General features: G+C 47.7%; 2 protein-coding genes across 7 annotated transcripts; one reads left to right on the top strand and one right to left on the bottom strand.

The window, feature by feature from the left end:
- Positions 1-10,855: 10,855 nt before the first annotated feature.
- Positions 10,856-47,311, top strand: GSS (glutathione synthetase). 4 transcript variants are annotated; one of them, XM_050917384.1, is made up of 14 exons: positions 10,856-11,058; positions 17,554-17,699; positions 19,798-19,943; positions 21,489-21,564; positions 24,751-24,890; positions 25,111-25,227; positions 25,750-25,830; positions 27,376-27,453; positions 32,167-32,233; positions 32,920-33,114; positions 33,444-33,525; positions 34,287-34,476; positions 35,872-45,892; positions 45,950-47,311. In XM_050917384.1, exons 1-13 carry the CDS (start codon positions 10,962-10,964, stop codon positions 35,993-35,995), a joined length of 1,539 nt encoding a protein of 512 aa, XP_050773341.1. In that variant the 5' UTR covers positions 10,856-10,961; the 3' UTR covers positions 35,996-45,892; positions 45,950-47,311. The 4 variants fall into 4 exon arrangements, with proteins under 4 accessions (XP_050773341.1, XP_050773344.1, XP_050773342.1 ...); XM_050917385.1 differs by lacking the exon at positions 10,856-11,058 and adding an exon at positions 15,196-15,381; XM_050917386.1 differs by lacking the exon at positions 10,856-11,058 and adding an exon at positions 15,676-15,781.
- Positions 47,312-52,879: 5,568 nt separating this feature from the next.
- ACSS2 (acyl-CoA synthetase short chain family member 2) lies at positions 52,880-125,028 on the bottom strand. 3 transcript variants are annotated; one of them, XM_050917316.1, is made up of 19 exons: positions 124,833-125,027; positions 122,152-122,347; positions 82,233-82,324; positions 81,268-81,371; positions 80,762-80,834; positions 79,769-79,844; positions 78,720-78,837; positions 75,395-75,433; positions 69,388-69,525; positions 68,837-69,007; positions 66,816-66,949; positions 64,599-64,731; positions 63,882-63,938; positions 63,314-63,394; positions 61,738-61,846; positions 61,439-61,507; positions 56,924-57,100; positions 55,390-55,464; positions 52,880-55,059 (listed from the first exon to the last, which is right to left on the bottom strand). In XM_050917316.1, exons 1-19 carry the CDS (start codon positions 124,954-124,956, stop codon positions 54,932-54,934), a joined length of 2,094 nt encoding a protein of 697 aa, XP_050773273.1. In that variant the 5' UTR covers positions 124,957-125,027; the 3' UTR covers positions 52,880-54,931. The 3 variants fall into 3 exon arrangements, with proteins under 3 accessions (XP_050773273.1, XP_050773275.1, XP_050773274.1); XM_050917318.1 differs by lacking the exon at positions 63,314-63,394 and having other exon boundaries at positions 124,833-125,028; XM_050917317.1 differs by lacking the exon at positions 75,395-75,433.
- Between the last annotated feature and the right edge of the window lie 6,214 nt (positions 125,029-131,242).

The following is a 131,242-nucleotide window of genomic DNA, read 5'->3' as shown; positions in this document are numbered from 1 at the left end:
AATTACATGACCCCGGCTAGTTTGTCCACAGGACCCTGGCTTCATTCAGTGCACAAGTTGGATAGTGTGCAGAGGATGACGCAGGGATATGTAGTGAGTCTGGGTGGAGGTGGGGTGAAGTGGGGAGGGCAGATTCTCTGTTATCCTGCCTTGTGCCATGTGTAGCTACTAACTCCAGTGCAAAGTGGGTGTAAAGTACTCCCAGATCAGAATGAAAGTATTTTACACCCATTTTATGCTGGTGTAGGTGACTCCACAGACACAGGGCAATAGAGAACTAGGCCCAAATTCTGTTTGTAATTGGCTAGTCCTTGGTTAGACAGAGTAGAAGTCACCGAATGCGTTATGAGCCTCCATGGTGCTCTGTCCAGAGCCAAATCTGGTGCATTACAGGTAGAATGCCTGCAAGGGATAGGAGTCTTGATGCCGTCCAGTCATTTTGTTTTGAATCTCTTAGGGGGTCTTTTCACTGGCTCAAAGTCAAAGATGATTCTCCCAGGGAAGTAGGTAGGCGTTGGAGCAGACGACCATACCACCTTAGAGAGCACTGGGTGCCCATTTCAGGGAAAGGGACCTATTTAGTTAGGAAGCAGAGCTCTTTGTTTGACTTGAATTTGTACCATTTGATGGTTTTGATCATGCTGAGATGTTTCATCTCAATGGTGTCCAACTTCTTTTCAATCTTGACAGAGATAGGCCAGGTTTCAGTCCCCTAGCGCAGAACACTGACCACTGAGCAGTATATATCCTCAGCTTCATCTCTCTACCAATCTAGGTGTTCGGTTTGAGAAAGACATTTTTGACGAAACTCCTCCATTACTGGCTTCGCTTGTGCAATGCAGACTTCATGTTCTTTCTCGATCCCCCTCATGTTATCGACAACAGAGCTGAGGTAGGTGAAATCACTGGCAATATCGACTGGGTGGTTGCCCACTAAGATGCTAGAGGCCACAACCCAGCGTGTTCCACATTAGTGACCAGAAGAATTTTGGGTTTACTCGAATTAGTTTTCAGGCCAATTTTTGCAATTTGCAATTTCCATGATGTAAGTATGGCCTACGTGCAAAATTGCATCACTGTAACTGAAAGAACATCTGAGCCTTTAGCAGACACAGTGGGCAGCATGTACAGTGGATTAGACAGGCAATGTAGCGTAACATTATCAAAAGTACCAAAGTTCTACTGAAAGTCATTTGGCCATAGCCTAGGAGTCATGTCAGGGAATGGTTAGAGCTTGCTGTGCTCCTGCTATCCCAGCTAGCATACAGTCTCTTGGGAACTACTGCCAGCTGATAAGATCAGAGCAGCCCCAGAACTGCCCTGAGAATCAGAGTGCCATAGCTGACTGCACCTTCCCTCCACATCAGAACTTGGCACACCAGATAATCTGAGTCTGTGCTGTGTAGAATAAGCATGAGGGGGCAGAGTTAAGAGTATGCATGCAAGACTAACTTTCCCTGATTCTTTCTTGAGTGCTGCATTTTGCAGCCTCACAGTTATTTTAATGTAGCTTTTTGAATGGAATATAGTTTAATTGATGGTATCTCTGTACACACATTGCATATATTATACATATATTCAATGCAAAAATATGTACTGTTAATTCAAGGTTAAGATTGCAAAATCAAGCACTCAGATCAGGAAATTCCAGGAGTTAACTCCTGGGGTAGATGCTACAGAAAAACTTAATATCAGGTTGATAGTTTACTGTATTTAATGCAATAATAATTTATATTTGTACTGTTTCCATGGGATCTGAGGTCCAAGTAAGCTTTATAAGTTCCATTCCAAGAACTACATTAAGGAGACAGAAGAAATGCACAGCAGCTCTGCCCCATGAGCATGTGCTTTACAAACCCATCTTTATTTACAATCCTCTTCTCAAGGTTTTCCCCAATATTAGACACATACATTGCAGCTTGTTAACCACAGTCGTGTTCAAGTGTTCTAACAGTTACATTCATTTCAGTCAGATGTTGCCATGGATTCAGTGAGTCTCACTTTTTTGTCTCAGAAATGCTCCATGAGAAGTGCATCGTAAGTACTGTAATAAGTTGGTTCCATTTAGCACCTATCACAGTGTATGGAGGTGGGTGAGGTTGGGAAATAAATGCTCAGAGGGGAGCCCTAGTGATGTTGAAATCTTTGCTCTATTTCTGTTGCTGCTGGACTGAGGTTATCTGCAGGTGATTTCTGGAGTCTAGTTATTTTATTCAAGGTATTTCTAAGGATTTGCCCGGGGTGTTCAGAGCTTGGCACGAAGGCTTTTTTGTGCGGTGTAAATATAGATCTGAACAAATAAAAGAGGAAGAAGCAATTTTTTCTTTACAGACAATCACGAGGTTAACGCTGCATTAGCTCAGAAACTGCTTTCTACAAAAGTATGCCTACAGCCTGTTACTTAGTTTTCACTTCCCAATATTTCCTTTTAGAAGAAGTTCTTTTTGAGGCAACTTTTTAGTTATGTTCCATTCTCAATACAGATTGTTACAAAATTATATTAACGCAGTTCAAACGTTATTTTCACACTGCAGCAAACGTTCTTCGCTGCAAATGTTTAACATTATGAGAGAGACAAGGTTGGTCCAATAAAAGATACTCCCTCACCCTACCTTGTCTCTCTCATATACTGGGATCAATATGGCTACAACACTGCATTTAACACTATGTCATTTTGAGAATTATTGACTGAACTGAAATGGAATCATTTCCAGATTCACATCTTTTACTGAAATACCATGTGACAGAGCAAAGGAACATTTTAATGAAATGGATAGATAAATGTTTTGTCTAAGGTTGTACAAACAAGTATTATCTTGTATTACTTGAGAACCTGCATGTAATAAAGAATGTATTATAAATGCATTGGCATAATGGGAGAGAATTTAAGAGTACTTATTATTATTTATGTTATGGTGGAGCTTAAACACTCCAACCAAGATGCCATGGAGATGGGGGTGGACACCGTCCAGCTCCACAGTGAGAGACATTCCCTGCTCAAAGCTAGGAAATGCAAGCTATGGCTGCATTAATCAGGATTTACTCCTGCTAGCACACAGAAGTGTAAACTGCACCTCCCTGCCCAAGGGAGCTCACTATATGCTAGGGGGCATTCACCCCACGGGAAGGCAGAGTTCACACAGAGCTTTAGTCTCCAATAGGAACTCTACAGGCTCCATGGCAATGGAGGCTGCTGGGGGGGGGCAGGGCACATGGGGGGGAGGGAAGCTGAATCACTGTACCCCCTTCTCCACCTCGCCAGAGCTGCTCACTCTTTGAGCTGTGCTACCTGATGCAGCCGCCTGCCCCATTAGACAGGAGGTGGAAGACACTTCCCACTGCATTCAGTTCACCTCAGGTCCAGAAACAATGCAGGGAATTTGAAGAACATCAAGCAAAAGGACCTGGCGTCTCAAGGATTGACTTACAAAGGATGTAGGCTAAATAGCAATGAAGGAAGGAACATGACAAGTATCTGAAGGATGTAAACATCAAAGAGACAGACTGCAAAGATAAATTGAATCTGAAGAGCAAGAGAAATGAGACCTTTTATACCGGCGAATGCAGTTTTGATGGAAGCCTCACTGGTTGAGACCTTTAAAATTAGCTTGGACAATGCACTTGAAAATGCATTATAAGAATAACCCTACCCTGCTGGGGCTGGAGCAGAATAAGGCTTTTCCATTTCTAACATCTATAGTTCTTCAGACATACTGCACGATGCATGTATTGGGGGAATGCTATGACTTTTGGGGGCACTGAACAAAATCTTTAATGTTATCCCACTGAACGTTTACATGTGTTAACATAACTATTTTGAGTTGGTACAAACCTGAATTAGGTCTGGGTCATTTCTCTTTGGAACTGTAGCTCTATTTTCCTCATACGTGATACTTTGTTCCAGGTAGGGAAAAGGGATTTCTTGAGAACATTTGCATTGGCTCCTATTCCCCAGGCAAGGATCAACTGTAAACCCTCTCTGTATGCTCAAGTAACTCTCCGGTTCTTTCTGCTTTGACTTGAAGCAGTTATAATAGTCACTTGATCTGCCAAGTTTTTGGGTAGCAGCAGGCTGGCAGGATGGGCAGTAGTTGGGGTGATATACGGAATACTCCGGTAGTGTTTTCTCTCTCCCACCATCCTCAGAAGGTGTTGCAGCATAGATGCCATGTGCACAAATTTGCTGCATGGCGGCAGCTTCCATATCGCTTCTGATATTCCCGCTTCCACCCATTTCCATTCGCTTCCCTTCTTTTAGGAGTTCATTTGTCACCGCCTTTGCTGGAACACTGTTCTCAAAGTAAGACTGTGTGTTAGTGAACTGCCCTCTTGTGGCTTCTTGCTTGCGTATGTTTTCCAAAGATGAATGAGTTGGAAATACAGATTGGTTACTGTACCAGTATGTTTCATTCGTGTTATCTGGTATTTCTCTATGGCAGTACTCCCTTGTTGGCTCCAGTTTGCAGGGTCCCATACCAGTAGCAGGGCTGCTTATGCTTTTCTTAGTAACTGACTGGAAAATATCTCCAGTAGGGAAGAGTCCATGTTGTGGCATCTGTCCACATCTGCAAAACATGAGCTTCTTCAGGATGGAGTCTCCAGAAAGAACTGGGGCAGACTCAGAGTCCAGTTTCTCCAATGGTATATTATTATTGGCCTGAAACATACTCCTCTGCTCTGGTGGCTGTACTAAATTACTGAAATTCCCAGTATAAGGAGAATCCAAGGTGTTCAAATTGTCTTCAGGATGAAATGTCCCATCTGCGAGACTCTGACTCTCTCTTTCATCTTGGAGAAATGGGGCAGTCCGACTTCTTCTCTCATCTGGTAAAGGTGGGCTCAAAAGACCTTCCTCTTTTGTTTCTGGATCAATTGCAGTGGACAAGATCTCCCCTTTACATGGTGACCTCTTTTGTGCCCCTGGCCACCCAAAACAAAAGTTCAGAATGCTCTGCATCTTCAAATCCTTTTTTCTTTTGGCAGGAGAGATGTATTGGGTCTCCTCAGTACTGTCTCTATCACTTAGCAGAGACTGTGCAGAAAGTCTACGTGTTACACCACCTTTTTTGGATGGTTTTCTGTTAATGCTTAGGGATTTCTCAGTGCCAGAATATCTCCGCTTTGGATGTAGGTTGACACTCAAGTTAGACAGAGGACCACAGTGACACTTAACAGCTTCTGAAAAAGGCACGTTATTCAATTTACCTGTTTCTGTTTCTTTCACAGTTTTGTAGTGACCAGATTTTTGCTTAAAAGGCTCAATATCCAAAGTCTTTGTGTTGTCAAGATTGGAAGAGATGTAGGGTTTGTTTATAAATCTTAGATCTCTTTGAGCTTCTTTTGGTTTGGTAGACACAATAGGATGTCTTATAGATCTGCAGACTTTTAATTGATGTTTGTGTTCTTCAACGGGTTCTTTAATGGATATCCCTTTTCTGTAGGGAAATTTCTGAACCCTGTAAGAGGTAGAAGGCCAAACTGTATCCTGTGTATCTTCAGAGGACACAAAGAACTGCTTGGCAGAGACAGGGTTAAATATAGAAGATGCTTGTTCTATCTGAGCTCCAGGAATGTCAGAATCAGAAGAACTGGTCTGCGTTTCCAGAGGCTGATTGGCTTCAGGATCTGGGACTTGTTGGAGTCCTACCTGCCCAGTAAATGGGATAGCTTGCTTTCGAGTGTCAGTATCTAAGTGCGCAGGATTTGGAACTATAGAAATACGCAACTTGTTAAAATATTGGTTAAGCTCAGGTTCTCTAAGTTTGAAAGCTAAGACAGGTCTACTTGCATCACCTCTAACTTTCCTAACCTTTGAAGAACTACTATATTTTGTTTTGGCTCCTGCTAATGAAACAGATGGAACTGAGTGAGCTGCTTCCAATGCTAGAGATATAACAAGAGTTGATGAACTAATGGGCAAACACCAATGCTTAGACGTCTGTGGTTTGACAGGTATATCAGCCACCGCTTCCAAAGGACAATGTAAATGTCCATTCACCAGTTCATCAGAAGATAAATCTTGACTGGCAATACTTTCAGTGTTATGAAACACAGCAACTTTCTTCTTGTCCACTTTTCTGTTTCTCTGTTCCTTTAACAGTGACCGTTTTGAACATTCACAAACAATACATTCACCAGGGTCTTCCCCTCTACAAGCAAAAGAAGCCTGCACAGCTTTATTGCACTTTGAGACTGGAGAAGAATCAGCTGATGGGTGCTTTTGATGTAGCTTATTAACTATGTAGGCTTTCTTAATTGTGAAAACAGCTGGCTCCTGTATTGGTTGCTCAGTACTGAAGAGCTGGGGGGGTTCACTTTTGGAAAATAAATCCTTTTGAGATGATAAGGCAGATCTTGATTGAAGCACACGCGCTGAACAACTTGCAGATGGGTGATCAATTGTTTGACTTCTGTTAAATGTAGAAGGTGATATGGATTTTGGTGCCTTTTCTTTTTGGCTACTCCTAGAATGTTGTGATTTTTTTCCTTGCAGTAAAAGATAGTCTCTGCCGTTATTTTTTCTATTGGTTTGATTGTTTCCTGAGACCAGAAGACCTTCTGTCAAGTCACTGGTTGTTTTGCTTCTTTCCCTCTCTTCTCCCAGTGAATGGTACTGATCCTTTGTATCAGTGTAAGGATGAAGATCACTTTCACTGTCAGAGCCAGTTAAATCTAGAGCGGAAACACTTAGAAGTTATTTTCAACTAAAAATAATTCTTTACAATAGAACACTTACAAAATATATCACAAGGAATCATTATCACTCACAGTATTAACGAATGGCAAGATACATTACTATAAAGCAGCAGTTCTCAAACTGTGGGTTGGGACCCCAAAGTGGGTCATGACCCTGTTTTAATGGGGTCATGAGAGCTGGCTTAGACTTGGTGGGGTCCAGGACCGAAGCCTGAGCCTCAGTGCTCGGGTCAAAGCCCAAGGACTTCAGCCATGGGTGGCAGAGCTCAGGTTACCCCTGCCTGGGGCTGAAGCCCTTGGGCTTCAGCTTTGCCGACCCCCTCCACTGGGGCACAGTTTTTGGCCTCTTCTCCTGGGGTGGCAGGGCTCAGGCTTCAGTCCCCTCTCTAGGGGTCACATAGTCATTTTTGTTGTCAGAAGGGGGTCGTGGTGCAATGAAGTTTGAGAATCCTTGCTATAAAGTATCAGCAACAAATTGACCAGAGAAAATTAATTTCATATTAATTTCTTTAATAATTCACTATTTATTCTTCAACCCAAAACACTGCTGAAAGGTGAGACAAGGTTTTGTAGCCTGACTTTCATTTTACCTTTGCAGCTACAATGGCTGTGTGAAAAGCTTGCTTCCCAGGAACAAGAATAAAAATCAGATTCATTTGCAACATCACACCACGCTGAGTTCTCGTTGGACATAGCACCTAAAATATAAACATATAAGAAGAGACTTTGAAAAAATAACTCCTTGGAACAGGGAAGCCGATGCCACTGACAAAAAAAATATCTGACCTTTGTAGAGATTTCAAAATAATTATATAAGATTCCCGACTAATTCATCCACTCCTCACAATGTATTCAATAGAGTTTCTACAATTATTTGGAAAGCTAAAAAGAGATGGAACCCTCAGGGCACCTCTTTTTATAGTAGGTTTTCAGAGCCCCAGTGATATTATTGTGATTGTTAATTTGTATTTTGGTAGTGGTAGTGGACCAGGACCCCACTGTGCTGTACAAACACAACCCAGGATGTCTGCCCTAAAGAGCCAGGGTCCTTTTATTGTTGGCAAAGGAAGAAAAATAACACCACTATCACCACTAGGTTGCAAGAGATGCAGAAATCTGGCAGAGGATTCACAGGCTACTACATAACTACATAGCTTTACATAGAGATGGGAACATAAAAGATCTGGTCCTCTAGTTCTTCTGCCATCTAGTGAAATACCAGCAGTTCCCATTTCAAGCTAGGTGAAAGAATAAGACTCAAATGAGAGAATTAATCTATATTCATTCTGAAAAAATGGAGGGGTCTATTCTAATCTGGGAGCAGCAGCTTTGGTAAACCAGTGCTTAAAATGCGTGCCTCAGCAACCTGGCACAATTAAAAAATAATTTTTTTGCCTGGCCTGCAACTAGGCAGGCCACTCATCCACTTTTAAACCAGACAGTCCTGCTTTTGTACTGCCGGTCCCCCATCCAATACTGAGGCAAATCCACATGTGGTTTTGTTCAGTATCAGACAGGCAACACCATAGTTGAGAGCATGCCACTCTGCCTCAAAGAACATGACCTTGCACACACACCAGCGGAGGCAGGGCAGCATGCTCTTCAAAATGCTCCCATGCACCATGCATGCAAGGTTATGCCAGCAAGGTGGGGGGTCACACAGGTGGGAATAGGCCCACTGGAAGTACCAGAATGTCTGGCATTTTGGGAATATGCGAGAGGCCACCCTGCCTGCAACCCCTTGTGGGTCATCCCCCCACACACATTTGAAGCATTGTCTCTATCCTCATTCAACTGCTTAATGTCATTTGTGTTTGTCAAGGGGATACCATCCCCCCCTTTCAAGTAGTGGCAATGAAAACTTTCAGGAGGACTCATTTATTTGTTTCTTTCTTTCTGCTACTGACATTTTCTTCCAACTTTTTAACTATAATTTTTTCCCCTCTAAGAACTAAGCAGATTGAAATGAATTAGCTCTTGGAAATAAAAAGGGTGGGTTTTTTATTATTTCATACAGAAATGAGTTTCACAGAGGTCCTATCTAAACTAGAGAAATTTTCCAAAAATATCCCTCCAGTGCTATGTGTTCTGTTCCACCAGCGGTAGCAATGTTGGAAGTCCTCATGTAGACAGCACCAGTGGCATACTAACACCATCACACATAACCCTGCTTACAGTAGATCCAGCTGACAGGTGTTAAAAATGCTGGTGGTCCATCTGCACTAAAGCTTCTGACATTGCTAACACAGTTAAAAGGATGTTAGCAGTGGCATAAAAAGAAACAAAGTCAGTTGAAGCCAAGTGCCTTGAATGACCGACCCAAGAGAGAAAGCATTGAACTTGCAACCTGCAGATAAAAAAGAAAAGTCCCTTAATGTCTGGGCCCTCTTGAGCCTTGTCTACACTATAACAAGTGTATGGATACGAAACACAGCTTAACTGTGCACGTTGCCATGAACAAATTGCATTCAGCACTATTTCAGTAACTGAGGCTAAAGCCAGGTTAGCCTTTCTAAAGCGGTGCTGAACATGGTTGGTCTTTGTTTAAGCTGAAGAGTCTTCAGCTCCCATTCAGCTGCACCCATCACTGACAAAGGTCAGCTGTAGTCAAAGTGGAGCTCCATCAGCAGAGAATTTGGCCTTTGGTCTTTAGACTTCCCAGGAACCCTGGAGAGGTTTGCCTAGGATGCATTTTCTTGTGTATATGGTATAAACAGATCAAAAATTTCACATAAATGGGAATATGTCAGAGTATGATGCCCGTTCAGTGAATCTATCACGATAGCCAAAAGGGGGATTGAATAGCCAAACCTCACTCTTCCAGAGAAGGAGGTGGGCCGGGACCTGAGAAGTTAAAAAGAACAAATGAAACACATGGTCCCTCTCACAACACTGTCTGCAAGTTCCTAGGCAACAGGAATCAGGGTAGACTTTTGAGGACAAGGGGTTTGTAAGGTTTGTTATGTGAATTTTACTGAAAAACAAGGAGCAAGTTCTGAACTGGTGACACAACAAAGTGCGATTGCAACTGCCCTATTTGGCCATGGGCACATAACCATTAGCCCAGCTCTCTGAGGTCAAATCCTGCTGAGGTCAATGGAAGTCGAGGGCAGTCAGCACCTTGCAGGAACAGGCTCTGTATCACTGGTGACAACTCAAATAACGATAAAAGGCTTCACTGCCCCCTAAGGAAGCGGGAGCAGTTTCCTCCCACCCTGATATTTACAACTCTGCAGCATTTTGAACAAGCAGGCAGGGACAGGAGAGAGATTCCCAGAGTGACCTGTAATTTGGAGCAGTTTTCTAGAAGGAAACCGAATGGTCCAAATTCAGGGCTGGCATAACTCCTTTGATTTCATGCAGGAGCTCTCTCCACTGCTTAGGGACTCCCAACCTAAACTAAACCCTTAAGAACAGAGTAATCAAAAATACAAATGCTGTCCCCCCATCCCCACTTGTCTCAGGCATTGCACCCCCACCCCAGTTGAACACCATGGCAGCAAGCTGCTGCTCCCATTGCTCTCTGGCTCCACCCAGCCCATGGGAAGGAGGCTGACCCCATGTACTTGCCTTCCCTGTGGGAGAGGAGCTGCTCACTCTCACCCCTGCCATACCCTGCCCATCTCATGCAGGAGAGGCAACATCACCCAGGGCTCCTCCAGCCCCATGGGGAAAGCTGCCCCCTATGCATCCCCAGCCCCACTGGGAGAGTTGCCCCCTGTGCACCCCAAACCCTGCCAGCCCCATTGGGAGAGCTGCCCCTTGTGCACCCCAAACCCTGCCAGCCCCAGGGGAGAGCTGCCCCCTGTGCACTCCAGCCCCCACCAGTCCCATTGGGAGAGCTGCCCCCTGTGCACCCCAACCCCCAACAGCCCCATTGGGATAGCTACCCCTTGTGCACCCCAAACCCTGCCAGCCCCATGGGGAGAGCTGCCCCCTGTGCACCCCAACCCCCACCAGCCCCATTGGGATAGCTGCCCCCTGTGCACCCCAAACCCTGCCAGCCCCATTGGGAGAGCTGCTCCCTGTGCATCCCAACCCCCACTTTGTGCACCTCAACTCCCACCAGCCCTAAGGGGAGCGCTGCCTCCAAGCCCTGCCTGCCCCCCAGGGTCGGTCTCCGCCCCTCTCACCCGCAGGCTCCGCCCCTCCCGTGGCTCATGGCCTCTGCTGCCCACGCGCCTGCCGCTTCCGGGTCCCCGAGGGGATTTGCGTGACGTAATCATGCCTCACAGCGCAGCGGGGTGACGTCACACGGCATTGTGATGGAGTTCCGACGTCAGCCTCCCACCCCCGGTACTGACTCTGCCGCGGGCGGGCCCACGGGCTCCTCCTGTAGCGCCCGGGGACTCTCCGGATCAGGTAGTGGTACCGCGCCCCCCGGTTCCAGCCCTCCGCCTGGGACCTCTCCTCTCCCTTGGGTGCTCATCCCCCAGCGGGGCCCCTCCACGGGTACCAACCTCCCAAGTCAGCGCCTTGCGCAAGAGACCTCCCTGCAAGCGGCACCCCCAGCCCCATGTGCGATGTGCCCGGGGCCGCCCCAGCTCTCAGACAGGGCCAAACCGCCTGGGGTGGGCAGCTCAGAAGGGAGAGCTCATAGCATCAGACTGAGCTTTCCTCCTCCCCCGTGGGGGCATCTGCAGTTTAACTGCCCCGGAAGGTGAAGGAGGGGAGTGCGAAGCCCTGCGGAGTGCCTTTCCGCCCCCACTGGCACTTAGGGACTAGCAAGGTGCAGAGCTTGTCTACCTGGGAAATTATTCCAGATAGAGTGAGGTAGGGTATGAATTTAAAGCACTCCAGCTATTCTGGAATAACTCCTTGTGTGGACATGCTTATTGTGGAGTAAGAGAGCCTTTTTCTGGTGTTTGGTCCTGGAGTAAATGGGCATACCTCCCATTAACTTCACTGACTGCTACTGGACTTCACTGGGAGTTGTGAGCACATGCACCAGTCCTGAATTTGATGCAGAATATGGCTAGTGACTTCACAATAGGCATCTTAGTGCTCCAGGTTTGACTCGCTGATTCCATTTCCAAAGTGCTGAATCTACAAATTAAAAACTGATCTACCCCACATGCCAATGACACAAGTTCCACCTGGAACACTTCTGGTCCTACGTCACCATGCACTAAAATGCTGCAAGCAGAATTTAATTCTGTTGATGTCTGAGGCAAAATAGACTCCAGCTTTCTCATGTGATGTAAAGGAGCAACAGACATTGCTGATTTGGTCAGCTTAATGTAACCTCTCTACATACACACTCATCATACATAATTCTAGAGCTTATTGCGTATACTTGAAGATGAGGTATGATGTGGAGCTGTCAAGTGGCGCCTTTACCATAAAAAACAGGGATACATAATGACACTATCAACACATTAAAATGACCACTTTGAAACATTTGCATTAGTTTCTGTTAGTTTAATGACTATGTATTATTTCAAGACATAAATTTGGATTTCTTTTGACCTCAAAGCATCACAACAACAATCTAAAGCAGGGGTAGGCAACCTATGGCATGCATGCTGAAGGCAGCATGCGAGCTGATTTTCAGTGGCACTCACACTGCTTGGGTCCTGGCCACAGGTCTGGGGGGCTCTGCATTTTAATTTAATTTTAAGTGAAGCTTCTTAAACATTTTTAAAACCTTATTTATGTTACATACAACAATAGTTTAATTATATATTATAGATCTATAGAAAGACACCTAAAAATGTTAAAATGTATTACTGACACATGAAACCTTAAATTAGAGTGAATAAATGAAGACTTGGCATACCACTTCTGAAAGGCTGACAACCCCTGATCTAAAGGGTAAAAATAAAATCTAATAAAAAATGCATACAAACATCACTGAAATGTAATAGCACTGGTGACATTTCAAGTCATCATCATCATCATGGGTTGCCACATTATTTATTCTCTTGGTATATACACAGTTCTGTGCAAGATTTTCTGTAGTTCTGACTACAGTTGATTTTCTCAAGTATTTTTCATGGTGAATTGGTACTGGACTTTCTTTGTTTTTTCAAACACTGCAAAAGAGAATCTGCCTGGGTAGAGTGACATTTTTCCCCACACTTCAGTGATATTTCTTGTGATGCTGGACTACACCTCTACCGTGATATAACGCCACCTGATATAACACAAATTCGGATATAATGCGGTAAAACAGTGCTCGGGGGGGGTGGGGATGCGCACTCTGGTCGATCAAAGCAAGTTCAATATAACGCAGTTTCATCTATAACGCGGTAAGATTTTTTGGCTCCCGAGGACAGCATTATATCGAGGTAGAGGTGTATCTGGAGACTGTTCTTGAAATACCACTCTATCCATTGAATGAAATATATTATTTCAATCAAGGTCTCTGTGTTGATTATATTATCTCCTTCATGGATGAGATTTCCATCTGCATGTAGTGGTATAATTCCATTCAGAATGAACACATCTCCCTGGAGTCTTTCTACTTCAGGTTTTGAAGCACTAGTGATGAATTGCCTCAGTTCAACATAATTGATAAAATCAGTGAAGGTGTAGCCCCAGTCTCATGGTGTAGCTGTGCAGCAAGGCATATGTGCAGTGGTGTGTTAATTTTGGAACTGTTAAACCCTATGTTCTCTGCAATTGAGAGCATCTTATTTGAATGTCTTCTGAAAGATTATACTCATTGCTGGCTGAATTATATGCATTTTTATCCATTAGCAAATGGACAGAGAAACTCGTGCACCAACTGGGGCACAAAAGTAGATGACTTCTCTGAACTACAATCACCTGGCTTTTGATAATATTCTGAGGCTTTCATTTTGGCTATTTCAAACTAAAGGATTGAAGTGGCATTATACAAAACCACTTGGTCATTTGAAAGCTGTTCATCAGGCTTGCTCACCAGAAGAACATTGACCAAACATTTAGATGACTTAAATTCCTGCTTCAGATTACTAGTAGCTTGGATAGCATCAGCTAATGTTATTGCACTTTATAGAACAAAGATAGATTTGCCTAGTTTGTGCTGTGCATGGAATGAAATTGCAGAACCGGAATGTTTTTTTCTAATCTTGCTGTTGGAATTGCCTGCAGTTTCTACATCTGAGGGATAAGTAGAGCATTATATCTTTGTAGCAGCTTGGCTAGGAGAAGAGCCTTCTTGCTGGTTAATGATCTTATATACATTTCTTCAATCGATTGAAATGCAGTGTCATAAGATGACTGTATTGTTGAATATCAGAGGGGTAGCCGTGTTAGTCTGGATCTGTAAAAGCAGCAAAGAATCCTGTGGCACCTTATAGACTAACAGACGTTTTGGAGCATGAGCTTTCCTGGGTGAATACCCACTTCCTCAGATGCATGTGACAAAGTGGGTATTCACCCACGAAAGCTTATGCTTCAAAATGTCTGTTAGTCTATAAGGTGCCACAGAATTCTTTGCTGCTTGTATTGTTGAAGTATAACTAGATGGTTTTGCTTTAAGATTTGTTTTACTCAAGTAGGAAGAAAGGCATGTTGAGTGATAAATTGCACCCTTAGCAATCAAGTCTTCTACAGGTATTCTGCACGACATATCATCATCTCCTCTTTGAAGTGCTGCCTCCCCGAGATTGGTTGCTCTCTCCAGTGTTTCTATTTTATTAAGGTTCTTGTGTTGTGTTGTTTTTTTTTTATCAAGCAAACAATGCAACAGGACCAATTACTGGAGGACATGCGTACTCTGGAAGCAGGTGAATATGACGCTGTCTGATCAGATTTTCTGTTTTCTTTCCTGGGTTCACAACTCTGACATGCGTCAAAGTCGACTTTCTTGTGTATTTCTGAAAGCAGGCCCCCTCATAGAGTATTGGTGGCACATCATCTAAACTAGACAAGGCATCCAATAGGTGCCAAAACAATTCATATCGCCTGGCTTTTGCTGCCAGCATCAGAGAATTCTGTCCAGCATTTGTGGCTTTTGGCAATTTTATATTGTTTTGATTTCCTTGACAAACAACAAAGTTTATGGAGAATCTTTTTCTCGTTGATGTAAGCTTTAAGGGGTTTGTGTACTCCATGTCTTCATATATTGTAACTTCCCTGTAGAGAGACAATCCCCACCACTACCACCATTGCTCACTTTGTACAAGTAAACAGGCTTGGGGTGGCTCTGCTCCCAAGGTGCCCTCCAGCAAGTCGCATAGGGCCGGGCCTTGGGGGGCGACGCTGCCTCGGCAGGCACCGGGCGGGGTGTTTAAGGTTGTGCCTCGCCAGGGCCCGAGCACCCAGAGGGGCTGGCTCAGCCCCCAGCGCGGCCGGCAAGGCACAGCGCGCCCCCCTGGCGAGGCCAGAGCCCACCGGCTGGTGGCTGCAGCCTGGCGCGAGCGGAGCAGCGCACGAGGCCACCCTGGCTCTGCACTCTGCTAGTCGGCGTTGGGAGCCCGGCGCAGGCGCACTGAGCGGCTGAGTACGTAGGGGAGGGAGGCGGGACATTCCGCTTACGATTGATTCCTTCTGTAGCTGTTCCAGAGTCCAGCCCTCACTGGCGAGCTCGCCTCTCCTCGTTACTTCACGGTGATAGGCCCACTCTCCTGCCAATCATGGGAGAAGGCAAGCGCTCGCGGCCGTTCTGGGCGCTGAGAGAGGCGTGGCCTAGCCGAGGTTGAGCGCTGCTGAGCGCATTTCCCTTCGCACGCGCAGCCGGCGGGTCCCGCGAGCCAGGTACCGGGGCTTGTCGCTTGCCGGGGGGGAGGGGCAGTTCTCCTTCCTCCGCTCCCGGGTGCCCGCGCGGCTGGGCCGCGTCCCGAACTCTGCCCCTCCCCCCCGGTCCGTTCGCTCCTGCAGCCCTCACAGCGGACGGGCTCGGGGTCTGGCGGGCGGGGGAGCGCGCAGCGTGACCCGGGGTAAATCACACCCGGCCCAGAGCCTCGCTGGCGCGGCCATGCTGCGGACCGGGCGGGTGGCCCCCGCGGGCCGGCAGGAGCGAAAGCGGGTCACGCGCTCCCTTGGCCGTGGAGCTCCCCGGGCCCCGCTCAGCGCCAGGCGTGGCCGTGCGGGCCTGGAGGCCGGAACGGCTGCGACCCGCTGAGAAAGCCCGGCGCTGGTGCTGGCTCCGAGCTAGGTGGGTCGGGTGGGCTCCGGTTGGGCTGCTACGTCCATGCAGCTGCCCTGCGGGGGCTTTTCCTTTGTCCCAGTAGGACTGGCTCACTTGGCTTAGTAGGTCATGAATTTAACTGGTATATTTTAAATGGCTTATTGTTTATCAACTACTTTATAAACAAAATGGCACATGTCCAGCGCGTGGTATCCTTTGGCCAAGGGGAAGTGCTTCATTGGGCTTTGTGTGCCTTGCGGAGAAGCACACTCTTAAATCCTGACCTCTGTTTCAACTTGCCCAGTTAAATGACTGACTCCTTTCTAAAGCAGGTGTCTATATAGCTATTGTAGCCTCCTGCCGTCCTAAGGGCTAGTCTACACTGGCAGCGTTAAAGCGCTGTGGCTTGTGTAGTCGAGGCAGAACTGCGGGAGATCTCTCGCCCAGTGCTCTTAAAAAAAAACCCACCACCTCCATGAGAGGCATTGCTACCAGCACACCCAGCACTGCTGCACTGTCTACATTGGCGCTTTACAGCGCTGAAACTTGCTGTGCTCAGGGGGGTGTTTTTTCACAGCCCTGAGTGAGAAAGTTGCAGTGCTGTAAAGTGCCAGTGTAGACAAGCACTAACATGACATTTCTCCAGGTGACATTGTGCCTTGAAAGGCTCCATTGACGCTTCTGTTACATGTATAGAGTGCTGTAATAAATGTGAACAATGCTTTGTAAGGCACATAAGGAAGTCACGATCTGTGCCATGGAGGAGTCTGTTTATCTGAAGAGAGAGTACAACGTGAGCAGTGATGATGCAAGTTTCCTACATACATGCTGCCTCATCAGTAGGCCTCAACCCTGCCCTGGAGGGACCACTTCTGTGCAGTGTGTAGGACCATATTAAGCATAACTAGAAATGGTGTCATACTCATTTGACATAGTTACAGCACTAACATATTTCAGTGCATCAACACTGCATATTTCCTTGCTCAACCATACCTCTGTGGTGCAAAAATGTGGTTCTTGGTGCATTCTTATACCTCTCCCAGACTGTTCTGGCTGCTGAGAGCAAGTTAAACTGATGTAGCTTGGCAGTCATGATAGGCTCTCACCAATTTGTAATGTCTGATACTTGTGTTACCTTGCTTATGAACAGGGCTGTAAAAAGAGGAAAGCCATGTGGTTAGTAACTTTGTCCTAACCATGTTCTGGATGGTCACAAACAAGGTACTAATCAATAGTGCAGATAGGAGAGTTGGGTCAGTCCTTGACCTCTCTGCTGTATCTGTTTTCTAAGGTTCATGAAAACACGAGTATCTGCTTTACTACTTCTCCCCACAAAAACAGTTTTTCTATTTCTGGCAATACCTTTCCATCAAAATATGCATTTATTATGTTTGATAGGTGATGATAGGGCAATTAGTTGGGTCAGAAGCCCCAGGAATATAGTTACAGTGCCTGGTCTGAGGACCTGTTTGGCACTTCGACAAATCTCCCAGGGAAGTTAGTGTGAGTGTTGCCTGAGTAAAGAATGCTGAGTAAGGCCCGTATCATGCTAAGAGCCTGTTCAGCAACCCTGTGTATATCACCTCTGATATCCAGACCAGAATTCAGTACAGAAGGTAACTTGCTAAAGCTGGAAGAAAACTACAGTTCTATCTGGTCTAATTTAAAATGAAACAACCACCTTTGCACCCCACCACCGTCACCTACTAAGCAAGAAAGGTTAGGCTATGTACAGGTAAAGAGCACTGGACTCTGATCCCTTGCCCTGTCTTGTGAGTGACTTTTTTTTGTGTCTTTAGCATTTGAAATGACTGCCCACCTGACCGTATGGGAAGATGTTTTGCACAATGAGCAGCTCATTCCGGAGGTAGCTGCAATCGCTGTGGATGCAGCATTGCTTGAAGGAGTTCTGATGAGGACCAAAGAGGAGCCCAGTTCATCGAATGTAAGCTCAGCTTATTTAACTACTCCATGTTCTCACATAGAAATAATGCATTCTTGGAAAAGGATCAAATGACTCAGCAAGATTTCTACCCCATAGGACAAAGTCTTGGGAAGGGGATGGTTGCAGGTGATGTGGCTTGTTTGTTGAGTCATCATGAAACATGCAATATTTTGCAATAACTGCACAGCTCCACAGGAGACTAAGCAAAGTTGAGACAATAGCAGAGTAAGCTTCCACCACACTCCATAATACCAACTGTGGTCAGACTAAGATATTCTACTGGGAGATCTACCTGCATTATGAAAATCTGTTTTATTTGTACATGAGAAAACATGAGGTTTGAATGTGGTAGCTGAGCATTGGATGTCCATGCTGTGTGTTCACTCTCCCCAGGAACAGTCCTGGTGTGATGGGCATGCTCCCAATATCTGAGCAGAGCTTATCTCTGCTGAATCCCAGGAAGTTTGTCAGTGGGAGGTTCTGCTTTTGAAGAACCTTCAGCTACCACCATACCTGAACAAGGAGATGAGGATGTTGTCACCTGAAATGGCCTGGACTTCGCAGGGATACCAGCTCTGGTTGGGAGGAAACTTTTCCCTTTGGTGAACCTCCTGTAATTTGCCAGAGGGGAACTCTTGTGTTATAAGCAAGGTCTCTCAGACCAGGATGCTGCTGGTGAACCTGATCAGGTCCACCAGCAGCATGTGAGAGAGAGAGGAACTGTGTATTAGCTGAAGACTAGCTAGTTGTCTGGCATCCCCATGGGCAGGCTGCAGGAAGACCGAAGAGATGACTGACGGTGATGCTGTGGAGTATATCTTTGCCATGTATCTTTGCGTTTTGATGCTGGCTCTGCTGTCCAGTCAGTATCTCTAAGATCAGCATCTGCGTAGGGCAGAGGTGGGCAAACTTTTTGGAGTGAGGGCTGCCTCTGTGTATAGAAATTGTATGAGACACTATGAGTGCTCACGAAATTGGGGTTGGGGCTTAGCGTGCAGGCTCTGGTTGGCGCTTACCTCAAGGGGCTCCTGGAAACATCGACATGTCCCCACTCTGGCTCTTATGCGGCTGGACAGCTCTGCTGTGTGCTGCCCCGTCCGCAGGCACCACCCTGGAAGCTCCCTTTGGCTGTGGTTCCCAGCCAGTGGGAGCTGTGGGGACGGCGCTTGGGGTGGTGGCAGCATGTGGAGCAGAGCCCCCTGGTTGCCCCTACACATAGGAGCCAGAGGGGGGCCATGCTGCTGCTGCTTCTGAGAGCTGCATGGAGCAGCCCCCGACCCTGCTTCTCGCCTTGAGCGCCGGAGCGGGGTAAGCCCCAAACCCTGCTCCTCAGCAGGAGCTTGACGGCCGGATGCGGCCTGTGGGCTGTCATTTGCCCACCCCAGGGCTAGGGATTTGATGCTGAGGAGTAGGGAGGCAGTATTGGAGAGCAGACATACACATTGGCTTCTGAGAGAGGTCTTGGCTTCCCTTGGCGTGCACAAAAAGTTATAAAAAACAAGGAGAATAACTTTTGTATAAAATTGCTGTTTTCAAAGTGGCTTATGCCCAAAGTGGCTTATGCCTGAGATGTGGTCCTGGTGAAGAGGTGTACGGAGTTTGGAATTTGCAGTGACTGGAGTTGAGTAGCTAAAGTGAGTCAATAATAATGATACCCTCAGGGATAAATTTCAGAACTGGATATACTATAAAATTCATTAGTTCTCTGAACAGTACTTGTAAATCTGGAGACTACATTCTATCATTACAGTGGAAACCGAGATTATACTCCTTTAAATGAAAAGTTCAGCACAAGTGTAACTATGGAGTTGCTCCTGAGGTCTCCCAGCCCAAATTCCATTATATTAAGTTTTGTAAAGTGAAACGCTCAAAACTAGACATGCTAGAGTTCAGGCCATGCAGCCTGTGAGGGAAAGTCTGTTCAAGGACAAATAAAGCAAGGATCTAGTCTAGAATACGTCTGTTTTAAATTGGGACTAACTTAATTTAAATTGGAACTGGCTGGACCACGTTTTCAGAGGGCTTCAGCCCAGTCTGTTAGGGAAAGGAAGTGTGAGGGAGATGGCTGACTTTTCCATTGTTGGACCCTTATCTGCAGGTGGTGAATTATGCTCCCTTTACATTGCTCCCATCTGTAGTACCAAGCACCATCTTTGAACAAGCCTATGCTGTTCAGCAAGATTTTAACCTACTTGTGGATACTATTAGCCAGAACGCGGAATTCCTGGAACGCACTCTTGCTAGGTATTTATTGTACTGTATATGTTAACTGAACACATTTTAAATGTAAAGCTTCTATTGCTCTTACTCTTAGTCCATTTTTTCTGTTACTTCTTGAGTTGCGGCCCTCAGTCTCTCTCCTGATAGTTTATGGATGACCCTCAAGTTCTTCAGGTTACACGCAAAGGGTATAATTACACCACTTCTGCTGCAGGTTACTCTCTCTGTCTGCCAGACTGATCACAGAACTAACCTCTCATTTTCCTCACCACATTAGTTTTCATAAAATGGTTGCCAGTAGTCCGTAAGTAGTTAGGTGCATTAGACTCTGCATTCTTCTTCAAATTTAGTATTTTTTTAGCTGTTTTCATTAAGGTTTTGGGGTCTCTGTGGGCCTTCCAAAAAATGACCGATCTGTATGGGAAGGGCTTCTCTTGCCTCACTGTGTGCCTGTGTTATGTATACAACTGATTGCTAGTAACAGGTTTCAGAGTGGTAGCAATGTTAGTCTGTATCAGCAAAAAGGAGGAGGAGTTTTTTTTCCTCCTGCTGATAATAGCCCACCTTAATTGATGAGTCATGTTTATGGCAACGCCCATTTTTTCATGTTCTCTGTGTATATATATCTTCCGACTGTATTTTCCACTGCATGTATCCAATGAAGTGGGTTTTAGCCCATGAAAGCCTATGCCCAGATACAATTTGTTAGTCTCTAAAGTGCTCCAAGTACTCCTCAGTCTTTTTATTGCTAGTAAATAATCCTGTTGTTTGGAGTAGAACATATATGGGCCCTTTCTAGAAGGGTTATACAGCGGTGAGTACAGTGATGTGCAGCATGTCCAGCCAATAAACTACCAAAAGGTGAATTTGGCGGTGGCCCCTGTAATTTGCACTGTGAATTTTAATACCAGACCCTCATGGGAGTGAGGAGACTTTTGGTCTATATCTTTGCTGCTTTTCTCTATCTTCTGTTTGTCTTCTCTCTCTTCCTTCACAGAGATTCACACTGGCAGCTGCAGAGGGAGAGTGTGGAGGGAGAGCCTCTGCAGCATGGGGTCTGGGTCACTTGCAAGTTTAAAGTAGTGTAAATGATGGATTCTCTGTTACTAGTCGTCTTCAAACCATGATTTGAGGACTTCAGTAACTCAGCCAGAGGTTAGGGGTCTATTACTAGGTGGGTGGATGAGGTTCTATGGCCTGCGATGTGCAGGAGGTCCAACTAGATGATTGTGATGGTCCCTTCTGACCTTTAACTTTGAGTCTCTGAACCTTCTTCACAGAGAAGCTTTTTACTAGGGACTCTACTGCTGTGGGGTGGGGTTAAGGTTTATCTGACCACTTGGAACTCTTGCCTTATGCTCAAGAGTACATTGTAAATGCCCTCGGTGAGGCTTTAGCTTGTGCAGCTCTTACTAATGCTCAAGAGCATGGTCTGACCACACCCCTGGGGAGTGTATCCTGTAGCTTCCACCATGTAATAGATAATAGATTTCCTCAAGTATGGGCTTTATTTATATATCTCCCTTATAACCAGGTAAATTGATTGGTATACTCTTTCTTTTTCTGTAGCACCATCAAAGTGGATGATTTCACAGCTCATCTCTTTAAAATCTACAAGCAAGTTCAGAAAGAAGGGTTTGCTCAGGTATTCCACAGGAAGTCCTCTCCCCCCCATTAGCTGCCACCCTCCTTTCTTTCATAATGGAAGTTTGGGATTTTTTGGTAATTTGAAAAATCTCTCCCACAGGTTGGTTTTGAATTGTTCAGTCAGGAGGAGGATATATAGGATTACTCTCTAGATTATGATGTAACTGGCCAAGATATCATAAAGAGTAACTTGTCCCATTTTATGAGACCATTCAGCAATCATGCTGCTAAGTATTCTTGGTGGGTATTGCTGGAAACTGTCTAACCTTGTGTGAAAGGGGACCATGATTATACACACTTGTAATGTTGCTTTCTGAAAGTCTGAAAAGAGCATTTTGGTGAGTTCCAGTTCAGTGTAGCTATGTCAGAAGTAGTACTTAAGGGCTTTCCTGTGATGTTAAATTTATTTTATAAGGAGTGGGAGTGGCTGGCTCGCCACAAAAACAACAAGGAGTCCAGTGGCACCTTAAAGACTAACAGATTTATTTGAGCATAAGTTTTCATGGGTAAAAAAACCTCTTCTTCAAGATGCATGGAGTGAAAATTACAGATGCAGACATTATTATACTGACCCATGAAGAGAAGGGAGTTACCTCACAAGTGGAGAACCAGTATTGACAGGGCCAATTCAATCAGGGTGGATATAGTCCACTCCCAATAATTGAGGACGAGGTGTCGATTCCAGGAGAGGGAAAGTTGCTTTTGTAGTGAGCCAGCCACTCCCACTCCTTTTGGATCCAACCAGGGGTGGGCTTTGGATCCCTGTTGGGCCTGTCCTGTAGTAGGTGACTTCTGGGTAGAATGTGGTGTTGGAGAGTTGCCTGGCAGCCTCCTGTTCATAATCTGACCTGTTCATTATAATCAAGGGGGCTGACAAAGGAGGTGCTGTAGTCATAACAAACGGGTCGGATTGTGAACAGCAGGCTGCCAGGCAACTCTTCAGCACCACATTCTACAGGGCACTGTTCTCCAATCCCACAGAGGAGTACCAAAAGAAACTACACCATCTGCTCAAGAAACTCCCTGCTATAGCACAGGAACAAATCTACATGGACACACCCGCAGAGCCCCGACCAGGGGTATTCTGTCTGCTACCCAAGATCCATAAATCTGGAAACCCTGGATGCCCCATTATCTCAGGCACTGGCACACTTACAGTAGGATTATCTGGCTATTTGGACTCTCTCCTTAGACCCTATGCTACCATTATTCCTAGCTATCTTCGAGAAACCATCAACTTCCTGAGGAAACGACAGTGCATTGGTGATCTTCCTGAAAACACCGTCCTGGCCACCATGGCTGTAAAAACTCTTTACACCAATATTCCACATGAGGATGGATTACAAGCTGTCAAGAACTGTATCCCTGATGAGGCAACGGCACACCTGGTGGCTGAGCTTTGTGACTTTGTCCTCACCCACAACCATTTCAGATTTGGGGACAACTTATAACTTCAAGTCAGCGGCATTGCTATGGGTACCCGCATGGCCCCATAGTATGCCAACATCTTTATGGCTGACTTAGAACAACCCTTCCTCAGCTTTCATCTCATAGTGCCCCTCCTCTACTTGCACTACATTGATGACATCATCATATGGACCCATGGGAAGGAGGCCTCTGAAGAATTCCACCTGGATTTCAACAATTTCCACCCCACCATCAGTCTCAGCCTAGACCAGTCCACACAAGAGATCCACTTCCTGGACACTACAGTGCAAATAAGTGATAGTCACATAAACGCCACCCTATATCGGAAACCTACTGACCGCTATACTTACCTACATGCCTCCAGCTTCCATCCAGGACACATCACACGATCCATTGTCTACAGCCAAGCTCTAAGATGCAACCAGATTTGCTCCAATCCCTCAGACTGACACAAACATCTACAAGATCTTTATCAAGCATTATTAAAACTGCAATACTCACCTGGGGAAGTGAGGAAACAAATTGACAGAGTGAGACGGGTACCCAGAAGTCATCTACTACAGGACAGGCCCAACAAGGAGAACAACAGAACACCACTCACCATCACATACAGCCCCCAGCTAAAACTTCTCCAGAATATCATCAATGATCTACAACCTATCCTGGAAAACAATCCTTCACTCTCACAGACCTTGGGAGGCAGGCCAGTCCTCGCATACAGACAGCCCCCCAACCTGAAGCAACTACACACCAGCAACTACACACCACACCACAGAAACACTAACCCAGGAACCAATCTCTGTAACAAACTACGCTGCCTACTCTGTCCCATATCTAGTCTAGCAACACCATCAGAGGACTCATTCTCCTGTGCATCTAGTAATGTGATATATGCCGCCATGTGCCAGCAATGCCCCTCTGCCATGTACATTGGCCAAACCAAACGATCTCTACGTAAAAGAATAAATGGACACAAATCAGACATCAGGAATGGTAACATACAAAAGCCAATAGGAGAACACTTCAGTCTTCCTGGACATTCTATAACAGATTTAAAAGTAGCCATACTGGAACAAAAAAAACTTCAGAAACAGATTTCAAAGAGAAACTGCAGAACTAAAATTCATTTGCAAATTTAACACCATTAATTTGGGCTTGAATAGGGACTGGGAGTGGCTGGGTCACTACAAAAGCAACTTTCTCTCTCCTGGAATTGACACCTCCTCAATTATTGGAAGCGGACTACATCCACCCTGATTGAATTGGCCCTGTCAGCACTGGCTCTCCACTTGTGAGGTAACTCCCTTCTCTTCATGGGTCAGTATAATAATGCCTGCATCTGTAATGTTCACTCCATGCATCTGAAGAAGTGGGGTTTTTATGCCCAAATAAATCTGTTAGTCTTTAAGGTGCCACCGGACTCCTTGTTGTTTTTGTACCACAGTTACATCAGTTACCTTTTCTTGCCATGAGATGTATATGGAAGAGGGAAATAAGGGCTTCTGATGATGTCTGTCCAAATAAATGCAGGAAATAGGCTAAGGACCCAACCTACAGTCTTTACTCTGCCAAAACTCCACTTGATACCGGTGGTTATTTTACCAGAGTGAAGATTGCTGGATCCAGCCCTAAAAAAGGAGGGTTTTTAAGTGAACTTGTCAACGTGGCCTGTGGTAAGTGGAGGGCCTCACTATGCTGGTCAGAGGTGTGGAGGAATGATAGTGTGCTATATTTTGCATTTTATTTTCTCTCTCAGTCAGTATTCTTAGGAATAAATCGCTCTGATTATATGATTGACCATGGCGCAGATGGCACTCCAGCACTGAAGCAAATCGAAATAAACACCATTGCTGCCAGCTTCGGAGGCCTTACTTCAAGAACCACCGCTGTGCATCGGTAAGTGAACCCCTTTGAAACAAAGGCCAGACCAGGATACTTCATTGCTTAGCTAGTGAGGAGGTTTCAGCAAACCATCAGTCTGCATGCTCTGTATCTCTTGTACTGTATACACCCTGTCGTAACCTCTTAATATCAACAAACTCTCTGAACTTCTGTTTTACAAATCCTAGGTCAGCTGGGATTACCATGTGATTTTGTTATTTCTCTTATGTCACAGGCACATATTGAATGTTTTGGGGAAATCCAAGGAAGCCTTGAAGTTACTGGACAATAATCCATGCAAAGGGATAGCCTTGGGCATTGCGAAAGCTTGGGAACTCTATGGTTCAGCCAGGTAAGGTAGGAGTAGCCTGTGGGAAGATGTCAGGATGAGTACACGTTTATTTCTCAAACTGCACCTTTTAAAAGGGGTCTATTTAATGCATACAGCACTTTTAACTCTAGAGCTCACATTCCTCTACCATCCCAGGGAAGGAGGATCTCTGTTCTTCAGAGCACAAAGTTACTGGATTGGCCAAACACTGTTTTCTTTAAAATTACAGCGTATCCAGCTGCCCACAGGTGCTCCCTAAAAGGCGTGGAAGACTTGTACTGCTAGAAGACTTTTTGTAGCCGTTCTTGAATCCTCCTATTTCTTCCCCTTGTGTGCCTGCCCAGAGCTGCTTTTTAGTAACATGGCACCTGGCACTGCCCTTTAGAAGTGGACTAGGAACTAGCAAAGAACATCAACTGGAAAGCTTTGCAAGCCACACACCACCAAAGTGAATGTAAAGGATGAAATCTTTAGCTAGAGGTCCATAGTTCTATGTGGGGTGTGTTTCAGGCTCTGATGCAGTTTTTGGGGTGTATGTTTCAGGGCTGTGGTGATGGTCCTGGTTGCAGATACCCAAAGGAATATTTTTGACCAACGCTGCGTAGAAAATGAGCTGTGGACCAGGTAACTGTTTGTTGTTTTAGGAGAAATAATTTGTTTAATCCCACTTTACAAGGACCCAGATCACATAACTCATTAAAAAAAAAAAACAAAAAACAAAACCTCTTTCATGTCTTCCTAATATTATCTTAGGTTATTAAAACTGAGCATTTAAAAATCCAATATGCTTTTAATCACTTGTGTTAGGGTTAGTTAGCATTTCAATTTGGACAGTAGACATGCTCTTAGACCAGGGGTGGGCTTTGGATCTGGCCTACGGGATTTCCTCTCCTGTGGTGCCATGGGCCCTGTGCCACTCCCAGAAGCAGCTGGCACCACATCCCTGCGCCCCCAGGGAAATGTGCGGGGGCAAAGGACTCCACACACTGTCCTTGCCTGTGGGTACCTCCCCCCGAAGCTCCCATTGGCCAGGAACGGGGAACCATGGCCAATGGGAGCTTTGGGGGAGGTACCCACAGGCAAGGGCAATTCATAGAGCCCTCTACTCTCCCCCGTGCCCCCCTCCCCATCCCCCAGGGGCCGCAGGGATGTGGTGCTGGCCGCTTCCCGGAGCGGGGACAGGGCAGGTAGGCAGGGCGCCTGCACTGGCCTCGGTGCATGCTGCTGCCACCCCAGAGCTGCTCCAGGTAAGTGGTTCCGGGCTGGAGCCTGGACCCCAACCCCTCCTGCACCCCGTAACCCAACCCCTTGCTGCACCCTGCACCCCAACTCCCTGCCTTGAGCCCCTTGCTGCACTTGCACCTCCCCTGCCCTGAGCCTCCTCATACATCCTGCACCCCAACCCCCTGCCCTGAGCCCCTCCCTGCACACTGCACCTCCTCCCACCCCCGCATTCCCTCCCGCAACGCAACCCCCTGTCCCAGCCCTACATTCATGTCCCTGCATTTAAGTTCCCCACCCAGATGCGGCCCTCGGGCCAAAAAGTTTGCCCATCTCTGTCTTAGACTGTGAGCAAACTTTCTGGTTGTCCTCCTGTTTTAGAGTAATGCTGTTGTATTTGGGGATCACAACAGTGCAGGGGAATGTTTCTGTTCGTAATAGGCTTGGTTGTACACCACCTCACTTCCCCTTATACCCTTAACCCCCCTCCACCTTCTCCCCTTCAAGTCTAAATTATGACCTAAGACCATCACAATTCTCTATCCTTATAGTGACTTCTCAAAGGATCCTAGTCCAGTTACGGTGGTATGAAAACCTAAGGATGTATCTTTCTGCTTTTTGATCTATTTTGTATTTTATATATTAATAAGATGGGCAGGAGTCATAGGGACAATCTGGTTGATGGAAAGGGGACACGTGATTATGAGCCAGCCACATAAACCTTTTTAATTTCATTACCTTGCCTCCTCACCAGTATTTAAGACCTCTGGGTGCTGAGGAAAATCTGTTAAGAGTTAAATTACCTTGGAAAGAAGGAAAGAGAAGCCAGCAAATTTTACCCTTTACATCCCCAATGGCTTTAGAGTCCTAGAGGAAAATTCCACTCATGATTTCACTTGCAGATATCTGTCTCTTTGCCAAGTTCAATGACTCACTCCTCTCTTAAAGGAATATCCGGGTGATCCGGAGGCAGTTTGAAGATGTGTTTGAAAAAGCATCTTTAGATAATGACAGGAGACTGTACATGTAAGTACTTGCCAAGGCCCTGCCACAACATTCTGCTGTGTTCTTAAACAGGCATTAGGCACAGATGTGACCCCAGATTGGCAGAGGTGGGTCTGAGACATTCTTTTTACATCGCGCTCAGTAAATGGCAACTTTCAAACCAAATTGGTGGCATATCCCTCTCTTTTGAGAGTTAACAGGTTTTACATTTTTATCCTCTTCAATAAGAAATCCAGAGCTTGCTATTCGTGGATTCACCGGAACTGAAATAGTTTTAGAAATGTTTGTGTTTTTTTGCATATATAAAATTAGTCCAATATCACATGGAGGCATAAATTCCCTTTTCTGAACCACAGCCCTGAGGACCCAGCAGGATGGCCTGTTTCATGTATGTGTATGTACAAAAACAACATAGCTGTTATAGAGCAGTGTTTCTCAAGCTTTTTGGTACCAGGAACTGGCTTACTGCCTTCTTAAAGTGTGTCAGGGAGGTCTTAGGGACCAGCGCCAGTCCACGGACCAGTCGTTGAGAAACACTGTTCTAGAGGGTGCCTCAAAGAAGACTCTTCCGCTAACCGGCAGTGAGACATGTTTCTCGTGGGAACATATGTTTACTGGGAGAACTTTATTTCATAAAAGCAGCAAAGAATCCTGTGGCACCTTATAGACTAACAGATGCTTTGGAGGATGTGCTTTTCGTGGGTGAATTCCCACTTCTTCAAATGCATGTAGTGGAAATTTCCAGGGGCAGGTATATATATGCAGGCAAGTTAGAGATAATGAGGTAGTTCAATCAGGGAGGATGAGACCCTGTTCTAGCAGTTGCGGTGTGAAAACCAAGGGAGGAGAAACTGGTTTTGTAATTGGCAAGCCATTCACAGTCTTTGTTCAATCCTGAGCTGATGGTGTCAAATTTGCAGATGAACTGAAGCTCAGCAGTTTCTCTTTGAAGTCTGGTCCTGAAGTTTTTTTGCTGCAGGATGGCCACCTTAAGGTCTGCTATAGTGTGGCCAGGGAGGTTGAAGTGGTCTCCTACAGGTTTTTGTATATTGCCATTTTTAATATCTGATGTGTGTCCGTTTATCCTTTTCCATAGCGACTGTCCAGTTTGGCCGATGTACATAGCAGAGGGGTATTGCTGGCATATGATGGCGTATATTACATTGGTGGACGTGCAGGTGAATGAACCGGTGATAGTGTGGCTGATCTGGTTAGGTTCTGTGATGGTGTCGCTGGTGTAGATATGTGGGCAAAGTTGGCATCGAGGTTTGTTGCATGGATTGGTTCCTGAGCTAGAGTTACTATGGTGTGGTGTGCAGTTACTGGTGAGAATGTTTCAGGTTGGCAGGTTGCCTGTGGGTGAGGACTGGCCTGCCACCCAAGGCCTGTGACAGTGTGGGATCATTGTCCAGGATGGGTTGTAGATCCCTGATGATGCGTTGGAGAGGTTTTAGCTGGGGACTGTATGTGATGGCTAGTGGAGTCCTGTTGGTTTCTTTCTTGGGTTTGTCTTGCAGTAGGTTTGTCTTCCAGAAAACATCATCCTAGCCACCATGGATGTAGAGGCTCTGTACACGAACATCCCACACACAGATAGAATACAAGCTGTCAGGAACACTATCCCTGATGATGCCATAGCACAACTGGCTGCTGAACTCTGTGCCTTTATCCTCACACAAAACTATTTCAAATTTGATGACAATATATGTCTCCAGATCAGTGGCACCGCTATGGGCACCCGCATGGCCCCACAATATGCCAATATTTTCATGGCCGACCTGGAACAATGCTTCCTCAGCTCTCGTCCACTCATTCCCCTTCTCTACCTACGCTACATTGATGACATCTTCATCATCTGGACCCATGGGAAGGAGACTCTGGAAAAATTCCACCACGATTTCAACAGCTTCCACCCCACCATCAATCTTAGCCTGGACCAATCTACATGGGAGGTCCACTTCCTAGACACCACGGTGCAAATAAGTGATGGTCACATTACCACCACCCTATACTGAAAACCTACCGACCGCTATGCCTACTTTCGTGCCTCCAGCTTCCATCCCGGGCACATCACACGATCCATTGTCTACAGCCAAGCACTGAGGTACAACCGCATCTGCTCTAACCCCTCAGACAGAGACCAACACCTACAAAATCTCCACCAAGCATTCTCAAAACTACAATACCCGCATGAGGAAATAAGGAAGCAGATCAACAGAGCCAGACGTGTACCCAGAAGCCTCCTACTGCAAGACAAACCCAAGAAAGAAACCAACAGGACTCCACTGGCCATCACATGCAGTCCCCAGCTAAAACCTCTCCAACACATCATCAGGGATCTACAACCCATCCTGGACAATGATCCCACACTTTCACAGGTCTTGGGTGACAGGCCAGTCCTCGTCCAGAGGCAACCTGCCAACCTGAAACATATTCTCACCAGTAACTGCACACCGCACCATAGTAACTCTAGCTCAGGAACCAATCCATGCAACAAACCTTGATGCCAACTCTGCCCACATATCTACACCAGCGACACCATCACAGGACCTAACCAGATCAGCCACACCTGCACGTCCACCAATATAATATACACCATCATATGCTAGCAATGCCCCTCTGCTATGTACATCAGCCAAACTGGACAGTCGCTATGGAAAAGGATAAACGGACACACATCAGATATTAGAAATGGCAATATACAAAAACCTGTAGGAGACCACTTCAACCTCCCTGGCCACACTATAGCAGACCTTAAGGTGGCCATCCTGCAGCAAAAAAACTTCAGGACCAGACTTCAAAGAGAAACTGCTGAGCTTCAGTTCATCTGCAAATTTGACACCATCAGCTCAGGATTAAACAAAGACTGCGAATGGCTTGCCAATTACAAAACCAGTTTCTCCTCCCTTGGTTTTCACACCTCAACTGCTAGAACAGGGCCTCATCCTCCCTGACTGAACTACCTCTTTATCTCTAGCTTGCCTGCATATATATACCTGCCCCTGGAAATTTCCACTACATGCATGTGACGAAGTGGGTATTCACCCACGAAAGCTCATGCTCCAAAACATCTGTTAGTCTATAAGGTGCCACAGGATTCTTTGCTGCTTTTACAGATCCAGACTAACACGGCTACCCCTCTGATACTTTATTTCATAGTTATATGTGCCACCATAGGAAGCACTGTTTCCTTACTGTACTCAGTTTTTGTAACCTCCAACTTGTTCATTAGTTGGAGAAAGTCTCACTCTTTCTGCTCTTCAGTCTCCTGGAGTCCTGACACAGGTCAGTTTGATGTTTCTATGGTTATGTTCTCCCCACCCCGACTTTTTAATCAGAGGTATATCAAACGATGTGTACACTTCCTCTAGGAATTCCTCCTTTCTTACTGACTGAATCCCTTTAAATCGTGCCTGGTAATAACTAGTTTCTCTGGCTGTTACTCACTGATCACGTACAGAATTGGTGAAGCCAGAGCTTGGTCTTGTGGTAGCTGCTGAACTGGAGAGTGGGTATACTAAGATCACCTGCATTATCAGGATATCAGAGTTGTTCATATCTGAGACTTAATGCAAATCTAGAGAAAACTGCTCTTCCAGTGATTTGTGAAGAACTCCTCCCAGTATTTTAAGACAGTAGTTCTCAAATTGTGGTCTATGGAGTGTTAGCTAGTCCTCTGCAGAGAGAAGGCAGGTCACATAGTGCTGCCTCCTTGTTCCAGCTGGTGATATTGCGTCCAGGCTCTTCATTGCAAAGAAAAATCTGGGTGTCGATAGAAACAAAGAGGACAGTCTTGATGCATCTACACTGGACCACTTCTGTAGAGCAGCAGATGGAGCCAGAGCTATCAGCCAGAGCCACTGGTGGGAGAGGATTGTCCTGGAGAGAAGAAAACCAAACCGTATATCCAGGGGTAGTGGAGGGAGAGGAGGATAAGGTAGTTGGTGTGGCGTTTGGGCTTGATGCAAAGTTTGCGGGGTGAGGGTCTTTGGCCTGAATTACACAGGAGGTCAGTATAATGGTCACTTCTGGTTTTAAAATATATGAATTTTCACTAGAGAAGGGAAACAGCCAGCATAGAAGTATGTGCAGGAGAGCTGAGAAGGGGAACTAGTAGCAGAAGAGCACTGGCAGGGGTGCGAGGGGATGTCAAGGAGACAGTGGATGAAATCTTGGCCCCATTGACTTCAATGGGAGCTTGCCATTAATTTCAACAGAGCCAAGATATCACCCGAAGTGCGATTAGCTTTTACTGTGATCAAGAACAGAAGGTTGGTGGTATTTAAATGCAGTTGAAAATACATCAGAACTTTCCTGCTGTCACTTCTCCATAGAAGCAATTTTCTGTAGTTGCCACAGGAATGTTATGCAACAACAAATAGGAGGGGAAATGGTCTGTGCACTGGGATAGGAAGTGCTTTTAAAAAGCTGAATAACTATTGCTGTAGAAGGAGTTTGTGTCTGATTGTATGTTCTGAATGCTCCATTTCTCAAATTGTTGCTATTCTGATGCATAACCAGAGGCTTGTAGCTACTCTTCTGTGAAAAGCCTTGCATGCGTGCTGTATACAGCTGGCTCCATAATCGGTTGCTTGTCCCACTAGCTAATCATTACCCACAGAGCTGTCTGTGTATTGTTCTTCCCAGATGTTAGCTTTGAGACATGGGGGGAGAGCCATCCCTGTTACAGCCTGAGGGCTAGAGGACGGATTGATATGATGGTCTTTATTCTAGGGAAGGCCAAGAGGTTGCGCTGGTGTATTACAGAGAAGGTTACATGCCAGAGAACTATAACAAACAGGTGGGTACTGACTGCTTTTATTTAAAAAGCAAACACCAAGTGCAGTTACCCTGAACGGGGTCATTCGTCCCTCAAGTCTAAATTAAATCTCTTAATTATCTGAGCTTCTTCAGTGCACCCCTGGCATTCAGATACTGCTGGTTTGGAGAATATCTGGGGCGTGTGAACAGATTTCTTCTCAAAAGAATTTTCTACTGCACATTGTTGTCATGTTTTATAGAAGCAGTTCAGTGCTTTTACAAAGCTGAAGGGGAAACATTCACTAGTAATGAATAGGGCTAATCCTCTGACTAGAGGTAATGTCTGACCTGGAGTATTGCATTAGGACTATGTTGGAAAAGTACATGGTCTGAAATGGATTTTTATCCTTGTTTAAGAGGCTTTAGGCAATAATGTACTTTCAGACTAGCACCAGAGCGTAGAACTTAATCATCACCACTAGTGCTTAGCTGTCTGTCTGTGCCAATCCGGTGGAGAATATCCAAGCTGATTTATGGCTCATTTGCTAGTGCTTCTTCTAGCAGTAGCAAGGGACCCCCACGGATTCGGGTCTGCATGCCTTCCATGTGCTCCTTTCCTCCCCGCTGGGGCTGCATGAGAATGTTTAACTATAGGAAGTGGAATACGTGTGGGGGATCAGGGAACCTAGATTAATTCAAGTGACTCTTGCTATGTCTCCCTCTTAGAACTGGGAGGCACGGTTGTTGATTGAAAGGTCCAAAGCAGTTAAGTGTCCTGACATTGCTACCCAACTTGCTGGGACCAAAAAAGTTCAGCAGGAGCTGAGCCAGCCAGGAGTCGTGGAGAGATTACTGCCCAGCCAGACTGAGGCGGTTGCTCGGATAAGAGCGACATTTACTGGCCTCTATTCCCTGGATATGGTAAGTAGTCTCATTTGTGTGGTGCATAAGTCAACACTTCTGTCTCCTACTTAGTTCACACCTGCTTTCATTTGATTGTGTGACCTTTCAGTTAAAAACTACAGTACACTAGGAGAGTAGTGAAAAACGCATTTAACAAACCCTCTCTTAAACACAGTGCTAAATTTAAGACTTCAAGTCTTTTTTTCTGGCCTCTTCAGTGAATTTGGTGGAGTGTGGTATTTCTGCTCAATTTTGGAGTACAGAATGAACTGGCTGCTTGTTGGAGATAGAAACAGGGACAGGAATATTGCTGGGATTTTGTTATTGCTATTTCTGTCTCCCACTAGGACGAAGAAGGTGCTAAGGTGGTTGCAATGGCCATTGCTGATCCAGAACGATATGTCCTAAAGCCTCAGCGGGAAGGCGGAGGTACTCAGCTTCCTTGCTATTTGATTTGTAAGCTACAGAGCCCAGCAGCCTGTCTGGAGGATCAGGTCTTTGCACATCTCTAGGATATTTGTTTTGTATTTTCATTGCAGTGCTTGTAAGATACATGGAACAGGCAAGGTGCCTTATAACACCATATTTGGTGTATGTAATACTTTGGCTTTCCTCTTACCAGCTGTGGCATTAGGACGCAAAAGTGGCTTAAAGCCATTTTAGTCCCCTTCTGTTGGCTGTGAGTTGTGTTGCACCTCTTGGAGACACAGCACAAAATCTCACCCAGCAAGTTCACTTTATCTTACGCCCTCTCCCTTCTATTCCTGCCCACCTAGTACAAGCATCCAACATCCTGTATTGACTGGTCAGCTTTGGTTTTCCTTCTCTTTCCTGTCCCTTGAACATAGAGAGATGTCTTTTTAACCTGTCTTTCAAACCTGCAGCCATGGGCCAGCCCCTGTGTGACCCCCCTTATTGCTAGTGCTGCTGATTGCAGTTGTTGGGGTGGGTGATCACTGAGGAATCCCAGGACCTAGGCTAGTGGAAACCAGGCCCATAGAATTGAATCTAGAATTCCATGGAGAGCCAGTGCAGTCTCCAGGGGGTGGTGATTGCATCCATCCATGTTGCTTAATGGGTGGGTGTTCACATTTGCACCATTTGGGGTTTCTTCAGAGCCACCTAATGCAACTGGATCTAATGGCTGCTGCTGTGGGGAATTGTTGAAATGTATGATTGTATGTTACCAGGGAACAATCTCTATGGGGAAGAGCTCAAGCAACTTCTGGAGAAGATTAAAGACAGTCCTGACAGGGCCTCCTATATCCTAATGGATAAAATCAAACCTCAGACATCGATGAATTACTTGCTCAGGGCTCACAGTCCCCTGAAAATATCCGAATGTGTCTCTGAGTTGGGGGTCTTTGGTGTCTACGTCAGGTGAGAAGTTGGCTTTCTTTGCAATATTGCCGTGTCCTGTCTCAGCCATCCCCTCAGCTTTGGTAAATTAAAACAGTTCTGAGCAGCAGGCATTACAGTGGAGCAGCACCAGCCAGAGAAGTGGGTGGACGTGAGTTCATAACAGAAATGCAAGTCTTCAAACATCACCTCTGTCAGTAGCTTTCTGTGCATGTCACACAGACACCAACCATTGGCACACTTGCACTCCCAGCTAGTGCCAGACCATACCAGAATACAACTAGAATTCATGCCAGCAGACTGGAACATAAACTGCCTGAAGTAAAAAAAAAAGATTAGAAACTTGATTTTCGAGGGTGTCATCTTCAGGATCTTAGGCCCTGCAGGAATTTCATGAGCCTGGGGCCACAGAGAAATAGATTAATATTGCAAGGTCTCTGTGTGCCTGTGGTGCTGAGTTGTGCAGCAGCCTCAAATACATTCCAGGCCAGAGATTTTCACTGAATGGACTATGCTAGTGAGCAATACTTCTTACAGTACAATTTTCCCTGTACTATGTATTTTGATACTACGTCAGCTGATGCTTTGACTCTCCTCTTCTTTTTGTATATAGACAAAACCAACCACTCCAAGGCCCCTAGAAATGTTGCCATGATTTCAAAATAGAAACCCATTATATACAGCTGTAAAGACAAACATTCTCCCCAGCAGTACTTACAGCCAAATACTGTGGCATATGCTAGTCAGGAAGAACTAAAGTGCAATTGATGAGAAATTGACTAGCCTTTGTACAAGCCCAATGCAAACAGTAGTCAACATACCTGGGGCAAGAGAAACTTCTTTTAAAATTTGATAAATGGAACTAGTGCCATAGGAAACTTCTTAGTTTTAAAACTATTTTAACTTAACAATGTTTTTCTTTCCCCTCTCTTCTCGCAGCCAGCCTGCCCTAATCTCAGGCAGGTAGGCAGGCCTGGTTGCCTCTATTTCCCTGCCATGTGTTGAAGGCACAAAGTCTAATGAATTTCCTGAATTTAATTTGCTGGTATAGCTCTTTCTTGGGCTGTGACCAGGGATAATGGATATGATAGTGCTATTATTGCATTGTTCCCTAGGTAGATGTACTCCTCCTGAAACAGGCGCACATCTAATCTTTTGGGGGCAGGGTCTGTCTTTTTGTTTGTGCATTGCCTACCACTGTGGAATCCTAGCCCAGGACTGCAGCTCCTAGGCACTACAGTAATACAAATCTGTCAACAGAAGAGAAGCCCAAAGTGTTTTACACATGTCCTATTGCCCGAGGCTGTGGCAGTGGGGGACCAGACTAGAATTCTCCAGATCTAGGATTAGTAGAAATGCCACACATTGCATAAAGCTTTAAATTTTGCAGCTGCTCACTTTAACCTTTCATTGCAGGCAGGGGAAGGACATTGTGGTGAATAAGCACGTTGGTCACCTCTTGCGAACCAAGGCAATTGAGCATGCAGATGGCGGGGTGGCAGCTGGGGTGGCTGTACTGGATACTCCCTATGTGATATGAAGAAGATACCTCTCACATCTGTCGCCCTAACTGCTGCCAGAAGAGCTGTGATTTCCTTTAGGGTTTGATTACTTCAGTGTCTTGATAAATGTTTAATCAGGACCGCAGGGACATGCCCTCCTTGTGATCAGTGGGCCAGGAGGGGGTATGTGCAATCACACTTGTACCAAATACTTTTGTGCTACTCCCCCCCTCCCCCTTCTTGTCTTTCCTTTTTAATTCTTCCCTCAAAGTCTTGAGTTCTCATCTCATCTTTTTGCCTTATTGATAAGGAGTTGGGATTTCCCTTGTACCCTCTTCAAGACACTATAGCTGCTCAGTCACTCCTTAAGTGCCTAATCCCAGAGGGTTAAATGTGCCTTCCACATTTCCTGCTTCTCATTTAGTTGCTACCTATGAGGGCATTTGCTTTCTGGGCCAAAGGAAAGGAAGATGGAGAACAAAAATGAGGGTAGATGGATTTAGTTAAGGCCTCCCTCCCCCAGTGCTGCTAGCCTTTGTATCAGAGAGAGAGCCTGGAGCACAGGGCCTGGTGTGAGGCCTAAACCAAAGTCAGCAAAAAAAAGCTATGAGCGAAATTCATTCTCTTAAAAAGCAGATGCTTGCTTACACATTCACTGTCTGGTAAATGAACGAGGCAAAGCAGAGCAAGCATTGCTAAAACAGACATTCCGAAGAAGTTTTAGGTACAGGGTATTAATGTAAACACGTTCCAGAAGGCTAGTACAGGTACACCACAACATAGTTATGGAATAAACACAATCCTAGGAGATTGTACAGAGACACACCAACCCCAAGTAGGACAAAGAGAGGAGGCTAAAATGATGGATGGAGAGGTCTTGTTCAAACCAGCACGAACAAGGTATAGGGTTGGTAACTACCCGTGACGGGATTGTAATACGTAATTTGATTGTATCAGTGTATAAAATGAGAAATTATAGCGGGGACAATAGAAAATTCTGCTACTGACTGAGCTGAGCCCATGTCACTGGGCACTCGTGTTAGCATACATGTAACCATAGAGCCAGGGTACTAATGCTGTGTCTTAAGGGCAATAAACCTGGCCAAGGGCCTTTGCCACCAAACAGAGTCTGGTCTTTCTGGGTAATGTGGAGGTCTGCTGTACTAACTCTCTGTGCAGAGCTGGGACAGGGCACACACAAACTGAGCACTGGCTGACCCTGACTGCTGATTTGGTAAGGGTGAGCTGTCCACTGTAGGACTTGCTGTCTAACATAACACAAAACTCTGAGTTAGGGAACCTGCTTACCTTTCCCTTCAAATCCCCACAGTGTTTGATGAGGAATAGACTTGCTGGGTAACAAGTGAAGACAGGCCCTAGGAGTTTAAAAAAGAAAGTGAGGAAAGGTGGACTGGAATACTTAAGGCTATGGTAGCCTAGAAGAAGAAGAAAAAAAGAAGTGTAGAATATTGAAAACTATTGCCATGGCTGTGAGATGGCTAAGACAACATGCAACAAAATTGATGGGACAAGTAACCAAAATGAGAAGAAGTAACCCAAGCTGTCAAAGACTGGAACGCCAGGGCATCAGGCAATTCAGATGCATGATATTTTTCTGTTTCATTTGCTCAAGCATAAGAATCTGGGAACCGCAATAGAAAATCTGCAAAAAAGTGCCATCTCCCAGCATAACTATAGGAGGGCAAGAACAGACTGCAGGTACTTTCGTAACACCTGGTATGTGGGGACAAAAATGGGAGAAGGTGGCTTTAGCAAAATTAAAAATTGGAACGTGGGATTGATGGAGTGGGTGGTGCAATGGGGACATGTGGAATGACCTAGACCAACCCCTATCTAGCAATCCTGGGCAGGGGCCACTGCACCATCACCTTATGATAAGAACCAGGTCCTGGCAAAACCTAAACCGAGACAGTGGTACCTCTTAGAATGGGAGAAGCAAATGGGGAGGGGGTGGAAAAACACTCAGATGGGTCTTTCCAAAGAGTGGAGATTGAATAGGCAAAGAAACACAATAGTTAACAGGTTTCATTAGACAACATGGGTTGTGAACTGATCACGGGTAAGGCTACGATTAAGTGACGAGATCGCACAAGTCACGGAATCCGTGACTTCCAGCGGCCTCTGACTTCAGTCTGTGGTTGGGAGCTGCAGGGTCCCCTGTAGCCTGTGGGGGCAGGGAGCTGCTGTAGCCCTGCTGCCTCTAGTGGCCCCTGGAGTTCCAAGCTGCACTGGTTCTGGCTGCTGTGAGTGCTAGGGTAGCCCTGAGCTCCTGGCTGCCGCAGGCTGTGGAGAATCCCTAGAGCTCCCAGCCCCCGTGAGGGAACCTTTGAGCTCACAGGCCCCCAGAGCTGTGAACAGCAGGGGTACCCTGCAGCTCCTAGCCCCCACAAGTGGCAGGGGCACCCCACAGCTCCTGGCTGTGGGGGAACTGCCAGGCTCCTAGCCACCGTGGGCCCTTGGAGCTGCAGGCAGCGCGGGTTCCCCACAGCTCCTGGCTGATGCCACAGGTGAGGGCACCCCACAGCCCCCATGGGCAGTGGGGGGCCCCCAGAGCTGCTTGCAGCAGGGGTACCTGGCAGCTCCTGCTGACACTGGAGGTGGGGGCATCTGATAGCTCCTGGCCCCCAGGGGCAGCAGAGGGACCTGCAGAGCTTCAGGTGGCAGGGATACCTTGCAGTTCCTAACCCTGTGCAGCTTCCCCATTTCAGGTGGTGTGGGGACTCTCAGATCCCATTTTGTCCTGGATATTTTTAGTAAATGTAATGGACAGGTCATGGGCAAAAAAGAAAAATTCACGGAAGCCGTGATCTGTCCAGGATATTTACTAAAAATATCTGGTACAAAATCTTAGCCTTAATCATGGGAGAAGGAGAGTATAAAGCCTCAAACTAACAAATCTAGAGTCAGTGCGTTAACACCTAGAATTGATACATTACAAATTAATGAGCTAACTGCTCTGGTGGGAGCTGTAGGTCCCCCCACCCACCAGAAAATTTTAGTGAGTTTTTGGTGTGGCTACATAAATGTTCACAATTTTGCAAGCAGTAGGTATTTCTATAGCAGAGAAGGCATTACTTTGGACATTATTGGATCCATAAGCACCTGCACTGTTAGGTTTGACGATAATGTTATTCAGATGATTAGATGGGTGACAACAGCACTTTACATTATCTTCAAGCATGGCTGCAAAAATTGCAAGGCGGCCTGGGGAGGCTCCCACACAATTAGCTGAGAGAATTCAAATATACATTGAGGAAGGGAAATTAGAACAAGAAACTTTAAAAGATGCTGTGTTACAGGCATTGCTCTCAGGTGTGGTGGAATGGATGAAAGCAAGGTATGAGCATGAAGGCAGACATGCCTCTGTGTGGGGAAAATAGAAGCAGCAAGGGGGAACTCTAGTAAATGAGCTGCAAACACAACTAAAGCAGTGGAAAACATGGATCCTCTCCCCAAGGCTGGGGTTAGAGGTTGGGGAATGAGTAGAGGCAGAGGAGTAGGAAGAAATGGTGAATGGATGCCAGTGAGGCAGTTGATACAGGAGAGTAGAGCTCTGAAAGGCTAGATTGATAATTTATAGGCACTGCTGCAAGCATGTAGGATTAGCAGGGACAGTGGAAATAAAGATAAGAAAACAGAGCCTCAGACGGTGGTATTAAATGACCCCATCACCAACAAACAAATGCCATAGGACAGCCCTCCCCAGACTCGGAGTGCGTTTTCCAACAACCCATGACTGTAGATATTTGGGGATGGCCCCATATAAGCTTTGGAGTCGGGGACGGGCTTGTCAATTTTTTATTAGCTACGGGGGCAGGGATTCCCATAGTAAAAGATGTGTAATGCATACCAGTTACAGTCAGTACAAATGCAGGGACTATCGGGATAAACAGAAAGATACCCTAGTTTTGTGTACATGCAGTTCAGGAAAAGTGTGCCATTGAAGGGAGCGAACATTTGATTGGAGCAGAAACAATAAAGCATTTGGGAATAACCACTGATTTCCCAAATACATGTCTCAGACAAGCTCTTACCATGAAGCGTGGGGAAAAGAGGTTAATCTGAACCCTCTAGGGTAGGGGTTGGCAACCTTTCAGAAGTGCTGTGCCGAGTCTTCATTTATTCACTCTAATTTAAGGTTTCACGTGCCAGTAATACATTTTAACGTTTTTAGCGGCTCTCTATGTCTATAATATATAACTAAACTATTGTTGGATGTAAAGTAAATAAGGTTTTTAAAATGTTTAAGAAGCTTCATTTAAAATTAAATTAAAATGCAGAGCCCCCCGGACCGATGGCCAGGACCAGGGCAGCGTGAGTGCCACTGAAAATAAGCTCTTTGGCACCGTGCCATAGGTTGCCTACCCCTGCTCTAGGGCTGGATGATAAAACCAAAGAACCATGCCGGAGTCCTGGGAAACTTGGCCTGAAATACAAAATGTGTGGGCTAAAAATTCCCTGGACACAGAAAAAGTACAGACCATAGTTACCTTGGGAGGGAGATATTCCTCCATTCGTTAAACAATATCCAATACCCGAGGAAGCAAAGGAATCATTATGACAGGGCCTGACTTTTGCTCATAGCCTGGTTTTTGCTGACTTTGGTTCAGACCTTGCATCAGGCCCCAGGCTCTCTATCTACTACAGCCTCCTGAGTCTGCGCCACGGAATTAGCAGTTCGTGCTTGGGGGAGGCAGTGCTGTTTGCACTGGCGTGTAATTATGCCTTTTGGCACACAGGACAGGCCTGGTCTGCTCGTGCTGCCTAGTTCCTGTGTGCGGTGTAGTACAGATTGGTTCCTCTTCACTCAAAGGAATCAACTCACTAGCTTCAGACTGAGCAGGAAAAAAGTAGCTAAGCAGAACTGCAGTCTCCATTCCATGTGATTTTTAACAGAGCTGCTCTGCTATATGGCAGTGCTTTATCTGCTCAGTTTACTGCTTGCAACCCCCAGTCATTTCACCCTGTCCAGCCAGCTGATGGCTTTACTGTTACAGGCAAAACCAACTCTAGCTTGGAAAGAAGGGTCATTGATGGTAGCGGAATAAAGTGGCCAGGGCTAAAAAAGTCTATCTGATCCCTCTGTGATTTTAAGTAGAGAAGAAGAGTGGCTGGATGAGTCTGGTCCCTTCCCCCATGTCACTGTTACGTGATTACATTGCACACACAAAAACTACCTACACCTAGTGAGGTTGCAGAGTTAAGTGCATCAGTGTTAGGAAATTCCAGGACTAAGGTTGCCTGTGAAATCTTAATTCAGCCCCTGGTACAGTCTTTAATTAATTTAGTCTTTAAGTTAATTGCATGGTCACATGGTACGTTTTCAACAGGCCCGTTCCTCATTCCGTGCACAGGATGGCCAGCACTCACTGCGTGAGCAGCTGTTCGATTTGTTGGTTTGTTGTTGTTGTTTAGTCAGTGGCCCCAGACCTTATTTACTGCACACGTTTCACACCCTGGTCTCATACAGAATTGAGTTCCTCTCGGGGTTGGTACTCATCACTATGGTATCCACACAGGGCCAGATTAACTTTTTGTGGGCCTGGCTCCAAACATGTTTGTGGCCCCCATAGGGGCAATGGAGCATGGTGCAGGGAGGTCAGTCCCCAGAGCGAGGGGCCAGCCAGAGACAATGGAGCATGGCACTGCTGGGGCGGCCCTGCTCCCAGCCCAGTGCGAGGGCACTGTTTACAAACTGGTAGTTGCCAAGTGCACAGTGGCCCACCTGGCCCTGTGCAGCCAGTGTGCCCCTTCCCCTCAGGGGTGGGCCCATGCTGTGCCACACAGCCTCCCTTGCCCAACACGAACACCACCATCCCCAACTCCCTATCGCCAGAGCGCCCCGCCCCAGACCTGCTATGCCCAGCACCCCTTCCACAAATGTACAGCACCCTGCACATCACCACCCCAGCACACAACCCCAACACAACTGCCCAGCGCCCCACACAGAACCCCCATTCCCTTGTGCCTCAACACACACATCTTCCCTGCCCCAGAGACCCACTCCCCCAAGCCCTGCCTCCCAGCCCTGCTGGGAGGTGTCTGTATCTGCTGGGCTGAGCCAGCAACACAGCTAGGACTGGTCCTGGGTTGCGGAATCGCTCCTACCCCTTGGGAGTTTCACGATCAGCCAGGCTAGTCCTGCCCCGGCCGGGCTCCCTCAGTACCTACTTGGCTGGAGGTGCCCAGTCAAGCCCCCCACACTGTTCCCTCCCCCCTAAAATGACCAAGACTGGCCAGGCTTCTGCACCAGTCCCAGATGGCTCAGCTCCAGGGAGACAGGCAGGGCCCCACAGGGAAGCAGGGACTAGCTGGAGGTACACTGGGGTCCAACTAGGGGGCAGAGAGGAGCTGGTGGGTGGGATCAGGGGGTGGAGAGGAGCCCTAGGCTGGCCAGTGAGATTTTGGGGGTGGGGGGGCGGGTTATCCCCAGCTCATTTTGAGATGCCTATGACCTGGTTTTTAAGAGTACTTAGCATTTTATAGCACTTTACATATTCAAACACTCCCAGCACCCAATGCGTTCAAGCACTCCCAGTGACTGTAGTTGCAACAGAGTGCTCAGCACTACTGCAAATCAGGTGCCAAATCTCAAGGTGGGCACCCAGAAAATGAGGCACACACCATTACTGACCATCTGTGACGTGCTTGATAATGACTTGCCTAGCATCACATGGGACTTCTGTCAGAGGTAGGGCTAGACTCCAGGTCAGTAATCAAGTGCTATAAGGAGACCCACCTTTCCCTCATGCTCCTCCACCTCACATGCAGCCTTAATCCTGGAATCTCCTACCTTTTGTGTGCTTGCCTGTGCCACCTTAATGTTCTTTTTAACATTGTTTCTGTGTGTATAATTTCCTAGAAATCCCACCATGTTGACACCCCCTGTCATAGTATGATTCCCAAATTTGGACCTTAGCGTCCAAAATATGGGTACTAGCATGAATTCCCCTAAGCTTAATTACCAGCTTAGATCTGATAGGCTGCCACCAATCAGGATTCTGAGTACCTGATAAACTCTGGTCTCCCCAAACCTTCCCTGGGGACCACAAGACCCAAATTCCTTGAGTCTCACAACAAAGGGAAATAAACCATTTCCCTTCCCCCTCCTTTCTTCCTCCCAGCTCTTTCCCGCCCTGGGTACACTAGGAGATCACCGTGATTCAATTCCTTGAATCACCACACAGAGAGGAATGATACCTTCCCCCAGAGGCAATCCAGATTCAAGCTCCGTGAATCTAAAACAAAGGGATTCCACCCTTCCCCTCCCTTCTCCTTCCCTGTTAAGTACAGACTCAATTCCCTTGAGCCTCAACAAGGGGAAAAAAATCAGATAGGTCTTAAAAGCAAAACTTTTAATAAAAAAGAAAGAAAAAATAAAAGGTCTATCTCTGCAATTTAGATGGTAAAAAGTTACAGGGTCTTTCAGCTTATAGACAATAGAAAGAAAGCTTTCTCCAGCAGAAATACAATTTAAAATACTTTCACTCAAATACACGTTAAAACTCTACCAGCCAGATACACAGTTGCAAATACAGAAAATTAAAAAGACTAAACTGTCTTTCTACTTTTGTACTTACAAAATTGAAACAGAAGATTAGAGAGCCTGTAGGTATGTGTGGTCACTCTCAGAGCCTAGAGAGAACAAAGCAAAACCCCCAAACTACAAAACAAAGGCTTCCCTCCACCGAGATTTGAAAGTATCTTGTTTCCTAATTGGTCCTCTGGTCAGGTGGTTTTTTGGTTCCTGTTTGTTAACCCTTTACAGATAAAAGAGACATTAACCCTTAACTATCTGTTTATGACACACCCCCCATGGTGCATCAGCAGGGCTGGCACCTTAGCTCCACCACACAGACCCCTGGCAGCTGATAGCAAGAGTAGCTTGTCATCCTGTGTGTGGACAGCGCTGTAGGGGAGGGGACACCATAGCCAGTGGGTTCTACAGGTATTGGCTGACAGCACAGGAATGGTGAGATCTATGAATTTTGTGGTCTAGTGTTGGCTCTGGAGGGGAGCATTCTCTACTTGGCCAGACTTTTCTGCTTGATTGTCTCCCCCTTTGGCCTATTCTCTCCACTTTGTCCCAGTCCTCCTCTGCCCTCAGCTTCCCCCTGGCTCTTTGTCCCAGGGAAAAGCCTTCTGTGCCCCCAGCAAGCACTCTATGCAAATAAGTTTAATTTTATGCAAATTAAGCTACTTTTTTTGGTCAGCAAATGTTGGTAGGTGCAGCATACACATCCATTATTTAGGGTGAATGACATTACAAGGCTAGTGTCGTTATAAATCCCTAGGTTATACCCACCCTGGAAATTCAGTTAAAATGAAACATAAGAGATATAGGCCTGGTCGGATCTAGAGATGCCCTGGGAAGGCACCAGACAGCCTTAGCGCTGCCCTAGAGTGAGGGCCACCATGGAGGGAGAATATTCAATAAAGCCAACGGTTTGGTAAGACTCCATTTGAGCTGTGCCTACAAACACCATAGGGCATGATTCATACTTGCATGGTCTTACTACAGAGCAGAGTTACACGTGTGAGTGGCTTAACTGTGTGTTTAACGGTTTGGGTTTATTTAAGTATAACTTTAACTCTGAATTTCTTGAGTTCATAATGCTCAGTTTGGGGATAATTACAGCACTCTTATCATGCCGATTGCCCTGACTTACTAATGTCTTCTCACCTTTTGCTGAATTTTAATGTCATTTTTATCTAGGCATATTAAGTTGTACTGCTGCATTTGCTAGTGCTGTTGTACATTTGTACCTGAGGACAGGGGTGCCTGGAGCATATGGCTCGGCCTCCTTAATTTAGTATTTGCATAAATCTAACTAAACAAATAGCCCAGGCCCAGCCCATTTTCTCTGCACATGTGCTAGCGGAGGCCTGTTCCCCACTTTGCCTGCCCCGCCTGCATCCTGTTCCATGTCAGACCCTTCCACGCACCCCTAGAAAAGGCCTCTCTCCGCCCCCAGCCGGCTCAAGCCCTCCCCTGAACGCCTTTCCTCCCTTTCTGTCCCCGTCCCCGCCCATTGCTGTGACAACACACAATGCTGGGGGCAGGTGAGAGTATCACTGACGCAGCACTGTTCTGTGGGTGCTGTGCCTGGAATCGCCCTGCTGCAGCCGGTAACAGTTACAGACTCCTCGACATGAAGGGCAGAAGGGCCCCACGTGATAATTTCGCAGCACTTTCCTGAGCGATTGGTCTGACCCTCATGTTGTGATAAAGTCTGGTGTTGCCTCCTCATAACCAAGGCTCTCTCCTGCTGCAGGGCTGCAGCTGTAGTACAGACCAATAGCACGCACTGCACATTCACGGGGACTTCCCTAGTTCTTACCCGCTGAGAAACTGGCACTAGGGAACACCAAACGCCAAGGCTGGGCTATGAAGAGCTGCTAGATCACTGGCTCTTAGGGTGGCCACACACCCTCAGCAGGTGGCACATCTCAAGAAAAGGCCTGAGCTGGAGGCAGCAGCTCATTTCCATGAGTCCCCTGCATGCAACTGTTGGCAATTGAGCCCCCATGCCCCAGTTACTGTTACACAGAGAGGCAGAGGCCTCTGGAAAAGATCCCTGCTTCCCCTCTCTGATACCCTCCATGAGAGGGAGCAGACCAGCCTGGCCCCTGGCTGCAGGAGATAATATGGGAGTGGAGGTCAGAGAGCGGCTTGTGCCACACTCTGGGTCTGAGCAGCCCCAAAGGCCATGGGAGTGTGGATTGGGTGCTGAACTGCATTGCTTGGGGCCCACTCTAGGCTGAGGCAGGAGCCATTGAGACCAGCGTGAGTGGGGTGAGGCCAGCAGGTCATAACGATAGGGTGGGGAACCCGGATAGTTTAATAACATGAGATTGTTTAGCTGGGACCATCTGAAAGGACATGGGTGTTGTGGGAGAGTTGAAGCACAGAGGTGAGGCTGGGACCATCTGAAAGGACATGGGTGTTGTGGGAGAGTTGAAGCACAGAGGTGAGCCTGGGCGGCTGACACTTGAGCCTGTTCCCCCCCCCCCACCCCCCGTGATGCAGAGAAAAGAGGGCTAGTAAAGTCATTTATTCTGCACTGTTCTTCAGTGCCCCGGCAGGCCTCACAGGGAGGTGGGAATGGGGCATCCCAGCTCCCCGCGATGTCATGGGGAACAAGTGTTGGTACTGCCCACATGAAGTCCGTTTATCACAACTTCCCCTGGTGCCTCAGTTCCCAGGGGTGATGGTCTCTCCCTGCAGGTGCAGAGGTTCCAGTAGCTCCTAGTCCCTCCTGCTGGGCCCTGGCCTGACGCAGAGGCTGTGGCGATGAGCTCAGGCTGCAGTGCTGGGAGTCACCTGGGCCAATACAGGTGCTTGGGAGAGCTGACCCTGTCCCGATGCCCTGGTGGGGCTGTGAAAGCCCTGCCTCTGCCCTGTGTACGGGGAGCCCCATACCACACAAGGGAGGCTCATGGGGCTAGGGGCCACCTGGCTTCCTGGGGCCTTCTCAGGAAGGAGGTGACGGAGACATTAGGCATAAAAACATCTCCTCCCTGATCCAGACCACCAGGCTCCATTGTGGCCAATCCCCCCGAATCTGTTAGGATTTAGATAGTCAGGCCTGTCTGTAAAGGCTTGTACATTAAGAATTTATGTATGTTCAGCATTTAGCTAGTTATAGAGGTATAAAAGAGAATCAGAATCACCGTCTGACTGTGTAAGGGCCTTCTCTCACTGACACAGCCTGAGGCCCTGTTCTTAAGCTTTGGCTAAGCAGTGGAAGCAGCCATAAATGGGAAAGCGAATAGTCATGACCTCACATTTCAAACCAGTCTCATTGAAATAAGGCATTCAGGGGCTCTTAGAAAGGTGACCCGATCTGTCACCTCCAGAGAAAGGGAAGAGCCTAGAAGACATAAAAGGAAATTTAGTTTGATAGTTTTCTCTTTGGCAAGAACTCACTTATCAATAGACATCGTTGCAAAACCCTTCTGTCTTTACAGATGTAGTTGTGAAAGCCTCATGTCTGTCTTGTTTTGTCATTATCGTTCTCACTTTGCTATTGTTTATTTGCATGGTCTCTGTCTGGTTCTGTGATTGTTTCTGGCTGCTGTATAATTCATTTGGCTGGGTGTAAGCTAATGAAGGTGGTGGGATATAATTGATTAGCTAATCATGTTACAATATGTTAGGACTGGTTAGGTAAATTTCAGTACAATGATTGATTAAGGTAGAGCTGAGAATATTACTATATAAATTAGGGGCAAGCAGGAAGTAAGTTGAGATTGAAAAAGAAGGAAAAAGGAACTTGGATTTAAGCTTGCTGGAAGTTCACCCCAATAAACATTGAATTGTTTGCACCTTCGGACTTTGGGTATTGTTGCTCTCTGTTCACGTGAGACAAACCAGGGAAGTGGGAGGGTGAAGGAATAAGTCCTTTAACATCTTGGTGCCGTGACTCGGCTACATCGCATCAGATAGGTGAGTGGCAGCCTGTAAGTCCTCATCCCCAACAGTCCACTTGGAGAGGGTATGGCGAACTCTCATGATGGTCATTGCAGGTTCTGGCAAGCTGGGGTAATGGATTTTTTGAACAAATGGATAAGGAAGAATCAGGGCCCATACCAGGTGCAGGGGTCCACCTGGGATGAGATTAAGAAGGAGATGGGGGAGGTTTTGGGAGACCCCAAAGGAAAGGAGTGTAGGGAAAAGGCACTGGTATTACAAGGTTTGTGTGCTGGGATGCCATACTGGCTAAAAAGGGAAGCCCATCTCCTCCAACACCTTAAGGATCTGGAGGGGAAAGTGGATCAGCAACGGATTTCAACAGAAAAATCTGTGTTAGCGATAGAGGTTTTGAAGGCATAGGATGCTGCACGGACAGAGGAGTCTTGTGAGGCAATCTGGCGAGAGAGGGATGAACTGCTGGGGAGAGTAGGAGACTTAGAGGAGGAATTGTATTAATGGAAACATGGGGGCAATGGACTTGGGGACCCCAAAACATCCACCCCCACTAATGGAACTGGAGCCATGTCCAACACCCTACCCTGAAAAAACACTGTACCCACCACTGTCGGTGGACATTGTAAGCTGTCAACCCACAGTTACAGCCCCTGCAAGAGAGGCTACCCGGAAGGAACTGCAGGAGGCAGTAATAGTGGCTTTGGTTGTGGGGTGGGGGAACCATGCCCCACAAGTAGTAGAAGAGGCAGAAATCCGCCCCTTGTCCCTGAAGGACCAGGAAGCAGTACTGGGCCATTTAGGAAAGATACCCTGGGATGACTGGGATCAGTTTGTGCTGTAGCTAGTGGAGGTGGGCAGGGAGATGGAGGGTCTAACTCATGAGGACCAGGTGATCATATGGTCTAGTCGTTTGGGACAGGGAATCGATGTGGCAGGACTGTCGCACCCATTTCTAATCCCTGGACAGGTGGCAAAACAGTTGTTTGGAGTGTACTCTTGTACTCTCATACTGCGGGGACAAATAAGATAAAGCAAATCCCTGGGGAAACAGGGTGGGAGACACTTAATCGCATACAGGCATGGGCACGGTGGTGGGTGGATCCCCTGGACAGTCCATGGGTGATACAGGGGCACCAGGAGCTGGTGAGGGTGTGGAGCATGGTAAGGATGTGGAATTGCTGGAGAAATGGTTGAAGCTGAGCAATGCACAGTTCATGGGGCACTTAAGGTTGCAGCACCCTGAACTTGCTCCCAATCAGCTACCCCAGTTTCTGGAACAGGCAGACGTGTGGAGGCAGATGCCTCGGTGTGGGAGAGCCAGTCCATGTTATTACTGCAGGGTATTAGTACTGGGTCAGCCCAGAGGGGAGGATGTAGAGGGAGAGGTCGTGACTTTGGGCGAGGGGAGTCCGGGACGAGCGGGCAGCACAACAGATCCTGAGACTGCAGGCTGAACTGACTACCCAAGATCTTACCAGATCAGGGAGAAAGTGGCCCTGGAGGCCAGGAGACTGGGACTGCCTGAAATGCCAGACACGCAATTTTGCATGGAGACAGGAATGTGTTCATTGCCAGGACCCCCGGCTCCCCTGCAAACCAATGGGAGGGACAGAGGTGGGAGGCATCCTGTCCATGTTCGCAGTTTAGGATGGGATGCATCTGGTCACCCCATGGTCCAGAGGGTGATGGAAGGGAGTCCCATGAGAAATTTTTTGATAGACACTGGAGCAGCCATCAGCTTAACCACATGGGGGCAGGGGAGGCCCTCAGAAGGAACTGTGACAATTGTAGGGGCAACGGGAGGGGGGAGACAGTTAACCCTGAGGTGGGGACAGATCAAAGGAATCTGGGGGAAAGGGGAGATTATGTGGGGTTGTAATGATGTGCTTAATCTGTTGGTGGCAGGAGATTTACACAAACTGGGACTTGTACTGGATTTAGCTAATCAGATGTGTTTACTGGGGCAGACAGGACGGTCAGGGCTATATCATTCCTATGGGGACAGCCATTATGACCATTAAAGCGGCACATGCCCTCCCACCACCCACGGCAGGGTGGGAACACATCCCTGTGTGGGCTACAGATAACCTGGATTGTGGTAGGGGTAGCATGGAGGTACTGCTAGAGCAGAGGCAGGCAACCTATGGCACACGTGCTGAAGGCGGCACGCGAGCTGATTTTCAGAGGCACTCACACTGCCTGGGTCCTGGCCACCAGTCCGGGGGCCTCTGCATTTTAATTTAATTTTAAATAAAGTTTCTTAAACATTTGCAAAACCTTATTTACTTTACATACAACAATAGTTTAGTTATATATTATAGACAGGGAGAGACCTTCTAAAAAACGTTAAAATGTATTACCGGCACGCGGAACCTTAAATTAGAGGGAATAAACGAAGACTCGGCACAGCACTTCTGAAAGGTGCCGGCCCTTGTGCTAGAGGGAGGGGACCCTCCCCCACAGAACCAATATCCTATTCCTTGTGTGACATTGGCAGAGGTGGAGGCAACTCTTGGGGAATTGGACCAACAATTCAATTGATGGGTGAGGGGACACACTTGGAATTGTCATCGGAAAAGGGAATTGTGGGCAGCAGGGAACACTATGCTGGGTACGTGGAATCTGGGGGACGAGTGGGTAACCAAACAATTAGTAAGCTAAAATGTGAGGTTTCAACAACAAATTAATGAATTAATGGCACAGCAGCTATTGGCAGTTGCCACAGGGTGGAGGACAGCAGCAGAGGTAAACTTGTAGCTAACTCACTGGGCAGGGGACCTGGTGATGTGGGTGGGAGATGGCTTCAGAAGATTACCATGGGGATAAGTGTGTGTAGGTATTCAAAATGCTCAGTTAATAATGTTAATGGATATTATGAGAGATGCTTGGTCAGAACAATGGCCTTCAGTATTGAATTGGGAGGCTAGCCCATATTTATCCACAATTGCAAAAACATACCCATCTACCTGGAAACTAACATCCCCAACCTGTGGGGACAGTTCTTGTGAAATTGTTACATGATACCATGGGAAGTAAATGCAAATAAGGTGGTCCCCTTGGACCCTATGGAAGGGGGAGCATGTTGGGAGCCACGTAGAAATAGGTCGGGGGTGGTGGTGGAATGGGGTAAATTGAACTGTCATCACATTAAGCAGTTGTATATTCAGAGGAGGAATATGGATGTGCAGACTGTGGAGGAGCAGAATCAGTGGCCTATTGCAAAGCGGGGGCATCTAGGGGTAATGTCTATGGGGTACGGCGTATTCTGTTGGGAATGTGTGCAATCCTGCAATATAACACTAGGAGGCAAAATCCTTCCATTATATGACCAAATTATGAACGTCTATACTCTGCCACCTGGACTATGGTGCACCAATGGGTCAGTGCACTCAATCATTGTAAATAATCGAACTAGCATCTACTACCCCATGCCACACCAAGTAGTTGAACTGGTTTGGACAATACCAAATTTCACGGTGGCTATTCAATGGACACACAATATGGACAAAAGTACACAAGCATTACAAGAGCAACTTGCTGCAAGCGCCAACAGTTGGACACACTTACAATACACACTACAGGATAGTGCTGACAAAATTTTAACCCTATCAAAGGAGGAGCAGTGGTTTCGGTGGTGGCCAGGATGTTGGACCATACTGCAGTGGTCAGCACTCTTGGTGCTGCTGTGGATTATCATAGCAGCTGGTGTACTATTAACTGTATTTCTGTTACATTGTATATGGAAATGATCAAGGTGGCCACAACCCCCTAGAAAACAGCCACTAATTATAACCTCTAAGTAATGTGGTAAGCCTTCCTTCCCCAGTGTACTAGACCGAACCTTCTCGGGCCCCCTCTAACGGGAAAGCTGGACCACTAATTGGAATAGGTGTGGTCTGCCCATACAAAAGAAGGTGCAGGGCACAGTACTACACAAGGAGCAGTGGAACAGATGGAATAGTGACACCTTCCACCTTGATGCCTGCCCCTATCAGGATGTGTGTCACCATATATCCTGTGCTTTTCCAGGAATACCTGAGCAGGAGGATCCCAAAAGAAAAAGAAGGTGGGGGGAGGGCAGGTTGGAGTGTTAGGATATAGGTAGTCAGGCCTGTCTGTAAAGGCCTATATGTTAAGAATTTAGGTACACCTCTACCTCGATATAATGCTGTCCTTGGGAGCCAAAAAATCTTACCGCATTATAGGTGAAACCGTGTTATATTGAACTTGCTTTGATCCACCGGAGTGCGCAGTGGAACAACTCATCGAGGGTGTTGGTGTATTCTCCACCACTGACAATTTTTAATATCAAGATTTGATGTTTTTCTAGAAGATGTGCTCTAGGAATGATTTTGGGGCAGTTCTGTGGCCTATTATACAGGAGATTAGAGTAGGTAATCACAATGGTCCTTCTGGCCTTGGCCTATGACCCTATAAAGGTAAAAGATGTTGCAGTGGGTCCAATACTAGGGGAAAGCATGTGATTAGGTGGAGGTTAATTAATTAATATATTTTATTGGACCAACTTCTGTTGGTGAAAGAGACAAGCTTTCAGACTCCACAGAGCTCTTCTGAAGGTCTGGGAAATGTACTCAGTGTCACAGCTAAATAGAAGGTGGGACAGATTGCTTAGCATGACAAGTTAAGACACATTTCAAGGGACCATTCAAGGTGAATTGGACTGTTAACATCTCTCCACTAATGGGGGCGCGGGGGAGCCAGGTGCAGGAGGAGCCGGGGGCAGTTGTTACTGGGTTACAGTTTGTTGTAATGAACCATAAATCCAGTGTCTGTTCACTTCATGATTTTTAGTATCTAGCAGTTATGCATTTAAGCTCCCAGGCTCGTGTTCTGAAGGTGCTGTGCAGGTTTCCTTGGAGGATGAGGACTGAGAGGTCAGACCCAGAGTGATCGCTTTGGGAGAAGTGTTCACTCACAGGTGACAGGGTGGTTTTGGCTTTAATCATTTCCCTGTGTGGCTTCATATGAAAGCAGCGTGATTGTCTGGCTATGGGACCCTTCATAACTTCTCAGGACAGCTGGGCTGATGCTCACACTTTCCCCAACCGGCAGCCCTCTGTGAGAGGAGCACATCCAGCAAGGAGAAGCCATTCTTGCGGGACACCCCTAGTTAAGTGCTTGGCGATTCACTGCAATCCTGAGCAAAACAGCATCTCCAGGGCGAGTGGAGGGCTGTGAAATCCAGTGAGACATGAATGGAGGACAAAGGTTTCAGGCTGCCATGCAGGGAGTTGGAGTGCCCCCCCCCACATGTTTATGTGAAATCTGTAGCTCTCCCATCAGTGATCTCATGTGCAGCAGCAAGGCTCCATCTTGGGCTTTGATCTCCATAACCCGCAGTTTCAGCTAAACATGGTTTATGGACAATGACATGAAGTCCAGTCACTGCCTGCCTGCAAACCTCCTGCCAGTATACACTGGTCACACAGAAACAGGACACGAATCTGAATCTATTGTACACTCAGATTTATCATAACTGCAGAATTTAAACTCCTGCCTCAAAATTCCAGGTGCCTTCTGCATCAGGTGAGTGATGGTGCAGATCTGAAGCAGTAAGTGCCAGCCCAAGTCCACGAGGGCACTGCAACTAAGATCTCCATTTACCAACGACCCCCAGACCATCACTCGCAAACAGCGAGCGCTCCAGGGTGGGTTTCATTTTTATTTCATTGAGTTTTATTCCAACTAGAACAGGAGTCTAGCTGTTTTCCAACCGAAATTACAGACCAAGATAACAAAGGACAATATGGTTTTGAAGCTATTCCTATGAACAGAATGTAGCAGGTTAAAGGCCCAGTCCCATTGCTGCTGAGTACACAAGTCAGACGGATACACGGAGGTTACAGATCACAGACATGTACACGTAGCATAAGAACAGCAGAAGTGAGTGACATTTAGCAATGAGACAACTCAGGGCGACCGTAACGTTACCCATGAGGACTTAGCTTTTGGGACAGAGCTTTGAATTTGTTTTGGCCAATTCAAGTGCCAAGTAGTTGTATGGCTAATTCCAGCATTTTTTGGGCAGCCACAAGAGCGCCAGGGTTTGACATTTGAAAACTACTTTCTCCGTATGTTAACGTGTAAATTATCAAATGAGCCTGGAAGCCATTTCTAACACACACACATCACAAAGGCAGTGTCTCCCCAGAGCAGTCCCAAGGCAAGGCCAGAATTAAGCAGCATGGAAACTGACTCGTAGCAGAAACCCTGTCACCATCCGTAGCCTTCACTGTCAGGTATGTTCAGGCTGTCGGTCCCAAGTCCGTGCAAGGGTTTTCCCACCATGAGGCAGCACGTCCGATTTAAAGCGTAGACTTGATTTAAACACCTTTCACTCCATTTTTTGGATGAGGAAGCACCTTGTTGGAATAGTAAGGCCCTGCCTGCCCCTTTCCATGTACTGTGAGACGGGGCACCTCTGGATACGGGTCCTGTTTGCCTAGCAATGGGGAAGACACCTCTGCATAGCTCTTAATCACCTTTCCTTTGATATGTGTAGCACCCACTCTGCCCCCCCAAGGCAACTCGATGAGCTATCCCTACGGAGATTAACTGGCACCGGCATGATCTACTGGAACCAGCAATTGGACAGCAATAGCACACTATGGAGCACAGCCAGTATGGCACATCCCGGCATTGAACTCAGCCCTTCCTGACTGTGGTTCCCTCATACATCCACTGCTCATGGAGGACCCTGTGCTGGGACAATCCAACTCCTGGTGCCAAGCAGTTAACATAACAAAATACTGGTACCAAAAGAGTTATCTAAAATGTCACTAATCCCCAAAGCCCCCAGCCACACACTACTCCCTTGCCGAGCCCTGGAGAGCTCAGCTAACATACAGCCTAGACTAAACAGATTTGGTGGAAAGAAAATTAAAAATAACTTGCACAGCTACAGAGTTGCAGATCCTTTTTCTAAAACTCCCCTCAGACTCCAACAGACGGATACAGAAGCAGCAGCTTATTTGCAATGTGGATGGTGGCAGATGAATCCCAGTACACTCTGGTTTACTGAGAGCAATTCCAGTCGTTCTGCATTAACTTAGAGAGATTGTTGCCAGGAATCTGTTGGAGCCCAAGGCACATAACTACTGTTTGGGAACACCATTTGCCATCAAACCACCAATCCCCACTCTGGGCAGAATGCCAGGCCCCACCCATTACACAAAGTCAATTTAAAAAACATGAATAAAATGATGGAAAAGAAAACGATGCAAGTCATTCTGCAATGAGTGACCGAGGCTGGAATTTCAGATACGCAGTATCAATCAACAACATAATGTACATCCTCTCCAGAGGCACAGACAGCTAGATATAACACAGCGAGAGGACCAGCTCGAGAGCCCATCTTCGCCTCACTGATGGCATTTCACATTCAACTTAACAGGTAATGACTTCTCTCCCCCAGTGAATAGAATACTCTTCCGGACGGCCCCTGCTCTATTAGGACTTGGTGCTTCGGCGTCTCTAGTCTGAAGGACGGCATGCAGCTCTGCTACAGCACAGTGTCACACCTGTTGCTGAACAGGTGGTTTATAACAGCTGGATCTGCCACAGTTGAGGTATCTCCCAGATCTTGGTCATTCTTTGCAATCTTCCTTAGTATGCGTCTCATAATTTTACCTGTCAAACAAAGAGCTGTGGTGATTTACCTGTATGTCCAGAGAGTCAAACCAAGACTCAATAGGTTTTCAGGGAGCTCCCACTGAATAAGCCATACTGGGACATAGATTTCTTCAAGTCTAGACATGCAGAGACCTGGGCAATCCAAGACCATTCTCAGGACAGCTGGACCCCACCAAAACCTACTGTAATTATCCTAGACTGCTGATCCCCACTGGGAGCACTCCGGTGACTCCCTTACTCCGGGGCTGCCCAGCCTGCAGACACCAGGAGCTCTGCTGCTTGCTTCCCAAATGGTGTATCTGAGAAGAGTGAACAAGGACTCCTTACCTGAGCGGGTCTTGGGCAGACCAGGAGCATGCTGGATGTAATCAGGGGTTGCTATCGGTCCAATTTTTTCTCTAACTACAAAACAGAGATTTTCAGTATAATTATTAATATTTCCCAGAGCCGCTTTTTAGGGCAAAGTGAGTCAGTGAGAGCTGGAACTCAAGTGAGCAGCAAGTGGGACAAACAAGCCCACCAGGGCCGCAATGCGATCACTCCGATATCTCCGCTGTTGGCAAAGGTGCAGGGGTTGCAGAATGGGGCCAGGCAGCACAATCGCACTGCTCAGGATTCTGCACTTGGAGACCCAGGGCTGGAGGGGAGGAGAGTGCATGCAGCTCTCTACAAAATACATGTTCTCCAGCTGCAGGAGAGATGTTTGACCATTTCTATTCTCTCTCCATTGCTTCTAGGGTGCACTTAAGGACCTGAAATTAAGACAGCTTTCCCCAGGGTTTGTGCCCATTTCCACATAGCAATGACTGACCCCCCTCAGGGTTCCCCTGGAGCAACAGGGAACCTGGCTGCATTTTGTTTACTGCCTTGTTCACGCACCACAGTCATCTCGGATGTCAATGGAGCTCATGTCAGTTTAGCTGGACTCCCACATGCATCACACCACACCCATCTATTTAACTGCTCTGGGATGGCGCGCTGGATTCACCACCAGCTTACACGAGCTCTTCCAGTCTCCCATCCCACTTGGTACCACGTATGTGGGTTTACAGCAGCAAATGACGAGCCAGGAGAGGAATGCGAAGAGGCTCCCATGGGGCCTCTGCATGCCCATCACTGTCACTATCACTGTCTTCACGCCCATCCGCTAGCAGTACGGATAGGCTTTGGAAGGGACGCTCTGAGGCAGACGTGAGAACTGGACTGACATTCCCACCCCTTCTAGGAAAACCAAGTCCACAGACATTGACCAAAACATTTTGGTTTCAGTTAAAAGACAGCAGCAAGCACAGCAACCCATACGGTCTATGCACCAGCACAGATCTCAGCTGCAAGAACCACGCAAGCAGCTCCCTCCCAGCAGCACCCACGCCTGCCTCCAACACACACTCAGCAAACGGAGCTGGGAAATGAGGGGTCTGGGCACGTGCCAGCACAACAGCCCCCACGCCCAGGGCTGGGGAGGCAGAGGCTGTCCTGGAAAGCAGGAGTCTCATGCCGCTGCCAGCTCACAGGAGGCAGGGGGTGTCACATGAGCAGCCACAACATTGGGAGATCTAATTTTAGCCTCTGCCAGCCCTGGGACTCGACCTTTTTCCTTGATGTTGCTTTGTTACCCAGGCTGCAGGAGCACAAGGGGCTCAGATGGGAGCTGGCCATAGCCCTGGCAGGGAACTGGTGTTCTCTAGGCAAGAGGGACCTTCCTTTGGCGAGGCCACACTGCTTCACTCCCCAGCAGGCATGTCAGCCCCTGCAGAGCCTTCACCACGTCCAGCAGAGCCCTCCCCTCTTCTCTGGCGACAGCAGGCACCTACCACAACCCACCCTACACGAAAAATGCTGACAGCTCTGCTGCCGTTACCTTGTTTTCTCAGTTCATCCATCAGGGCCGTGGTGAATTTTTGGCCATCCCTCAAGGTCACAAAGCAGTAGAGGCATTCGCCTTTCACTGGGTGGGGGTGACTCACCACTGCAGCCTCAGAAACGGAGGAGTGCTCCACCAGGGCAGACTCCACCTCCGCAGTGCTCAGCAGGTGGCCTGGAAAGACAGAGGCAGCGCTTTGCTGAGTCCAGCAGTGTCTGGCTCCCTTGCTCCAGAAGGGCTCACTGCAGAAGGGCCCCGGGAGTGAAAAAGGCCCCTAACCTCCAGTTGGGTGGGCTGTTTGCATGCACTACAATGGACTTTTAGGAGATTCTGCTCGGAGCCTATGAGCAGCCCCAACCTCATTCTGGGGAGACGACAATGGTCCCTCCCTTGTGCCATGTTACCCACCCCTGGATACTTGACAAACAGCAGGAGCTTTGTGTGAACAAAGGGAGAAGCCCAGGAAGCTATATTCTGCCCAGAACACGTGTCTCTGAGCAGGCTCTCCCATGGCTGGGCAAGCTGCCACCAACCACTGGGTGCTGATAACACCTAGCTAGCCCACTGGAATTTAATGACACATCGAGTAGAGCTACCCATTAATTATGGGCTGTCACAGAACTGTCACTTTATCACACTAACGCCCATGGTACAGGAGAATCTGCATTCCTACCATACCCCAGCCAAAGGCAGAGGGAACAGATAACCAACAGGCCACCTCTGTCAGTTACAGGAGGCAGCCGGGGAGCAGGAAGCAGAGTCCAAAAGTCAGTGGTCACTTTAGTAGAGCATTTGATACACTGCACTGAAATCTTACTAGCAAACGTCAGTCATGCTACTCTGGAGAGGAGCAATTTCATGTGGACTGACACTGGCTGAAGGGCCATAAACAAAGAGTAATAGCCAGTAGCAAGCTGAGGGAGGCACCTTGTAGGCAGCACAGAATTCAGGGGTGCACAGCATGTTAATGACACTCCCAGATTACATTAAAGCAAAAGCAGAAAAAGAACCAGGGACCTGGTGAGATGAGAAGCGCGGGCAGGATCCTGCATGGAAAGCCAGCTGAAAGACACCATTGATAGGAAGGGTGCAGACAGCACTACTGCCAAAAAGGGCTAGGATCCATAACGCACAGTGAATTGGAAGCAGCCTGCAGTACGATAGGGCAGCAAAATGGCTGAGGCGATTGTGGAGAGCATACACAGAAGCTAACCGATAGAGCCTATCAAAGTAACCTGACATCTTTTTTTTAAATGAGATTACAAGTTGTGTGATAAAAATAATAGTGTTGATGTAATAGACTTAGACTTCTGTAAGGCATCTGACTACCGCATGACATTTTGATTGAAAAACTATAAAGATTTAAAATAAACCTGGCACACATTAAATGGATTAAAATCTGGCTAACCGATAAGTCTGAAAATGTCATTGTAAGTGGGTAATCGTTATTGAAGTGGTGGGTTTCTAGTGGGGTGCTGCGAGATTTGTTCTGGGCCTTACTTTATTTAACATTTCTATCAATGACCTGGAAGAAAACAGGAAATTGTCACTGAAAAAGTTCACAGATGACACAAAAACTGGAGGAGGGGTTAATAATGAAGAGAACAGGTCACTGATTCAGAGTGCTCTGGATAGCTTGGTAAGCTGGGTGCAAGCAAACAATGTGAATTTAAATACGACTACATCTAGATACAAACAATGTCAGCCACACTTACAGGATGGGGGATCTATTCTGGGAAGCAGTGACTGAAAAAGATGTGCAGGTTGTAGTGAATAATCAGCTGAACATGAGCTTCCAGTGTGACACTGTGGCCAAAAGCGCTAATGCAATCCTGGGATGCACAAACAGGGGAAACTCGAACAGGAGTAGAGAGGTTATTTTGCCTCCTGTATTTGGCACTGGTGCAAACTGCCACTGGAATCCTGTGTCCAGTTCTGGTGTCCACAGTTCAAGAAGGATGATGATAAATTGGAGATGGTTCAGAGAGGAGCCATGAGAATGAGTAAAGGGTTAGAAAACTTGCCTTATAGTGATAGACTCAAAGAGCTCAACCAATTTAGCTTAACAAAGAGAAGGTTAAAGGGTGACTTGATCACAGTCTACAAGTATTTACATGGGAACCAATATTTAATAGGCTCTTCAGTCTAGCAGAGGGGAAGGTCTAACAGGGTCCAATGACTGGGAGCAGAAGCTAGACACATCCAGGTGTAAGTGTTTAACGGGGAGGGGAATTAACCAATGGAACAACTTACCAAGGGCCCTGGTGGACTCTCCATCACTGGCAATTTCCAAATCAAGATGGGCTGTTTTCCTAAAAGCTCTGCTCTAGGCGTTTTTGTGGGGCAGGTCTCTGGCCTGTGTTATGCAGGAGACCAGACTGGATGATCACAATGGGCCCTTCTGGCCACGGACTCTATGATTCTATGTAACAACCTGCTGTGTCATGGAGCAGTAACCCATCTCAGTCTCCTCAGACCTTACCCGACGTACGATAACCAGCACTGGGAACTGCCTTACAAGAGATGAGGGAAAAAACTGAGGGAGCTTAGAGGTGGGGGGAAAGGATTGTGTTTCAGAAAGGTTTAGAAGAATGTCTCCAGCTCCAGGCACCAGCTTAGCAAGCAGGTGCTTGGGGCAGCCAATCCGGAGAGGGGCGGTAGGTCCAGCTACTCAGCGGCAATTCGGCGGAGGGTCCCTCACTCCCGGTCGGAGTGAAGGACCTCCCACTGAAATGCCGCAGATCGCGATCCCGGCTTTTTTTTTTTTTTGGGCTGCTTGGGGCGGCAAAAGCCCTGGAGCCGGCCACACCAGCTCGACCAAATGATAGAAAGAGAGAGAGAGAGAGAACACCAGCAACCAGGATCCGACTCGGCATGCCAGCAAGGGAAGGGTTATTTAGCCTGATACACTGAATGAGGAGCAATGGGATGGAGGGAATTGCAGGCATTGGCTGAACCTCAGACAAAGCTTCCAGACTGCATGGTCATCAGCCCTGTGGAATTGTCTCCCTGGCAGTATGCGGGCACCATACCTGGAGACAAGATAAAGCACCAGAGAACGGCTGGGGACAGCCTGCCCTGGCTCCGGGAGCAGGGGCTAATTTCACCAGGAGCTTCCCCCTTCCCCAAATGTCTACAAGTCAGATTAACAATGTTATTTACATGGTGCCTTTAATCCACTAGCAGGAGGCGGTAACCATGGTAATACGCCTCACTGAGCTCCTAGAGCATTCCCTGCTGGTGCACTACTCACACTCCGCCAAAGACAGGCAGGCTGGCAAGACCCTGCAATGAGGCCAGTCCCGCTGGGTTCAGTGGAAGTGCTCCTGTAAATGATGCCTCCAAACACCTGGCAGGCATGACAGTGGGATGTCTCTCAAGTTAAGACTCCGGTTTGTATCATGGGCTGAACACACGTCTAACCCGGCTTACTACTGTCCTGTATTGCAGCCAGCACCTTGTTTAGGAAAGGCGCGTGATGCCTTCCGGAAGGAATATCGCTGAGAAGATGGCAATTGAGGGCCACTACCTCCAAATGTCTCAATTACTAGCCTCTCCCCATGTACCAATGGATCTTCTGCACAGAGACTTGCAGGGTGGGGCGAGGCGAGTATGCCTGGGAGAGGGGGCTGGAGCATCCTAGTGGAGCACCTGCAAAAGGAACAGGAACTCTAAGAGCAGAGGTGCTGCTCTGAGTGGGGAGCCAACCGCTGCCTCATGTATGATGGCCTGGTAGGAGAGAGAGGGCAGACAGGACATGACGCAGCTGGAAATTCTAACAAACCTTACCCTGAGGGCGAGATCAGACTGTGGAGGGAGGTTTCAGGACTTTTGTTATTTTTGGCTCTTGAGCTATTTAAGAGTAAAGTCACCATGGGTAAGAAATTCCTTTGCTAAGCCTGTGTTCCTTGCTTTTATGCCGCACTGTCCATGAAAGAGTTAAACTAGAAGCCCAGTGTGCTCGCAGCCTAGATGGAACTCTAGGGGAGCACATGTAAGCGACAGGGGAGCTCGGGATGTTTCATCCACCAGATTCTGGATCTGCGTGGTTGGATGAAGGTGTCTCAGGTCCTCAGACAAGAGTGCGCCGGAGGGTCCAAGAGCTCGAAACTGTGACTAGTCTTTACACAGACTCAGCTCTTTTGGAAACCTGGGGCCCAGGAACTGGCTGCACTCACAGGCTGGTGACAGCACAGAGGGACAATGGGCCAGGCTGCAACAGCTAGTGCTTGAGTAAGCCCCACACATGGCTGGCTACAGACAGTTTACTGGCTGTGTGCTTCCCTTCTCAGTAGCTTCAGCTGAGACTATCCAGCTGTGGACAGAGGCTGTGCAAACAGCCGCTGGTGTGAGTGCGCCTCATGCTGGGCAAGGCAGAACTTGCTGCTGGTGGCTGGGAGCGAGGGGGGATTCCCTCTCCCACTGCTTTGTAAAGGTTGGCTGGAATTTTTAACCTGCACCTTTAAAACACGTGCCTCCTCTCTCCACCACAGTCAAAGGGTCTGTTCTCACCAGAGACGTTCAGCATATCGTCGATGCGCCCCGTGATCCAGTAATAGCCATCCTTATCTCTCTTGCAGCCTACAAAGAACCAGTCACCAGCATGAGGACACAGCAGCAGAACTCAATGCATCTGACAAAGGAATCGGGGAATGGAATGCAGTGAGATCCCAGGGGCTCTCCCATGCCATGTGCTGCTAATCCCCAGCTAGCAGAGTAGCCCACCAACCCTCCTGCCCAGAAAGCAGGGATACTGAGGAGGCCACACAAGCTGCCACACCCTGGGACAAGGCTGTTGCCTGAAGTCTTACCATCTCCTGTCACGTAGTACCCTGGGAACTTCTTGAAGTAGGTGGTCTCAAATCGCTGATGGTTCCCGTACACTGTGCGCATTATTCCAGGCCAGGGCTGCTTAAATACCTGTGGGAGAGGATATAGAGATGTGGCATTAGAATCAGGGAGCCCCTCCAGTACACAGCCTTACAGCAGCACGAGTTCTTGGCCTAAGTTGTAGGTCATGGTCTCTAATGGGCTCGCTCTTACATAGCCAGAGAAAGACAGAGGAGTCTAGCCAGCAGATAGCCATGTCTGTCTCCTGCATTACTCCTGGGCCTAACACTAGCTCAGGCCCATACTACCCTGTGTCCGATCTCTGATCTCAGCTGCCGAGAGCAGGATGCTACAGCATTTTAACCAAAGTCTCTCAGCACCCAGCACACAAAGGGCAATATGCTGCTTCTACCCTGACATCCCCATAATTGTATAGTCATTAATTACAGCGTATGAAGTTTGCTTTGTCCCTTGCAGAGAAACTGTAGATTCCAAGGCCAGAAGGGACGACTGTGATTGTCTAGTCTGACTTCTAGAACAGTGGTTCTCAACCAGGGGTCCAGGGCCCCTTGGGGGGCTGTGAGCAGGTTTCAGGGGGCCCACCAAGCAGGGCAGGCATTAGACTTGCTGCAGCCCAGGGTAGAAAGTCAAAGCCCTGCTGCATGGAGCTCAAGTCGAAGCCTGAGCAACTTAGCCTCATGGGACCCCCTGTGGTGTGCGGCCTCATGCAACTGCCCTACTTGATACCCCTAATTCTGGCCTTGGGTTTTATATAGAAAAACAGTTGTTGTGGCACACGTGGGCCATGGCACGTTGGGGGGGCCTCAGAAAGAAAAGGGTTGAGAACCCCATTCTAGAACATGGGCCACAGAACTTTCCCCCAATAATTCCCAAGTCATACCTGTTAGAAAAACATCCTACCCCGAGTTAAAAATTGTCAGTGATGGAGAATCCACCGTGACCCTCGGTAAAAGATTTAATCATATAGGGAAGAGCTGCTCCCTCTTTATGAGGGACATAAGTAAGATCTCCCACGGGGCAGCCAATATTCGAGAGGTAGGACACCACCCTATCAACATCACAGATTCCCAAACAGTTGCAATCACTGACTTCACCCCGAGAATCGGCTCCTGCTGCACAGAGCTGATGGCTGGGAAAGCCCCAGGTCCCCTTGCTCCTGATGGCGCACTCTAACGCAAACTTCCTAAAGAGGGGAGGATCTCACTACATAGCCTTTAACCCCCTGCCCGCAACACTTTCTTCAATTATACAATAGCTCTGATGACAATCTACGGGGCTCCTACGCTGGCAGTTAGAGTCCAACGTCATTTCTAATGGCACAAGACCGTCTTGCAGCATAGATGTGAAAAGTGTAACTAGACATGCTTGTGAGGGGATAACCTCACACCAGTTCAGGTCCCTGGCTTGGAACCAACACACATGTGACTCCTGCTCCCCAGTGGGAACCAGTCAGTCACCCAGTGAGCCCCAGCTTCCCCATGGCCCTGGTGTAACTGTGACAGGGCTTGGTCCAAGCTCAAGATCACAGTTCTTTACCAGGTAGCCTTCTGCTTCTCCCTCCAGCTCCTCCCCGGATTCATCCAGGATAGCAGGGACAACACCGAAGAATGGAAACGTCTGCAGGAGATGTTCATGGAAAGAGAAAGTTGAACAGTACAAATTAAAATCCCTTAAAACAGACAAAGGAAATGCAGAGTGAGCCTGACTTTGGGGAGGGATTCAGTGCCTGAGTGTCTGCCAGCAACTATACAGATGGAGCAGTAAGTCTCTCCCTAGGCTCCATTATGGCCATAGATCCCCAGGGAATTCACCCCTGCTTAGGCCTGGCTCAACCCCTTCCAGCCAATGCTCATGCTGCCCAGGCTTTGGGGAGGGAGAGTTCCCCCCACAGATTATCTGGGGAGTTCAGTATCACACCTGAACTGGGCAACGTAGCAAACTAGGTAGTTATGCTCACGGAGGGCCCTGTCAACGCAAATGGGGCCTTACAGGTGTCACTGAGCCTAGGCCCCAGCCCAAGTCACTGCCCCGGAAAAATCCCAGCAGCAGGAGAGCACAGAACAGAGCACACCAGCCACAGGGCGCTTGAATTGTTTCTACTCACCGCGGAACCCGGCTTCATGGGTGTGGCAGCGGGGAGCGGCGTCAGCACATGGCCACCCTGCGGGAGGAAGCAATAGAGATCAGCCATTCACACTGCCTGGCCCCTCACACAGACACTGCCCTGCCCTGGAATGTGCTCGGATGCTGGGCAGCAGCTCGGGGCACGGCGGAAGGAGGGACTGGTGCACAGGCAGGATGTGTGGCAGGGAGTAATGCACTGGGGCAGCTTGGCAGGAGACAAGAAACAGAGGGAGGAGTGCAGGGGCACAACGACGTATGGGCTGAGGAGAGGCAAATGAGATGCCTGGAGAGCAGTAACAGCAGCAGCCAGTTGGACACAATAGGAACAGGAGGCCAGAGAGCTCAGTCTCCTACCCCAGCCATCCCCTGGCAGTGCCCCTGTCTGAGAGGCAGGCCCCGTACTGCCTTGTCATCAGAGATGCACCGGGCAGGGGGGTAACAGGAACAAGTTCCCCACTCACCCCTAGCCTCCAGGGGAGCACGTGTGGCTGTGATGCTCCCTGGGCTCCCGGGAAGGTTAGACCCCACTGTGCTGACATGACACTGCAGCAAGCCCACAGAGCAGCCTGGCACCTCACAGGGACTGAATGGGGGCAGTGCCTGGCACCCTTAGAGGTTACAGAACTCCCAGGGCTCCCTGCTCTCTCCCAGAGGGAGGTCGTGGGGGTCTGAGGAGAGCTGGCAGGGAGGAACTCACAGTCTCTGTCTGCCAGAAGGTATCCACGATGGGACACCTCTCTTCTCCAACCACTTGATAGTACCACAACCAGGCTTCGGGGTTGATGGGCTCTCCGACCGTCCCCAACACTTTCAAGGATTTCCTGCTGTACCTGCAATGAGAAGCAGCAGGTTTCACACATGCGCACGCGCTCTCTAGCCTGGACCAGGCCACAGAGAGACTGGCTCGTAGCCCTGTTTGTGAGCTTGCCCAACCCGGACAGCCAACTTCAGCATAGGGGACCTCAGTGACCATCCAGTTTGGGTTTTCAAGAGCTCCTCTAGGACCCAGCGTGTGCAGAGAGGGGAAGTACACAGAGCAGCAGCAGAGCCAGCCTCTTGGTCTGACCCACAAAGACAGTCCCTAGCAGTCACGGTAGCTCAGACAGCAAGGACCAGAGTCCTTGCAGACTATGAGCTCAGGGCAACTTCTGGTCCCATCACCCTTCTCAGTCCCTCCACAGTGTCTGGGAACATCAGGCTGGTGGTGGACATGGAACACCTCCAAAGCAGGAGCTCTCTGTGCCCAGCACACACCCTTGCAGTCCCGCTCCAGGGTTGATGGGAGTTGTCCTGCCACGTAATCCGGCTATAGCCCAGAACTCTGACATCAGAACATGAGGTAGGTGTTTCAGACTCTACCTAAGACCAAGTCAGGGGCAGTGCTGAGAAGTGACATAAAGCAGCTCACCATAACCCACTGCCCAGGGCTCAGAAACGCAACCTCCAGATTCCTGGTGCCCACTTACAAGCATCATAACAGGAAGGTTCTCCCATTTGTGCAGGCCAGACACAGCATAGACTCATTGACTCAGGCTTTAGAGTCAGACACGATCACCTAGTCTGACCTCTTGCACATCGCAGGCCACAGAACCTCACCCACCCTCTCCTGTAACAGACCCCTAACCTCTGGCTGAGTTACTCAAGTCCCCAGATCATGGTTTAAAGACTTCAAGTTACAGAGTACCCACCATTTATACTAGTTTAAACCTGCAAGTGACCCAGGCCCCATGCTGCAGAGGAAGGCGAAAAACCACCAGGGTCTCCGCCAATCTGACCTGGGGAATATTCCTTCCCAATCCCAAATATGGCAATCAGATAGACCCTGAGCACTCGGGCAAGACCCAGCAGCCAGACACCTGGGAAAGAATTCTCCGCAGTAACTCAGAGCCCTCCCCATCTAGTGTCCCATCACCGCCCACTGGGGATATTTGCCGCTTGCAGTGGCAGAGTGGCTACATGCCATCACAGGCAGTATCATAGATTCATAGATTCTAGGGCTGGAAGGGACCTTGAGAGGTCATCGAGTCCAGTCCCCTGCCCTCATGGCAGGACCAAATACTGTCTAGACCATCCCTGATAGACAGACACTTATCTAACCTACTCTTAAATATCTCCAGAGATGGAGATTCCACAACCTCTCTAGGCAGTTTATTCCAGTGTTTAACCACCTGACAGTTAGGAACTTTTTCCTAATGTCCAACCTAAACCTTCCATCCCGCAGTTTAAGCCCACTGCTTCTTGTTCTGTCCTTAGAGGCTAAGATGAACAAGTTTTCTCCCTCTTTCTTATGACACCCTTTTAGATACCTGAAAACTGCTATCATGCCCCCTCTCAGTCTTCTCTTTTCTAAACTAAACAAACCCAATTCTTTCAGCCTTCCTTCATAGGTCATGTTCTCAAGACCTTTAATCATTCCTGTTGCTCTTCTCTGGACTCTCTCCAATTTCTCCACATCTTTCTTGAAATGCGGTGCCGAGAACTGGACACAATACTCCAGCTGAGGCCTAACCAGCGCAGAGTAGAGCGGAAGAATGACTTCTCGTGTCTTGCTCACACAACACCTGTTAATTCATCACAGAATCATGTTTGCTTTTTTTGCAACAGCATCACACTGTTGACTCATCGGAGCATCCCCTCCATATACTTATCAAGCTCAGTCTTGAAACAAGTTAGGTGTTTGCCCCATAGCTCCCCTTGGAAGGCTGTTCCAGAACATCACTCCTCTGACAGTTAGAAACCTTCATCTAAAGAAAATGCTTCAAACAGCTGCTCTTGGGGATCCACAACCCATCTGTTCAGGGAGGGGTGGGAGCTCTCAAGCAACCAGTCCCAAGCCCGTCCTGTGCTCTGGGTCCTACTGCCTTGTGCCCATGGAGCTATCGGGGTCCCTCCTCCGTTGGGGAGCTGTGCTTACTTTTTGACGGGCTCATTGCCGTACTTCATGAGCAGTCGGATGGCTGTGGGCGCAGTGTAGAACTTGGTCACCTGGTACTTGTCAATGATGCTCCACATGCGGCTGACGTCTGGATAGATGGGCAGACCTTCAAACTGAGCGTGAGACACCATGGTCAGCACAGCCACTGCCCAGCCCTTGTGACGGGCCCTGGGGAGAGCCTGGCACCCTGTCCTCGAGCCTAGGCAGCTGAGACTGAGCACAGCGGGCCCAGGGGATGCTGGGAGCCCACCTCGCTCCAGGCAGACCAGGCATTAGGCCTAGGCTCTGCTCTGTTCAGACAGCCCTCTGTGCCACCAGGTAAGGCAGGGACCAGGTCTCCTCTGCGCTCCAGCTGAGCACAGCTGCGCTTGGGGGCATGAAGGAACAAGAGCAGATCAGAGGCAGGGATCTAAGCTACCTTGGCCCCCCCACCAGCCAGTGCTCCAATCAGGGGCGGCTCTAGACATTTTGCCGCCCCAAGCATGGCGGCATGCCACGGGGGGCGCTCTGCCGGTCGCCGGTCCCACAGCTCCAGTGGACCTCTCGCAGGCATGCCTGCAGAGGGTCCGCTGGTCCTGCTGCTCCACCGAAGCGGGCACGTCTGTGGGAGGTCCACCGGAGCCGCGGAACCAGCGGACCCTCCGCAGGCATGCCGCAGAAGGCTGGCTGCCTGCTGCCCTCCTGGCAACCGGCAGAGCGCTCCCCGTGGCATGCCGCCCCAAGCACGTCCTTGGGATGCTGGGGCCTGGAGCTGCCCCAGGCTCCAATGGCTCCCAAGGTTCAGCAGCTCTGCAGAGGCGAGGGCCCAGAGACCACTGGTGTATGGCCTTTAGGTTGGGGATTAAGGGTGACTGGCTCTTCATGCCTCCCCTGCTCCTCCCAGTCCCAACCCCCGCCTCACTTTTTCCCACTCCAGGGAAAGCTCCCCCTGCACACTCACGAGGACTGGCAGGGCTTCCCTCCCCGCAGGCACAGCCCCCTCTGCTCCACCCCCTGCTGGTTCTGGGCTCCATGGCTTATCAGCGCCAGGTAGGGACACATCTCCCAGGCAAGTGGGAGAGAAGGCCATGTGCAGACTGGCTCCAGCCAGAGGACTGCCAACATGGCCCCTTCTCAGGACAGCCATAGCACAGAGTCTCCTGGATGTGGGTCCTGCAGCTCGCCCCCCCAGACAGGCGGGGAAAGCCAGCCCTAACATCCCAGAGAATGCAGCTAATGCAGGCTATCGGAACAAGGACAGCAGCAAACTTCCATGTTCCAGAACTGCACTGGGCCCGGAGGGCGTAACACATGGCTTGCAGACCCTGCCATCCTGCTTGGCATTGCCCCAGAAAGGAAAAAAAAAAAAGTTCTTCCTCCTCTTTTCCCCCCACGAGGAGTCTGGGGTCTGACAAGTCCCTGCCCTGGTTTTGCTGGGGTTCTTGAGTGGGGGTTGGGGTGCTGCCAGCCTCTCTCCCCAGTGCCTGAAGGACACTTGAGATAAATGTGCTAGCAAAGCATCACAGCAGCAAGACAAAACCCCTCCCAACAGCAGCTCTGCTTTCACGCTGTCCCAACACCCTGATTCATTCACTCTCCCATCCCCGCAGCATCCTCCAGGGCAGACAAGGCCCTAGTTTCTAAGGGCAAACAAAAACCACTTGTTTTCTTACACAAGAATCTCACAAACCAAGCCTTTCCTGCCTTATCACAAAGCAGTGAGAGCAACAGGCACTGGCCTCCTCTGCTGAGCCCTCCAACTCCACTTCGTGAGGCCTGTGTGCCAGGTGCCTCGCCCTCCTCACGGGGCAGCACTCTGCTGTTGCAGCCTCCAAGGCGCTGGTTACCGCACAGCATACACACTGATTCCCAGGCTGCTTTTCAAATGAGGTAGAGAGAAGAGCAGGTCACAAGGGCAGGGGCTTGTGCTCATTGCAGAAACACAGATATCAAGGGAGGCTGCTCAGCAGCAGGCTGGTCTCTACCTCTGGGGAGAGGCTCCCAGCCCTCACAGAACTTACCAAAACACTGGTTGCCCCATTTGCCAGTGGTCCGTAAGTGAGGTAGGAGTGGCCAGTTATCCATCCGATGTCAGCCGTGCACCAGTAAATGTCCTCAGGATGGTGATCAAACACATACTTAAAGGTAGCAGCTGTAAAAATCATATATCCACCCACCGTATGCACAACGCCCTGCAATAAGAACACGTGATCAGCAGGAGATGCTTCAAAGGCAAAGGCAAAGCCACCCCCAGCCCTCCCAAGCTGACCAGCACCAGACTGGCAAGTACCAGGAGCAGGACTTCAGTGTCTGAACTGGAAAAGCACAGCTCCATCCCAAAGCTACCACCTCTCCAGCTCAGAGCTCGCGCAAAGTGCAGCAGAGAAAACAGAACCGTAAACTAAGTACTTCATAGAATGCTCCATACCTGAAATATGAGCGTGGTTCATCTCTAACTTCCCCCAGGGGTAAGTCCCTATTAATGGTATCTCTGAGACCTAAGGACTAGTTCCCGTTACAGACATCATTTCTGGCCAGGGAAGCAGTATGAGTTAGCCATAGTGAAAGGTACCTTGGGTTTCCCAGTTGATCCGCTGGTGTAAAGAATGAACAGCTCATCTTCAGCATCGCACCATTCAGGCTCACACTCCTTGCTGGCATTCTTCATAAGCTCATGCCACCAAAGGTCAACATGGGAATTCCATGGAGTCTGAAGAAAAACGAGAGGTGGAGGGGATGATCTCCAAAGGCAGCTAGACTGGGCAAGCAGAACACGCTGTAGCAGAAGGCTAATCAGCTCGGAACAGTGCTGCATGTTCCATGCTCCTGAGCGCACCCCTGCTGCAAAATCATGCTTCAGAACCACAGCCTCCATTAAAACAAGGGATGTTTCCCCCCTACAGGGTTACCAAGAAAACCTTTAAAATGTGACCTGAGCGTAACAGGTACAGCAAACGTCGACTCAAGTCTGCAAACAACCTGAAACTACAGACGCACCCCCACCCACCACAAGCACTTGGCAGTGCAGTTAGTATTAAAATACCTAGCCCAAGGGACGCTGTGCCAATGGGTATTCGTCAAGCCTCCAGGTTTTCCTTTATTGGAAGCTTCACAGACGCTCAACTGGTCAAAGAACCAGGGGGCCGTGCTGCAGAATTTGGGTCCAGTCTGCTGTGGAGGACACAGGCCTCAAGTGGAGACAACAGCAACATGGCTCAGGGCCTTTCCTGGCCATCAGTGACAAGCTGTGCGAGCTAGTGGCCATTAACCTGACAGCTACTGTTCATGTAACTGAATATCTCCCCTCTAAGGAATGCCATCCCTTCCCAGCTCTGCACGGACAAACCTGACACGCTCTCTTATCTTACCGGAGAGGCGGCATTGCACTGCCCTGCACGGAGCTGGCCAGTACCCAGGAGAAGGGGAAGGGTTAATAGCCAGCTAGAAAGCCCAGCACAACGCCCCGTTGTGCTTCCACTGCCCATCAAGCCACAGAATCTGACCTGGCAAAGACTCGCCCCCCTCCCAAGAGCCTCGCCAGGCTGTTCTCAACACAACACTCTTTGGCACTTTGTTCAGTCTAGTTTTAAGATGTCCCAAGCGATGGGGCTTGCAGCGTCTATGGAAACTTATGTCCCGCTCATCACCATCACTTAGTTTAGCTGTACACGGTTTATCTTTCCACCATCCCTGGGAAGTCAATCTCTGCAGCTCCCTCCATCGCATCTGTGGCTGGGCTCTGAGCCCCCTCCAGTCTGTCAGTACAGTTCTGGGAACATGCTGCTCACAAATGAAAGCAGCATTCCACGGACAGCTGCTCCAATGCCACATGCACAACTTAGCTCCCTCCACTGGGACGTGGGGCCTCCGAGCTGCACCGGGGTCTCCTTCGGCACCCATTTCACCTTGCTCACTCAGCTCTGGTCTCCTGACTACAGCTAGGAGGGAAACCCTTGGCCCACCCTGCAAAGGTTTTCCCATTCTTTCCTGGGATGAAAGTAAAACTGTAGATGTGAGATTGCCCCCTAGTGCCTTCAGTGCAGCCCTGCACAAGTTTCCTTTCTTCGACCCCCAAATAAACTCCACGCAGGATTCTCCAGTCCAATCACAACAGCCCTCCTTAGGGTTTGATTTCCTAACAAAGTTCAAAGCTAAACACAAGAGTTTTCTCTCCAGTCAGGTACAGCCCAAGCTCCCCGGGTCTGCTTAAAGTACGTCCCTCCCTAGCAGGCTACTCTCAGCTGTTCTCAGCAGCAGCAATTCCTCAGAGGAAGGGATCGGACTTCTTCAAGGGACAGCAAAGAAGAAGGCTGGGCTGCTGTCTGGTAGGAGGAGGAAGTGGATTCAGCATTGTAGGAACACAGGGTTTTGTAGCAATTCCTACAATGGAGTTAAGGTCTAACTTGCCTGAAGCATGAGGGTTTATATCCATTATGGTTTGGTCTTGTCTAATGTAACTGAGGAGACCCTCATTACCCACCATACATGAATCCTTTGTTAGAGAGACCAGGTGGGCAAGGTAGTATCTTTTATTGGACCAGTAACAGTTATTTCCTCATCCACCTTGTGTCTCTAATAGCCTGGGACTGACACGGCTACAACTACACTGCATAATCCTTTGTTGGGATTCAGCTACGTTTGTGTCTTCCGTGGTGGCTTGTGGCAGAGAGTTCCACACATAATTATAAACTAAGAATATTCTTTCTTTTTCAGTGTTAAACTTGTTGCCTATAAAATTAACTGAATGATTCCTTGTTCCTCTATTATGAGAATGGGAGATCCTGTTGCCCAATCTCCCTTCTCTATATTGTCTCTATCACATCCCTTCTCACACATGTCCTCTTTAAATAGTCCTAATCTTTCACACTCTCTTTATATGGCAGTATAGTACTACGTTTTCCTCACCCATCTCTGCATCCCAGCACCACCACCCCTCGGCCCATCTGGTCTGCTATATCCTTTTTGAGACAGGATGATCAGAAGCAAAACCAGCATTCTGGGTGACAGCAGGTCAATTTAAATAATCAATCAATTTATTTCCCAAGACTTACAATTTCTCTCCCCTTTGAGCAGATGCTTTCACTGAGCTGTACAGAAAAATGCTTCTGTCTTTCCCTTGAATGATTAGTTAGCTTGGAATCTATCAATGTGTTGGAGAAACTCAAATTATTTTAACCCGCAGTATCTTGTACTCATCCTCAGTGGCATTAATATGCTATCATGTACTCTGCCCACACTCCTAGCTTTATCAGATGTCCCTCGGAAGTTCTTCACACATCATTAGTTAAGTTACTGAAGACTACGATCTGAAAGTTTTGCCATTTTACTGTCCCTTGTAGCACCGAACTTCGTGGCAACCCACTATTAACTTCTATCAATATTGAAAACCCTCCATTTATTCCTACTCTGTTTCCTGTGTCAGCCAGTTTCTGATCCATGACAGTAGTTTGCCTCTCAGCTCATGACTACTTGGTTTCCTTAATAGCCCTCTCGTGAAAGACTTGTCAAACACATTTTTGAAGCCCAAAAAAGTACCAATGGGTTCTCCTTTACCTACCATTTTGCTGACATGTTCAGAGTTCTGTTCTGGGGTCTGAGACAACTAAGGAGGCATATGATAAAAGTGCATCAAATCACAAATGGGGTGGAGAAAGCAAATAAAGAAATTTTATTTACCCCCCTCACATAACACAAGAACCCAGGGTCACCTGATGAAATTAATAGGCATCAGGTTTAAAAACAGAAACAAGCAAGCAAGCAGGCAAACAAACAAATGGAAGTACTTCTTCACACAACACACCATCAACCTGTGGAACTAGTTGCCAGGGAATGTTGTGAAGGCCAAAATTACAACTGTGGTCAAAAAGAACTAGATAAGTGTACGGAGGATAGGTTCATCAATGGCTACTGGCCAAGATGGTCAGAGATGCAACCTCATGCTCTGGGTAACCCTAAGCTTCTAACTGCCAGAAGTTGAGACTGGATGACAGGGGATGGATCACTTGATGATTGCCGCATTTTCTTCGTTTCCTCTGAAGCATCTGGCCCCAGTCACTGGCAGAAGATAGGATATTGGGCTAAATGGACCAAAGGTCTGACCCAGTATGGCTGTTCTTATGTTCTAGTAGATTAGATGCATGACTTTGTTTGTCCCTATTATGTTAATCTAGGCATTGTTATAACTAACTTTAATGATTGCTTAAACTGATTTCCTTGATGCAGAAGCAATGTTCATGCAATTGATTTCCTGAGTCACCCACAGTGCCTTTCTCAAAGCAAGGTATGTTTGCTACTCTCGAGAAGATGAGCTGATTTTAAAAAGTGACTGCGTATTACTGCTAGTGGGTAAGCCACATGATGAGTTCCTTTAGAACTCCTGGATGTATCATCCAAGCCCGGTGACATGTTGCAATTTAGTAACTAACGTAGCTCAACACTTCTGACCTCTTAGTCTGACAGTGGCTCCTATTAACCTAAAGAGTAGGTCTGGAGTAGCTCTCTCCCCAATACCCTCTGACTGACATTCAGGTAATGATATCCATGCAGTCATTTAGCTTCTCCCTGATTTACTGCTTTAACTCCCTAGTAGTTCAGCAAACCCGCCAGCTCTCCCCAAGCTTCCTGCTTCTGCAGTATACATAGAGAATTCCTTCTTGTTTGTGTGTATATCCCTTCGGCTATCCGTTCCTCCAGAGCTCTCTTAGCCCCCCTCTGACATGCCATGGCTCACACTCCTTTCTATTGGCAAATCTTGACTTTATCTTGCCAGTTACCCGCACTGTGCTATCCTGGCCAGTCTGCTCCCACAGGGTGACACAGGCCCTGCATGACTCCATTATGGCGGTTTACAAAACCATCCTGCAAAGTAGAGTAGAGAGTTTTCTGAGCATTTCCTCCTTTTTTACTTCAGAGCCTTTTTTAGCCGCTTCCTCTATTTTTCAATACCCCTTCTCTATAGTTGATGTCACTGTGCTAGTTTTTGGTAGAATTCCTCCCCTGAGTACGTTGCATTCACTTATATTGTGCTCAGCATTACTCGTGGGCCAAGTAGTAATTATAGTTGAGCCAACTCTTGTTTGTTCTTTGGACTAAATTGAGAGTACCCTCTGCTTGTATGTACTCTAGAAATTAGCTAATACAATTCTCTTGGCTTCTGTCCCGCAGCTTGGGACAGGCTCTCTGCTCATTCCCAATGCTATGGCAGGAATTAACGAGATACAAGAGAACAAGGGGCAACAGTGATGATCTTCAAAACAAAAAGGTGAGATTTTCATAAGGGCCTAAGGGAGGTCAGCCCCAAACTCCCATTGACCTGAGCACCTAATTCCCTCAGGCTCGCTCAAGCATCCCAGCCTAAGAACTGGGCAAACCCTCCATTAATGAAAACAGTAGGCATGCAGTGTCCACGCCCAGAGTAGCGGCACCTTGCCAGCAGGAACAGGATATCCTGCTGCAGATCTCCTAGAGCCACCCTGTGCCCCTTCCTGCCCAGCCTCCATTACCCATGTCAGCACGCTGATAGGGGCCAGCCAGTATATGAGAGAAGTGAACAGCAAGATAGGCCCATTTCCCTGCTGTGTTAATATGGATGGTAACACAAGGCAAACACCTTATCACCGAAGCGTACACACTATTATAAACTGATAAGAGACTTTATTCCAAGGAGCTGGTGAGAGGGCTGGGCGAGTTCCTGCTTGTTCAGAAGAGCCTACTGCTTAACAATGTCTTGCTCATGACACTGTGCCATGGACAGCTGCACTGCCTAGCCACCTTTTTTACGAAGCAGAATGCTTTCTGAAGAGCCTCCCTCATCCAGATGGAGCCCCACACGCAAGCTCCTTTTTCACGGAAGGCAGGCATTAAAGCTGCAGGCTCCTTGCTGCACAAAACCCCTCTTACTTACCCGTGGCAATGTCTGTTCAGTTAGAAAAAACGTGACATTTGAAAAGGAACATCAATAACGAGTTTAGCGAGGATTAGTAGCAGAGCTCTCCTTACACAGAACAGCTGTTGGAAAGTTAACTTCAATTAGTGCCAACTTCACTACAAAAAGATGCTAATTTTAAGACCCACTTTTAAAGGTAAACAGATTAAATGCCATCCTAATACTGGACACACGGCTCGTACATCTGCTGTGAGCCTGCTGAGTATTGTGCGGCTCTCTCCACACCATCAAAATAAAACTAGGACTTCTGCACTAGCTGTTTATGAAGGGAAAAAAAAACAGGCAAGGATATTACCACCAGACAAACCCTGACCCACATTATGAGAGTATCTGATATTTGTTTCTCCATCTAACCCTCTGCACATTCATGCAACTACAGAAGATTTCTAAAATGTTAACACAATAAGGTTAACACCACCACCCCATCCCAGGGGAGTGGTCTGCAGACCCCTGGGTGACTAAGGCCAAGGGGGTCGCTGAGTCTACCACTAACATGCAACTGCTGGTAACTCGATTAGGAAAATACACATGGCCGTGCAGACAGAGAAAGAGAGCTGTTAGAGAGGTGGAGCACTGAGAGGGAAGCAAAGGGGAGAGGCGCTGAGAGGAGGAAGCTGCTGCTATAGGTAAATACCTTGGGATGGAATCTCTTTGAGCTCTCAGTCTCTTTTTCCTGTTAAAAATCCATAAAAAGAGTGTGTGAGTTGAGAAGTGGAGGATCCACACTGGGCCTTCGTCCACTTCTGTGCACGAAGGGAGTTTTCCGAGCTAGCATCAGAATGGCTCAACAGGCAACACATTCCTATTCTCATGGTGATGGACGCTCAGCCAGAAGGCAGTCTCTGAATGAATGCCTGCCCTTCATTTCCACTTCAGTGCCACTCCCTAGAGATTCGCCTCTTCTGATAAACACTGTGCAGGCCACCACCTCTGAGCGTGCACACAGTCCATTGGGAGTAAAAGCACTGACCAATTACGCAGCTATTTAACCCTCACAAGGTGTGTTCCGTGCAGGAGCAGGAAGTGCAAGTGGACAGGGACAGGCAGGGACCCAGGACTAAATATCAGCATTTCAGGGCTTGTCTACATCACAAAGTTGCAGCGCTGGTGAGCGGGTTACAGCGCTGCAACTTAGGAGGTGTACACATCTGCAGGGCATCACCAGCGCTGCAACTCCCTGTTTGCAGCGCTGGCCGTACTCCCGTTTTGTCTCAGGTGTAGAGGATCCAGCGCTGGTAATCAAGTGTAGACACTTACCAGCGCTTTTCTTGACCTCCGTGGAATAAGCAGGTATCCCAGCATACCTGAGGAAGCCTCTCTGGTAATCAAGCAGGTCTCCTTCCCCGGTTTGCTCTCGCGTTCCCCAAACCCCCGAGCAAGCAGGTCTCCTTCCCTGCGGTTTGCTCTCGCGTTCCCCGAACCCCCGAGCAAGCAGGTCTCCTTCCCCGCGGTTTGCAGGGGGGTTCGGGGAATGCGAGAGCAAACCGCTGGGAAGCAGGTCTCCTTCCCTGGTTTGCTCTCGCGTTCCCCGAACCCCCGTGCAAGCAGGTCTCCTTCCCTGCGGTTTGCTCTCGCGTTCCCCGAACCCCCGAGCAAGCAGGTCTCCTTCCCTGCGGTTTGCTCTCGCGTTCCCCGAACCCCCCTTGAAGCCGCCCAACAGCGCTGCAGCGTGGCCACATCTAACACCACTTGCAGCGCTGGTTGCTGTAAGTGTGGCCACTCTGCAGCGCTGGCCCTATACAGCTGTACTAAAACAGCTGTAACAACCAGCGCTGCAAAATTGTAGATGTAGACATACCCTCAGAGAGCGCTTAAATGGATTTACCAGGAGGAGGCATTGAGTAATTAACAGCACCCCACAGCATTCATCACCCTTCTGGGTCTTGACAAATAGTAACTCAGTCCTAGGTTACACACACACCCTGACAGGCAGGGCCCAGACAATATGTACCCAGAGTGAATCCAGGTGCCACCACCCCGAGAGAAAGGACAGACTACAGCCTACAGATCAGATGAATGGAAGCAGAATCGCTAGGCTGCAGTTAATCTGTTTGTTTAAAATGAAGTGTGCCCACTATTTTCCCTGTATTTGGAGCTACCCAGCATGGCTAACAGGCCAGAGTTGTAGTGCAGACCAACATACAGGGCCAGATTGTCAGGAACAAGAGGGGGACACACTGCCCCCTACAAAACAGTGCTAACATCACAGATCACCAGCACGCCTATGCAACCTGGAGCCTGCACATCCATGCATGCAAATACCCCATCTGCTGTGCACACATTTTTTGAAGCGTGCATATGGATCATTACTTTGAAAACATGCCCAAGGAGCGTTCACTAAGCCCTTCCACTGGAGCATGAGATATTGCGTTCCACACTTGGGCGAGCAAGCACACCGTTCAGCAAGCCTCAAACCTGCCATGTATTGCCACTATTTCCACAGTGGTCAGTTACCATGACGACATGTCAGAATAGCAGCTCTCCCAATCACTCAGTCTCCCACCCATTCCGGTCACAGTTGGGACCGTTGGATTCTTTTCCCTAGACATGATGGACAGCACAGGCACTGACCTGTGATACCACCTTGCAAACAGGGCAGAAGGAGCAGCTTCAGGGCACTAACTGGAGCTTTCACAATACTGGGTAACTGGCAAGGAGGGATTCCATCTCCACAAATGGGCTGCGGTCTCTTTCCAGCGAGAGGAGGCAGAGATGGGCAGCATGTCTCTTGAAGCGTGCATGTGCACAGCATGACTGCATGCCCCCTCAAGTACTTGGATACCATGGGCAGAGCATCTCCCTCCTTTTTCAGTCTCCTGCACTTCACTGGCTTCCACCTCTGCCTGAAGTGTTCTCCAGGCATCTGGTCCCAAGCCCCTTAGGCACCTTCAGCTGTGCTGGAGAATCGCAGCAAGCCCTCAGGCCCAGCAAGGCCACACTTCACAGAGTTCTCCCACCACAGAGAGAACAGACGAGACTGCACTCAGGAAACATGCTAAAAACAGACTGAGTCCGTGCAGGGCAATGCCCAGGGACCTATCCAAAGGTGGTACTTCCCATGCCCAATCCTTCCCCCAGAGAGACAAGCGATCTTCTAGAATGCAATGAAGTTGCTAATCATGTAGAAAATTCCACTCTCCCCACCCTGCCAAGCGGCGCTGCCTTCAACTCCATCTGCAAGGAGGAAGGACACTTGCCCTAGGGTCCCTAAAATAATTTTATAGGTAGCTGGTTTCTCTCAGATGGGGGAAAGCCCTGCCTTACAGACTGGTTGCCTCTAAGAAAGCTGGACATTTACTGATCAAACAAGACTCTGTGCCTTGCCTCAAGAAGCAAATGTCACGTGCCCAGCAACTGCAGCTGTTTGACCTTTCTAGTCAGCTACTACAATACTGTGCGCTTGGTTTGCCTCCAGGCCACTCAGCGAAAGCTCCCATCTACCCACAGCTTGAGCTGCTGCTCAGCTGATACAGCCGCCTCTCCCCATACTGTCAGCAGGGAGAGTGAGGCAAGGCTGGAAATCGGACTCAGCTGTCAGGGTTATAGGCACTTTCTGGGAAGATGTGTCATTGTGCCTGGGAGGGCAGATGGCTATTTTCGAGCAGAAGCAAAATTCCCCTCAGGGAGAGGAACATGTCTTGTTCTAGCTCCTGGGCTGCTCAGCTCAAGGAATCTTGCACTAATGTGGGTACCCCAGCCATTCCTTTTGGGGAGCTGCCAGGGAGGTTAAAGGAAATAGCAGGATGCCAGGAGGGGCTCAATCATTTCATTGGGTGGGTGGTGGTTCTTGAGAGGTCACATTGCACAATAAATCCAAAGGGGGGGAACAAGCAGCAGGGAAGAGTCTGCACACAAACAGCCAGAGAATCATCCCAGTGGTGGTTGTACTGATCGATTTGTTGGGCTCACACCCAGAGCAATGAGGGAATCCCTCCTCCTAGCTTCCTGGGGGAACCCACCTGTACATCCTGGCACAGCCTCTTCAGAGGTGGCGATTTGCTGCATATCCCGTCTGACACCAGCTCCTCCTCCCTTCCCAAGTGCTTGACCACAATGCAGTTTTTCAGAGGGGAGTCTCTGCAAAGGGAAAGGAGGAGTCATTAGCCTGCCCCCGTAGAGTCACCAGGCTGGGCAGTCACAGGCCACCGTTATACAGGCCACTGCAGAGAGAATGAGGCTCTCCCTGCACTGGCTGAGCATGCTGGAGCTGCACAGCTCTCTGAGACCAACATGCTGATTATATGCAATTAGTTACTGCTGAAAGCAATCATTCCACCAGTAATGGCATGTGTTGTTATCCAGGCCTGTTTGCTCCCACATGCGCTGTTTCAAGGAGCGAACTGGCAGAGCAGGGAGGGCACGGAGTCGTACTGGATTCACCTCATGTCTCCCTCGAACTGAGCACCTGAGCTTCCAGCCTCAACATCTAACTGACACATAACCAACCAGCAAGGCTACCACAGCAAACGGCTCAGCATTCGCCATCACTCCACTGCTGGGGAAAGACCTGCACCTCCATCACTTCTCCCACCACCACTCATCTCCCTTCCCTGTGTCATTGCCAGATCCCGGGACTGTATTTCCTAGCAGCTCAGGGAAGGGGCTTTCCCAGGCAACTGGAAAGGAAAAACTTCAGTCAATTGTCTGGGATTCTGTTGTTTTTGTTTTGCTTTTTGCCAAACAACGATAAAAAAAAAAAACAGCCAGAGGGCACCAGGTGAGATCAGCTTCCATCAATGGCTACTGAGCACACGTTACGCCCAAGACCAAATGGCCTGCACAGCCATAAGGTGCACAAGGTACAATACGCAAATTTAGAACAGCAGCTCAAGGTAAAGAGGTGTCTTTGCAGTGTATATCTGGGCACACATTAGGACTCACCAAAAGGGAGTTGCTTATTTCCAGACTCTTCATCACTCTCCACATGGGTATTAGTAGGCTTAGGCCTACACCAAAAAGATGCCTCAGCTGACTAAGATCCCCTCATTCCAAGTGAACAGGAACTTACTTGTCTTTACATTTCTCCAGGGCCTCATCTGCTATCTGCTTCAGGTTAATCAGCTTATCACCTCTATAAAAGGCATCTACAAAACAGTAAGTGAATCATTAAACTAGCTCACTAGCCGGGACAGCCTACAAATACTTGAAGGTTATTGGTATTAAGGAGGGGAACGAATGATTCCGGGAGGATGACTGGAAGAGACCAAAGGAAATGGGGAAGAGAATATTTGCACAGGTGTCAGGAAAGGTTGCCTAACAAGATCAGTTGAACTACAGAAGACTCCTCCAAGAGAAGTGGTAAAATCCCCTCCTTGGGAGAGGTTCACATTTAGGCTGACCAAAACACCTGGGAATATTCTGTAGGGAACAATCCTACATTGTCAGAACGCAGGCTGCACAATCTAATAGGCTTTTGCCATTTCTCTGGTTGATCAATAATATAACAAGTGCTACAGAGAACATGGCTGGGCAAAAGGCAGGGGACTAATATGCAAATCTCACAGCACTCCAGATGGACTGACATCTTGCTTTACAAGTTAAGATGCGTAGCAACACATCACAGGACTTCTTAAAAATGCTGCAGTTTACTGGAGGGGTAGGAGGGCACCACATAAATGATGCATCCGGGAAACTGCATCAAGGAGCATCCAATTTATTTCAAAGAGAAAAGCTGATGTGAAGCTAGTTTTTTAAAATACACTTGCTACGAAGAGTTGGCAGCAACACAAGCCACTCAGCAAAGTGCACAGGCTGCTTTTAACTCTCCACTGTTTATCAGGAAAGGGGAAGCAGTTACTAAAGCACATTTGCCAGTGGAATGTACGCCGGAACTGGTAATTCTATTCAGAAACAACTCCTTCCTCCACCCCATCTGAACAGAATACCCCATTTGCAGGAATATATTTTTCCTTCATTAATAGTTAATCCAGTTTTAAAAATAACCTATTTCCACAGCTAAGGCCGTGATTACAGACCTGCAAGGTGGAGGGGAATATTTTACCTGCTGTAATGAGGAGAGAACAATTGGAATCAAGAATCCGTTCGCAAAGGGAGTCTGCTGAGAAACCTGCAAACTGACAAAAGAACACAATCATTTAACTCAGCAGCAAAGGATGCTGAAATGCTGGGAACAACAGGATTCAAAAAGGCAATAGTGAGCCTCAGAGTACTAACAGATACTGCCAGAGGACCAGGAGGCGCACTGGGCTCCAGTGGGCCAGTCAAATATCTGAGGTTCCCTTTGGAGAAGGGCAAGGTGATGTCCCCCTCCAGGCTGTTGCCACAGTACAGCTCGCAAAGCAAAGCTGCTCCACTTTTAAACTCAAGTCTTTTAGCGAGGCCAAGTGGGATAGGAAATGGCACCTTAATTTTAGCCACCATCCATCTCATAATCACTGCCCAGCTTACCAACTCTTCTCAGTCCTCTGTCACTCCGCCACAGGAAAACTAACTATATCCCAAGCAGCAGCTCTGAATTTAGCATAAATTCCCAGCAGTTGCTCCTACCACAATGGAGTGAAGTGCTCCAATCCTGGCACAGGCGAGCATGGCAACAACCAGCTCAATAATCATTGGCATGTAGATAGAAACTCTGTCTCCTTTCTTTACTCCTGTGAAAAAGAAACAGAAGATATTTCCCATGCCAGCAGGCTGGTGGAACAGCTAAGATTTCAGCGACACGAGGCTATCAGAGATCTGTGCACTGCTGCTCCTAGAGAAAGCACAGGAAACAACCACTACAGGAGGCAGGAAATAGGATACAAAACCACAAACTAGCAGAATGTTAATCAACATCACTGCCACATGCAAAGAAGCTCTCAGTTTAAAGCTCAGCTGACAGGAGCCACTGGGTTGAATCTTTATGCATTAATGTGTTTAATAAAGATGCAAGGCCCCACTGAAGATTCCCAGTGACATTAGCTTGAACAATAATGACTGACTGGCATAGTATAAAGCCAAAGAACCAAAAGTGCTTACAAAGTTTTATAGTGAAATGGCAACAATATGAATGCCAGCGATTTCCAAGCCATGTATATGCAGATACACAAGTGTGCGCATGTACACTTTGCTTTTGTAATCACTAAAGTTCTTGTAAGGCACCTGGAAAGGTTACTGCACCAGGGTGCCACTCTATGCAATGCCCCTTTAAAGAGGTACCAATGCAACCAGCTTCCGGTGCAATCATCAAAACCTCTAGTAAGTTCCTAGCACGGTGTCATTTATAACCTAACTAAACACAGTAATGGATTTAATAACAATAATCTCTAGCCTTTGTATCGTGCTTATCAGTAGCTCTCAAAGCACTTTACAGAGGTCAGTATCTTTATCCCCATTTTACACTTGTGGAAACGGGTGCACAGAATACAGGCCTGTAGCAGAGCTGGGAACCCAGGTCCCAGTCTGGTGCCCTCTCCCCTAGGCAATATCACCTCCCACATCAGAGCAGCATAAAAGTGAGCTAAGTCAGGTACCTTGTTCCCGGAGAACATTGGCAAATTGGCAGACCTTGTGCAACAACTCGCTGTATGAGATCTTCATGGAATCCCCGGGTTCGTTCCCTTCCCTGCAAAAACAGAGATCAAGAATCATTCAGAGAGGATTACAAGGATAAGCAGTATATGTGTAGCTTCAATGCAGCTCTCAGTACAGCTTATCGTCTCTAATGAACGGCCCTTCTGAGCAGAAAGGGCCATAGCCTACCCTTCTCACCTCAGGCCAAACTCGCAAGAGCAATAGGATTTAATCAAGAGTCACAGCCAAGCTGAAACCCAGCTCCAGGATAGGGCAGCATGGACGGAAGCAATCTGAATTCCCTGAGCAGCACGGAATTTCCAGTCTCTGAGAGTGGGGAGGATCACAAACAGTACAGATGGCAAGAGCCAATAGGCACCCCTGCCACAAAGAAACTCACGCAGCACATCCCTTCATGAGCACACGCATTGGAGAACAAAGCCCAGATCTGCAGCACTGCATCTTGCACAGGCCCACCCCAGCTGGGCATACAAACATGGATTCCTGGAAACCCAGGCCAGTGTCACCACTGGTGACTCGGCCACAGCCAGGATGGAAACCGCATGCCGCAACAGATGCAAAATGAAGGAGCAGAGTAGGACAGGGAAGGCTCGCCTCTTTCCCAGTACCGTTTACCTGACTGCTGGGGTAATGCAGAGAAGCACCCAAAGACTTTTAAAAAGCTCGCTCACACTGCAGTGCCCTGTCTGTAGTCCCCACTGGGTCTGCACTGACTAACATGAACGCTCCCTGCCGCAGCAGAGGAACACATTCAGAGGCTCAGAACGTGTCATGATTGGCAGGAGAGGTGATGGGATGAAAGCCGAGAGCTGTCGCTCAAGAGAAGGGAAGTGCTTGCTGCCATACTGGGCAGGGCAGTGCAGCAAGACAACAAGGACTTTGCTTTTAATTTGATAACATGCTGCATTCACCCCAGTGAAGTGCACGGGGTGCAGCTCATGGTTAGTCAAAGGGTTAACATGGGGGATGCAAACAATAGCAGCCAGCAGACTTCCCACCCCACTGACCGGAGTTAGCGCCAATGGAAAGGAATATACAACCTGGGCCCTTCCAATGGGACAGCACCCGGCAGTTCTCTACCAGATCCTGCCAGCACACAAGCTTCAGTCATCTTTCCAGAATCGTGAGTCTCCAACTCCTCACCTGCATCCAGGATGGACCCTACATGGCTCCAGACAGCAGGACAAGCGCTGCCTCTGGGGAGAAGGCAGAACCATACCTGCATGCTATCCCCAGCTCAGGGGAGCAGAGCCCTCCCTGGAACTGTCCCCTCTGACAGACACTGCCCAAACCACAATGCTTGCCTGGTCTGGTGCAGCAAAGAACATTCTAACGTGGGAGCACAGACCCAGCAGGTTAAAGCATCTGAAAATCTACAGCCTACAAAGGTAGATGCTGGGCCCTACTCAAGCTGCGCCCTGGACACCCATATCTACACATGAAAGGACAACTGTACCTACACAGGTGTGTGCATATGCATACATGCTGCCCAAGTACTATACCTATCTGCACACAGGTGTGCAACAGGCAACGGATCTGTCAATCAATGGCAACTAAAATATATTTCCATCTTGATCACAGATGCCAGCGTGACCTCTGGCAAGAAGGTGAGAGTAAAATGAAGGATGGGAAGTGAACTAATGATTAGTGCTGGAGGCTTCGGCCCTGTTGACACTAGAGACAATTTTCAGACACTTCCCACTACTCCTAAGACCAGTTCAGCTCCGCCGCCATGAGCAACACTGGGAACCCTTGTGTAGTCAGACCCACTTTGAGCGAGGTTAGGTGACAGGAGGTTGAGCCATGGCAGCAGATGGCAACCCACTTGCAGTAGAGCTGTCAACATTGCCAACACAAGTGCAGATGAACTAGGCAATCTGAGCGTGGCCCTTGTATAGTCAGGATTTCAGGGTCAAGAGAGACTCGAGGAACTCTTCAAAGCTGGGGTAAAGCTGATGCAACTCAGCTGACTTGAAGGAGTTGCACTGGCTTACACCGAGTAAGAACTTGGCCCCAGAATTCCATTCTTGGATCTGCCAGGGAGTTTCTCAGTGACTAAGTTGACTGTTGAATCCAGCCCTCTACGGAATGTGACTCTCTCAATGGGAACAGAGAACGGAAGCTGCTTCTTCCATCTACACTGAAGCAACAGGGCACAAGTTAGACACACCCCTCAGAAGAGTATTAGCAGAAACATCCAGCAGATGAATCCCACGTGGGGGCATGTTGCATGAGGAGGGAGCATGTCCAGACCACAGGTGCAGCATGCTAGCTGGGTGCTCAGGCAGGCAGCACAGCATGCGCCAATGCCAGCAGAATTCTGTCCTGGTCAGCAGGGCAGGTTTGCTTTAGCCAAAGACACAGCGAGCAGTGTCTGCTCCCCTGCCCCAAACTGTCTGGGGTAAAGTGTGCCCCACGCTGCCTATCAGGGAATATGTACAACACTCGCCCCACAAGGGGCTGGGAGGCTCAGCAAGCTAGAAAAGCCCTAGGATCCTCCCTCAATAGTTACTGAACTTCAGTGATCACTGGAGTTGTTCCAGGATGGCTTGGCTTCCTGCCTCAAGTGTTACTTGGCAGCATTTAATTCCTGTGCCATTAACATAGTATTACATCAGCAGCCCCCTCCATGCTCCCTCCCTGGCAACAAACTCCAAAGAAGCCCATTTGTTTCAGGCGAGGGTGGTGTCTGCTGGGGTAACATGAGCCGATCACTACACCCTGGTGCAGTAGCCAATGAGAACAGATTACACTTCCCACCCTGCGCTCTGCAGAGGGTCAGACCAGTGGGGAGACTGCAATCCTGGCAGGCAGCTACAGGGCCGGAATTGGGAAACAGATCCAGAGATGCCAAGGCCAGAAGGGACCATTGGGATCATCTAGTCTGACCTCTCCTGTACAACACAGGCCAGAGACCTTCTCTACAATCATTCCTAGAGCAGACCTATTAGAAAAACAGCCCATTTCACGATGGAGAATCCACAGCAACCCTTGTTCCAAGGGATAATTACCCTCACTGTTAAAATTTTACACCCTATTTCCAGTCTGAATTTGTCTAGCTTCGACTTCCAGCGAGTGGAGTGTGTCAGACCTCTCTCTCATAGACTGCAGAGTCCAGTATTAAATATCCGTTCCCCATGTAGGTACTTGCAGACTGTAACCAAGTCACCTGTTAACTTTCCCTTTGTTAAGCTAAACAGACTGAGCTCTGAATCTATCGTAAGATAGTATCAGATGGGTAGATATGCTTTCTAATCCTTTACTCATTCTTGTGGCTCTTCTCTAAACCCCCTCCAATTTATCAACACCTTCTTGAAATGTGGACACTACAGTGGGACACAAGATGACAGCAGCAGTCACACAAGTGCTAAATAGAGGTAAAATAACTTGTCTGCTCCTACTTGAGATTCCCCTGTTTATGCAGCAGATTTCATGAGCCCTTTTGGTCACAGCAGCATTCAGCTATCATCCACCACAATCCCCAAATCATTTTGAGTTGCTGCTTAACAGGATGGAGCCCCCCATTGTTTAAGTACGATCTGCATTCTTTGTTCCTAGATGTGCACATATAGCCATATAAAAAACACATACTTTTTGCTTGAGCCCAGCCTATCAAGCGATCCAAATTGCTCTATCAGTGACAAGTTTACCACTCCCCCAATCTGCGTTTCACTTGCAAACTTTATCAGTGATAATTTTATGTTTTCTTCCAGAGCACTCATAAAAATGTAAAACAGCAGAGGGTCAAAACTGATCCCTACGGTAGCCCACTAGAAACACATCCATTCAATGATGAGTCCCCATTTACAATTATATTTTGAGATCAATCACTTCACCAGCTTTTAATCCATTTAATGTGTGCCAGGTTAAATTTTATATCTTTATAGTTTTTTTTAATCAAAATGTCACGTGGTAAAAGTCAAATACCTTGTAGAAGTCTAAATATTTTATTTCAAGACTGGTACCTTTATTAACCTGTAATCTCAGTTAAAAAAAAAGTGCTTTTCAGGGTGAATTACCCTCAAGTTTGTTTCAGAATACCCTGCCTCACTGTATGTATTAGAGTCTCACCAGAACGCATTCCCCACACAAAGCGACTGCAAGGAATGTACAAGTTCCCTTTGCGGTGGGGCCTGTATGTCAAATTGTCACTCTTAATAACACAGAAAATGCTCCAGTCCCCCAGGAGCAGAGCAGCTAGTGGCCACTGATCACAGAGAAGCATTTTCCTAAGTGTGTGGATCACTCTGGCTTCCTAAGACACAGCACTTGCTTGGACTTGTAATTTTAAAGTTATTTGTCTTCTTAATGAGCACATGGTACAACAGGTGAAACACTGGGGGTGAAGAATAAAGAGTAGGCAGGATCAAAGCATGCACTTCTGCTTCTTTTGGGGTTTGTTTGGGGTTTTTTTTAAATCCTTTGATAAGAATTAGCTTCCTCTGCTCAGTGTTTAACAAGGTTTCACTTAACTTGAGAATGAGAACCTCAAGCCTTGTGATGAGTTTGAGGTACAAAATTTAAACACCTAGAATACCTTCCCCATAATGTTAGGGCTGTTAGTTTGGTATGGGTCCATCTCTACAGAAAAGGCTGCACAAACACAGTGTGGGAAAACCAGTCGGTGAAATCAGCTAGCTATTTTCATTACTCAGGCTGGGTGAACTTCAAAAATACGACTCTATAAATGACAAAGAGTAAATTTACAGAGTTCCTACAGTTCAACAGCCTCATGAAATAGTAGCAGAGGCAAGAAATTGCTGAAGTGTGATTTTTCCTAACTGTTTTCTTTAAAACTGTGAGTCAAGAACCTATTTTCAAAATTGTTACAAAGGAGAAACAAAAGCTCCTTGAAATACTTTACTAAATTAAATACATCTATAAATGCCATTTGGATCTGACACTTTTCCAATCCACAGCACAGTTTGAATCCTGGCATTTAACTGTTACTTCATAACTTTATGACACCACATGGATCACAGCATGAAGATTTAACACTTTCAAGCCCTTGAGAGCGTCATAGCTACATAACACAGGGCTTCCAATCCTTTGGTTTAGGAATCCCCATGCTGCATGTGCATATGTAACCCAATGGTGTGTGTTACAGGGCCCCCTCTGTGCCTGATCCACAGAGGATACGAACCAGTACAGCCCATAGCTACAGAGGCACAGTTCTTTAGCTCAAGCTGTAACAGGTCATGCTTTTAGCTCTGGAGGTCCCTGGTACAGTCTGGGTGTGTTGGCCAAGAAGGCAGAGCATACGCGCACGCGCACACACACACTTTGCCTACAGAGCTCCTGCAGAATTAATTTTCAATGACTGTACACTACAAAGTTAGTGACTGACCAAACTAAAGATACTCCTGTCCCTAATTAAGCTGGAAGACACACACAAAAGACTGCTCTGGGAGATGCTCAGGCAGCTGCCGGAGGGAGCAGGTCAGCTTTGAACTATGCTGTGAATGCAGGTTTCCAAAAAGGAAAATGATTTCCAGAGTCAAGGGCATTCCACTGAAGATCCCCACCCAGCAGCCCCCAGATACCCACTTCCAGGAACTGTTAGTCAGAGCACACCAACAGGTGTCAAATAACACATTGGTGCATTAGATGGGAGACAAGTCTCAGGTAACAGGTTTCAGAGTGGTAGCTGTGTGGAACCTTAGAGACTAACAAATTTGAGCATAAGCTTTTGTGGGCTAAAACCCACTTTATCAGATGCATGCAGTGGAAAATACAGTAGGTATGTATATATATATATATATACACACACACACACACAATATATGGAGATATTCCTATCTCACAGAACTGGAAGGGACCCTGAAAGGTCACTGAGTCCAGCCTCCATTAGCAGGACCAAGTACTGATTTTTTGTCCTAAATCCCTAAGTGGCCCCCTTAAGGATTGAACTCACAACCCTGGGTTTAGCAGGCCAATGCTCAAACCACTGAGCTATCCCTCCCCTCATAACACACAGAGAACATGAAAAGATGGGGGTTGCCACACCAACTGTAATGAGAGGAATTAATTACTCTTAGGTAGTGGGTGCCAAACTCCATAGGGCTCTTAGATCCTACTCATCACGCCATGTTTTAGGTGAGGAGGGAGCCAGCAGGCTCTCCAGAGCATGCCTGCAATGTGCTCCCTGCAGCTAACCCAGTTCAGCAAGCCAGCCACCAGATTCTGAGCAGCTGTGGCACAGCAGTCACCCCTGGAAGTATGCCACAACAGCAGTGAAATAGAGGAGGAGTTAAAGGCTGAGGTATCAGTAAAGCAGTATGGGACCACTCCGGTGCATGAGATGTGGCCAGCTGTGAGCAAGAGGTACACAGAAATGATTGCCACCTCAGGGAGAGGTGGGGAAAAGCCATCCCTTAGCGAGGGATCAAAGGAGGATCTATTACAAAAAGATGATCCATAGAAGCCTGGGAGATCTCATTATGGGGGCAGGGGCTGGTTTGATTAGCTCAGGTATTTTAATCTGCTGCAGGGTCCCAGAGCTGGAGGAGCCAAGGACCTCTGTTGTTTGAAACATGCAGCATCCCAGCCCCAGGCTCGATTGGGAATCAAGTTTAACAGAGCTCTTGAATATGGCAAAGGGAAACGAAGGCCAGCAAAGCTGTTAGCATTCAACACCCATTCTCCCTTCAGCACAGGGCAAGCACAGAGCCCCTTCTCCAAAGCCACCTTCACTGCAGCATTCTTCAGTCATGGAGTGCTGGCTTCATCTGCACCAACTGACGGGGTGACAAAGGCGCAGGTGAGATGTCTGGAGGGGCCCCTGGGTGTGAGGAAAGGTGGTCTGGGAAGAAGAGCATGGGGATTAATGCTTCACTTAGCACCGGCAGCTCACACCAGGAGAGGGGAAGCCAAGAACCTGCCCCCAAATGAGTCACAGGAATAAATGTCAACATCTCAGTGCACCTTAGGGCATGTCTTCCCTGGCAATGTTAAAGTGCTGCCACGGCAGCGCTTTAACATGGCTTGTGTAGTCAGGGCACAGCGCTGGGAACAGTTTCCATGAGGGGAATAGCTCCCAGTGCTGGTACGCTGTCTACACTGGCACTTTACAGCGCTGAAACTTGCAGAGGTCACGGGGGTGTTTTTTCACACCCCTGAGCGAGAAAGTTGCAATGCTGTAAAGTGCCAGGGTAGACAAGCCCTTAGATTACCTTGTAAGCTACTGTTTGTGTAACCTGCTTGAGCAATGGTCAAACACAGCCCCACCTCAGTGTTTACACTCCACAAGCAGCCTTGGCTTTTATCAGCAGGGATCAGGTCTGAGGGAGATATCACTGATAAGCAGGTGTAAGGAGAGAGGGGTTGTTCAGGCTGGGTGGTGGAAGGATAAGTAGTAACAAGATGAAGCTGAGCAAAGGAACAGTCTCCTGGAAGGGAGATCTGCCAGGCTGTGGGACAGTCAGTCTCCCAAGGAAGGTGCAGCAGGACCTGAGGCACAGCCATGTTTGGGGGCCCAGACAGAGCCCAGCATAAGGGTAGAGCAGCCAGACTAAGCCTTTAAGAGCATCTCCCCCATCTCCCTTTGGCCAACAGTACGATGGGGAGGGCACACACCAGCTAGAGCAATGGTTCTCAAGCTATTTGTCATTGTAGGCCACAAAGTGTTACCTGGGCTGCAGGCTGAGAACCACAGTGCCCCCACCTAACCCTCCCCACAAACTCCTATGCCCAGCGCGCTCTGGCCAGAGACTACACCACCGAGAGGGGCCAGGAGCGGAGAGCCAGGCTTGGGGGCAGGGACCCTGACCCCACCGTGTGGGGCCGTGCAGCAGCCGGCAGCCCGGACCCTGTGCCCGCCGGGTGGAGCCAGGACCCAAAGCCCCCGTGGCCTTTAGCACACAACTGAGTTGGGCCGCAGCTGTGTGCTAATTGGGCTGCATGCAGCCCACGGGTTGAGAACCGCTGACTGAGCTAGAGGCAGGCCCAGCCAGTGCCAGCTCTGTGGCCTTCTACCCGCTCCCCCTTCCCCATCCTACATGAGGGAGGTCTATATGTGAACTCTTAAGGAGACACTATTAACTAGGTGGCTGGGGACAAGAGAAGGAGGGATTTCAGAAAGGTGTGGAGAAGGAAGGGAGAGCTCCCAGGGGAGGAAGGACCCCTTGGAAGAGGTGTTCTCTAGCTACCAGGGAATAAGGGAGAGGGAAGTCCTGTTCCCAGGTTGTGTGACAAGGCTGGATATACACACAGTTTGTATGGATGGAGTTACAAATCCAACATGCCAACAAGCAAGAATAAATTTTGCCTGAATGCTTTGGGCAGTCACGGAGGCTGTTATTCTAGGGGCGTAAAATGACAAGTTAGCCTCAAAGCCAGGAGGTTTAGACACCGTCACTAAACTGAAATCTAGCCCCTCTGCCAACCCGTGGGGTTTTACAATAAAGGAAGATACGATTTGTAGCACGTTTTTCAGTCCCTTGCACTGGGTGACAGCACAAGAAAGTGACCAATTCTGCAGGGAAACAGGCACTCTGACCATATACCCAATGCTGTCAAATGCCCAGCATGAACTAGCTGGGAAAACCGAGACAAACTCCTGGGGGCGGGGGGGAAACCTTTTCTGCCTGTGCTGACAGTGTCACTTTAGCTGGCTAGAAGAGCTCCCTAAGGCACGAGAGGGAAAACATAACCCAGTTATATATGCAAGAGGGAAGTACGCAGTCTTTGGACAGGAAATGCTGAAAGAGGTCTGAAGTACACAACTGCACACCAGAAAGCTCACGTGGGAAGCCAGAAAGCCAGCTCCTAGCCTGCAGCATGACTCAGCAGCGCAAATACAGGAACCTTCAGGCAGGGCCGGCTCTTTTTTGCCGCCCCAAGCAAAAAAATTTTTGGCTGCCCCCTACCCCAGCCCTGGGCTCTCACTCCTCCCCCACCAGTGCCCTCTCCCACCCCACTCCACCCCCTGCCATCCCAGCCCTAGGCTCCCCCCACCAGTGTTGACTCTGCCTGCTCCCCCCCTCACCTCCAGCCAGTCCAGTCCTAGCAAGGTCGGGGTAAGCAGTGGAGCTCCCGGGCCGTGCCTCAGCCAGGGTCCCTCCAGCCGGGGCTCCCGCCTCCAGGACTGGCCGGGACCCGGGAGGGCAGAGCCAGGGGACTGCCCTGGGAGGGGGCTGAGGAGCCAGGGCAGGGTAGCCCCAGAGGGAGTGGAGCCCCAGAGAGCAGGACGCGGGCCCCGCACGGCAGCGCCCCACCGTCTATGGCCCCGCTGTTGCTGCTGCTTCTGGCCACCCTGCCGCAGTCCCTGAGTGGCCCGGGCTGCTTCGACCAGCCTCGGCTGCGATGCTGGGGGTGGCCGCCTTGCAGCACCTCAAAGTTGCTCCGTGTGCCCCACAGGGCAGCCCCCAGCCTGAGTGTCCCCCACTTGGAGTCTGCCTGGCTCAGCCACAACGTCTGGGCACTGCTCCCCTGCGGCACGAACCACAGTGGCCCCAGGGTGCCCTCCACGCACAATGCCCTGCTCCTGCCAGGGCCGGCTCTAGGCTTTTGCCACCAGAAGGAAAAAAAAAAAAAAAAAAAGGATTGCCGGACTGCCATCCCTGAAAATGTGCTGCCCCAAGCACGTGCTTGGTTTGCTGGTGCCTAGAGCCAACCCTGCCTTCAGGAAGGTTTGGTCGGCACCACAGAACTTTTATAATCAAGTCAAAATGTGGTAACCGGAAAACCCGCCATTGCCTAAGGACCAAGCCAGTGCCCAGACCTGGGGCTGTACAGGTAGTCATAAGAACATAAGAACGGCCATACTGGGTCAGACCAAAGGTCCATCTAGCCGAGTATCTGTCCACCGACAGTGGCAAATGCCAGGTGCCCCAGAGGGAGTGAAGCTAACAGGCAATGATCAAGCGATCTCTCTCCTGCCATCCATCTCCATCCTCTGATGAACAGAGGCTAGGGACACCATTCTTTACCCTTCCTGGCTAATAGCCATTTATGGACTTAGCCACCATGAATTTATCCAGTTCCCTTTTAAACATTGTTATAGTCCCATCCCTCTACTCTACAGTCATCCCTCTACTCTCCCAGTAGCCCTTCCCCTGAGCACAGGCATAAGCAGAGGGGAAAAGCTGGAATCAACCGCTCATCTGCTAGAGACAAGGTTGTAGCCCTTATGGTATATCCCTAACCAGTCCAGAATGCTCAGAGGGATCAGAAAGGCTTTTATCAACCCACTGTACAAAGCTACAATTTAATAACTTGAAATACCAAATGAAGCTGCTTGAGATGTGATTTCCTCAGCCAAGATGGATGAGAGACTCAGAAGCAGCCAATGTAACAGTAATGCCAGAGTCTGGGAAAGATCTGTGCCTCTAATGGGCCCACATTCCTAATTATAACCTAAGAAGATGGGCTGAAAGATTCAACTAAAATCCTCTGCAAAATGCATTAACAGGGATCATTTAAGATTATGGTGAAATGAGCAACCAACAGATAAAGGGAGAAGGTTATTTTCCCTGGCAAGTTCAACAGAGAAACACTGGCCTATTGATCAGTATTGATGCAGAAAAGAGACTTTTCTGTGGGTGGAGCGAGTCCTAAAAAATGGTCCCACAGAAAATGGGGATTGGCACAAAACATTAAGCCTGGACGGAAGTCCTACAGCCATGCAAAGAGAAACCAGAAACAGATCAGATTGAACTGGGTGTTTAATACACGCCATGGGAGACAGCCTCTCCATTTGATGCAGAAGCTCTCTCATAGACTGCATAGTGGAATGAAACTGACTGTAGCGGATCACTGTCTGCTACACTCAAGGACAGGCCTCAGATTAGTTAGGGACAAGATCTAATAAGAGCCATCTCCTAAGGGGGAGATTCTCCCCCTTCCTCACCTACTAATGCTGAGGTTCCACATCTGCCTCTCCCCAACCCAATACACACCAGCTACTTAAGCAAACACCTGAGGTGCTCTGGCTTTCTACAGTGACAAATGCAGGGAGTACTTTTCATCAGGAGTCTTGCCAAAAGGCTTGTTTCTGCCCACCCTCAGCAGTCAGCCTGACATCTTATTTCCTTCTGACGATGAACACAGAGTTTCCGTTTGGGGGGAGCGGAAGTTGATTTGAACATCACAATCTGTAGGGGGGCCTGGGAGATTTGGCACAGAAGTAGTTCCTAGAAGTTCTGATTAATTTGGCAACCCTTTTACTGTTTGAATGTTAGTGAAACAGAGCAGCAGAGAGCACCTCTGCAAAGCTCAGCCTGGGCTACACACAGGAATAGCATTGCTTTCAGGGGTGGCAGGCTTGTAGAAATTTTGGTGGTGCCCAAACTGTCCCCCCCAACTCTTCCCCCCAGCTGTCCAAGGCTCTGGGAGGGAGTTTGGGTGAGGGAGGGGTGCAGAGGGAGGGGATGCAGGGGTGAGGGCTGTGGCTTCAGATGAGGGGCTTGGGGTGTGGGAGGGGCTCAGGGTGAGAGTAGGGGTGTAGGGGGTGAGGGCTCTGTCTGGGGCTGGCAATGGGGGGCTTGGGGTGTGGGAGGGGCTCAGGGCGAGAGTAGGGGTGTAGGGGGTGAGGGCTCTGTCTGGGGCTGGCAATGGGGGGCTTGGGGTGTGGGAGGGGCTCAGGGTGAGAGTAGGAGTGTCAGGGGTGAGGGCTCTGGCTGGGACTGGGGATAAGGTGTTTGGGGAGCTGGAGGGGCTCAGGGCTTGGACAGATAGTTGAGGATGTGGTGGGGGTGAAAGCTCTGGCTGGGGTGTGGGCTCTGGGGTGGGACAGGACTGGGGATTAGTTTGGGGTGCAGGCGGGTTGCTCCGGGACAGGGGCCAGAGAGGAGGACTCCCCCCAGCCCTTCTCTGCTGGCAGCAGCAAGCTCTGGGGGAGGAGCCCCCCTTTCCTGCCCCCCCAGCAGCACACACACCCCCTCCACTGTCACTGGATGTGCTTTTAGGGCCTCTCTCAGGTCCAGGAATCTCCCCCACCTCCCCCATGGTGGGTGCTGCGTGCGCCTCCTCCCCTGCTGTTGCCCCTGACTGTAGCCTCACTGGGGCTGAGGGAGGGGGCTGCCTCCTTGCCCAGCATGGGGCAGACGCAGTGACTGTGGGCCGGGGGGGAGGGTGGCTGTGCTGCTGGAGGGTCCTGCCGGAAAAGGGAAGGGTTTGAGGGGGAACGGCAGGCTCAGAGTCAGTCTGCCCTGGCAGTGACATGGGGGCATTAGGACCCTGTGGCAGCAGTTGCTTCAGGGAGGCAACATGGAGCCTCCCTGAAGAGAGAGCGTGTCAGTGCCTCTCTGCTCTGGAGCCCGGGAAAGGCGAGTAGGGGGTGGGGCAGCAAGTCGGGGCCCGGGGACACTGAGGGAAGGTGTGTGGGGAGGAGATGCAGGTGGAGCCAGATCTTCGCCCCCCGCCCTAAATATTTGTGGAGCTAGGCCCCTAGGCTCTGAATATTGCTTGTGCCCAAGCACCACATGGGTATGGAACTCGCTGCCCATGACTGCTCTAACTACACTGGCTCTAAATCCCCTTCAAGTCCATGCAATCCCCTTGTGTGAGCATTCAAACCAACTGAAACTTTCCACACAAGAGAGTTGCATGGGTTTCACTAAGTAGAGTCAGGCATTCTCTACACACAGACTTGTAGCAGTTTAACTAAAAGTCAGTCTAAAGCATCATGTTAGTTAAACAGGGCAGGTTTGTGTCCACACTTGGCCTCAGAAGCCAGTTTACTTCAACTGGTGCAGCTTCACCGTGCAGATCAGGCCTAGGAGACTACTTCCAAAATAAAGTGGTTGCACAAGAAGCGTCTGTGTAGGCGGTGGCCTTGGCACAGCCAGCACATCGTTGAGAAATGATCTCCTGAGGCACTCAAGCTTTCAGCCCCCGAGTTGGGAGGGGACTGGCACTGGCAGCAGGGTGTTTTCTGCAGAGGACCTTCCACTTTGGATATGACTGTCCCCCCTGGTCCAGAACACTCCTTATGTAGCACCTGGACAAGCTGCAAGGCCCATCAATCCGCTGGAAATGGGGGTGGCGGGGTACTTTATTTTCCTGCTTGGGCGTTGGAATGGTTAATTGGTTGGTTGGTGATGTGGGCGGGGAGTGACACCAGCTGGACTGGCTGTTTTAGTCTGGACAGGCATTTGAACAGATCGTGTCATTTAGATTATGTGCAAACGCCTGGAGCGCTGTATGGTATCTTAACCCTTTGCCTGCCGGCCCTGCTAGCTCAGTGCTGCTCAGACTGACACGCATCCTCTGTGACGAGTTAGGAGAACATGACTGACTGTTTAGACCCATAATGTAGCCCATCGTAGTCTTGTTGGAAGAGGCCTTGGATGATTCAGCCAAAACTCCCAAGGGGACTAAATTTACTAGCCAGAGGCAGACACAACAGAGAAGGGGAATGCCACTAGTGAGGTTCAGAGGCAGCAATCAAAGGAGAAGTCCAGCCCAAAGTGCTGGGGTTCCTAGTGAGGAGCTATTCCTGGCCTACCAACATGGGCTCCACAGTAATACAGACAAGGCCCCTTTACCTGTGGGTAAGAAGCATGAAGAACGTGGGAGCTCTATTATTTGGAGTGGTGTATGAACCTCCACTTGTTCGATCCTGAGCGGGTGGTGGCTCTATGGAACACTGAGGGTTAACTTGGTCCTGGTGGGCTCCGGAGGGTTGCAGGAAGGCAAACAGTTAACCCCAATATAGGTGTCAGCTCCTTCTACAGTAGCCCCACCTCACTCCTGACCAAGGCTCTGGCTGGCCCCACCTGTGAGCAGCATTGCAGGGCAGACTTTGAATAGGACAGAAGACTGCCTGTGAGCTGAGACACACACAGACCGGGTGACAGAGGCAGAAGCTGCACAGGTAAACCCTCTCGCCCAGCCCCAATGTTGGTGGCGGTTGGGTCAAGTGGGGCCTACTTCCCCTGGCAACAAAAGGCTATGTTTAGCTCAGACAAGTCTGAAGCTGTCCCGAGTTACTGAGATTTCATACTCGTCACAAGCTCCCAAAGAGACGCCTATTAGCAGCTGTGGTGATACAGATGGTAACGAGGGGGGGTTGTTGCCTGGTCAATCCAGTCCAGAAGTGGGGTGAAGCACAACACTGCACTCACAGAAGGAAAGGAAAAGTGCCTGCAGAGACAGAAAGGGCAAAGGTCCAGCTCACCCTTAACTGTAACAAGTTCAGACCCTCACACGGAATTACAGCTTCTGTGCACCTACTGTTGCAGAGGAAGCACAAACTGCCCTAGCAAACATTTCTCTGCCTGGGCGCTGCTGCCACTGTTGATGCTGTGCATCAACAAAGTGTGAACCTAACCAGCTGGTGTTGTTTCACTCCCTGTTTCTAATGGTCCTGGTAGCAAGAATCCAGAGTTACCCAACACAGGGCAAGAAAATGGTATTTCCAAGTTTATATAAAGTTATTACAAACAGAGGATAAGAGACACCAGTATGAACACGCTACTCTTTCAAAATGCATTTCTTCAGTAGATCTCAAAGTGCTTTACAAAGGAGGTCCATATCATTAGGCCCAGTTTACCAATGGGGAAACTGAGGCAGAGATGAAGTGATTTGCCCAAGGTCACCCAGAAGGACAGTAGCAGAGCTGAGATTACAAGTGGATCTCCAGAGTCCCAGTTCAGTGGATTATCCACTAGGCCACCCTGCCGGCCACCCTGCCTCCCACCCCTAGTACCCATTCCATTCTGCCCAGCAAGCTAATCGTCTGAAAGAGAAAAGAGCTTCACAGCACAAACTTCACAATATATCTGAAAACTAAGTGCAATTCTAACGAGACTTCTGGTGTCCCTGCTGCTGGCTGCAACCACCTTGCTGGATGAGTTATCCATGGAGATTGTTAAATGACAAAAGCACATTTGATTTTTAAAATGTCAGCCTCAACTCCTGTATCAGAGTCAGCTCTGCATTAATATGATGCCTTTTGGCCTGTCAGTCTAATTAAAGCAAGGCAGAAATTCTGGGCCATTTATATTACTTACAGCCTTTCAGAACTTGAGAAACTGCCAGGAGCTTTTAAGAAAATTACACTTGTTCTTTCCAGTCCAAATACTGCTCCGCATTCCGTGCTGCTCCTACAGCCCTGAAGTCACCCAGCTGGAGATGGACGCTGCACCAGAATGCATAGATTTGTCTAGTGGATATCTAGATTGGTGGGGTTATTTCATCTTGTTTGTGGAGTTATGCAATAAAATTCACTAGAAGTATCAGATTTTGCTGAACTGTAGACTCTGCCTGGACACCGCTGATGAAGTCATCACAGAAATTCTCTCCTCAGTGGATGGGGCTCAATTAATAACTACACATTCACTCAACACACATCTCTGTAGCTAGCAGCCAGCATACGCCCATTAGTGAAGCAGAGCAGCACGGCCTTCGTTTCACACTGGACAGTAGGGAGGCTCAGTTAATCCTACCTTCTCTAAGGACCCATTAACGCCCCTTACAGAAATGCTTCCAGTTACACCTTTGTATTTTACTAAGCAAAAAACAGAATCTCAGGTGAAGAACATTTAAATCAAATACAAACACTTGCAAATTGTTTGGTTGTCGTATACAGCGTTACTCAGCATTGACTGCTATATAAATATAGGCCGGGGGAAGTTTCTGTCTCCCCATCCATAACTTTGGGTTACACAACTCTGCTAACCTAACTACAGTAGTAACTACGCCCGGACTAGAGAATGTATGTTGTGCCTATTGGTTGATACACAGTAAGCGCCATTTAGAGTAAACACCTTACTGCTAAGCCTTTTTTAAACAATGTTATTTCATTCCCAAAAGCTTGTTTTCAGGGCAGGTCTACAATTGTGATGCTTTCTCAGGGCCATCCAGAACTATAGGTGACCTTGTTACCTTTCTCCTTTATCAAAACAGATTTGTTGGTGTTAAACTGATGACAGCACCCTGTAACTAGAGCCCCGCATGGATACAAAATTTGTACCTGCATCCAATCCACAAACGTGGTCCGCGGATATCCACAGATTTGCCGCGCTCTACGTGTAATCCCAGTTTGTCAGCCAGCCAGCCAGCCAAACTCCCTAGGATTCTGCCAGCCCTCCTAAGAGAAACTCACTGGATACACCCTAATCCCCAAACCTTTTGGAAGAGCGCTCCTCTGTATTATGCAGCTCATCACTGGACACTCACTGACATTTAGGGTGACGAGATGTCCCGATTTTATAGGGACAATCCCAATTTTTGGGTCTTTTTCTTATATAGGCTCCTATTACCCTCCACCTCGTCTCGTCCCAATTGTTCACACTTGCTTTCTGGTCATCCTACAGACATTACCTCTGCTGTCTCCCATGTGTTGATTTCACAATGCTTAATTTACATTAAAGGCAGGGGGATAACTACCTTCCCTCCTGTCTGGAAGGAAACCTGTTTCTCCCTTTGTTTCGTTACAAATTTTAATGTATATCAGTAACTATTCATAAGTCTTCATTTAGAGTTAACATACACATTTTCACAATGATATTAATTACCAGTGTGTTACCAGCTTTCATTTGATACCTTACAAGACACTAGTAATGTACGAAAAATGCTCCTTGGATTACTCAAAATCCAGTGATTCAGACTTTTGAAGCAGGCTTGTTATGAATGAACAAACAAAGGAATAGTAACAGCAATGTTTAATTGATTTAAGGATATTTACTTTGTATATTTGACATGTGATGCTGACCATTTGTGTTTTAACGGTTTAATAAAGCTTTAACCTTTTGAACCTCAATGTGTACTGTCCTTGAATAATTGTCTGACCCCACAGTGAAAATTTAAAATAGATAAAAATCTTAAAAAATGCTTAAAAATAAACCTGGATATTATCCACCACAATTATAAAACCTGAAAGTCACATTCTGCCAAGCCTACATGTAAATGTGTTTATAGATAGCAGCCACACAGTGTTTCTACCATACATGACTTTAACCCCAGCGGCTCCCTTGCTGGTTCAAGAGCACAGATCCGGACAGTCTCCAGCACAATCTGTAGGTCCAAATCTTGCACATGTGTTTGTACTTTTCTCCATCTGGAAGCCAGGGGGTCAAGCTCTAATCTACAGAGTTTATTATAAATCAGTGACACAAAAATATGGGAATGGACAGACTGGATCAGACCCAAGGGCTACAGCTCAGTGCCCTGCCTCTGACCATGCCAGCACTGGACGCTTTAGAGCAGTGATACTCAGTCTGAGGCTCTCAAGCTGCCAGTGGCTCTTTTAATGTGCCTCCTGTGGCTCTTGGCAGCACATGATATTAAAACACTCTGTGTCTGAATACAGAGCAGGATAGTAAATGAAGCAATGAATTCACACTGCTGTGGCTCTTTTCGGTAATGTTAATGGCTAATTTGGCTTACGAACCACTGAGATCTGATATAATTGCTGTAGAGGAAGGTGTAAAAGCCCTGCCATAGTAGATGTGGGATAATCTGCCCCCTATGTAAATCTGACACTGATCTCTCAGAGATTGGCTTCATGTGGCTTAATATCTCTGCCAATATTTGTCAACAACAGTTAACTTCTTATCCATATTATCTTGTTAGATTCAGCAGGTGACAAACTAGTTTACCAGCTGCGCCCCAAAACAGCTAAAGAGCAGGGAATGCATCTGCAAGAGTGTCCTTAACTAGGCATAAGCCTCACATTAAACTTTGAATATCAACTGATCTGTGCATCATCCATGTGCTTTCCTTGCCTTGCAGCAGGTAGGGGTAGACAGTGGCTCTCCGGAAAGCTGACAGACAAGCAATCCCATTAGAATAGAGGTCAGTGAACCTGAAAAACTTGCTGCAGCAATGCTGGGCAGTTATAAAACTGTGATTAAGGTTCATTTGTTTTCTCCAGCTCACAAAAAGCTCTACTGGACAAGTGACACATTCCTTGGAAAAGGAAAAAGGCATGCGTAACACAGGGCATCCAATAGATAGAAGATACATGGGAAGACACCAACAGAAAAAGAAAAAGCAGGAAGAAATTCTTGAGCTAGTTATCTGTGAGAGACATTTTAACTGATGCGTTTGAGTACATGATTGTCCCAAATCAGCACTGGTTGGAAAGAATACTGCACAGAAAAGCCAGTTCTTATATAGGAGAGTGAAAATAAAAGGATTGATTTACCAGAGTGTCTGCAATTTTTCCTCAAATCCTGGGAATCTGTGCAATAAGTATCAGGTGCAGCTTGGCACATGTTCCAGAAGATTGTGCCAGTCAAGGCTCTCTCTTTAGTACTGCATACTACACAAATGATGGTTTCTCTTGTGTGTGTGTTACTTTTTCTGTATGGTGGCCATCTCAATAGCTTCAAACAGCGGGCACATCCTGTTAGAAGTTACTCAAGAGGTCAAGCTCTGTTATGTAAACAAATGACAAGTGTTGAGAATCTCTTAGAGAGGATTTTATTTCTGTCCTCTTCATGCTTTGGAGCCATTTACCTGCAGGATTTAAAAACCTTTTGCCTAGAACATGTAGGAAGCTTCCCCAGACAAGTGCCAACCCTATAAAATAAAAGCTTAGATTCTGTACAAAAGTTTCTGGCCTTTATGGTTACAAAGATAACCCTTCAAACATGAATCAGGGTTAAACCAATGTAACGTTCAGTCTGCAGACAGACTGCTCCAGTGCCGCTGCTGCTGCCTAGAGCTTCCACAAGCTGCAGGAGCAAAAACTAGAAAGTCTTGCTAGTTTAACAATGCGGCTTTTCAGATCCAGGTGGACAGCCCTGAAGTTGACATGCATCAGGTCAGTTTCATTCTTCAACAGCTTACAAACCTTCCTAACTGAAGAGGCAGGTGTGGGAACTATTCTCAGGGGAAGGGAACTCAGAAGTGAAGCCCAAAATGTGAAGGGAGAGCCCTCTTCTTCTCCCCTTTCAGCCACCAGGAGACTGGGGAAGGTGTGAGGTAGCAAAGATTCAGCACCTGCACGGAAACCAGGAGGTTGGAGGAAAGAAGGAGGGCAGGGTGTTGGGAAGGACAGAGAAAGAGAACTTGATGTTTATCAAACACTAATAAAATAACATAAAAGAAGGAGTCCCCAGAGCAGGGTCCAGGGACAGCACCCTCAGAGGAATCCCAGCACACTTCCCTTTCTCAACAGGCAGAGGGGTCAGGAGATGCCCTCTCTCTGATGTCCCCGATTGGTGAGATGCCCATACCTCTGGGCTTAATAGGTTTAGTCCTCTGGCTACTGCATGTCTGGTAAAGTTTCCAATATCTGTGGGGTACCTCAATGAGGGAGGCTGGAAAGGTCTGGTGTTAGAACAGAAATAAAGTAGTCAGAAAGATTTAGGGGAAAACAAAGGAAAAATATGCAACAAAAGGTAGGAAAAAGGAAAAAGCAGAGGGTGAAGACAACTCAGGAAGAGATGTATCGTACTCTGTGAAAAGCAAAAACCCGGGGAGTGGAAAGAAAAGAGAAGGTCTGACAACTCCAAGGGATGTAGTAATGTGGGTTATTGGAGCAGGATTCATATATACTACTAGATGAATTTGCCCAACATTTTGTGGCATTTCACCAGCTCCGTAATGAGTCAAATACTATTCAGTAAGTAGAATAGCATAGCATTGGTGAAATTAGCCTATGAAATTTTATTTTCTGCTATTTGACCAGCCCTGGTAGTTAAGCTATAGTCAGGAAACCATCCCCTACATAGAACTGACAATATGCTACACACAGAAGCAGCAAGAACTGTTAAAATGTCAGGAACACAGTGGCTCAAGCAATTTTTTGCCCAGAGTAGCAGACTTATTCCTAGGACTAGGAGGGATAATATGCATTTTTCAAGCCCTGTTCATCAGTGACTGTGTTGACTATCTGCTCCTGGATTAAAGTCTTTGTATACAAACACAGATGACTTGCACAAGATTGAAGTGTTAATGTATATTCCGAAAGCCTTCTGTTGGACTCTTTCACTCTCTTTCCAAGCTCCAGCCCCTTCCCATACTTACCTCTCCACTTCCCCAGGTCTATTTCCCCCATGCATCATTTGTCCCTGCCCAGCAAAGGATGAGGGTCATTAGAACAGCTTTATATTATGCATAACTGGACTTTTGAGACAGCACCAGCAAGAAATTGATGTGTATTATAATATGGAACCATTTTCATTCTGCTGATGCTAGGAAAGTGATACTGACATGTCATAAACAGATAGCTAAGGGTTAACGTCTCTTTCACCTGGAAAGAAGTAATCTGAAACACCTGACCAGAGGACCAATCAGGAAACAAGACTTTTCAGCTCTGGGTGGAGGGAAGGTTGTGTCTGAGTTCTTTGTCTTGTGCCTATCTCCCTCTCGGCTATGGGAAGGATTTCTCTATTTCCTGCTTTTCTAATCTTCTGTTTCCAAGTTGTGAGTACAGAGATCATAAAAACAATAGGGGTTATTGTTTTTTTCTTTTGTATTTACATGGTATAGTTGCTGGAGTGTTTTGAATTGTATTCTTTTTGAATAAGGCTGTTTATTCATATTCCTTTTAAGCAATTGACCCTGTATTTGTCACCTTGATACAGAGAGACCATTTTTATGTATTTTTCTTTCTTTTTAAGACCTGTTGGAGTTTTTCTTTAGTGGGGAACTTCAGGGAATTGAGTCTGTACTCACCAGGGAATTGGTGGGAGGAAGAAGTCAGGGGGAAATCTGTGTGTGTTAGATTTACTAGCCTGACTTTGCATTCCCTCTGGGTGAGGGGGGAAGAGAGATTAGCTCTCGGTACTTCTGTTTTCCAAGGCTGGGAACGGGGAGGGTGGAATCCCTCTGTTTAGATTCACGGAGCTTGCTTCTGTGTCTCTCTCCAGGAACACCTGGAGGGGGGGAAGGGAAAAGGTTTATTTCTCTTTGTTGTGAGACTCAAGGGATTTGGGTCTTGGGGTCCCCAGGGAAGGTTTGGGGGGACCAGAGTGCCCCAAAACACTCTAATTTTTTGGGTGGTGGCAGCTTTACCAGGTCCAAGCTGGTAACTAAGCTTGGAGGTTTTCATGCTAACCCCCATATTTTGGACGCTAAGGTCCAAATCTGAGACTAGGTTATGATACTTTTGAGACAGCACCAGCAAGAAATTGATGTGTATTATAATATGGAACCATTTTCATTCTGCTGATGCTAGGAAAGTGATACTGACATAACTGCCACCAGCAACTACAAGATTATCCCATCAAGACATCCAAAACACGGAAAGGGAAGCATTTGGCGGAAGCTAAGCAAAAATCCTGATGTGTCCATTACTCTGTGTCACTGAAGATTTACTGAAGATATTTTCTTTTCCTCCAATACACAAAAGAAACCCCTTCCTCTAAAACGCACTGCTCATTTTGCAGGCGTATCTATGACATTAGCAAGTATTTAAGTGGATTACATTGCAGTAGCTATGGTGGTATATATGCCATTCCTGTCTTAGTAAGTATCTTACTTGTGGTTCTCCTGTCTGCCCAGAATAATTTCATCTCAGAGATCTGTATCTGTTTTCTCTCCAAGGTTAATTTCATAATGAGGACAAATAGTAATTTACGCGAGCTTTCAGCCAGTCATAGAAACTGGGTTTAATCACTTAAAGCCTGGCACAAATCCATGCAGACAGAAGACGAGAGATTCATGCCTATTTATCTTGCCGTGGAAAAACACCAGGGTAGCAAGAGAAAAAAAAGTTACCCACATCTGCATGTGTCTTCAAGGTGCAGACTGGCTCATTCTGTAGCTCAAACTGTATTTGATATTTTCTTCTTTTGAACGTTCACTTAACTTTTAAAATAATCTTCCATGAACAATTTAATCTACCACAGTGTTATTCACTACAGCCAACCAGCAAAGTTACAGGTGGAAGTAACAGTGAGTTGTGTACAGAAACAACAGGTAGACAGACTACCACCTCCGAAAGGAGAGTCATGTGGAGAGCAGGAATTCCTTCATGAGGGTTTCTAGTTCTCAAACAAGTTAGACTCATCTGGCTTGCCCTCTGGCCAGGGTTCTCCTCACTTGGCGTTCTAAGAAAGATGGCATCAAAGGCAGAAGTTAGCCTAAGCAATTTAGTTGTAATGTCTGCTTTCCCTGAATGACTAGCGGCACCAACACACTCGGAAGCTGAGCCCAGCCCTGTCCTCCCCAGCGACTGGGTACCCCAGTATGGCCATCAATGGACACTCTGGCTGCTACAGTACTCTAAGCCCAAAAAACCAGAACCAGGTTGCCCGCAATATGTGCCTATTCCCTAGTGAGAACACAGACTTCTACAGACTGATTGTTTCTGCAGTTTCCACAGGAATTCTGCATCCCTGGCTTTCCATCAGCTCTGCCCAGGGGGTCTGTAACTTGGGGATTGAGCTTGTTGGGCCAGGAATCTCATTTATCCTCTTTCTTTCTGGGAGTTTTTAACTTTCTTCTTTGGGTAGGGACAGCAGTGATCCGCAGCCAGTGGGAGCCGTGATCGGACGGACCTGGGGACGGTGCAGGTAAACACACCGGCCCAGCCCGCCAAGGGCTTTCCCAACACAAGCGGCAACCCCTGTTTGAGAAACTCTAGCTTAAGCAAAGCCAACTCCTTACCAAACAAAGCTTCTGGGTTTGGTTGAGTTGCAAAGGTACAAACCGACTTGTTTTGTAAACTCCAGAATATTTCCACTGTTTGCTGCCTCACTCAGTTGCTATCGTGACAAGCCTTATGAACGAGAAGGCTAACTGGTACCAGTTATAGTAGGGGTTTTGAGGATACCTGTCTACCGAAAACCAAAGCCACTAAAATATTGCCCCAATGGGCCAATTATAACAGCACAGAAATGTTAAGTCTGGGAGAGTTTAACTAAAGCAAGAAAACACGCCCGCCATGGCCTTTGGACAGGTAATGCATTTTTTCATAGATTCCAAGGCCAGAAGGGACCACTGTGATCATCTAGTCTGGACAGTATAACACAGGCCAGAGAGCTACCCCAAAATAATTCCTAGAGCAGCTCTTTTAGAAAAACATCCAATCTTAATTTAAAATTTGCCAACAATGGAGAATCCACCACAACCCTGGGTAAATTGTTCCAGTGGTTAATTACTCTCATAGTTAAATTTACATCCTATTTGCAGATTGAGTTAAATAGTACCTGTCCTTCTGCATACAACAGCTGTGGAGCAACAGCAAGTACAGATATTGACTTCAGCAACTTCAAGGATGCTATACCTCTGTGCATCTGCATTTAAGTTCACTTCAGTGCCTCATACAGGAAAATGTACTAGGGAAGTGTTGCAAAACAGGATCTGGCTGATTATGCATGTCCTAGTTTTTCAGACTCTTGGTCTTTACAATTACTGGGGTCTCCAGAAGTGATTGCCAGGATGACTGCACTCCAAAGCCACTCATGCACCAAAACACCCTCGCAAGTACAAAACATCAACAGTAAGTGAACCATCAGCAAGCTAATCATTCACGCTCAGCCCTCCTTTCACAATTACTGCTCAGTGGAAGGGGAAGCTTCAGACATTTTTTAAAGTGACAAATCTGAGGAACTGTCCAAGATCTAGGTGTCAGTAGAGGAGGTTTTGGAACAAACTAATAAATTAAACAGTAATAAGTCACCTGGACCATACGGTATTCACCCAAGAGTTCTGAAGGAACTACTAACTGGTAGGTAACCTACTGTTTCAATCAGCCTCTGTACCTGGAGGATAGAAGAGAGTAGCTAACATAATGTGGATTTATTACAAAAGGCTCCAGCGGCGGTCCAGGCAATTACAGTCTGGTAACCCTAATTTCAGTACCAGGCAGACTGGTTGAAACTAGAACCAAATTATCACACACACAGACAAACACAGTATATTGGAGAAGAGTCAACACAACTTTTGTACAAAGGGAAGTAACACCTCACCAATCTATTAGAATTCTTTAAGGGAGTCAATAAACATGTGGACAAGAGGGATCCAGTGGATATAATGTATTTGGACTTTCAGAAAACCTTTGACAAGGTCCATCACCAATGGCTCTTAAGCAAAGTAAAGCAGTCATGGGATAAGAGGGAAGGGAAATCTTTGGGAAATCATGGGAGACGGGGGAGATTCCAGAAGACTGGAAGGGGGCAAATATAGTGCCCATCTATAAAAAGGGAAATAAAAACAACCCAGGAAACTACAGACCAGTTAGTTTAACTTCTGTGCCAGGGAAGATAATGGAGCAGATAATTAAAGAAATCATCTGCAAACACTTGGAAGGTGGTAAGGTGATAGGGAATAGCCAGCATGGATTTGTAAAGAACAAATCATGTCAAACTAATCTGATAGCGTTCTTTGATAGGATAACGAGCCTTGTGGATAAAGGAGAAGCGGTGGATGTGATACACCTAGACTTTAGTAAGGCATTTGATACGGTCTCACATGATATTCTTATAGATAAACTAGGAAAGTACAATTTAGATGGGGCTACTATAAGGTGGGTGCATAACTGGTTGGATAACTGTACTCAGAGAGTAGTTATTAATGGCTCCCAATCCTGCTGGAAAGGTATAACGAGTGGGGTTCCGCAGGGGTCTGTTTTGGGACCGGCTCTGTTCAATATCTTCATCAACGACTTAGATGTTGGCATAGAAAGTACGCTTATTAAGTTTGCGGATGATACCAAACTGGGAGGGATTGCAACTGCTTTGGAGGACAGGGTCAAAATTCAAAATGATCTGGACAAATTGGAGAAATGGTCTGAGGTAAACAGGATGAAGTTCAATAAAGATAAATGCAAAGTGCTCCACTTAGGAAGGAACAATCAGTTTCACACATACAGAATGGGAGGAGACTGTCTAGGAAGGAGTATGGCAGAAAGAGATCTAGGGGTCATAGTGGACCACAAGCTAAATATGAGTCAACAGTGTGATACTGTTGCAAAAAAAGCAAATGTGATTCTGGGATGCATTAACAGGTGTGTTGTAAACAAGACATGAGAAGTCATTCTTCCGCTTTACTCTGCTGGAGTATTGTGTCCAGTTCTGGGCACCGCATTTCAAGAAAGATGTGGAGAAACTGGAGAGGGTCCAGAGAAGAACAACGAGAATGATTAAAGGTCTTGAGAACATGACCTATGAAGGAAGGCTGAAGGAATTGGGTTTGTTTAGTTTGGAAAAGAGAAGACTGAGAGGGAACATGATAGCAGTTTTCAGGGATCTAAAAGGGTGTCATCAGGAGGAGGGAGAAAACTTGTTCACCTTAGCCTCCAATGATAGAACAAGAAGCAATGGGCTTAAACTGCAGCAAGGGAGATTTAGGTTGGACATTAGGAAAAAGTTCCTAACTGTCAGGGTAGTTAAACACTGAAATAGATTGCCGAGGGAAGTTGTGGAATCTCCATCTCTGGAGATATTTAAGAATAGGTTAGATAAATGTCTATTAGGGATGGTCTAGACAGTATTTGGTCCTGCCATGAGGGCAGGGGACTGGACTCGATGACCTCTCGAGGTCCCTTCCAATCCTAGAGTCTATAAGGTCCTTTCATGGATCAGTAACTGGTTAAAAGACAGGAAACAAAGAGCAGGAATAAATGGTCGGTTTTCACAATGGAGAGAGATAAACAGCAGGGTCCCCCATCAATCTGTACCAGGACCTGTTCTGTTCAACATATTAATAAATGATCTAGATTAAGAAAAATGGGAAAACAGTGAGGTGGAAAATTTGAAGATACAAAATTACTCAAGATGGGGGGGAGGGATAGCTCAGTGGTTTGAGCACTGGCCTGCTAAAAGCAGGGTTGTGATTTCAATCCTTGAGGGGGTCATTTGGGGATTGGTCCTGCTTTGAGCAGGGGGTTGGGTTAGATGATTTCTTGAGGTCCCTTCCAACCCTAATAATCTATGATTCTATGATTCAAAGGTGACTGTGAAGAGTTACAAAAGGATCTCACAAAACTGGGTGACTGGGCAACAAAATGGCAGATGAAATTCACTGTTGTTAAGTGTAAAGCAATGCACGTTGGAAAACATAGTCCCAATTCTACAAACAAAATGATGGGGTCTAAATTAGCTGTTACCACTCAAGGAAGACATCCTGGAGTCATTGTGGACAGTTCTCTGAAAACATCCACTCAACGTGCAGCTGCAGTCAAAAAAGCTAACATTAGAAACCATTAGGAAAGGATTAGATGATAAACAGAAAAATATAATGCTGCTATATAAATCCATGGTACACCTTGAATACTGTGGGGCAGTTCTGGTCATCCCATTTTCAAAAAGATATATTAGAATTGCGAAAGATCCACAGAGAAGGGAAAACGAAAATGATTAGGTGTATGGAACACATGTAATACAAGGAGAAATTAAAAAGACTGGGACTTTTTGGCTTAGAAAAGAAACAACTAAGGGGGCATGTGACACAGCTCTATAAAATCATAAAAGGTGTGGAGAAAGTGAATAGGAAAGTGTTATTTACCTCTTCACATAACAAAAGAATGAGCGTCAACAAATGAAATGAATAGGCAACTGATTTAAAAATGAACAAAAGGAAGTAGTACTTCACACAACATACAGTCAACCTGTGGAACTCATTGCCATGGGATGTTGTGAAGGCCAAAAGATAAATGGGTTAAAAAGAATTAGCTATGTTCATGGGGGATAGGACCATCAATGGCAATTAGTCACAATGGTCAGGGATGCAATCCCATGCTCCGGGTATCCCAAACCTCCAATTGCCAGAAGCATCTGGCACCAGCCAGTGTCAGAAGACAGGTTACTAGGCTAGATGCACCACTGGTCTGACCCAGTATGGCAGTTTTTATGACTTAGAGAAAGCCCGACTGTTTTCACTCTAGTGAAAGCAAGAAAACCAGCAGTCTATTGCCATGGTTCTCAAACAGAGGGAATGGCAGCGTGGAATAGCTACCCAGATTCTCCCAGAATAAACTCCATTGATACAATCATGGTTAAGCAGCGTGGAAAGTGCTGGCCATACAAACATGCACAGCCATAGTTGTGAGGCAGAAAAGTTGCCATGTGAGTTCAACTCAGCTGTGTGTGTTTCACCCAGGTCAGATGAGAAAGTCACTAACTGGCTACAAAGATACCGTTAGATTCTGTCCGCATTACAAGAGTCAGTCACTGATCCCAAGGCATAAAAGAATGTGCCACTCTGTCTGGTCTTCATAAGACAGAAACTCCCTCCACGCCACACATCTAAAGCTCACCCCTAAACAATTTTTATACCACCAAATGCAGTTTCTGGATGTGGGTATCCATTCAGCAAAACAAAAAGCTAGTTTTATTTCCATATAAATGGCTGCAATGTCACATTCTGACAATTATTTTATGGTCTCTCCTAATAGAGAAATGTTTTTCCTCATCTAAGCTCCATTAATTAAGCTGGACCACCAAATTTAATCATTGTATTGGTAATCTATTTTTCTGACTGTATTGTGTTAAGTAGTCTGGCTTCTTACTCAGTTACTGTCTCCAGAGATATAGCATTGCTAATGCATTGCAATTTCAGGAAAGAAATCTTGCAAGAGCCATAAATTGTACACACCCTACCAGGACAGAGAGAGCAAGAATGAATGCCAAACAAGATGCATAAGAAAAATTGTAGGTGGTAATCATACTTAGGAAATAGGAACTGCCACAGCAACTCAAACTAATGTTCCTTTGCAGCCTGGAACTGAATCTCTGCCAAATGACAACAATGCGATGAAAAAGGACTTCGAAGAATCACCTGTGGAATAATCAAAACCAGAAGCTCCTTCCCTAATACAGGTAGTTAGCTGAGCTTTTTACTTATGCCTTGTGCGTGGGAGTTTCCACATGAACAGTATTGCAAGTGAACATGGGTGAACATTATCTATGGGGTCTTTTGCTAAAAGGGGATTGTTAGCTGAGGACTCAGCTCTGTCCTTCTACTGTGAGCCTCTGGGGTTTGTCTCTACACGGAGCTGTTCAGGGCCAGCTATTCCTGAATAGCTCTAGACATGGACATGCTTATTCTGGAAGAAATGTTTTGTTCCTGTGTAACTTTAGTTTAATGCACTTTGCAAGTAGGGTGAAATTATGCAGGAACAAAACACCTATTCCAGAATAAGCACATCCATGCATGGGGTTATTCAGGAATGACAGTTCCTGAATACTCCATGTGTATACAAGCCCTTAGTTAAAGGCACCATGCACCAGAAAAAGAGACTGAGCAGTCACTGCCCTTTCCCTTCGGTCTTTCTCCTATATGGCCCTGGACTCTCATTACCTGAGGGCAGCAACATCCCAAGCCACATCTGACCACAGAGCAAGGAAAACAAACATGGCACTGGGGAGCAATGGAAGGAAACAGTCCTATGCAGGCTCCCAACTGCGTCTTGCCATCAGCCCAGCCTCTGAGAGAGGCTGCGTCCTATGACAAGGAGTTGAACCTTGATTTGTTCTGCACGGAGGCTCTCTTGCACTGGGCTTCCCTGCTGTGGCAGCTCAGGTCTGTTTTGGCCCTAAGGAATTCTCCTCCCTTCACCTGCCAAGTGCCAGGCTCTGGATCTCGCTGGCTACTGTTGGTGGCCCCACTAACATTTCAAAGCAGCGTAAGGATTCCTTGCACCATTCTAGATGTTTGAGACATCAGCTGTTTGCAGAAGAAAAAGTCTCAGCCTCAAGTCTTGGCAGGTGATAAGCTCTGCAGATCTTCAATGCCGATGTCAGTTCAGTGACCTGGCTTACACACAGGACTTGTGAACAAGGGAGGGTCACTACTTTGTAAGAAGGTTGGAATTAGTTTTATGGACAGGCGTTCTGGTCAGGAGTTAACTTCTACACTGAGATGCCTTGGGTCACATCTCAGCCCACCTCATGCCTCTACTTGCTTTAGCATTCTGTTAAAACAAGAAGTTCGCTATTCCAACGCCAGCCTATTCTCTTCACATATTCCTCAGTGTCACAGCCAGGAACATTTCAATCTGATAGACACACAAGTCACTGCAACAAGCACTGAGGTAACCAATGTGCAAGTTCAGCATGCTCATAAATCAATGCTACGAACACAGCAGCAGCACTTCCTGACACCTCTCTACGCTCTAGCAGTCCACACCTGCCATGCAGACTTCACACTTTGCTTCTTGCTCAGCTTTCAGAAGCAAAAAACCAATTCCTAATGACCAAAAAATCTGTAGCTCAGCTGTCTGGATAACAACGTCTGGCATGGCATGGCAGGCGAGACAATGCATCAAGCACAGATTTATAGGTTTTAGTAATTAGTCTGTTATAAGAGAATTGTAACGAATCACTCCCATCACTGGGCTGATACAGACTTTGCTAAACTGACAATGGGGTTTTACTGCTCTGATGTGTTTATGCATTGTCACGAAGTGTCCCCTCTGTGACTACTGCATTCCTGATGAGATGGCTGGGGCAGAGAGTTTACGACACAGGCCATTTTGAGGGTGAGTCACAGGCCATTTATTCAATAAGCTCCGATCATTAAGAAATGTATATTTTAATATGGCCTAGATCTACATCTCACTCTAGGGTGGGTGGGAGTTTGATGGACCCCAGACCCCAACCTGATTTGGAAAACTGCCCCTGGAAACAAGTTTCAGACATTGGCAACTGTGTTTTCTGGGCCTAGCCACCATTCCCTTTAGACCAAGCCAACAGGATCAGAAAACATTTTATCATGCGTGACCCTGCTGCCAAGAGACTCTACCTAGCCCCATCTCAGCTGCAGCCACACCTATCAAAAGCTAATCTCATTTAACCACACTAGCTTTAAATTACAATCAGACAAACTCCCACACCCTAATACCAAACAGCTGAATATGGAGGATCTACCCATATAACTTCACTAAGAGAACAAATACCAAGTTCCTTTCAATCTCTTCTCTGGTCCTTTGTGCTTTTGATATAAATAGCCAAACCAAATGACAGTTCTTCACCTTTGCCACATCCAACACACACACATACACACCCCAAACCTTGGGAAGAACTCTTATGCAATCTTGCCACAGCTAGTGCTGAGAGCCTTTCAGCTAAGCATTCAGTTGGTGATTTAGTTGCTGTTGGTCCTGCTTTGAGCAGGGGATTGGACTAGATGACCTCCTGAGGTCTCTTCCAATCCTAATAATCTATTATTCTATAAACCAGCTAGGAGACAACTCTCAGAGAAGCTCACCAGGATCTCAATAGCCTTTGCTAAACAGAAGAACAAAAAGTTCAGCATTCCCAAACTGAGACTAGTTTGGCTTTACTCAGTATCCAGGAGCTGAAGCACCCCAGAGTGAGTGCCTCAAACCAGTCCCAGCTGTGATGCAGGCATGACCTGAAATGAGTCCTCTCCACAGAACGAGATACGCATTACTGCTGAATGACCAAGGGCAAAATCAGCTGAAATGCAGTGTCCCAACATAGCTAAAGCTCTCTCAGTCCAGCTTCTGACTTCAGTTACACACTGCAAATTTTCCACCACTCCCTTACTTTAAGGACAGGCTCACTGGGCAAGTCACACCCACGAGTTTGTCAACACTAGATTTTAACTCAAGTCAGTGTTTATATACTCGCCAGGACACTCCACAAACATCTGTGGTTGCCCCTAGGATCAGGCAGCTTGTGGACTTCCTTCGCTGGCAGTATATATTAGGGTACCTGGAAAGTCTGGCTGGCAGGAAAGTTCTGAGAAGTTTCCTGCACTGAGGGCTTCCACCTCAGTATAGTGTAGAAGCATTTTGCAGTAAGAACACCCGGGAATTGGCCTTTTGACATACGAGCTATGGAAGCATATTGGGCAATAAATATGTCCATCCCGATACTCCACACTACTAGACTTGGGGCTGGAGATATGTTGTGAGACTCCCCAGGGTTGCGCCATTCTCAGTAGACTCTCTTTCACACCTTTTGCTCTGTCTGGTCGTTTGCTTGGACAGAGCCTATTTAGTTATTTTTCCAGGTTTTCTTCCAGGATCCCTCAATAGACTGAAACATTTGAAGGGTTTTTCTTATTTCCTGTTTCGTGTCTCTTCAAAAGACAGCCAGTCATGAAGAGTCCCTGTCAAAAACCATCCCCACCCAGATGCTGAGTAAGTTTGATCCACAACATAAAGGCTTCTCTCTGCTTCATGTTTTAATATTCAGCTCTGTCTTGGTGCTTCTGGGGCTCCCACTAATGGGTTCACTCGCCACAGCTCTGTGAAGCAGGGAAGTATTCTTGCAAGATTCAGTGAATGTCACTCTTGCACTGAAAAAACTGGCACTGCTTCTGCACTGAATTTCATAGCAATCCCCTGGAATTTGGAACTCTCCGATTGCACCACTAGGCTACAACACATTTTAGTTACAACACAAGCACTACTTTTACCCTCATTTTTAAGAGCAGCAACTGTCTGGGTTATTCAGATATATTTGATATATTTTACTGTTTACAGCTTTATTCCAGCCACTCTTGGTGTGTGTGCATTAGCTGGTTATTTCTGGAAGGATGGAGAGCACCAAAATGATTGACAGGGCCAGACTGTAAGGGGCTACCAACAGCACGGTATGTGAAACAGCAGCACTATACACAATGGTTTGGTACTGACCAGTCGGCCAAAGCAGCTGAGCTCCTTAGAACATCATAGGCAGTAAAACGTGGGCTGAAAGATACTTTATTTCAACAGAGCTCTTAGTAAACAAATGTTACCCTCTCCAATTCCCAAGTGGCATTTTTTTCTCTTAAAGAGCATCAGGTCAGCTGGGTTGTGCCTGCACCAAGACAACCACGCTTAGAGAGGCCGAGCAGTTGAGCATAAGATAAATCAGTCAGGGAGTTATTAAACTGAAGGGTGAGCGTCGAGGAGCCTGCATTCGTCACCTGCCCAAAGTGAGACAGAAAGTGGGATTTTCAAAGGGGCCCAGCAGTGGCCTAACTCTGCCCCACTGAAGACAATGGGAGCATTACAACAGCCCGCAGTGAAAGCAGGGCTAGGCCAACATGGAATGCTTCTGAAAATCCACCCTCAATGTTACAGCAAAACTGGCCCAATGCTTGCTTTGGGCTAGCGGCAGAGAAACTGCTACCATAATTGGGGTTCAAAGTTAATACACAAATGACACTGACATGTGAGGTGTGTCCTGATGTGTCAGGCTGCCTAGAAGCAAAGGCAAAAGCTCCTCAGCCATTTATGGTGTGAAGGCATTTGGAAGCCTTACGGGTCAGAAACTTTAAAGCGTAAGGCATGGCGAAAACACAACCTACAGCTACCATCATTATAGTATGGAGGTGTAGCCTATAGAGACTGCATGCAGCACTTCATCCTAAGCTGTGCACGAGGCTGCTCAGATGGAGATGGTCACCAGCATGCAATGTGCTTGTAGTTTCCAGGGGCCATTCTGCCAACTCTGAAAACTGATAGCAGCAATACGTTCCAATCGCTCTTGAAAATTTGTCAATGTGGGCCTCAGCTGGGCAAAACGCTTGGTTTAAATTCAAGTTTAGATTCTGTAGAACTTTATAATGTGCAGAAAAACCCCAAGTCCTGCCATCATGTATATGTCCACAGCCAGGTCATCTACTGTCTCACATTGGCAGGCTGTGTTAAATAACTGATCTCTCCAGTTTCCTGGTTCCTATTAACAACATTTAGCAGCAGTCAGAGGACACTGTCTGGTTTTTCCAGCAGTGCATTTCTAAACCCACTTAGCTTTCTTCCTTTCAGAGAGATTTATTTGAAGAATTTTGGAATAAATGCCCAAACATGCTGGTTATCAGCTGAAGCAGTAGCTACTCTACCAGATACTTTTCCCTCTACAATTCATTCTAATATTTGCTCCTTCTTAGCACAGCATTTTATGTTTACCCCAGATTCAGACTGGGCAAGCCCATTAATCGTAATATCCTCTTTTTCTTTTTTTAACAGAGCTGCAGTAAAACTGCCAGAATGTGTTACTGTCTCTGCTTCCCCCCTTTAAAAACGATGATTCATATTTAGTGCTCAAGAAAGCAAGTAACCAAAACGTTCTTAAAATGATCAGAGCCGGCAGGCACCGTAGAACTCTCAGAGCTGTACCACTATCCCACTTGACCAGCAGCATGCCAATGCTACCCCAATCCTAGGCACCCCTCACTGCTCTGCCAGCGCCCCTTGGTCCTCATTTGCAGCACCCCTAGAGCTCCAATCCCACCCCTCCCTGAATACATCCCCAGGCCCCTAAATCCCAATGGCTGTCACTGCAACTGTACAATGCGCAGGCTCTCTCTCTCCAAGAGGCCAAGTTACATGCTACAGGTTGTCCTACACACAGGCCAAGGATAAAAAAACCCAGTTACTTACCTACACTGTAACTGTTATTCTTCGAGATGTGTTGCATTATTTAATCCACTCCAGGTATGCGTGCGCCAGTGCACTCAAGATGGTATGCACACCCCTAGAGCGGAATAGATGTGGGCAATCCCTGGAAGAGCACATTTCTACTTTGGGATTTTGAGGGTGGGGTGGTATTAGGTAACTAAGTTTTTCCTTTTAACCCTCTTGACTGGTTTGTTTGTTTATTTTTAACACCTCAAACTACTGAGGCAGTGACAACATAACCCTGTGATCTCAAAGCCGCCTCAGCACCAGGTAACTAACTGCAATGCTGCATTTAGGACAAAGATCTTTTCTGTCAGACAAATGAGTTATTTGGGACACAATTGCTGGTTTTCTGTTGCTTTTTAGGCGATGGCAGCAACAACAATCACAGGAAGAGGACTCACAAGTGGCAGGGGACAGGAAATAAAAGAACTTTCAAATGTTCCTAGGCAGCAGGAGATGCTCAGGAATGATCTGCAAGGGGGAGAAACTGAAAACATTCTGCATTTACTCAAGCTGACTTCTGCCTCTATTCCTGCTGGAGTTCTGTTATCGACAAAGAGAATCCTTTTAAAGGGAATAAAAGTGATATGCACCATGCATGCAGAGGCAAGAGATCAGAGAGATAACTGCTGCCCTTTATGCCGAAAAAGCAACCCCATGTGGGCAACAGTTACACTGCTGCCAGCAGTTACAATCCTGACATACCACCAAGCCTGCAACTCTGCTCTGGCTTTCAAGTCCCACCCCCCGCAGCTCTGGCCACTTTACAACAGTCTTCTATTACAAATTCCAACATTAGTCAATTGCATACGGTTCCTCTGCGAGGTCTGGTGACAAGTAACAGAGCTATATCACTCCACCAGCAACTTCTGACTAATGAAACGGCACATAATTCTCCTCTCTTTCATGCTGGTGTAAACTGGGAGTAACACCACTGCAACCAATGCGTAACATCACTCTCCGGCAGGTGTGGGAAGGAAATCAGGCCCAAGAGCTTACTTTTTGCAATCCCTTCCCACGTGTTTATTACCAGACCCTACATTACACACCATCATTGTCAATTGCTCTTCTCCAGAAAGGACAAAAACCACATACACCTCTACCTCGATAGAACGCTGTCCTCGGGAGCCAAAAAATCTTACCGTGTTATAGGTGAAACCGCGTTATATCGAACTTGCTTTGATCCACCGGAATGCACAGCCCAGCCCCACCGGAGCACTGCTTTACCACGTTATATCCGAATTCATGTTATATAGGGTCGTGTTATACCGGGGTAGAGGTGTAGCATATTTATCTGCATCATGTTCTGGAGCCAGTTATTCTCCCACAATCGATGAGCTATATTCCATCATAATCTTGAATTCTCTCCCACCTAACTTTGCCAAAATTTAACCACCTGCCTGCAAATTAGCCTGACAAGAGCCGTCCCAAGACAGGAGATTGATGGCAAGTTTGACGGAAATTAGTCAAGGTATTTCCCGACCTAGGGATTCCCTAGAACAGAGGTTCCCAAACTTTTTTCCCTGAGGCCCACCTGTGGAGCTGCAATAGGCACCGCGGCCCACTATTAACATGCATCCATCAGGAAGAGGAGCACCCCGGGGCATGCATGGCCCCTTGTCTCAGCAGGGACTGGGGTCAGCAAGAGGACAAGGGGGGCAGGCAGGTGCCACAGCCAGTCCCCACCGACACCCTCCACCTCAGCAGCGTGTTGAGTGCCTTGAGCTGGTCATCTGGCAGCCCTACACCTCAGTCACCCACCCAGCACCCTGGTGCACCTCACAGACACCCCCTGCCCAGGAAGGGCTTGGGGGCTGCCACTGCTGAGCAGAGGCAGGCGCTCTGATTGGGCCCGGCTGTTACCTTGATGGTCCCAATCATCCACCATTAGTCTCCATAGGGATCGAGGATTGTGGGGCTGATACTCCGGGGGGCCGACAGCCACACTTTGGGTGAGGCAGCTCGAGAGTGGGTCTGGCCATGAACCCTCCCTGCCTCCTTCAACCGCCATGGGAGCCACCACTTCTTGGAGCCGGCCCCTTCTATTGACCCTCCGCCTCCATTTCGCCTTCCAGGGGCGCTTGGCTCCTCTGGCCCTTGGCAGGGGCCACCACTCCACCAACGTATAGTTTGGGGGGCAATGCCCCATCATGCCCCCCAACTCCGCCCATGGTGGACCATGCAGGACTGTGTTGCAGCCCACCTTTTGGCCGTGGCCCACACTTTGGGAACTCCTGCCCTAGAAGGGCTGTCCGGACTTTCAGAAGAGTTTCTCAGAGTCTTTTTGACCTGTCACAGCTCAAAAATACTTGGATCTAAACTCCCAACATTTGTATTCCAGAGATGGCTGAGTGCTTTTCACTAATGTGGAGGGAATAGTTATAATTAGTTCTGGGGGAGGTATAAGCACTTTAAATTGTGTGCATGTTTCCAATGTACAATGCTCTCCTTCTGACACTCTCAACCCCCGCTTACAGACCTCCTAAAGGCCGACTCCATAGCTACTGTGCCATATTCTCCTCAGGTCTGTAGCCACATGTGCCTTATGTTCCTTGTACCACTTACTCCTGAGGGAATTCTGTACCACTGTGCATGCACAGAATCCATGTTTCCCTGCAGATTTTTTTTTCTCCTCACAAAATACATTCTGCCGGAGAGGCACTACAGTTACAGTGGTCAGTGATGGGATGGGATCTGAGTCACTGCAGAGAATTCTTTCCTGAGTGCTAGCTGGTGAGTCTTGCCCACATGCTCAGGGTGTAGCTGATTGCCATATTTGGGGTTGGGAAGGAATTTTCCTCCAGGGCAGATTGGCAGAGGCCCTGGAGGTTTTTCGCCTTCCTCTGCAGCATGGGGCACGGGTCACTTGCTGGTGGATTCTCTGCAGCTTGAGGTCTTCAAACCACAATTTGAAGACTTCAATAACTCGGACATAGGTTAGGGGTTTGTTATAGAAGTGGATGGGTAGGGTTTTGTGGCCTGCTTTGTGCAGGAGGTCAGACTAGATTGGTCCCTTCTGACCCTGAAGTCTATGAATCTATGAACCTTTCAACCACCAGGTGCTGCTGTGGCCCCAGAACAGAGGGCAACCAGCTCACCGGCCATAGCAGCTAGCCATGGAGAGGAAGGAGGAGGTCGCGTTCCTCACAGCACCCTGCCCGCAGGGCCAGGCGAGGAGGCAGAGGATGGGGCGGGAGGACAGATAGAGCAGGGCACATAGAGCTGCTGGGGAGGTCACAGAGATTGGGGTTTAGAACAGCTAATGGTGGGGACATACTGGGGCAGGGGCTAAATAGGAGTGGGGTTGCAGGGCCACATGGGGACAGAAACAGAGGGGGTAGCAGTGAGACATATGGGAACAGGAGCAGATGTGCCCAACTAAATGGAAGAGGCTAGGGGTCAGCTAGTGAATGCACGGGGGAAGTGCCCCAACTCCCTAACAACTCCCCAAAAAACCCTGTTCTATACTTCTCCCACCCACATCCAACAACCCTCCAGGTTCACCTACAGGTTTCTTCCCAGCTTCCCTCTCCCTCAGCTCCTTCATTACCCCTGACTCCTCCAATTCTTTATACTGCTTCTACAGGGTGCGGAAAATACATTTCTGTAGTGTAGTTAAAATGAATTATTTCTCACAGTTCTGTATTAATATACTTAGTGAGGAATCTATTTGTCAAAAATCATTTATTGAATCTTTTTTATCTGTATTGTTACAAACATACTTGCTGAGAGGTATTTTGAAATAAATTACTAAAATAATTGAAACTGGTGTGATTATATTGTGCTATTTTGACAAACAAAATATGCAGAATTTTAAAATAGTGTGCAGAATTTTTAATGTTTTGGTGCAGAATCCCCCCAGGAGTAACCACTGCATGCACATCTTATAGCTACAGACATTGTAACACCAGCTTCAGAACAAGTAGGTCATGCCGGCTTTCGAATGTTCATAAGCAAGCCAAAGATTTCTCTAACAATATTTTAATTTATGACCCTTGTGGTGGTGGTGGTAAAATAAATTTTAGTAGCACACATCAGTTCTGCAAGATGTCCAGAACCAATACTTACATCTCTGACATCCACTAAGTGTATCAGACACTCTTACAAAGCCTGTCAAATCAAATCCAAAGAACTTCAGGCAAAGAACATTTTTTACCCTTACTGAAGGTTGAAACCATAGGCTGCTGACTGCCTGTCAGAACCTTCTACATGCAGGTTTACACGAACTACGAACGCCCAGCCTGAATGAACAAAACATGCTCATGCACATAGAAATCCTGGCCCGATTGCCAACCTGCCATACAGTTTGTAAGGTGTGTACTTTTACCTGAATGAGTTTACAAAAGGAATTTAAAGAGTCATCTTAAATTTAGAAAAGCTGCAGAATTTGTTCAGTATGTATATGAATAAATATTTTTCACCAATATGTAGGCCTGTCTATACGAATAAAAATTTACCAGTATAACTATTTCTTAGGGTGGGGTGATTTTTTACTGATGTTTCACTGGTTAAAGCTCTTGTGTGGATACAGTTATATAGGTATAAAGGTGACTTATATCAGTCTCCTTCCCATACAAGAATAGTTACAACAGTATTAAAGTACTTTTCTACTGGGGCCATGTCTACACTACAGACTTCTGCCAGCACAGCTGTGTCAGTTAGTATGAAGAGGTCTGATTCCCCAACTGATATAGCTATGCCAGCAGAAGCCCCTAGTGAGGACATAATTATACCAACAGAACTGTGTTTTTACAGTATAGCTTGTTTTGCTCAGGGTGTGTATGAAATAAGTTATACCAGTAAAAGCACACCTTTGGCCAGTATAAGCTACATCCACACTAGGATCAGTATACCTGTACTGGAAAAGAACCCTTAGTGTGGACGGGGTCCAATATACTAATATAAATGCATCCAGATTAGAGGGTTGTACCACTTTGACTACAGCGTTACACTTCAGAGCTGTACAGCTTCCTTCCATACTACCATTGGTTCTTACCACATAAGACCCACAATTGAGGATTCTATGCTTAAAAGGTTCATATCTGTCCGTGGGGGAGCAGAGTGTCTGATCTCTTTGTATTTGGAGGCCTGTGTCCCTTTGAAAGGCAGTGTGGAATGAGCACACCCAGCTTTTGTATATTATAACCAAGTACATGTTTTTCAGTGGACTGCATGTGACCCTAAAAAAAACTAGGAGTCATGGGAACATGTGATGTAAACAGATGCAGTCTGGTTCAAGTGATACAGAAGAACGCGACCCCTTCAAGATGAGTACGGTAGTCTACCCACTACTACGTTTTGGGAGTCCTCATAGTGAGTATTCCTCAACATCGCACCTTAGCACCAAATCTCCAGGTTTTCTAGCAATTGCTTTTTTGGTTTAGGATGGGAATTCCAGGTGTAAATAACTCTATGGAAAATGTTTTCAGACTTGTTACTGGCCTAAACTTTCAGCCTTTTCTTCAAATCAAGTGTTTTACCTGGAACTAAGAGCAAAACACTCAATGCTTCAACAAGAATGTACGAAAGGCACATGGACTCAACTGCACTGACATATCCATGGATTGCTTTGCTTTCCACACAAAATTCTGACTTTTGCACCTTGAGCCTGCAGCCTTGCCCAAACGGCACAAGACTGCAGCTAGGAGGTGGGTTTCAAACTCGTTCTGACACCGATTTGCTTTGTGACTTTGCAGAAGTTTATATCTGACCCTCAGTTTCCTCATCTGTAAAGTGACATTTACCTGCTTCACAAGGGTAGGTAGGTGCTAACAGCCAGTGACTGAGGTAGGATTACGACGTGGGAGGTGCCGCCTACCACTCCAGCACTTACTCATCTAGACCACAAGGTCCCTAGCAATGCACCATCTTCTCAGCATAGATTTTACATTATTTAGAAAATCTGCATCTGCTGATGGCAAGCTTCCTAGAATACATGCCCAATTCTAGGCCAGGCCATTTTGGAATTCCGACAAGCCAGCAAAGGTTAAAACGTGTTGAAGGAGATCTCACCACTTCACGTTTTTGCAGGTACACACCCTGGAGTTTTGAAGAAGTTAGAGAAGGTTTCACAGCCAGCATCTAATGGGAAGGTAACACTAATCGTAACTATAGAAAGACCGGAGTCTCCCCATCATTTACCTCTTAGGTCATTATGTTTTAACATGTACCTTAATAGAAGCCAGTATCAGTTATACACTTTACTCTAGGACCATGGTTTTCAACCTTTTTTCATCTGCAGACCCCTAAAAAATTTCAAATGAGGAGCGGACCACTTTGGAAATTCAACCTGTGGTCTACGGACCCCTACCATAGATTTTTTAGACTGAAAACTGACTGAACAGAATGCAACTATAAATGTTGCACATGCTCGGCATGTCATTTGATCCAGTTTGAGAAAGAGCACTAAACTGTGGGCTTCTAAAGTAACGACAACACTTCCAGGTTTTGACCTGTAGTGGGGGGTATTCACATAGTTTTCATTGATCAGAAAAATGGAATGTCTTTTCTGGAATCTGAAACTTTATTTTCATAGTCACCTTTTGTGGACCCTTAGATAGTCTGCAGACCCCCTGAGGTCCACAGACTACGGGTTGAGAACCACTGCTCCAGGATTACATGCAGACACTTTCTACATTATAATAAAAGCAGAACATTACCAGTAAAAAGCAATTTTGTCCCCAAGTTTCTTTTCGTTGACATTTCTATCCAACAGGTTGTAGCAGATGTTGGTTGTAGCCCCTTTCATCCATTCAATAAAGATTTTTCCTTTTGTCACATCAAAATTGTACTTCAGAAAGGGTCCAGAGTGTTGGTTCCTCCAGTAAAATTCCTTAGCAATGTCATCCCAAAATTCTGCAAAAGTAACAGTCAAACCTTAAGTGACAAAAATGGATCAAGACACATTTAACATCTGAAGATAACATTCAATGGTCCTTGATAGGAAACAAAAATAGGGCCAAATTCAGTGGAGGCTGCAAACTTGCTACACTTCAGCCTTTACCACCCTCATCAAGTCCCCCTCTAATACTCACTCTTATACTAAACTGGTTCAACTGAGATTACAAGACATGGTGGTGCAGTTGCAATCAATCTATTCTTCAAATATGTGAAAGCATTTTACCTTCTTCCAAAATTTGGAGACAATATGTTACATTTCAACCTGGCAATTTCTTCTAATGTTCAAGAGATCCATCTCCAGCTGTGTCCTCACACCACACAGATTGTGTAACACGCCCACTCTTTCCAAAACGAAACCCCACCCCTTTTTCAAGAAGCAGATTTTTCCACTATCCCACTCTGAGCTTCAAATCACGGAGAGTAATTCCCGAGAACATCTCCATTTCCTGGCGTTTTCGAAAACTAACCATATGTCCATTATACGGACTGGTTAATATGAGCTCTGATATGGACAGCAGCACCCTCACTGACAGGTTTAGACGCACAGGCATTTACCCAAGAGAATGTTTGACACAACATGCAAAGTTCTGATGAAAAACTCTACACCTACTTATACTGTGCAAGCACAGTAATTTGCATTTAGTTATAAGGAAGTATCAAAACAGAGTGACAGCCCTGGGAAATGTACCGAATACATTACATCTGAGAACAACAGAGAGATACCTGTGAGGTGTAGCATAGAAGAGATGGCATGTAGAGACAGTGGGAGGTGACTAACAGCCAGCCTACTTCCACTAACAAATGCCTCCTCAATGATCTCAAAACCCATATTTGTCCCTCCCCACTGCCAAACCATATAAAATACTGCTGTTACGACAATTCCCCTCATGCCCAGTTTCCACCATAATAATCCTCTCCCCCTATCTTTCAATCCCTCCCTTCACTATATCAAATTCAAGCTTGTTACCACCTTCGAAGCCCTGTGTAACTCTGCCCCCTCTACCCATGACTCATTCCCTGTCCTCCCCGGACCTTTCATCTCACTGCCTGTTTGCCAGCATCTGACACAAATGTCCATGCTTTCCTCCACACCGCATCTAAGGTTCAGAAAATCCTTCCTGAGTTTATGTCTACATTTTCCTCATTCCCAACCCTCCAGGAGAAGGATCCTCTAGGGTGCTGTAGCGGGTTGATCTCGCCACTTCCTGAAGCTTTGAAGCTGATAGAGAAGGTTTCACAGCCCATTTCTAATGAGAAGCTAACTCTAATTGTAATTATGTCACGCCTAAGTAACTTAGACATTTAAATATATTTGTGGTGTTGACGCAAATGGATATTAGTTGCTCATACACCATAAATCTGCCCAGCTGGTGAATTGTGCCTTCCTGTTTGAAAAAGATCTAGCACACAGTGGGCACTGCAGAAATACTAATATGATTATTACATTTTTCCCGCCCATGAAGATAAGGCTCATTCTAGGGAGAGGTAGAAAGGCAGGGTTGGGGGTGGCAGAGGTCACCAGCATTCTGGCATACTCTCCTTTCCAACCAGTCGCAGCAAGATCACTCTCAAGCAGTTTTGCTTCCTCGCAGTGCATAAGACAGCCCTTGGGCAGCACCACAGGGCAGTGGCTCAGGCATGGGACTGCAGCCACAGACCCAAGTTCCCCTCCCAGCAGCGCTGCTAGCAAGGTGTCTGCTGCCGGGGAAGTAAGAGCTTCTGTACCTCAGATTCTCCTTCTTTAACAGAGGTAACAGTGCTCACTCGCCTGGGTAAAGCCCAGCCGTGTGGCTGAAAAGCGCTCCCTTCCTCCCGCCCCACGCTGGCAGTGCCCTGCTGCACGGCGATCGGAGGGGAAGGGTTGGAGGTAAGGAGCAGAGAACGGGTTTCAGTTTTAGAAAACACCGTCTGGCTTTACAGCGAGGGTTCCCCTAGGTAAACACAGGGCGGAAGGCCCTGCTCTGATGCACAAGGGTGCATAACTAGCACAGGGCTTAATGTGTGCCAGGGCCGAGCCCCAGCACCTCTGGGCTTGGCGGTCAGTTGTTAAAGTAAGAACAGCCCGGGAGCCCCGCACCGCCTTCGCTCCAGAGGAAGCGCTGGCCAAGCCCGCCAGGGGCTCTGCTCTGGTTCAGGCACCTCGGCCCGCCAGGCGGGAGGGTCCGGCGGAACTGCCCGCACTCGTCTCGGTGCGAAGCCCAGCGCCCGCCGCCGCACGCTGGTTTTACCCCGCGCTTACAGGCCCGGGGCTGGCCGCAGCCCAGGGCGGCTCCAGCTCAGCTCTGCCCCGCGGGCCCCTGGCGCACCAGGGCTGCACCCGGCTCCTGCCCCGGGGGCTCCCGCCCAGCACAGGCCCGGCAGGGCAGCGGGCTCCCGCCCCAGCCCCGGGAGCGGCCGGGGCTCCGTGCCCAGGCAGGCCTGGCCCCGCCCCGGCACTCACCGTCCGGCTCCTCCACCGAGCGGCGGTAGCGCTCCCGGTAGGCGGCCAGGCTGGGCACGTGAGCCTCCAGCACCAGGCTCCGCGGCGCCCGGAACAGCCCGTCGCGCTCGGGCGGCAGCGCCATCCTCCTGCCGGGCAGCGGGCAGGGCACTGAGCGGGACGCACCGCGCCGCTCCGGAGCCGCCCGGGGAGTGAGGCGGGCGGGCGGACCCGTCCGGCAGGGCCCGCCCCTGGAGCCGCCCCCCCGGCCCAGCGCGCCAGGGGAGCCCGGGCCGGGAAGCCTCCACCTGGGGGCGCTTTGCCCCACCCTCGGGAGTAACCTGCCCCCGGGCAGTGCCGCGGCGGGACTCATCCCCTATGGGGGCCCCCAGTGTTACTACTTACTGTACCCCCCCCCCCGGTGTCATTGCGCAGGGTTGGCTATGGTCTCCCCTTGGAACAGTGTCTGAGCGGGACTCGCTCCCCCACGCTGCCCTGAGCACTTAGCTCATCACTGTTGAGGAGCGGGGTTCACAGCAGAGCAAAGCAGGAGGGGCCAGTCTCCCTCTGCAATTAGCGAGGAGAGGGAGCAGCTGCCCAGAGGATTCAGGGGGACTGGGGCAAAGCAATTTCAGGGGCCCCGTCCATGGAAAAAAGTTGCAATACTATAGAATACTATATTCTCATGGGGGCCCGGGGCAAATTGCCTCACTTCCCCCCATCCCCCGAAGCCTTGGGAAAAATAAACATTTAAAAACCTTCTAAATCTCAGCACAAGTCCAGTTTTGAGAAAACTTCTTTTCAAGTCACCTTTACAAGGTATCACTGGTTCGCAGCATCAGCTAGTGCTAAAAGGCACTAAAGCTCATTAAAAGGGTTGGACAAATATTTTCCATCAAAACTTTTTTTGGATCGAAAACTAGCGGTTTTTAAAAAGCAGGAAAAAATCACGGACAATGGCTGCTTTCCTTCAAAATTTGTTGTGGTTTTTTTAATTGAAAAGCTGAAATTAGTCTGCCAAAACCTGAACATGGTTTAGGGTTTCAGAAGTGTGTGGCCAAATATTTGTGGCTTGCTGTGTTTGATTGTTTAAAGAAACAATAAAAAAATTCTGCTTAAAAAAAATCCAAAACTTTTGAACCACCTCAGCTTGTGACCAAACACCTAAGACCATCCAGTCAGATTTTTCCAGGTTTCTGATACTCTGCTGGCTTCCTTGACTCACATCTGTCTCCATAACTTTGGGTTCATTTAGCTTAGAACATAAAAATGGCCATACTGGGTCAGACCAAAGGTCCATCCAGCCCAGTATCCTGTTTACTGACAGTGGCCATTGCCAAGTGCCCGAGAGGGAGTGAACATAACAGGTAATGATCAAGTGATCTCTCTCCTGCCATCCATCTCCACCCTCTGACAAACAGAGGCTAGGGACACCATTCCTTGTCCATCCTGGCTAATAGCCATTAATGGACTTAACCTCCATGAATGTATCTGTTTCCTAAAGACTGGCTCCATGAGGTCCCTCACAAACTGGAGACAGTTACTGTGGGTTTGTCTTTAGTATAACTTATGTACATACTCCACGAACTGAGCATTTGAGCTTGTTCCAGAATCTGGGATGAGCCCATGTTGTGAAAACTGAAATGCTCAAAATAGCACATGCATGTGAATGGACACAGGGTGCTAAAATTAAATTACCCCATGGGTTCTCAAACTGGGGATCGGGACCCCTCAGGGGGTCACGAGGTTATTACTGGGGTTGCGAGCTGTCAGCCTCCACCTCAAACCCCACTTTGCCTCCAGCATTTATAACAGTGTTAAATATATAAAAAAGTTTTTTTAATTTATAAGGAGGGGGGGTCACACTCAGAGATTTGCTATGTGAAATGGGTCACCCGTACAAAAGTTTGAGATCTACTGAATTACCTGAAGAACCTCTGGAGCCTCGGGGAATGCAGGGGAGGGGAGTCTCCCTTTTAGGGTTGGGAAGGAGGTAGGTGGTGTAGGATATTACTCTTCTCATGTGATCCCTCCCCAATGGAAAATATAACAGCTTGGCTCTTTGTGTTAAATAGCTGTCTGCAAGCCTCAAACTGCTGAATGAGCTTTAGCGTAGGGAAGGCTGTGCCTCCCCAAACAGCCTGGCCCTGCCCCCTATGCTACCCCCACCCACTTCCTGGCCCCCAACTGCCCCCCTCAGAATCCCTGACTCATCCTGCTCCTTGTACCCTCACCGCCCCCCAAAGACTCCCTCCCCAACCACAACCCCAGGACCCCACCCCCCACCAACCCCCCCGTTCCCTGTCCCCTGACTGCCCCGATCCTCTGCTGAGTCCTGACAGACACCCCCCCCCCCGGAATGCCCACGATCCAACCCCCGTTCCCTGTTCTCTGACCGCCCCCCCGAACCTCTGCCCCCTCCCTGTGCCCTGACTGTCCCCAGGACTCTCTGCCCCTTCTCCAACCCCCTTCAGCTCCTTGCCATGCTGCTTACCTCCGCCTCCCCCCTCTCCCGGAGCCTCAGCGCTGTGTCCAGGAGCTGCCCTGGCCCCTGGACAGCACCGCAGTGGCCTGGCTTCAGCAGGACCCCGGAGCTCACAGCCCCGCCCCCTTACCGCATGGCTCCGAGTGGGGCGGAGCTCAGGCCCCTCTAGAGCCACGCTGCTTTAGCTTTGTCCTGGGCCGCTCCTGGACGTGGCACGCTGAGGTGCCGGGGGATGGGGAAGGCAGAGGTGGGGCCGGGGCCGGGGCCGGAGCATTCTCTTGGGGGCCCCTGTGGGGCCCAGGGCCTGGGGCAAATTGCGCCACTTGCCCACCCCCCCAGGCAGCCCTGGCTGTGAGTGTGCTCTCCCCTGCACCCTGACCCCATGCAACCTCTGCTGAGGACAATGACCTCCAGCAAGGCCCCACTACCTTCATTTCAACTATTAATGACACCCCACACTGATCAGGGGGCTGGCTGCACAATCCTCATAGCACTCAGACCAACTTCACGATCCCCATTGCAGGGGCAGGGAGCAGAGGCACAGGGTAATGAAGTGACATTCTCAGGAAGTCAGTGGTAGAGATGGGCTGGGAGGAGAGGTGCTCTAGATCCCAGCTCCAAGCTCCCTCCATGGCATCCCACTGCCTGTCTAGGGAAAGAGAACTACTTGGGTAAAGTCCATTTTCATTGCATTATTATACTCCTAGTTGATAGCACCTTCTCCTGCTCTTTGTGGGCTTGACACCACCCACCTTCAACAATCCTCTTGGCTAAAATCCCATAAACAAAGCTGGTGACTTTAATTTCTAAAATTGGAGGTCTCATCCCCAACCGAGCTATTGCATAGGAGTTAACAGAGTTGTTCTTAATTACTTAGAAACCATTAGGCTGATGCCCTTTCATGATTTCAAAATGTCAAATGTAGGTGCTCTTCTGTTATCAGTGGCCTGCAATGAGTGTAGCATATTTGAAAACTGACTTAAAGGAAACCTGGACATGAATGTGGTCAATCTTTCATTCAATCTATTATCTAAGTGTCTTATATTGCATTGTGAACATATAACAAGGTAATAAATCTGAAACAAAAATAATACTAGAAGGGAAATAGAGGGGAGATGCTCTGTAACCAGGCTCAAGATGGTCCTGGAATACCCTTGACTGGATTCTGGGCTCACTCTAGCAATGAATAGCCACTGAAATCAATGTCATTACACTAATGCACAGTGTGAGATGAGAATCATTCGCAAGCACGTGAGAGGCTCGCACTACATCTTCAAGAGAGAGGAGAAGGCTGGGGCTGTGGAAGTATCATCTCCCAGGAGCCACAAGGAGCAGGGAAGCTGGCTATGATTTCCTGCCTGTCAGTTGTTAAGTTTTACCTTTCTCTATAAAAGCTTCCCAGTGCCATGAACCCATCCACTAGGATAGGCTTGAGTAATATAGGTTCTGAATAGGCCCTTTTCATTTGATGTTCCATCTGCTGCCTTGGTTTTGTCTTTTAAACAGTTCAGGCTACAAATAACATTTCCTTTAACTGCACAATATTTGAGAGCGCCAACATTGCTTTTTCAGAAGTCTGTTATGTGAAAGGCAATGTGGTCCAGGCACTGCACTTGGTGTCAGAAGACGTAGGTTCTGTCCTCAGCTTTGACACTGATCTAGGGCAAATCTGCCTTTGTTTACCCTCCTACGGTTTGTCTGTCTTGTCTATTTAGATTGTCATTGGCACAGTGCCTAGCCCAATAGTCCCCCATCCTCATTTGGGGCCTCTACTATATAATAAACAATAATGTTACGAACAGGGCTGCTCTGATCACATTAGCTAGGCATATAGCAGAAAGTTTCGAAGTCTGGATCCTTCACCTTTGTGGTACAAAGTTTCATTGTGCCTGAGGAGCAATGTTGTCAACCACAGTACACATCCTGGAGCTTTGTGTCATCTTTTAGATATCTTGGGCCCAGGCGTGGAGCCCCTGCAAGATACGGACTGAGACCTTGAACTTCACTTGATATTCCAGGGGAAGCCATTGTAGAGAGCAGAGGATGTGATGTGGTCTATGTTGATGAGGAGACACGGTACAGTGTTCTGTAGTGCTATAGTCCAGACTGGAGGTATATAAATAAACCAGATCATCATCTGCCAGGATGTGATAGAGACTCCTAGCTGAACAGGGTTGGTAGAAAGTGTCACCCATGGACGCTATGTGAGAGCTTGACATCAGTGGGGAATCTAGTAGCAATCCTGAATTGACCAAGTCTGCCTGTGCACCAGCATCTTCAACCAAAGGAGACTGCACCATTGCTGCAAACTCTTCAAAATGCTTTCCTCTGGCCACCAGCATCACCTTTATCATATTTGGGTACAGCTTCACCTATCTATGGTCCCATTCAAGTCAATGGGTATTTTGCCATTGATTTCAATGGGAACAGAGTTAGGCCAATGCTAGACACTTTTGAAATCCCTCCCAGAGTATTTAAAATGTGTTAGCCTTGTCTACTAGCAAGGATTTTGGCAAGTTAACCACTGTTTGGACAGAAAACTGTTGAAAACCCCATATTTGTAACCTTGACACAACCTCCTACAACACTCTATGTATTGCCTTGCATATCTCAACCACAACAGCACCTACCACGGGTTTCCCAGTCCCAGACTGATCAGAAGTGACCCCAGGCTCCACCGCTTCTACAGAGAAATCACCATTCTCTTTTCCATGAGTAGAACTCCTGTCCTGGTGCTGCACGGCTATATCCTCACAGAAGTAGAGAAAACTCTCCTTCCTCATTCAGCAGCTCTGCAGCCAGATCTTGAGATGAACCAGGCTGGTTGTGGTCCTGACTCAAAAGTGGCAGTTCATCCAGTAATGTTTGCCAAGGGACTCACACAGCTGCTCATACTGGGGTGCAGGATGATGGGGCCTTTCCCACTGAGCTGTAGCATTAATTCTGTGCACTGCTGGTCTTGGTCTTTGGCACTCAAGGTGTTTTGCTGGAACACCCCACCCTGTCCCTGGAGACACTTTGTGGTTCAAAAAACTGTCAATGAACAAAGAGAGAGATCTGGCCATACAGCCTGTACAGTGAATATTTTCTGCAAGTGTCTGCAATTCCTAGGGAGTTATGGGAGGTTATCTCCTTCTTTTACAATCCCCTGGGTCTCCAGAAGGCCTTTTCAAAATCCCACAACCACTGCTTCAGGGAGCAGTTTGGCTAGGTACCAGAGGGTAGTAACAACTGCAACACCCACCAGTGTGCTGAGTGTGGATATAGGGCAGAACCTGACATCAAACAGCTAGTGTGAACACCTGCACTATTGCTCTTTCAACTGGTGTAGTCCCACTAGACTAGACCCACTCCTTCTTTATTTTTAAAGCTGCCAGGTCTTCTTTGCACTTTATAAAGAAGCAAAAAAGGGCACAATCTCCATGTTTAGAAGTCCTCCGCAAGTCACTTCATACAGAATAAGGTTGTATACTAGGAGATGTCAGCAGTTTGTGTTAGCAACTTAGTTCTGCTGGATTTTGCATTTGCATGGGGAAGGATTAGTTAGATCCCTAACAAGTGCCATTGCTTTTTCCCTCACTCCTTAAATATTAAGCTCTGCACCCTTATGCTTCCCTCCATCCCCTGATCAGGTTTGCCCTCCCACCCACTGCTGGACACTGTTTCTGCTCACTGTCACCACTATGAAAAGTTTGCCTTGCCCGGGCCGGTCAGTTTCAGGGCAGCGCATATCTTGTTATTTCACTGGGTGGCATTTGCTGTGCCTGCATTGAATATTTACTGTGCCTTAAAGCTGCAACTGCCTATCAGTTAATCTAATTCAAGATCTGTCCAACAGAACCCTTCTTCTGTGTGCAGCTGGGACGGTGGGAAGCACAGAGCTAGTGTGAAGATCTGTCAGGATATATATCCCTCTGTTCGCTCTCTGTTTTGCCTTTTACTTTGG

Source organism: Gopherus flavomarginatus, chromosome 11 (assembly GCF_025201925.1).
Source record: "Gopherus flavomarginatus isolate rGopFla2 chromosome 11, rGopFla2.mat.asm, whole genome shotgun sequence".
In the NCBI taxonomy this organism is placed as follows: Eukaryota; Metazoa; Chordata; order Testudines; family Testudinidae; genus Gopherus; species Gopherus flavomarginatus.
Note: the sequence above shows the minus strand (reverse complement) of the source record. Positions and strands in the feature narration are given on the sequence as shown.

Excerpts from the sequence above, each read along its gene's own strand:
- GSS (XM_050917384.1), top strand. The coding sequence starts at position 10,962 with ATGGAGTTCCGACGTCAGCCTCCCACCCCCGGTACTGACTCTGCCGCG. Across the intron at positions 19,944-21,488 it reads CTGGAACGCACTCTTGCTAG|CACCATCAAAGTGGATGATT; the intron begins GTATTTATTGTA and ends CTTTTTCTGTAG. Across the intron at positions 21,565-24,750 it reads AGAAAGAAGGGTTTGCTCAG|TCAGTATTCTTAGGAATAAA; the intron begins GTATTCCACAGG and ends TTTCTCTCTCAG.
- ACSS2 (XM_050917316.1), bottom strand. The coding sequence starts at position 124,956 with ATGGCGCTGCCGCCCGAGCGCGACGGGCTGTTCCGGGCGCCGCGGAGC. Across the intron at positions 81,372-82,232 it reads CAATGTTCTCCGGGAACAAG|GAGTAAAGAAAGGAGACAGA; the intron begins GTACCTGACTTA and ends TCTTTTTCACAG. Across the intron at positions 63,395-63,881 it reads CCATGAAGCCGGGTTCCGCG|ACGTTTCCATTCTTCGGTGT; the intron begins GTGAGTAGAAAC and ends CATCTCCTGCAG.